At 44.4% G+C, this 139,475-nt stretch overlaps 1 protein-coding gene and 1 long non-coding RNA gene across 7 annotated transcripts; one reads left to right on the top strand and one right to left on the bottom strand.

The window, feature by feature from the left end:
* The first annotated feature begins 23,141 nt into the window (after positions 1 to 23,141).
* On the top strand, positions 23,142 to 134,704 carry mid2 (midline 2). 5 transcript variants are annotated; one of them, XM_049027570.1, is made up of 11 exons: positions 23,142 to 23,348; positions 93,380 to 94,073; positions 110,020 to 110,088; positions 111,310 to 111,405; positions 117,282 to 117,389; positions 119,922 to 120,070; positions 120,275 to 120,402; positions 120,707 to 120,850; positions 124,224 to 124,385; positions 129,817 to 130,024; positions 132,204 to 134,704. In XM_049027570.1, exons 2-11 carry the CDS (start codon positions 93,396 to 93,398, stop codon positions 132,604 to 132,606), a joined length of 2,145 nt encoding a protein of 714 aa, XP_048883527.1. In that variant the 5' UTR covers positions 23,142 to 23,348; positions 93,380 to 93,395; the 3' UTR covers positions 132,607 to 134,704. The 5 variants fall into 5 exon arrangements, with proteins under 5 accessions (XP_048883527.1, XP_048883526.1, XP_048883525.1 ...); XM_049027569.1 differs by having other exon boundaries at positions 23,143 to 23,348; positions 93,340 to 94,073; XM_049027568.1 differs by lacking the exon at positions 23,142 to 23,348 and adding an exon at positions 73,709 to 73,918.
* LOC125750159 (uncharacterized) lies at positions 66,289 to 73,535 on the bottom strand. 2 transcript variants are annotated; one of them, XR_007400292.1, is made up of 3 exons: positions 69,860 to 73,535; positions 68,870 to 69,475; positions 66,289 to 66,505 (listed from the first exon to the last, which is right to left on the bottom strand). It is a non-coding gene; the product is annotated as an uncharacterized LOC125750159 (long non-coding RNA). The 2 variants fall into 2 exon arrangements; XR_007400293.1 differs by lacking the exon at positions 66,289 to 66,505 and having other exon boundaries at positions 67,100 to 69,475; positions 69,860 to 70,087; positions 70,207 to 73,535.
* Positions 134,705 to 139,475: the final 4,771 nt, after the last annotated feature.

Raw genomic sequence — 139,475 nt, 5'->3', positions numbered from 1 at the left:
AGCCTAGAACACATTAGTTTGTTTTTTAGTAATGTAGTCTTGAGCATTCAGTTGATTTTCTTACTCATTAATCCTGAAAATAATACATTTCATATGAAATAATCTAAGGTACGTTTTAGAGCTTGCTAATAAACTTTATGGAGTTTAACCATATTAAATTTGTTGCCAGATATTTAAATAAAGAGGCATTGAGTTGTAACAGGGTGCACACAGATGGATGCCATTACCAAAGTCATAAATGAAATTTGAATCTAAATGATGGCTCAATTCATGCACCCTGACAAGCCTAAATGGCTGTAATAAATTTTCAGGTATTTCTTATAAAATAAAAGCACATTAACTGCAGAATACGTGAGTGGCAACATCATTTGTTGTACAAACAGAAGAATCATCATAACTATTTTTGCTGCGTATTTCGTGTTTTACCGGGAGTATAACGAATGACGAAAACACATGCCTAAGGTCACATTTATACAGCCTTTTTCCCCAGAGGTTCTGCATTTGGGTTCAAGCCTAGCATGACAGAGACATCTGTTAACCCATCTGTGGCCTGCTATTCTGTGGTGAGGGTGGCACTTTAGTGAATTACAGATGTGGTTGTTGGTCCCTGGGGAAGCAAAATGGAATTAAACTCTGGCTAAACATACATTGCTGGTATTTCCCATAAAGATGGGCAATTTAAGTGCACTCCTCTTATTAAGTGCACTGGATGTAGGGGCCCTGCATATCCACAGAATATCTGACGACGAATGATGAATGCAAATATACACGTGCTTCTCACCTTGGGCAACCTCAGCTTACTGTTTTACGCAAACATTTTAATTTAGCTCAAAAGTGAACCAATTGATTTCCCCTTCTTCCTCTGAGCCAATGAAAAACAGGAAGCACATCTGATAGATTTTAGCATGGACTCACCGGAGAAGGAGTGCTGTTGTACTAGGAACAAGGGCTCAGAGATCAAGGACAAGTCTCAAGCTATGGAGGCCCATTTTAGACCGAGGTCAGGAAACAACTCATCCATTACTATTACTGTTACCATAAATAGTTAAGCTTAGTTACCCCAGGAGTTATATTAGAATATCTAGTAAATCCTTGTGATGTAACCAAATGCAGGCCATAACCAGCCCAAGGGACTTACTTAGTAGTGGGTCAGCCTTTGAAGAAAAATCTCTCTATATGAAGACTACTATGTTTACACAAAAATATAAGCTGTGCAGAAGCACTGTTTGTGAAAAAGGAGAGAACACCTCAGCTGTCCTTCTTCATCCTTGTGAGCGCCTTAGTAATCACTGGCAGGGAGACCCAGCCCCTCATGCTTTGTCTTAAATGCTTGTGGGTTTGATGTCTCTCCTGACTGTCTTGGCCCGTGGTATTTTCTTGTTCTTCCTCATTGTGTGGCTCTCCCCCAGATAATCTGTTTCCTCCCACAGTGCGAAGATGTGCAGTTAAGTGTGTCTCCATTCTGACAAATTTGCTGTGGTATGTGTGAGCAGCTTGTAACGGCCTGACATATTGCACGCACCTTAAGATGTGTTCCCAGAGATTCACAGTTTTCACAATCCATAGTTTTCTCATTGTTATAATTACATACAGATACTCTCTAAGAAGGGATACTCTATATCCACTACAGAATTGCCAGAAGATTCTATAATTGTGAAGAGTTATGTAACATGTAACATTTTTTTAAGGTGCAAGGGATATTGTTCAAATCCACAATATATGTTTAAAGATGTTTTTTCTTTGCCAAGTACTTTATCAAAGGCGGGAAATGGAAAGGAATATTTTTCTGCCTGTTTTGTTTTCATGGAAATTTTTTCCATTTTAATCATAATAAGAAACGTATCACATTTATCATGTTCTCCGTGCACTTCAGCACACAGTCTGGGAGCCAGCTTTTGGTTTTGAAAAGTGTAGGCACATGTTGGAAAGTATGAAACTGGCCAAAATGGCCTCTGACAGTTGCCCAGAGGAGTTGAGGTATGAGCCCTTTTTTATTTTTACACTTCCTTGCTGACACACTCACTAGCATCCAGAAATGGATGGTTTTCACTTCCAGGAAATCAGCTTTGCTTTTGCTCACTTGCAGAGCTTGGCAGAGTGCAGCACTGCAGCAAGACATTGTTTCCTCAGAAGAGAACAGTAGAATGAAGCTCGGACTTCATGCATGAGCTCGTCACATGAGATGATACATGCATGAGCTCAAATGCAATGGCTGCATTTTTCAGTTGGACTTACCGTTGCAATGGATGCAGGAGGAGATGAATTAACATAATTCACACATTATAGTGGCACTCTGACAGTAATTCAGTTTAAACAGACAGAGATAGATGACTCCATCCCTTCTACACCTTTAATGTTCCTGCCTCACCATCTCCAAATTCCTAATATTTCAGCTGCAGCAAATCCCTACTTTAAGGAAAGTCTGAGGCATTCAACATCTGAGGCCAGAAGTAACTGATTCTTGGTTGCAATTTGACTTGTACACGCTTTGGAGTATGTCCAAGGGATTTGCAGTGGAATGTCCTGCAGTTATTTTCCATGTGAGACATGGGCACCATGGCTTAGTAAAGCTATGAAATTTAGCTACTGAGTTGGAGGTACTTCATCACCAGCTATTTAGTGTTTCCAGTAGTTCCACAACTTAAGGCGGCCTGATGTTATTTTAAACTTATATATTTATAATTTTTCTGCTGGCAGCATAGTTCTCTCAAAGTGTTGGTGGAGTATCAGCAGAAATATGCAGGCTTCACACATGCAGTAGCACAGCAGAGGCTTTCGTTGGGAAGCATGTCAACAAACAGCGGGGTTGATTTCTAACGCACACTCACAGGGACCATGGCAGATCCATTGTGTGCTTGCTTTGAAGTGGGGGTGATCGCAGAATAGATTTGTGCTGTGAACTAGCCTGCAGCTCAATAGTTCCACAGAGTGGAGCCCGATTCCAACAACAATCCATCATTTTGACTGCTGAATGACTGTACTCCTAGCAGTGCACATTAATCATTCACTTCACTCATCCCGTGGAGGTACGGCATTAGGTTGATTCCCATTCAGATTGTTTAACCAAACTGTTCCTGTCCCAAAAGGGTTACACTTCAATGGCAGTAGGACCCCATAAAAATGCTTTTCCTGTAATGGCAGCAAATTAAGTTCAAACCCTTCGGCAAAATACAGGAAGAATTTTGATCGTAACTGTTTTATCATACTTTTCTTTATGATATGGATACAATAAGAATGATCTGATTAATGTTTTGAGGTGAGACATTTTTGGCATTAAACTGAAATTTGTCTAAGCATTTCCCTGCACTTATTATAATGTATCATACAGCAAGACTGAATTGGGTCTGGCATTATGTAAATAGTTGCAAGGTGAAGAATGCAATTTTATCATTTTATCTCCTGGAGGTCCCAAAAGTGCCCTTCAGTGATGGCTTGTATCCTAAGATGCTCATGGAACACCAGCTGTATCTGCTGCTTCTGCCAGTGTCTCTGCAGCACCTTGTCCTGAAATTCCAAGCCGCGTTCTCACACTCAAACAGACCTAGTCTTGGACTGGAAACACTAGCTGCACTTCACAGAATGTCTCCAGTGTTCCTCCAGTGCTTAGAAACTGATTGTTCTCCTCCTAAAATCCAGGAAGACAGTCACACAGTGGTAATAATAGCAACACTGAAGCACCCTTTATGTAATATTTAGCTTATTTACAGAATCCTCTTCCCTTATTTGTTTTTGAATCTTATTTTCTTTGGTACCCTGGTGTTGGAAGAGCAGATAATGACAATAACTTAATTTATACGTGTGGTCCCATGAAATAATAATGGCAGCCATAAAAAGTTATTCCACCTAAACCCAAAGATACCACAGAATATTATTATTTGTTACTATTGCCATTAGAATTTTTTATTTTCCTCAGAGCTTCATAACTTTTAGATATCACAGAAAAAAATGCTTCTGTAGTGTAATTAAATGAGAAGCAGGATGCCATTTTTCTTGTTGCCCAGAAAATTGTTTTATTACAAAAGGATTTGGGTATAAATAAATTACTTGTGGAAAGACAAATGCAACAAACATATATAAACTCGTATTACTACCTCTAAAAAGCCTTTAAAATTAAATCTGCATTCTCTTATTAATGAATATATACTATACACATGTTGTTGTTGTTCTAATTCAGGATAATGGATATAGACTTTGTGACTCAGACATCAATTTGTGTTTGTTTCCAGCTCACCGTCCTTCCCGGTGGTCGACTAGGACTCAAGGTCAGCGTCTGATGTAAAAGCCCATCTTTGTTGAGGTGACCCACCCTGCAGAAATGGAGAGTATATACTGTCATTACTGTTCTTCCCAGACTCCCAGCACAGAAAATGAGGTCCGTTTTTGAGATCTATACATCTACGTAATAGCCCACCTTTTGTGGCTCATTTCACTCTAGTAGAGTTCCCCTTTCAGTCTGGCATTTCTGAAAGACCCTTTGGTATATAGAATTACATTTATTTTAGCAGTGACTCTGATGAAAGTGAGGCAAAAGCCTATCTAAAATAGCAGCATGAAGACAAGCTCAGTTGAATCCTTTTTAATTTCAGAATGAATGAAAATTAACAGATTATCAAAACTCCACACTAGAATGATTGGGTGACAAATTAGCTGTACATTGTGGGAGTCGACAGTAAGGAGCTCGAAGCTTAAAAACTAAATCTCATTTTTGATCTTGTCCTTGCTCTGTGATGTACTTGTTACTATACTAACAAAACCATCCGTCTTCTGTAATTTGGCCTGTAAGGTCTAGAGCCTATTGGCAGAGCAACTGGGATGGGGAGCCAACCTCTTGCAGGGCACATTCGCTCGGGTAATTTGGTAACTTCACTTTATGTTTTTGGACTGTGAGGGGAACCCAAGCATACAGAGGAAACCCCATGATGACACGTAGAGAACATGCAAATTGCATACATGTGGAGGGATGGCGGACACTGGTCCCAGAAGTATAAAACAGCATTGTAACCACTGCGCCACCATGCTGCCCCCTAACACAGCCATTCTGAATAATCGTGTTAGAAATTTCAAGGACCCGCCATCTGAATACGTTTGCTATCTTGAGGGCAGCAATATTTTAACCAGGCTTCAGGGGCGTTTTAATATTTAATCATCATCATTATTTAATTCCATTTCTTGCAATTTATAGTGGTAGCATGAGATGACACATGATCTTCACAATATTACTAGTCTCAATATTAATTTGTTTGCCATATGTGATTGTTTTGGTAGACAGTCAGCTTTGGCTTGCTGTGTAGACAGGATAAACTTGGTCAATAGAGAAGAAGCTTTGAAATGTATTTGATAGAGTGTGAAGGAAAGGAAATATGTAGTCATTTGTATCAATTGACCTGACAAGCCAAGGATATTTGTATCAATTATGCAATGGAAACTGAACTGAGTTCATCCTCTCCTCTGCTACATTTGGCTGAGTTATATCTGGATGAGTTTTGCTTTTTGGAATAAGAAACCTGCACCAAGGCAAGCACAACTTGTCTGGATTAAATTACAGTAAATTTGAAAGAGGATCCATAATGGTTTCTGCTATTATATTCTTTCACAACATACTTTACAAATGTCCTTCCAGACTTCAGCCACAACCACACCAGTGATGGCCTTCAGTTGGCCTCATCTACCAAAATGGTCAGAATTGGCCATTTTTCTGGTGCTATATCATGAGCTCCATTGCCGCCTTTTCGCTAAAAACAACATTCCATAAGTCTGTTCCATGCCTGTTGAGCTCCAGTCGGAATCAAGTACTCCGTGGTTTATTCCATAGTTATACAAGGGCTCTATTTGTAAGAGGTGTTTACAATGCACACTCAGTACTCCAGTGACTAATTGCATTCTCTGTTAAGCCCCACTCAAAGTTATAACGTGACTTTTTTTATAAACAGGAAATCTCAGTATCCATCCATCCATCTTCCCATTGCTTTCCCTGCTCAGGGTCTTGGGGGACCTGGATCCTATCCAAGAGAGAATAAAGCACCAGGCTGGATGGTATGTTAGTCATTTCATCTGGCCAAATGTGTGTCATTCAGTACAATGCATGCATCACATTTGGTGCTTAATAAATTGTATCCTCTACATGCCATTTACTTTCCCACTTTTTGCCACAATAGATGCTTTCGGTGCCGATCCGGCTGTTTACTTCATCACGGGAGCAGAAAAAAGCTTCCTTCTGCTGGTGTGTCAGGGCACTCGAAAGCTGTAATTGGGTCATTGGGAGCCCATCTTTTCTCTTTGTCAAATGCCTCTTAGCAGAGTTTTAATCACAGTCACTTAAGCTAGTGTTTCTGTGTGATTAGCACACTAACTGGATGTTAAAGATGTGAAACATCAATACTGTCAAAGCAGGGCGCGGAGGTCTGGACTTTTGCCACAGCAAATAAGGACCCTTATTTACAAGTCTAGATAGAGATCAAAAACAGCCTTGAACTTTCCATTTTTTATCATTTGTGTTTTATTTTTTCAGTGAAAGAAAAATGCTAGATGTGTTAAAGATTCCTTTGGGGAAGCTCAGTTGAAATGATTGCTGTCCCACTTACGATTCCCTGCCTGTTGCTGCCTATAGCTATCGCCGCCTATTAATGCGTATTTTGAAGTTACCGCTTCTCACTTTACATTGTAACATGCTCCTCTGTGTTGTGAATGTAGGGTTTGGCGGTGACATATCAGATTTAGCTTTGACTCTATATTGACTTGCTTTCCCCATATGGTTCTAGAAATGGTGTCAGGTGTCTAGGGGTCATAGCCAGGTCACTCCTTTGTGTGCCAACTAAGGGTCATGTTAGGATGGTAGGAAACCTATAGGTAGCCTGGAGTCCAGATGAAAGGTGTGACCTTTTAAATAGGCCTAACTGATATAGCGTGAAACACCATCTGTCCCTGAATAAGGGGGTACGGAAGGTCGCTATTCTGGCTGTTTTATATTAGTCCAGCTAAGGTAACTGGCATTGCAGATGTCAACTTAGGGCCAATGCAAGGAAGTATTTTTTTAACTTATTAGTAGCCTGAGAGGAAGCAATGACCACCAGAGTGACTATCGTTCGTCCCACGTACGGCATTTAAAGATGGAATCTGCGAGGAACCTAGCTAACTAAAACCAGCAGAGTGACTATCGTTCATCCCACACACGGCATTTAATGATGGCAACTGCAAGGAACCTAGCTATTGAAAACCACCAGAGTGACTATCGTTCATCCCACACACGGCATTTAATGATGGCAACTGCGAGGAACCTAGCTAACGAAAACCACCAGAGTGACTATTGTTCATCCCACACACAGCATTTAATGATGGCATCTGCGAGGAACCTAGCTAACGAAAACCACCAGAGTGACTATCGTTCATCCCACACACGGCATTTAAAGCTGGAATCTGCGAGGAACCTAGCTAACGAAAACCACCAGAGTGACTATCGTTCATCCCACACACGGCATTTAATGATGGCAACTGCGAGGAACCTAGCTAACGAAAACCAGCAGAGTGACTATCGTTCATCCCACACACGGCATTTAATGATGGCATCTGCGAGGAACCTAGCTAACGAAAACCACCAGAGTGACTATCGTTCATCCCACACATGGCATTTAAAGATGGAATCTGCGAGGAACCTAGCTAACGAAAACCACCAGAGTGACTATCGTTCATCCCACACACGGCATTTAATGATGGCAACTGCGAGGAACCTAGCTATTGAAAACCACCAGAGTGACTATCGTTCATCCCACACACGGCATTTAATGATGGCAACTGCGAGGAACCTAGCTAACGAAAACCACCAGAGTGACTATCGTTCATCCCACACACGGCATTTAATGATGGCATCTGCGAGGAACCTAGCTAACGAAAACCACCAGAGTGACTATCGTTCATCCCACACACGGCATTTAAAGATGGAATCTGCGAGGAACCTAGCTAACGAAAACCACCAGAGTGACTATCGTTCATCCCACACACGGCATTTAAAGATGGAATCTGCGAGGAACCTAGCTAACGTGTCCTGTGGCTCCACTGAAATGGATTTTGTCCCAGATTGCAGGTCAAAATATGGTGACCTTCATTCTCCACAAAAGGCATAATGGTTACTAAAAGCGTACAGCTCTCTTATGTAAGCTTTCATTCTTAGAGAGCAAAGTTATTGACAGCAGTATAATTGCTTTGGAAGATACAGTTTTGAGGGTATTTTGATAGAATACTTTCACTGAACAGATGAATGCATGTTTATGGATGAATGGTCTCTTCCATTATGTATTATACGTCTTTACATAGATGTCTTCCATGCTGTCTGTACATGTTGCACGTCACTGGCAGATCATGCCGATGTACTCATATATATTTGAGGCTGTAAGTCTACATATTCCTTGGGAACATATACCCAAATTTCAGACTCAAATCCTCCCAAGTACGACACTTTGTGTTACCAAACAATTCATATGTTACGTTAGAGTAACTACTTTATTTCCATAAGAGTTTATTCAAAATAATAGTAAAGAAACTGACCTAATTTAGCTTTTAGTCACATTGTCAGATTTACAGAGGGTCAGATGTTTGCATACTGTACATTTTTTAGTATTTGCTATTGTTGCCCTTTAATGTCCATAATGAAGACCATGTACAGGAAGCCCCTTAAATACAGCCACAGGCGTCCAATCCAGTTATTCTAGAAGAAATTACATCAATTTCTGGAGTCATCCCTACTGTTTAAAGAGATGGTTACCTTGTCCATCCACAGACTTTTAAGCCCCTGACATGCTGAATAAAAGCTGAAGTTAGTCAGTCTCTTTACCAGGGCCAGCCTGCCCTATAGGTGACATATACTATATGGACAAAAGTATTGGGACACCTGGCCATTACACCCACAGGAACTTTAATGACGTCACATTCTAAATCCATAGGCATCAATATGGAGTTGGTCCTGCTTTCGCAGCTAAAACAGCTGCCACTCTTCTGAGAAGGCTTTCTACAAGATTGTCTGTGGGAATTTTTGCCCATTCATCCAGAAGAGCATGTGTGAGATCAGGCATTAATGCTGGACATGAAGGCCTGGCTTGCAATCTCCATCTCCGTTCTAGTTCATTCCAAAGGTGTTTGATAGGGTTGAGGTGCAGGCCAGTCAAGATCTTCCACACCAAAGTCACCCAACCATGGTCTTTATGGGCCTTGCGTCATGCTGGAACAGAGAAGAACATTTCCCAATCTGTTCCCACAAAGTTGGAAGCATAGAATTGTTCAAAATGGGAGGAAATTTCATGAACTGACTTGTCGTAAAGGTGGCATCCTATGACAGCACCACACTTGAATTCACTGAGCTCTTCAGAATGACCCATTCTTTCATAAATTTTTGTAAACGTGACTGCATGGCTAGGTGCTTGATTTTATGCACCTGTGGCAATGGGTCTGAATGAAACCCTTGAATTCAATGATTAAGAGGTTCAAAAGATTAAGAGGTGTGTCCCGTACTTTTGTCCACATGTGGGCAATCGCCCAGGATGCCATTTGAACCCGGAGTGCAAATGAGCGAGTGAAAAAAGTCTGAAGAAATATTTCTTGGTTGCATTCCTTGACATTAGAGTTATTAACACTAGCATTAGCCTTTCAGTGCTTTTCTTGTGAAACAGACACAAATTAACCAATTAGCAGCCAGGTACCAAATGCTACTGTAATGGTTTAATTATAAATGAATTGACAAAATTTGTTTTCTGCTGCTGATTGGACTCAGCAGAATCGTACATTTGGCATCAGACCACCCAGGGCCGGTCCTGCTCCTTACTATTATTTTTCAATAAAACTGTTACGGAAATAAAGCTGATACTGTAATTGACTTAACACAAGAATTGTTTTATAACATTAAATGTGTGAATTTGGGAGGATTTCAGTCTGAAAGTTGTCAGCCAAGGTGTATGTAAACTTATGGCCTTAACTGTGTAACATCTACCCCACATAATTATACCTCTTTTGCAAAAAGTGTCATTTGTGCAAATTGCTTTTCCCACCGTGCTAATGAAATGTACCCACTTTTCTGTATTGTCCAATAGAATTGGTGTGTTTGAGTGGTAATCACATGGCACTTCAGTTTTAGTCTGTCAGATCAAGTGCTAAACAGGTATTTCCATAAACAGAGTTTGTCGCCCCTGCGTTTCATTATTGATGCACTCATCTCTCAGTATCTGTGCATAGCAAGGCAGTGCAAGTGTGATCTAAGGGTCAGGACAGGGCATGTTTGCTCTTTTTGTAGGTAATTCTAATATGAGTAACTGAGTCCTGTAATTGTTACTGTTTTTTTCCAAAATCTATCCTGTCATGCAACTGCACAGATATTCGTTGAAGGTTATCTGTACCTTGCCTGCTCTCTCAGCGTCTGCATGGCAGTGATCATTAGACGTCTATGAGCTGACCTTTTCGTGACCTGAGCCAGGTGTTTATGGGTGAGGCTCACAGTCATTCTGGTGACATAGCCATGGCATCTATCAGCCTTGCTGTCAACCTCTGCTGCAGCCAACAGGCTCAGCTGACTAGCTGTCCTCAAGACATCATTAATTTTTAATTTAAAAAAGCCAGACTGACAGACTACATGCGCTTGAGGTGGGAGATGAGAGTTACTGCCCAGTGGTGTCTCTCTGTACCAGTGAAACAGGACGGCACTGAAGATATGGCCATTTCCTCAAGCGCGTAATGACCTATCCTGGTACTCATCCACCTCTAGGCACTCATATCTCTGGTCTGTCATTGAAGGAATTCTGTTTGGGCTTTGGGGGGCTTTATTCACCAAAGAACACCATAAGTCTGACAGAAATAAAAGCATTTCTCCTGATGAGCTACTGGTGTTTCCTGTTCCATAAGAAGCACTGGCAAACAACTGGATGGGTGTATTTGGTTCTCCATATTCACACCTGGCCTATTAAACATATTACATACTACACTACATTTATATGAATTTATTCAACAGTTTCCTTTATCCTAAATAGCTGATACTGTAGCAGAAATAAAGTCTCAGTTGTCCACTGGCATGCAGTTAGGCAAAGTGGATTCTGTAGATTCCCTGGAGTGTGTCAGTGGGCAGGCCCTCTCTGAAGAACTGGAATTCCATCCAAGTTGCTCCTCTGCCTTTTGCCTTATTCCGTCAGGGACAGACTCCAGACCTCTTCTTGATGACGTATTGGATCAGAAGCTGCCTCATAGATAGATGGATATTTCACTGAAGGGGATTTGGTTCAACACCTCGCTCAAATGTACCACAGCCGTGCCCTCTCTGGGAGTTGAACAGTCATGTTGAGATTAGAAATGATTTTTTTTTATCCAGTAAGCTACCTGTTGCTCTGTCCCTAAACCCACAAACCTGCCATTTGTCCTATATGAGAATAAGCACCACTAAACATATCCACTTTTCCCTGCCATTTTATGCACGGTGCCTGTTAAGTTAAATTCAACTGTGATGATCTGGAAAACACCCTTTTCGATTGAGTTAGCAAAACAATTAGCTCTGCAGCATCAATTTGGCATGCACAATTAACAGCAATTAAAATGAAAAAAGTCATTATACAAATGAAATACCCTTGGTATAGAAATGTTTTTCATTTACATCTCAGTGGACTGAAATATAATCATGTCATTTGGGTTTTTGTTCAAGTACTTGTGTAAATAACGGATTACTTGCCTGTTTCTAGGCAGCTAAATCTATATAAAACAATTCTGAACACAAACATTAAACTGAAACAAAAAGAAAACAAGAAACCAATCTGTTTTTTGAGCTAAAAAAAGTGATGTTGAACTACAAGTTATATCATGAAATATTTATGTTTTCCGTTACTCTGCCCTGACTCTTACATGAGGAAAACAGCACACACCTAGTTTATATCATTTATATGGGAGGATCATTTCATTCATGAGGAGCCAGAATGATATCAAAAGTGTTGTATCTAGAACAGGAAATGACATACTGAAAGGTGCCTCACAGATGGCAGCAGTCAGTTTTTCATTTTCAGTGGTTTTCAGCACACATTTTAAGTGCAGTGCCAGTTGGAGCAGGCATATGAAAGGCATCATGGGTGATGCAGTCCTCCAAAAGACTCACTCTGTCTGTGTCGTTTCTTGCTTTGTGTATGTTGTCTCTTCAAAGACATAAATGCTGTCGAAAAGGGAAAGTAAATAAATAAATAAATATGCACCCAAAGAAGCAAAAATGTTGCTAGATTTGCGTCATGCGCATTATCACACTTTATATGGCCCGTGTAGTAGAAACTGCAAAGTTGATATGCGTAGACATTGTTTTAACTATCTCCACTCTGGATTAAGGTTACAGGATATGATGTGCCGTTCAATAAAGGCAGCGACTGAAATCGTACCACATATTACAGCTTCGTGACAAATGAAAGACTGTCGCTACAAAGAAGCAGATCTGGGATGAGATCTGTGGTAACTGACAAAAAAAAACTTGCTTTTTGACTTGGGGACCATTTTCAGGTCCCCACAAAGATCTATGAATGTAATAATGCAAAGTCTCATATTTTGTTTGTTTACTTATGGTTAAGGTTCGGGCTGTTTAGGGGTTAAGGTTGTGATTTTGAGATTAGAGTTTTCCCCATAGAAATGAATGGAGAGTCCCCACAAAGATATAATTACAAACCTGTGTGTGTGTGCGTGTGCGTGTGCGTGTGCTGGCAGTTGCTATTATAATCATTCTTTACAAGATACCAGACTTTTGTCTAGCTAAGCTTGCTTGGCTCTGTCATAAACATATGCCTGCTTTCATTGTTCCTGAAAATTCTTATTTGTGCTGCTACTCCCTTGGTATCAAATGCACTCCATCGCAAATCCAGTGTTCGTGGTACTGCTTTGGATGACACCTTGCCATATCGATTGTGGATGTTTAATTACACCCAGGTAGCCTATGTCTGCACTTTACTAAACACAATGCTGGAATGTAACACCATAGCGTCATTGACATGGGGTGTGCCGCTGAGTCAGGGTCAGTTATTATGGTGTCATGGCAGCATGCTGGATTTTCTCCAATTTTTTTTTACGAGTTTGCCTATGCGATAAGTATCTGTTTAAGCATCCATTATTACAGGGGATGACCTCTCACTAAAGAAACGATGAAATAAAATGCACATTTTGTGATTGCAAGGGTGTAGGTTTTGTTTCCACACTGGTAGGGACCAAATCAGCCCCAAAACCCCCACCTCCCTAAACCCACACAGTACCCCCCCATTCTGTGCACCTTCTATTCTATCGCAATAACGCTGAGATTGTCTAGAAAAATCAAACAAATAAAAAACTGAACACTTCAGAAGAACTATTAAATTTTTAATGCATTAACTGTTATTTCTAAAAATTAGAGTCTTACGGAGCTGGACACTTCTGTGTCTCCTAGATACAATGTATGCATTTTTTAATGTATATATGTCAGTGTTACTCAGTTCACCACTCTAGTCCATGCTGACAAAACGTCGGTTTTTATTTTGCTACTTGATGCGATGTGTCACATGGTGAGGTAAAGCGAGACGACGTCACAAAAGCTGTAGTATACTTAATTTAAAATATATTCATCTTCTGTTAAATTCAACAAGAATATTTAAGGAAAGCCTTTGCACACATCATGGTTGATCTTTACCACATAATGCATCCTCCATGACATAATATCCATTTTAGGCAAGAGTGTCGGTTTGGAAATGGACCTCAGGGACTACTGTCTACAACTAGGGGGACAGGGATGCTTGGCAGTACTTTTATCCCCACTGATATGGAAACTCAACGTATTTCCTTGATTTTAAATAACTTAAACATGACTGTGTTTATCATGCTGTGGTGACCTCAGTGCTCTGGAGGAAGGTGCTGCTGTTTCTGAAGCCATGTCAAGTGGCCCGAAGGCTGGGATTGGAGGTTTCCTCCCTGTCATTTTCATTTGTGACGGTTTCCTCTGCTTTGGTGATGGACCCTAATAGCATAAAGCACTTTCTAAACCATATCCCAAATGGTGGCATTACTTTCAGGCCCATTCGGCAGCACCTCAGTGTCTGACCTGCTTCCCATCTGTCACCTGTCTTGGGCTTTTCAGTTCCAATAGGCCCCTGGTCCGAAAGCATGAGCGGCTGCTTGAGTGTCGCAGGCTATTATAAGCTGAGTGTCGGCTGCTGCATCGGTATTTACAAAGCTGGAACACTTTTCCACTACTTAGTGCACAACTGCATTGACAAGTGACCTTTGCCCTCCATTCAGACAGATTAAAATGGAAATCAGTATTTCCATCATGCAAGTCACTGAACTTTCCCTGCATCAGAATGTGAAAGGGTTTCCCTCTAAGTCAATAGCCATGTTTGCGAGGCAGCTTTGAAGAACGTGTTCTGAAGTTTCATACTGAAGTCATTCATTTAATTATTCTTTATTTTATGAATAGAAAATGACTGTGTATTTCAATGTACGTGTTTATTATTTGCTTGTTACATAACTTTGTTGATTGCTTTCTAAAAAAAATCATGCAAATATGAATAGCACAGTTGATTTCACGACATTGTTCTTTATTTGTCCTTTGTAGAGTTTCAATAATAATAGTCTCCATTACTTTACATTTTAAAGGTTTTCACAACCATTATTCTCTATCATAGAACAAGTCAAATGCTGTGATTTTGCTGGATAACATGGTCAATATGATTGACCTTAATAAATCTGTTTGCCTTCCACGCATGAGAAAGATCCAGAAGAATCTATCCATGTCTGTTCAGTATTTCTGCAACTGCTTCGGGCAAAAGAGTGGGATTTGCCACAGTAGAAGAACTTCTGGATTCTCTTTATTCCCCAGCGGGACGTCTCTCTCCCACGCACCCCCCATTGAGAGCTTGCCCTTCCGCAGCCTCATTACTGTATACAAAATCCCAGCATTCCCAGCCCGTCGTAAGAGCCAGCCGGAGTCTCTGTACTCCTGCCAAGCTGGAACCATCATACAGGAGAGCTTTGCTGCTCCACACCCACCCACATAGAATGTGCACTATCCGCCTCTGCTGTGCGACGTCTTCGGTTGGCATCCACCCCTGCCCGCAGTCCCACACCTGCGCAGATCCCCCAGCTCCAGGTCTCCGTTCACTATCAGACGTGCTGCATTCGTCCTGCTCCCACAGAGACGTCGAAAACCTGTTCATATTTGCATGGTTTACTTTCCATCGTAATCCACGTGGAAAATATGAACGCTTGAATTTTTCCAGATGTCAAATGTACCGTAAACAAAATATATTAAAATACATTGAGGGATTAAGTAAGTAGAAAATAGGTACTTAATTTTGTGGCAATGACAAAAGTTGAGCCGCCTGCTTCGTAAGAGAATTTAGAGATTCTGAGGCTAAGTCTTTGTATCGGGGGGAGGGAGTTAGCTATGTTTATCACCATGGAGGTGTCATTTTACTGAGTGTTTTAACTCAGAGGTTCTTTGTGCGTCTTTAATTCCTCTCAGCTTTGGAGCCTCAGTAACTCTGTGGAAGGTAATCAGCTGCTCTACCTGCCCTCCCTCCCCCCCATCGGGCCCCAGGCTCCTCCCTGCCACCTCCCTGCCACCTCCCTGCCACCTCCCTGCCACCTCCTTTCCCCGCCTGTTGAAATGCTGATTGGTGGGCTGCAGCAGGGGCGATAAAGATCTCATCCCTGAAGGATAACCAAAGCTAAATCAATTGCATTTTACCGAAAACGGACTGGAATATATTATTTATCTCAATGACATGCAAATGAAATGAATTTAAATCGTCAACAGTCCTTACAGCTTGGCCACTTCAGAAAGCACAGCACAAGGCAACATGAAACAAAAGTTTCCAGTTCTATAAGAGCAGCAAATGAATCACAACTCTTCACAGCAAAGTAGAGATAGCTAAGACATTTTTATCAGACATATTCTCATCATTTCTGCCCAAGGCACAGCCCCCCCTAGCAGAAGGAATCAGGGAATCTACTCACTACATTGAAGGAAACACTGAATGTAATACAAATGATCCATTACTGTGGCAAATCTACTGTAAAATATTTAAAAACAATAAAAAATTCGGTAAAGAAAAATCCATCCATCTGTCCATCCTTTTTCCATACCCGCTTGTCCTGATCAGGGTTGTGAGGGCCCTGAACCCGAACCCAAAAGCAACGGAATGTCAGAGAAACATTTCGCAATCCACGAAGGGAGCAAGTGAATGTATCTCACATTTTCAGATTTTTTTCAACTCAACATATCTCAGAATTCAGGATGTGGAGAACAAGCACATTTTCTGATTTTTCCAAAGCAGCTGTGTGTTACAGAAAAGCTTGACAGTCACCCAGATGGTGTCTGCGATGATGGGATATGTGCTGCACGCTATATGCTTAGTAAATACAAATCCAGCGTCGTCATATTATTCTTGTGCTTTTCGTTCATGAAGCTTTTCGCTTGACTGAGAAGTTTGTAGTGCAGCTGTGTCCTGATTGGCTGGACGAAGAAGCAGACGTTGATGAGAGGAGTGAGATGGGGGCTGACAGTCTTTCCATCTACCTGCCCCCCAGAAAGAATAAGACCTCAGTGAAATCTGTCGGACCATGTCCTACACCTACACATTGGAATTTGCAAAGACTCTACAGCGAACGGAGAAGGAAAATATGAATGGAGGTGAAACCAAAACAAGTTATTAAACATTATAAAGTATTACTTGAAACATAAACATATAATATTTTATCAGTTTGTGATACGGTCATTATTATTTACTTCAGTTGCCCTGGAATTTGAAAGGGTTCTTGTATCTTAATCATCATCTCCTTACTAATCACATAGGATCAGACTAAAATTGTTCAGTGTCCCGGATGTATGGGAGAAGTTCCAGATTGCTCTGTTGTATGGTTAGAGTGATTCCTCTTTTTGTTCCCACCGGACTGTTTCCTTAGCAATTCCCCCAGGGGCTCTACACACCCCCAGTATGAAGCACATCTTGACTTAGAAGTACATGTCATGTGAGGGTCTGGAAAGTTCCCAAGCAGAGAGCACTGCTGCAGCCTTTGTGACCAAAAGCTGGTGTTTAGGGCTTCCTGAGAAATGGGCTCCCCCTGCTCCCTTGGGGTGCTGCGGTACACAGACAGCTCTCTGTTCACAGGCAACGGAGGCTGCCAGGGACCTATTTGATGCTGCTGTTCTGTAGTCTGATCGGATGCCTTATTCCTGGCAGGAAGATAGAGATCGAGGATGATAGAGCCAGGGCTCAAATGATAGACCCAGGGCTGAAAGACACCCCTGAGCTACCTGGGGAATGGCCTGCCTTTCAGTACGTCATAGTGACGGTCATTCGGTACGTCATAGTGACGGTCATTCGGTACGTCATAGTGACTGTCATTCGGTACGTCATAGTGACTGTCATTCGGTACGTCATAGTGACGGTCATTCGGTACGTCATAGTGACTGTCATTCGGTACGTCATAGTGACTGTCATTCGGTACGTCATAGTGACGGTCATTCGGTACGTCATAGTGACGGTCATTCGGTACGTCATAGTGACGGTCATTCGGTACGTCATAGTGACGATCATTCGGTACTCCATAGTGACGATCATTCGGTACGTCATAGTGACGGTCATTCGGTACGTCATAGTGACGGTCATTCGGTACGTCATAGTGACGGTCATTTGGTACGTCATAGTGATTATCATTCGGTACTCCATAGTGATGATCATTTGGTACGTCATAGTGATTATCATTCGGTACGCCATAGTGACGATCATTCGGTACGCCATAGTGATGATCATTCGGTAAGCCATAGTGACGATCATGCAGTGGACATCCCAAGGAGACTGTACATGTTATACAACATAGTGAAGATGTATATCACTGAACATATAGTCAGGTAGTAAAACTGCTGCTTTGACTTCCCCGGCTGCAAATTGTACCTTTGGTGGAAACCCGTTAGTAAAACCCGCCTAGGAGGATCTATGGGGTGTCCCGAAATGTATCTCTTGCTACGCGCCTCCATCTCACATCATAACATCCTAAACACTGTAATATTACCTTCTTATGATTCTCCTGCCTACGCTCCAGTATCTTCACACTCTTTCACTTGGAACCAATATCAATTATAAATGCTTATCTAATCTGAATGGTAATTACAATAAAGACGGTTATTTGAAAGATTCTTGATTCTTGAAATTCACGCCTTAAGCTCACAATTATATTGTTCAAGACTGGAAAATGGACATATAAAACACGTTAATGAAGCAATATCCTCTTATTCATCTGTAGGTTTTGATGTTGACTCTCATAATATTTTACAAGCTGAAATGTGAAGGTCATACTGCCACTTCAGAATGAGGCCATATAGCCAACTGGATCTTTTTGATAAAATACTTGCTTTTGAAAGAAAAAGAAGAATTCATACTCTTGCCGGGAGAATAATATCCTTAACATCATGAAAAATAATTCAATAACAATAAATAATTGGTTTTCCTTTTGAGGATGTGCAGTAGGCTTTATAAAGTTGTTTTGTACAATTCTTACCATATTATCTTTAAATCACCATTTTTTTTGTACTTTTAAGTTGCCCATATCTAATTATCTTTAAACAACTTGAAATAAAGGATAATCAGTTACAATGATTAATTAGCCGTAATGCCCTTCCTGGAGACAGCATCATTAATTAATGCTGAGATTCAGTATCATTTACCTTTTCTAATGAGCTCCTTATTAGCCTTTTAAGATTAGCAGCATGGATTTGGTGATTTCTATACAAATGAAGATGACTGGCCAGATAGCTTGCAGTTTATCTTTGAGACTCATGGCAAAATAATAAAAAAAAATACTTTAAATAAATGGGAATGCTGTGGTGTGAATGCATTGTCTTTCCTGTTAACTTCTTTTTTTATTTCTTTTTACGTTTTTAAAATGATGTTTTTCAGTCGAAAGCCTGTCAGAAAAAAAACCTTCTGTTTTAAACCAGGAAAAATAATGCAAGTCCCAAAAAAGGCAGAGGACTGCAGTCTTAGCGCAAATGTAATTTTAACAGGCTGCTCGGTGACGGTGCACAGTTTGTCATTTCAGGGCTCCTTTTAATATGCATCATATGTAAAGCATCTGCTCATCTACATAATGTTTCGCTGCATGTGATGCAGCACTCAGTTGTTCTCTGGCCTGTTATTCTTGTTCTTCATGTCCCCTCCACCTAATTTCCCGTTCATATCTGAGCAGATGTGCTGCAAATGCTGATAGTGATTGTGTTTGAGGCCTTCAGATATGCTGAACAGAGATGGATGGAAATTCAAATGTGCTGACTTTGGACGAGACTCCTTACTGCTGCAAGTTTTATCCCCTGACTTATGAATCTGTTCACTTAGGGAGAATCCAATTAAAATTTGCCTGTGGAGCCGCCCCCCCCCCCCCACCACCACCTCCACTGCCATCTACTAGCTTCCTGTTCTGAAGAAAACAGCCTTAGTGAAACAATCCCTGTAGACACCAAACAGTCATGCGTATCACTATCCAACTGGAATCCTGCAGTGGCAAACATGTCTGCTTGGTATTGGAATAAGTTTCTGAGACATCAGTTACAGCTTCGTCTAAAAATCAAATAGCCGAAGGAGAACTGTCATAAGAATTTATATATACACAAACACACACAATAGGTATAAACTGTTCTTTAGATAAGTGTATAGGCCGTGTAGGTATACACACAAATACGCAAGAATAAACATTTATTTAAAGAAGCAATAGTTTTGGGAAAGTGCGAATGTGTTTTAGTTCCAGTTCTACCCAAAACCATATGCAATTTTTTTTCCCCACAGTAAAATCTGAGACCAGGCACTTGAAAACTATGAAACATTTATAACTCTGAAAGCCAAGATGGTGAAGGTATGCTTGAATATTGATAAGCCTTCTGTTAGAGACCTTAGAAAGGCAATCAGCTGTTGAGTGATAATAAGTATTCTGGGAAATCTGCATTATGTCACAGGCTGAATGGATTTGTTGTACTTTGGTACCTCAGACATTTTAAAAGAAAACTGGATATATGAGAATAACAGGTCTGATTCCCAGAATGGATAAGCAACAATGGAACGTGACCCCTTTCTAGGAAGGAATTAACATCCTTACTTAATTAATTAATTGATTGATTGATTGATTGAGGGCACACACACATACACACACCTTTTATTATAGTGAGATTTTTAAATGGTGAACTGAGGAATTATGCATTACTTGTTTTGTGTCCTGCCGTCACTCGAATTGCTTACCTGCAGTTACTGGGCAGCTCCGATATCCAGCCCCCATACATTTCCTAGCTCCTGGAACAAGATATACCTGCTGACTGCACAGACAGTCAGAAGCAGTGAACCACCAGCATCCCCCCCCTCCACACGACATGCATTTGTGTTATACATGATGGGTCCAGCATGGCTGCTGACGGACGCACTCGCTTGCAGGCCGGTCATCATGTAAAAGGCACCTGCAGCTGGGATCTTTGTTTTCATTTTGTCTTTAAATCTAGAAGAGATTTTACAGAGATATATTTAACCTTCCCTCTCTTCACACACACACACACACATATATATATATGACATATTCAGCAGATATGTAGTATAAAAATAAAAGTTTACAAAACAACAAAGCTCTGTCTGACACATGCGGAGGTCATAGTACACCCCATTTTATATGCACACACACACACACACGCATGTTTGTGTGTATATATGTATATGATAGAGAGAGAGAGAGAATCAATTCATGAGACACATAAGTACACGTATGATATAATGATATTTTATTTTGGAAAATGTTGGTCCTTGATAATAAAAGTGCCACCTTCACTTGCCACCCTCAGCTAACATTCTTATGCCCGAAAGGCCTTGGGGTCTTGGGGATGGAGGGTCCCCATGCATATGGAAATTCTGGGAATCCACAGGAGAATCCCGGGCGCCTCAGAAGGCTCTGTGGCCTTTTAATTGCCTGTCAGACCTTTTCACTCCAAAATGAAGAGGCGTGTTAATTTGCCTGCAAGTTGCCAGAGATTGTTTTAATCTTTCTTAATTTTGGGGAGAACCTAGACAAGCTGGAAACGGATCAAGAGGAGCTGTTCAAACAAGCCACTCCACTCCAGCCAACAGGCCTCTTTAGATGCCACTTCCATGGGCAGTGGCATTTAAGTCTTTCTACACATTCAGAAGCATCTTCTTTAAAGCTGAGTTAACTGTGTTTTTTTTCTCTGCATTTTGTCTCTTGTATCCTCTCGCTATAAACAGAATTCGCGGTGGCACATGTCTTTCTAACATTTAAAGCATTTATTTTTCTGTCTTGCCTGTGACAATATAACTTTAATTCTTAATACTGTAATCAGCATTATCCCAGTATATCTCAAGGGTAATATGCCCCCCCCCCATAAACAATGGGTAATGTTTTGATAATGACGTCCAATTTTTGGAACTTCTCGACCTGTTGGGTTTCTCTTGGCCAATCTTGTTGAAAAACATGGTTTATGAAGCCTGTAGCTCTTCATTCATAACTCCTTGAAATTACAGCATCATCTCAGCTCTCATTTTAGACCGTATTTCTCTCTTGCAGAGGTGGAGATTTCAGGTCAAGAGAGTACAAATCCAGACCAGGATTTTGTTTCAACAAACCAGTTCAGTATAAAGAGTCACAATGACAGATGAGTACTCAGCTGGTTGGTTGAAAGAAAATCTTGGTTTGGATTTGTACTCTTTGACCTGAAATCTCTACCTCTGCTCTCTTAACAGCTTCACTTCTGCCAGTCATTATTTATGTATTATATGTGAAACCATGCTATATAGAATGGTATACTGGGGACAGTATGTTTCCTGTTCAAGCCCAGCCTCGGCACGTCTCTGGGTCCTTGAGTAAGGCCCTTAACCCCCAGCTCCCAGGACGCTGCTGTGGGCGGCTGCCCTTCACAGCCAGCCTGCTCTCGCCTACAGAGACCAAGTTGGGGGAGGTGTGAAGAGAATTTCCCCATGGGGATCAATAAAGTATCTATTACTATTATTTAAAGAAAATCTAGGAGTTTATGCTAAAATGAGATTAAAATTATAAAGGGAAACGCCAGTCATTCCTTCTCATTTCCTAGGGGAACACATTCACTCTTTCTATTTCTGACACCTGAAATCTGTACTTCCTTGTCCGTGCATTCCGAACTGACTACTCTACTTAAAAATATATATCAGATTTTGTTGCCAAAGAGGTAATATCATAATGATTGTTGTGTGTTTCCACACAACTTTTAAAATCTGGACCTTGACCAATTGTCATCTGAACAGTCTTCAAAAATCCCACGAACGGTCCTGATCTACTTAAAACTGGGACAGTGTTAAAAAAGAGATTCTAGAACGATGAACTCTGCTCAGCACCATTTCCACCAGGTGCAGACAGAGAGAAAGTGTCACTGAAAAAGAAAGGAAACAGATGCTATATTAGTCCTACTGTTGAGTGAGAGGAATTGGGCGATTTATTTAACCCTGTCTGCAAGGCTTGCCTTGGTACCTTATTTACATAGTGATGAAACGTATCAGAGAAAGTGTTTGTTAAATTTGTTATTTTTTACGTTTACGTAAATGTCATAAGTGCAATAAGTTCAAATAAAATGCAACAAGGCAAAGCTTCACCTGCATATTTTGATGGCAAAGGGTGGCCTCTTTTAGTTAATTCAACATAAAATAAAAATACAGAAGAAATTGCCGTAAAAACCACACACACACCATCATCATCCGTCACCTTAAAAACACACAGTGGTAACAGAACACGATTTATCTTCGCTCTGACAACAATGAAATGAACATCTCGGAACAGGAGGAAGCAAACACGCTCTTCTTTACGTTCGTTTATTCACAATCTCCTATAGGCATATATAGGCACATAGGAAGGCAGATCACAGTGTTAGGTGATAGGAAACTGTTCTCGATCCCGAATGCGATTCTCACTCGGGCGCGCTGGAGGCGCACGATGCCGGAAGGGGCCGGGATGCAGAGCGGCTCTGTCCGCTGACCGCTGCTTAGATGAAAGCCATTCCTGTGCTTCAGTCACGTGCACTTAGTTTTCGGGACTTGGCGACTGAGAGGATCAGCCCCGTCTTCAGACCCCCCCCCCCTCTCCAGGAGTGTTCGGCTTGCTCGATAGTTCGCGATCTGTGCGCTGGAGGCTAGGATGGACGTCGATCCTTCTGCGTTGAGCTTCGCTTAGCCTGCGGAGAGCCGGGGTCGCGCCGTGGGGACGGAAAGGGACGCGCGCCTTCGGAGAGCCGGGGCCGCGCCGCGCTGTCGCTGGCGTCGCCTTGTCGCAGTCGCTCGCTACTTATTACCGCCAGCGTGGTCGTCGGTGGGACAAGCGAGGTAAGTGGCCAAGCGAGCGGATGCTGTTACTGTTGCACACCCGTGTGCTGTAATAATGTGACACCGATACGCTACTCTGCGTATTTACTGGTATTGACTGTTCTGTTTGCCAGCACGTGCGTGCGGCGCACCTCATCAAAGTGCTTTAAAATCCAGTTAACGCTGATTGATTTCCTTTTGCAGGTTTGTTTTTGTTTATCACACTATAGAGCATGTGTATGATAATCAGATATTCTTCCCAATGCTCCTTTTAGAAGTCTATAAATCGTAAAGTTTACAAGATCATAATGCAAATTATTTCTTAAAGTTTTTTGCAAATATGAAACGTTTGATTGATGGCATTACGAAGAATGCAGATGTAGTTTTTCCCGTTTTCTTTTCTTTTAAAGATCCCCTTGATATTTTTTTAAGAACTGTTTTGAAAAATCAAAGCAGTGGCTCAACACGCCTGACCCGCTTTTATTTAGCGCTTCCTTAGCAGTTGTGCTGGCTGCAACAGCAGGCTGACCTGTGGGGCTGTGCGGGGCGCGGTGAAGTGGAGCGGATCACCTGAGCCCCACCAGCTTCAGCTGTGGTCTTTAGTGCAAACCGCAAGAACTATCAATTATTCAGCAGCAGTCCTCAGTCGGTCTGGATGGGCCCATGGAGCGTGGCAGTGTCTTCAGGTTCCAGGCGGCCGCAAAGACGTGCACCAGAAACGACATAATCATGTTCTGCGGGGGAGGGGGCTAGGAAGTGAATCTGCTAAATTTGACTTGGTGCGTTGAACTGAGGAAGAACAGGAGACCCAAAATGAACCATGAAACCCATTTCCAAAACGGAATAACAGCGTCTCTGAAGCACAGGTATAATGAAAGCATATCTGTGCTATTTCTTCTACTTTTTAAAGAATATGGAGAGATTGAATGGTCCTCGGTGTTTGAGAAGTTTGAGAGGTAATTGTCACGATGCAGTGATGTGTGACAGCCTGAGTTGCTGAGGCTAAGCTTTTCTGCATTCGACCCCCCCTTATTTCCAGTAGTCCACTTCTCTCTTGGTCCGGTGTCGTTTCTGTTGTCAGATTTTGGGGACAGAAAATGACTCTGAATCCAGAGAAAATGCTGCAAAGTTGCATAATAGCACCCGGCAGTTCTGTACCTCGATTGTATGCATTCTGTGGTTGAGTCTCATGGTCCAATCATGGCAGCAGGTTGAGTCACATTTAATCCTATGGATTTATATAAAAAGTGTTCATTTTCTAAGGTAAGGTTTACAGTCTTGAAAATATTTCATGTCAGTGGAGATGTCACTAGTAATATTTACAGCAATATTTCTTTTGCTTTTTATGGTTTATGTATTTCAGCCAGTTTCTTGACTGTTACAATGACCAATGTGATCTGACCATATCGATCTGCAATGAGGGCAGCTACCATGTACTGGGAAGGGTTGAACAAGCTGGAGTATTTAAAGGAGAACAGCTCCATTCCATTCTGTCTTCTCAGGGTCAAAGCTAGGGAGGTATTATTGGATTCAGCTTGTATTCTGATGTCTCTGCTTTTGTGAGAAATTTATTTAGAGCAAGTCTGCCATTGGTCAAATAATGTTCTATTATGATCTATAAACCTGGCAAAAAATAATCAGCCAGGTTTCCCTGGGCAGCTCTGACCAAGTAAACATTATTTGCAGTAAAGAGCTGCTGTAGGTGCACCTTCTGAAAGGATTCCTTTCCCCGCTGTCTCTTCTATGCCAGTTTTAAATTCAAAATCCCAAACAGTCCCATGTGACCTGAGAAAGGAGATTAAAAAAAAGTCAGTTCAGAATGCTTTGGTAACATGCTTATGTTTCCATAGCAACAGCTGGATATAGGATGCCCTCTTCATGTCTTTTATAAATTGACATAAACAACTGCTTTGCAATTGGTCTGACTCTAATTTAACAGTGACAGTGCTTCTCATACACTGTTTTATATTAGCATTGCCTGACTCACCAATAATCCTGCAGGAATATATTAGATAAATTACCCGGTATTGTGCTTGATTAATTGGTTATATGAGTTGAGGAGGTTAATCTTGTGAATTCACGTTGCACATGATGTACTCCAGAATTGTCCTCTTGTGCCATTTATCATATCCTTTGATTTGCCAGTGTAATCTGTTGAAAATCTACAAGGTAGATAGATAGATAGATACTTTATTTGTTTAAAGGTGTCTGTTAACAAACAGAGCCTGTCTTTTGTCTGGAACAAACACTGCGTTTCTCAGTGAAACTCAGAGAGAGCAGAATCTGTTTCTGCCTTGCTGCTGTTAATGATGGTGGGTGATGCCCCTATCCACTCTGTGGCGTGTTCCTCTGCTTAAAGGTGGTTAAAAATAGCTGGGGTACTGCGAGCTAATCCCTTACTGTGATGGGAAAATTAGCATTCATGTTTTGAAACAAATGCCCTTAATTTGTGTGATGCAGAAGTCACACAGAATGTGGTTATATTTGGTTTGGTTTGTATGTTTAGTAGCAGGATGGTTAAGGTCATGGACTACAGCCAGATCAGGGGTCACACCCCCGCAGTTATCTTTAGATGTACCAGTGAAATAGAAATCTCATCCATTTATTTGGTAACACCTGGATTTTCATTACTAGCATAAGCCACCTGAGTAGATGTACAAATGGGAGATTCTACCAAGAATAAATTTGCACTGGCAAATAAAGGTATGTTCTAGGCAGACTGGCCTGCAGGTAGTATCTATGCACATATAGTGTATTCAGTTTATTGTAATTAGCATTATAGCTATTCCTTTGTGCATTCACAGTATGAGCATTTTTGATAAACGCAATAATGGGTTTAATAAAGCAGAAAGCCTGTCACAGCTCCAAGTGCCATATGATGATGGTAACACTGGCACTGCATCGGAAATGTCGGTCGTATCACGTACAATGTGTTCATTCTGAAAATGTAAATTAAAAAAATCTGAATGTTCAAATATTGAATCATGTTTTCCTATGTCATACATAAATTATATTATAAATCATATATAAAAGTATAGCCAAGTATAGCCCTATAGAATGAACACAGTTTTAAAAAATTGTTTATTCTCAGTCACTGCATGACACTAAGTGATTTACGTATATATAATATGTATATATAATATGTATATATAATATGTATATATAATATGTATATGTAATATGTATATGTAATATGTACGTTTGAGGTTATGGGTCAGCAGAACACAAGACACAGGATGAAAAAGGTACCCGCATGACTATTATAAAAAAAAAAAGTGGAATGCAAAATATAAATGAAAAAATCTAACAATCTAAGTCTGCGTTTGAATGTGCATCGTCTCCCCAGGGAACCCCCTCCCCCCCCCCCCGAACTCTATCAGCTCTCTCTCCAGCTGAGCCTAATCATGGCCTTTAACAGTCAGAAGATGATTGGTGGGTCTCTGTCGGTCCAGGACAGGTGATCAATCACCCTCCAGTCACTAGTGTAACTCAGCCCCTTTCTCTGCCTCTCACTAGTTAACAGCACATGCAGTCATAATTTTAATTTCCTGCTTTGTTAATGTTAATTATAGCTGAAGCTTTTGTTCCTGCTTTTGCTCATCCATAGAGATCAGGTTTCTTAAAGTGATTAGGCAGCAACATGTTAATGTTTAAAACGGTGGCATTTAAATGCATTGACCAGTAATATTTGTTCGAATACGAGTCACTGTTTTAATTGCTGAAATGCCGATCAAGCGCATAATGACTATTTCAGTAAAATGTTAGACAATGCTCAGTATTTCAGGTTTGCTCTGGTGCGGAAATGGAGATTTTCCCCGAGTTGTGTATTTGTAAACACCGGCCGTGAATCTGAGGAGAGTGCGCTGTTATTTTAATCAAGAAATTTTGCTCGGCACCAAAAATATAGGGCGTGTTTGTTGTTGGTGGGTAACCGCCTGTGTGTGATGTGTTTCTGGTGTGCTGCGTGGGCGCTGTGCTTAGCTCCGAGGGTGCAGGATTGAGTGTTTCGCATTGGGATGAATGATATGCTTTGATAAATATGTTGGCACTGTGGAGTTGGCATGGAGAGCAAGGAAACATCAGCTCTTCAGGCTGCTGCTGCCGTGCCTCTCGGTTCTGCTCCACTGAAAGGGTCCTTAGCCCAGCGGTTCCGCATCACTTATGCCTGTGCAGTCCCGCATCTAGGGGATTAGCAGTGCCGAGTGGCATTTCCCTAATTTCTTTCTGTATGCTGATAGATGCTGGACTCGGGCCTTTGGTTGTATCCTAAAAAAGGAGGAGATGTTGTCATGGTCACGTTTGCTGGACTTGAAGTGTTTGACTTTGTTTAAAGATTATTCAAGCCTACATGAGTGTGGATAAAATAACCAATGAAGTTACCAGCAGTGACTGCCTACATGTTGATACATGCATTACCGTTCTGTGTGCCCATTTAACCATCGAGTGACAGTTGCTCATTTGGAACTCGTGGCCCCATTTATATCTGCCGTCTCTCTCTCTCATTCGGAAACAGCCTGAAGTTTATGTTATAAATTCTAGGGCCGTTAAATGTGGTGAACCGACAGATGGTCTGCTGGCTTTATTCAAAGAAACAACTTTGCCTTATGGGAAAAAAATGAAGATTTTACAGGCCCGGCTATTTTTACAGCCATGAAATTGGAAGGAGGAATTCAATTTTGCTTGGCCTAACATGACTGTCAGTGCTCGACTCCTGCCTCTGTGGTGGTGGGTGGGATATAATCTAATATGGTTTTTGTCATGTCTCTGGCTGCCGTTCAGCTCTCTTCCGTAGAATTTCTGCATGTTTTTGTTTGGAGTCCCTTGCTTCAGAAAATAGTAAATAGTGACATTTTCGTCTAGACCTTTTCATGACAATTCCTTAGTACTGGAGTGCGACATTGTTACAGTCAAAACAGAATGGATTTGATTGTTGATACAGAAACTTAAATTTTGTTGTCACATTTCAAAAATAAATCTGATTTAATCCGTTTGGCTTCGGAACTTAACTGGCGGCTTTTCAGACTGGCTCATTGACTAAGTTGTCCGTTTTTTGTCTTCTTTAGTGTTTAGTGTTTGGTGTAGCTATGTGGCATATGGGGAGAGGAGTGCTTATACAAAATTTGTGTTCCAGCAGAGCCAATGACAGCAAGAATGCAGGATAATTCAAACAATCGAATTCTCATCACTTGTGGGTTTCTTTTTTTAATTCCGCCTGGGTAGCAAAGTTTTATACCCAGTGTTGGAAATTTCCATATTAAAATTTATTTTTCAAACCTCTGAAACAATAGGACTGTAGCTGACTCTGGCCTCGCCAGCCTATATCAGATTTTAGGTATTTCAGGGTCGCCTACGTGGATCCTCAGGCTTTATTAGGTCTCAAGCAGCTGTGGTCAGAAGCCTGAAGAAGCCATAAATAATGTCAAATCACCAAGAATCTTTGTGGTCCTCAAAGGTCTGTTTCCCTGGGGGGGGGGGGGGGGGCAAGGTCAGGGCAGGTGACATTCATTTCTGACTGCCAGGAGGTTGTTTTTCTTCTGGGGAGGGCAGGGGTATGCCTGTTAAGACTTCTGACCCCCCCACATTACTAAGGGCTCTTGTGATGTACTAGCTGTGCTTAGGTAATGAGCTGGAGGCTCCATGACCTCGCCAAAGGTGGAGTGTAACTGTAGCAGTGATAATTGTAGATGTTATGGAACATTCTAAGATAGCCATCTAAATGCCAAAGTCCTGCTTTCATTGAATCTCTTTCTGGTAACATTGTGTATCATGCTGTCTCTCATATTGTGCATTTACTCTGCAGTCATTATGCTCCCTGAGGGACACAGACTTGTTTACCAACTCAAAAGTTATCGCATTTTAACGAGGTTTTAGTCTAGTGGAAGCTCCATAAAATGACATGATGTAACAGAAACTTTAGTGTTTTTTTTTTGTTAATTTCTCTTCCACAAAACTGGTTTTATTCCTGCTGGGAGCAGAAGGCTGGACGTCGAGATGCAGCACAGGTGCCGTCTGGGCTAATTCCTCGTCCGGGAGACTTTCGCAACAACAGCAGACAGTGCCGTTATTTCTTTATTTATTTATTTGTGTTTTATTTATTTGTTTTCTTCCTGTGGGAAGCCTGGAATGTTAAGTATTGGCCCCCTAGTGTAGGTAAGCAAAGGACAAGTGGCCTGAAGTAGAGAGTCTTTAAAGCTCCACCTTCAGGTGACCCCGCTCTGCGCTCTGTTCCAGAACATAAATGCCAGCCTAAGAAAGATGACCTCTTATACCCTCTTTTCAACCCCCCTCCCCCACCCAACCACCACAATCACAGTGAAAGGGCTCCCTGCACACTGCCAGCAGTGAGACTTGTTATCGATTCCCCCCCCCCTCCATTTCATTTGAAATGTGATGGGACTGTAGAGAAAGAACTGACTAAAGTACCATGCCAGTCATCATCATTCAGAGGTACCAGAACTGCAGACACCGGAGCTTTTGTGGAGCCTTTTAACAGACCCGACAGAATGAATCTAATTGTTTTAAACAAGACTTCAAACTATAAGGGAAATTCAGAGATGACTGCAGTATGGAAATTTGCAGCGTAGGAATTCAAAGCTTCATGCCGTGTGCTTGCTTGTCTTTCAAGATGACCTGCAATGGATGACAATTACTCGATCATAATGCCAACATTATGCGTACTGTGCTTTCCGCGAATAGACGTCCATGTTAAGTAAATACTAAGCAAATGCTGTTTACTGCAAAGTTGTATTTTGAGTGTTTATGTCACTTTGCATTTTACTGTGAGTTGTGCCTGTATAAATATGCATGTGACAAATACATCTTGAAGCCTGAACTTTGTTTCCTCGGTCATTTGCATTACAAATGCATAATGTATAAAATGTTTCATTGCCATAAGATTTAAGAGGCTTCCTATATTTCTGTTACTCTAAAGATGATCTGAGTATATTTTTTAGGATTCAAAGGCACTCCGGTTGATCCTTCTGCTTCGCAACTTTCCGCATCTTGGTGTCGAAATATCGCAGGGTTGGCATGAGAAATTAAGCAAAAATCTTTTTGGGGTTTTGCAAAAGCCGCAGACAAAACGCAAAAGTTTAGTAACACATAAGTGCATAAGAAGTAACGTGCAGTGCTGGTCTGAAGGACGCGAAGCATGTTTACAGCAGCCTATCGTGATCTCGCAGTGATCTTCCAGTGATCTCGCAGTGATCTCCAAGTGATCTCCCAGAGATCTCCCAGTGATCTCACAGTGATCTTTGTATGTAATGTTTCTCAAATCTCTTCACGTCGCTCCGCTACCGTGCTCACTTGCGATTTTTCCAGATTGCCCGGCGCCTTCGCACCAAGGCCCCTGATGTGGAAAGGTCAACTGTAGTCTCGTCTTCACATAAGACCTGTTCCAGGGCAATATCAATAGATAATCATCCATCCATCCATCCATCCATTCATCCATCCATTCATCTTCCAACCACATGTTGTGATAATGGAGTATAGACCTAGAGCTTATTCCAAACAGCACAGGGCACAGGGCTGGGGTACATCCTGGATAGGATGCAATAACAGATTAAATTGCCCTATTATTACAATCTTTACTAGGGATCATAGATTTTTTTTTATTCATCCATGTGTTTCCATTGCCTGAAAATAGGCACAGCTAGCTGAACTTTCGCATTGTTGTAGACAATGAAAACCCATTATATCGGTGTCAGTTTAAAGAGAATCCCATTCATTTTCTTTGCCTTTCATGCTGCGTAATTAGCGCTTGCGTCTGCACGGAATTCACTCTCAGATCTTTTTCATTTTCCGCAAAGCAGGGCAAAGGGCAGCCGATGACATAAAGGCGGCTTTTGTAGAGTTTGTTGAAGTTCTGTCCTCTTATTTGATCAAGGTCTGCGATGCTGTGTGCTGTGACCTAAACGGAGCTGCCTGCACGCATCTGCCTGTGAAGGGCAGCACTTGTCTGCCGAAAATCTTGCTTTGTGCCAGATGACTCACACATCCCCTCAACTCCTCCTGTGTAGGAGTTCCGTGGGGATTTTGAAGAAACCAACTTATTGTGGCCACTTCTGCTCCTGACAGTCAAATTCTTGTATCCCTCCCATGTGGAAATCTGCCCACCAGCTTAACAGAAGCAGACCCACAGATCACAGTGATAATAGGGTTCTGGTGGGTCTGACGGGTCTATCACGGCTCCCACTGCTGAATTCAGCCTAGAAAAAACCCACCGGTCCACGCTCATAGCCTGTGGATCGCCGTACCTTTTCTTTACAGGCTCATACTGGCACTAAATGGTCACTCTTTAAAATTTCTCCCCTTCCCCGCAGACCTACGTGTTGGTTTCAAGCAACCATGCAACATTAACTCAGCTCTCCAGAGAAGGTAAGACGAGCTTCCCTGGCTCAATCCTTACGTGCGCAGCTGACGTGGCGTGTAGGACACTGTCTGCTTGTTTTTGTGGACAGTATGCAGTTATACAATGCAGTTGTAGAATGCAGTTGTAGAATGCAGTCATAGTTTTACTTACATGCTATTTCTGTAATAATATGTCATGCATTTCTTGTTTGAATCCAATGAAATTACCTTGAAAATAGTATGTCTTGCTGTTAAAGTACTAAAGCAAATCGTTGCTCCTGTAATTTTAGCTGCCCATCCTGCTGGAGTTTGGCAGCATCTGTACTTTGGCCTGTGAGTTTCTCTGCCTCGCAGTTTGATTCTTTTTAAAAATGTGAGGCTCAGACTGTCCAGCGTCTCCAAGTTGTTGTGCTGCAGGCTTCTGTCTGAGGCTCCGTTGTCGATTCTCTTGTGTTGTTGACTTGTTGTTTTAGCCTCACGCTAATGTCACGCTTCTGTGGAGAGCTCAGGGTTCATGTGGGGGACGAGCAGCGAGCGGTTTCTGATGCTTTTAGACTGTAGTGTTCTCACTGGGGGGGGGCACCTTAAGTGTTTGAATTTGGTCTCTGAGGTAACGGGCCCTTTTCCCCAGCCTATTTATCGGAAGTCCATAAACACCTCGCAGAAAATGGCCACATTCACTATGAAGCTCTATTCTGCTGTCATTTATTCTTCTTTTCTCATTTATTCCCCAGGGAACTGAGCTCCTTCGCCATTCCCACAGCCTGCCACCGATTGGGGGGGGGGGGTTTAATTTTACCTTTTTTTAGCTTGCATGCAATCTGCAGCTAAAAAAGGGGGAAAAAATACTAGCCGACTGGTGCTCCCTCTTCATCTTTCCATTGAAACCTTTAGTTTCATCATTTTGAAACCTGCTGTTAGTCTGGAGGAAAATGGTCTAGGGGATGTAATTGTTGGAGAGTGCAGTGTTACAGGTTAACAGCAGCGTGACGGCTGGCTCCCGGCAGGGTGTCTACTGGGCGAGATGGTCTCACGTTGGGGAGGAGGAAGTCCAGCCATTCGTCAGCTTGTCATATGGATGCTTATCCTGCTTTAAACACTCTGACATGATTGCAGAATTCTGCAGTACGTATTACATTTTGTGTGTGTGTATATACATATATATACATTGTTAGATGCATACGTGCCCCCGCACAAACACCCACATATCCCACCTCTTTGTCCTCTGCTCGTCTCCAGCCCTCCCCAGCGGACCAGGGTCACGACAATGCATGAAGCCAACAAGTTCGCCTTGCTCATTCATTTTTGTCTGCTTCAGCACACCCTTCACATGAATTAATCTGGCTGTGTAGTTATAGCATGCTTTATTAATGACGTCGGATTTACTATGGCTACTGGCCCCCACTGGGGTTAGGGAATAACCTGTGATAGGGGTGGAGACTTGGAATGACCAAGTATTAAAGGTATTAAAAAGTAATTCGCATTTATTAGGGCTGTGCATTCAGGTCTGTCTGAAGTGTTAATGTAATGGATAAGCTCCTGCCTGGAGGTGCAGGGAGGTGAAATGACCCAGAAGGGGTAATATGCTATAATTATTCCTGCGTGGTGCAAAGGAGGTCCGTAGAATCGGCAGGAGCAAGTACAGGGAGGCAGCTCCCCAACCGGCTATTGTGGCTGAGAGATTCCAAAAAGGGGTCAAATTTGAACAGCCTCGTCAACAACTGAGCGAGTTCTTTGGACCAGAGATCAGAATCTGGGCTGAATCACCAGGCTCTGGCCCATGTAAGGGGAGTGTTTGTCAGCCGGGCAAAAACAGGCAGCAGAAACATAAGCAGCAGCTGTCCCCGAGACATGGTGGTTCAGAGGCGGCCATGGGGGTCTTGCGTGGTGTTGGTGGGGGCTTGGGTAACGTGAATGAGATGTGCATGAAATGGCTCAGCGGGGTGTATACATACCCCTTTATTAAAAAGGCCTGAATCTTGAAGGTGGCGATTAGAGGTGTCCGGCCCTCAGCTTCAGGATTGCCACGTGTGTCATCATTGCATCGCTTGAGATGCGGTGGGATGGGGAGGAGCCTCTCTGATGTGCCCAGTCGTGCGTTGTGAGAGAGTACAGACGGCATGAAGCCGGGTGTCACATGGCATCTATCTGAATGGGCTGCCGTTATGGGGAGGGGTATACAGGGGGGAGGAGGGATGGGTGATTAATGTGTGTGTTTTGACAGCAGCGGGAGCCATGAGTGTAATGTGGGAAACGAGGTGTCTGTACACGTTAGGTGTCGTCTTTTTGCAGCTGGGGAGGAGACACTCTTTAGCCCCCCCTTACCGCATTAAGCTTCCACAGCTCCTGTTGCCGTGGCCCTCTGCTGCCCTCGCTCGAACGGAGGCGTATTTATCCGACCCCCCCTCCCCCACCTGACATCAGGCGGTTCTCTTCAGCATCTGAGTTGTCTTATCGCAGGCCGTGTGGCTGAGCCGAGAGAACGGCAAACCGAGAGGATATTTAACTATAGCTTGGTCGCGGCTCTGCTGACTGTCGGCTGAACCTTTTCGGCTTTTCTGGAGCAGACCGGGAACCGCATTTCTGTAAAACTGAAGTCTGGCAGACTAGCAAGCACGTTGGACTGCAGTGGCAGTCAGAAAGCTGGTCCCTCTAGGGCAGGTCCTGCCAGCTGAAAGCAGATGCTTCAGCGCGTCGGTAGCAGTGAACATCTGCGGGCTGCTTCCTGCGTACGGCTGCACCCTCCGTGTTTCCGACAGGCCGCCAGCAGGGGACCTGGATGGGCTCTGCTTCTCTTGGATGACAAGTCCTCCCCCCAAATAAGAATTAGCAACATCCCCTCACTCACATCCTTCCATAAAACAAGTAATAATGCTTCAGTAGGCTTGGCTTTGTATCATGCCTTACGCTCCCACCTTGTATCAGCGTAAGTCACACCAGAATGTAACTACATCTGTTGGGAACTATAGCATGACACATCTGAGGTTGAGGCAGCAAGGTCAGTGGCTCGGTCTCACAGATCTTTCTTTATTGAAACTACTAGTCTCGTGTGAGAACAGGCTGTTCCAGTTCTTAATGCCTGGGAAATTCAACCCTACCCTTAGATGTCAACTGAATTGATGTTGCAGGTCGCTGGTGAACGATGTGTGTAAATGCTTCTGATCTGTTTTATGCATTGAACGGTGTATCTCTTTTGAGTATTGATTTTTTTTAATGCACACTTTGAAGTAGCGAATATGCTAATTAGGGAGGCTGGGAACGGCGACGACTCCCTTCTGCACCTCCTCTACCTTCTGGGTTTTCCGAGGGCAGGTTTCTCAGTGATCACTAGATGGCACTGTGGATGCGTTCACCACTTTTAGCTCCTCTGGGTCAGTCTGCTAAGATCCCATTAACAGTCCTAAAACCTTGTTTGCTTGGGCATTTTTAATGATACGTCTCAAAAATGAAATGCATTTTGCTCCAGGTTGTTCTAGACCCTCCATTACATATTTTTGCAAGTGGAACATAAATGGTAGTGAATGTCCAGTAGAATGAAACACTGGGGCCTTGACTTTGACCAGTGGAGGAAAGAGACAGAATGGCTACTTCAAGACGTCTTGCTTGAAATGAGCTTGTCCTCAGGCCGCCTTGACTAAGTAATATCTCTTTGGCTTAGCTGTGCAAGTTTGCATTGCAGTTATTTTATTTTATAGACCTTGCTTGTTTCATTTTTTGCTGCTGAGTAACGATGGTGAAAAATGAAATGACTAGGACCTCACAAATTCATCAGATCTTTAGCGATTCATTTAGTGTTGCGAATAGCTGTAATAAAATTGAGTTTCCCTGGCTTCGCACTGAAACTGACCCTTCTGAAATAGCGTGCAGCTGGGATTAAGAACATTCTTTGTCAACAGGCCAAACCGCTGTGGTGCAGAGTGTGCGGATGTCCTTGGCATCCCAGCATCTTTCTGTGGCTAAATTTGTGCCCACTTTGACTCCCACAGCTAGCAGCTAGGAGCAAAAGCTAGCAGGGGTGAGCAGTGGTATTCGTAACACGTCATTCTGTCCCAGCAACCAGACTGCCCTCCGCAGCCACGTTGGTACCTGCTGGGCATCCATATATCGAGCAGGAAACATGCAGCTTTAGTCTAATGTTGATATAAAATAAACCATTGTACAGGTTAGCAGGGGCGCTATCGTAAAACAACGTATCATATCAAGTCCCCAACCCAGACCAATCTAATAATGTTACAAATTTTTTAGGGCCCCTGTCACTACGTTTGAGGGGGTGGAATCCTTCTAACAACCATGATATCCTCGCTCATTAGTATGGCGATATATACTTCCCACATATAGCTAATTATGATTCTGGCAATTATGCTACACGACTGTGTTTGGACTGTGTACATATTTTCCAGGAAAGTCCTGAACGGCTCATTAGCCTTGACGTTGTCACGTTCAGGACCCTGGGGGGTGGAAATGCTTAAGGAGGAACTGAGCCTCAGAAAAGGGTGATTTTAGGCTTGATATGGTTCAAACAATATTAATGCGCAGATTGGTCTAAGACAGTGATTATTAACAGTATTTGACCTATATATACTTTGACCTTAACGGTACTAGATCAAACAGTTTTGTATGTTAATGTAGTTCTCATGTCTCAATAGGGCTATAAGGGGATGTAGAGTGCATGCATAGTTAGTACATTAATTATTACTGGTGCCCATTTAAGAAATGCATTTTTCTGGCTACAGTGTGCTAATTCTGCGAAGTCCAGGGGAGAATCCTCGCATAGTTAGCCCTTTACTGTCTTTCTATGAGAATTCAAATAGCCTTTCTTAATAAATTCAATCTAACATTAATGGGCTAAAACAAGAGCTGTACAAGCTGCTGCTGGAGCAGTAGAGTTCAACTTCTACATTAAATTCTCTGTTCTCTGCTGCTGCCTGTCTGACAGCACAATAACAATTTCAGCCGAACGATTTGTTAATTGACATTTTCAGTAATTAATGCAAAATATGCAAATGTTTGTCTGACACGTATATTTCACAGAGAAGTGAATGATTTCTCCTGAGATACCAAGTCTGATCTCAGACCAGAAGCTTTGTAGGGCTTTGTAAGGGGGTAGTGTGGGGCTCACTAACTAAAGGCCCTTAACCCCCAGCTCCCTGGGGGCTGCAAGGTGTCTGACCCTTTACTGTGACCCCCCCCCCCCCCCCAGACATGTTCTCACCTGAGATCACGATGGGGCAAAGCAAAAAAGATTATTTCCCCGCAGGGATTAATATCATTATTCTTCTCTATTATTAGTGTAATCAGGAGGAAATTTTGTTGGAATTGGGGAAGCTCAAATCTTATTCTTAACAGTAACAAATTATCCACACTTCGTTCAAGCACTTTCTGTGGTTTAATCATGGATTTAGTGATAAATGTAACAAGTTGAAGATCCTGAAGGAATCTGCATCATTTTTGATCTGTATAACATAAATAAAATTTTTGTCTATTGTTGCCTAGAGGTCAAATTCTTAAGCAGGTCGAATATAATATAAGCCAAGATTGTTAAGCAAATTTCCATGTTACAAGAATAATTCACTCACCAAAAACATGTGCTAGAATGTTTCAATAAAGGAATCATTAATTGGTAGAATGTTGTGTTCAACAAGTTGTCTAAGCTATATATTTTGTCCTTTAGTTTATATTTTCTGTATTTGGTGGTAAAGTCTGGTCCATAACCACTCTTCATACAGGTGGACTATTGTTTCTGTTAGTCTTTATAATATTGGAATAAAGAGCAAGACCTCCATTGTGGCATTGATGGAAAAATATTGTATGACAGCATTTGGATGTTAAGACAAACAGTCATTCAAACATGACACATGGATTTGAAATGCAGAAAGGGATGGCTTTTGTTACTCACTTCGATGGTTTTACTGAATCTAGGATTTTTGTTGAAAGACATACTTCTCTACTGTATAAAAGAACCTCAATCTATTAAATATGATTTTTAATGGAAAGTGACTATTAAATGAAAGTGAGAGTGAGTGTCTCTGAATAACTGTAACTCGCAAATGGAGGGTGAATCCTTTGGCAGTCTTAAAAAAGCATTTCATATGTGAACCAAATCTTGCGTCTGTGGAAAAGGACCTACGGAATTCCTGGCTGCAGAGGTCATATATCTAGCATTCGTTTTACAGTGCTCCTTCTCTCGTTGTAGAGTTGTTTATCCCGCGTGGAACAAAGATGGTCTATGTTGCTGGTGTGACTGGGCAGACTGGAGGGATTTACCCTGCATGACCAGCTTGTGTGCAGCCTCTGTTGAAGACAAGACTATTCGTGATCTAAGACGTTAATGTTAGCTATTAACGAACTTTAGTCCGGTTCATATCTGCGGTTTGCAGTGTTATTCGCCGCCACTATCGTTTGTGCCGCTTTATTATCGTCATCGTCATCAGATCCACGTGCATCCCGCCTGTCCCATCTAAGCACCATGATTAACTGTTTATTATTCTGCAAGGGCGCCAAACAGCTCATTACAGGCAGCCACGCTTGTCCGCGCCTCATAAAAGCTCAATCTGCAATAAGAAGCCATGCAAAACCAGCCCCATGGTGTTTACTAGGTCAGCATGTGCTACGCCTGCCAAGTACGGTGCTCCGGAACCCACGCAGGAAACCCTCTGCGCTCTGCTGACATGCATGTTGTTTACAGGATCTGACACACTGGCGTCTTCCAGCCAGGTAACACTGTTAGTCCAGTCACCAACCAGTACCTAAGCCTTGGTCTCACTCTGGCCAAATTGATATTCCTGCTGCCGTCAAGTTGCTAAAGCAAATTTAAAGGAGAATATCATGCAGTGCAGAGTTAGGTCTGGTCTTATTACGGGACACATAAGTAATAACTTTTGATAAAATTTCCTTGTTGGGTAATTCCAGCAGATAATTGTCTTGCAGCTACGGAACTGGTATTACCTACCCGCTGCAAATGAACTTGCTTGAGCTGAATTGCCATAAATGGCGGTTGAAGTAATAGAGCAATTGAGGAGTATTTTCCTGTCCTCGGAGCTTTTTCCGAAGTGGGAAGGGAGACCTGTGAAGAGCCGGAGATCTCCATATGTGTTTTGGTGAAGGTGCGAGGATGCATTTCGAGAGAACAAGATGGATACATTTAAAATCTCAGTTGTTTCCTATGTGTATGAAATAGTTTTCTGAGACGGCTTCAAAAGCCACACGTGGAGCCCCCCCTAACATAATAAAGCGGAACTGTTTCATAATTTCATTTTATTGTTCTAATGAACAGAGTGCTGCTGGGCTGCTGCATGTCTTCCCCTTTACAGGACCACTGTAGGGCTTTAAAATTGCTACATTCCTGCTTGGGCTATTGATGAAAACAGACATTGTTTTCCAATGATCCTCCCTCGTAAGGTCTCACCAGATGTCGGGAGTTTATGAAATTACCTGTACTTGTGGCTTTACATTTTTATGTAGTAATTATGAGCTGTTTTGGGTCCAAATGAAGTCACAGCAGCCGTTCTGGCCATGAAGTTGAACTGGTAATGTCTAAATGTGACTGGTAATGTCTAAATGTGACTGGTAATGTCTAAATGTGACTGTAGGCCGTTTATTGAATATAGATGCTATAAAAGTGAGAAACGATTCGGTTCTTGACCGGACTCCTCAACATAATTCTTACACTCCTAATTTTTTTCTCTAAGAATTGGCTTCACCTAAAATATTAAAATCTACAACATTCTTTAAAACCATTTAATTTTTTATTTTCGAGGTTTGGATATCTGCAGATCTGGCAGCTTTTCCAATCCCCCCCCCGGATTTCGATGAAACGATCGTGTGTTTAGCCAGTGTCAAAAGTTCACATATCAGACGACATGGAGGAAATTCAGGAACCAGAACTAAAGTTAAGACCTGTATTACCTTCCTGCATCACATGACCTGTTTCATCATGCCTGATACAATCTGGCTGCCTGGCATGTATTAGTTTATTACTAGCCAATGTCCAGATCACTGGCAAACGGAGCAGGCTGCTCCTCTGCGTTTCCAAGTCACTGAGGTGTGTCATTTTCAGTGCTACTGCAAGACTCGCTTTAGCTTAAAGTACTCACACATCTGGGGGGGGGGAGAGTTAAAAATAGATACCTCTCAATGTATGCCTGTTTGCGTGCCTAAAATTGCATTTCCACTCTATCTGCAATCCGCTTATAGTGTCTTACTGAATTTTCACAGCTGCGGATTTATGGACATGCGTTTTCTTGCTTTCACTAAGAACGTCAAAATGACACCCCCACTATTTAAAATGAACATTAAACTGTTCTAATGGCAGTTTGGTCTACATCAGCTGATCACAATTAAATTTGTTGCCCAATTTGATGCAAGTACTCAGATGCTTAGGAAACTTAACTCTGTATTCCGTATTCAATGCTTGTGTGTAGAAGAACAATTTTATTCTATTGTAATGGGAAATAGGAACCAGTGTTTTAAAAAGAAGAAAATACTTTACTTGCGCAGGCACAGATAATGTACATACACTCTTAATTAATGTATTAGTTAAGAAGTAACTAAGTGATAATTATATACTGATCCCATGATCCTTCATCGTTAATCAATCATACGTTCATGCATTTCATGCAGGAATCCTAATAGTTCATGATTTGTCATTGAGTAGTTACTCAGTAACTAGGTTATTTGTGCCCATTCAAGTAAAGTTTGACGGAAAAGTGTAATATCAAAATACATTGTTTAGTCTCATTCGCTCTTGTTTTTCTCTGGTTAGTTTTACCATGTTTGAAAGTTCATTGAGGAGGGTTTCCCAAGAGTGGAGTTCAGGCCAGGAATGAACTTTGTATTGCATCTGATGTTTGAGAAGCGGTTTTTCTATGAGACACAAGAGTGGCTATGAATCCATTTCTTTAGCCCCTCGACAACACAGGATGCGCAAAGGTAACTGCTGCAGTGAGTCCCATTCTGTGACACAGTGGACGTCGCAGCATAAGTGACTAACCCCATATTAAAAGCATAAATCAGCCATGAAATGCCCTGAAGCCAGAAGTAAGCCGTGTACAGTAGTAGCACCGGTGCTACATCTGGGTGATGCCTGCCCTCGTTAGGCTGCGTTAACACAGATTCTGGCTCCACTATGACATGCCAGTACTCCCAGTACTCCCAGTGAGGGGCTGTTGGGTGATGCCTCATCTTCCCCCAGACTCCCAGGCTGCGGCCTGCAGTACTCTGGATGTCTCAGTAAAGGCAGATAAATTACTCTCGAAGAAACTGGACGACTGGGCAGCCCTCCCGCTGAGAGCCGCTGGCTTCAGTAATCTCTGTATAGCGAAGCCATTTTTGTTTTCTCTTTGAGCAGCATGTGTTTCTGAAACCTTTTTGTTTTTTTTTTATTTTTAACTGGTTATACAGTGGGCAGTTTGCTGAACTGCAATGTTTATATTATCTATGTATATGTAAAGTTCTATATCTGTCTTGTCTGAGACACAGCGAATAAAGGGAATGTCCCAAGGGAGTACATCTTTAATATTCATATTTATTCCACTATCTTTGTCTTTTTGCTTAAAATATGACCTGAACTGAGCATGTAATTTACTGGTCCTACTTGCCTCCCTAAACAATTACCAGTGAAATGAAATGGCCTAGGTTAGCGCTCTTATTTAAAACCCTTTGTTGAATTTGTAATGCAGTTGTTGCAGTAAGCTACACCAGTCCTGATAACGGCCTGTTTACTCTGGAACAGTTTGACAGTATGATTCTGAACAGTCCAACATTGAATTTTTAGTTGACCTTTCCTTGTTTCCTTGTTAACTAGAGTCCCCCACTCTGTGTGCCATTTAGCCAGTGTTGGCAAAGGTTTCCTGGCAGTAGTCCGGTTTCCTGCCACAGCCCAAAAGCATGTGTTTGGCTACCTTGGCGTCTCGTGTGAGCGAGTGAGAGAGGGAGGGAATGTCCTGCGGAGGACCAGCAAGAGGTTCCCTGTCTCCTGCTTTGTACTTCCAGGGGTGGGTTCTAGGGCTCATTGTGACTGTGCAGGGGATTAGCAGATATAGAAGATGGAAGGATGATTAGTAGACACCTGAGTGTTGTAAGTAATTGGTTTGCTTGAAGTACTCAAAGTACTTGTAGCAGCGGCAGACTAGCAACAAAAAGTAGCTTGAGAATTTGATGTCAAGAGGCTGGGTATTTTATTGCTGACTGTAGGCTATATAATAGGGAAGAGAAATCAGTCCTCATAAGACAAGCCCACTGGGAAAATTCCCACTGGTCACTTCGTGCCTGACTGTTAGTGGTATGGAGTACTGTTAGTGTTTTGGGGCCATTTGAGTTTTTGTTATTCCACACATGAAGGTACAGGTTACTTAATGACATGTTTACAGCTTTGTAACAATCACTCAGCCAAGCTTTGAGTACAGCCTGCTTTGTTCTGGCTGCTTTATTTAGACTTTTCATCATTCAAAGAGTTTTAAATGTCGTGGGTCCACTCTCCTCTGTTCTTGCGGTGCGTCACAGAAGGTGACAAAGGGATCAAATCATTTATGCACATAATTTTTCAAAGTGAGGATTTACAAAGGTCTCTCATATGCCATTAGTTCCATATCAAGTTGTGCTTTTTTGAAGTAGTCTTTTGAATGATGATGTATCCAACCAATTGTTGACCATCTCAAATGACTAAAGACTGAAACGCAGCATGAATTGCTTTGTGAGAGCCAAAAAAAAGGTATGATGGCAAAAGAGTGAGAAGATGGAAGGGTGTATTGTGAATATGTATCGTTTGTTCTCTTGTGTGCTGAAAATGCTCCATTCATGACATACCTGTAGAGGTAACCAACTTTGATCAATGAGTATGAGTATTGAGTATGAGTATTGAGTACGGCTTCAAAACGTAGCACCAGGATAGTAAATATTTAGCCCTTGTTGGTTCAGTAGGCTGCGATGGGCTCCCCCCCCATCCTGGGTTGTTCCCTGCCTTGTGCCCTGCGATGGGCTGGCCCCCCATCCTGGGTTGTTCCCTGCCTCGTGCCCATTGCTTCCGGGATAGGCTCCGGACCCCCCGCGACCCAGTAGGATAAGCGGTTTGGAAAGTGGATGGATGGATGGATGGATGGATGGATGGATGGATGGATGGTTCAGTAGGTAGCACTCTCGCCACACTTCCAGGGTTGGGAATTCAGATCCCGCCCCCTGTCTGTGAGTGGAGTTTGCCTGCCCCCCCCATGTGGCATGGCTTTACTTTAGCTGTCCAAAAACATGCAGTTATGTGAATTGGCATCTCTAATGTGTGACTGTGTGCCCTGCAGTAGACATTTTTCCCATCCAAGCTGTACTGCTGCCTTGTGTCTTGTGGCTGCTTGGGATGGAACCTCTCCATGATAAGAAGTTGACAAAGGATGTATGGTTGTATCCAATTTGAGTGTAAATGCAGGACTGGAATAGAGTGCAAATCGTTTTTCCCTCTATGTTTCCATACATATCAGCACTTACTCTCCTGATCACATCAGGCTGTAGCCCTCAGAGTTTCAGGATTCTTCACAGAGGGAAACTGTACTTTTATTGCTGTTCTCTACCATTTCTAAAATGTTTCCTAACTTGAAGGTAGCCATTGCTCATGATGGCCGTGTCAATAATGTAAGCTGGTGTTTTGGACATTTCAAGGACTGTGGAAGCAGCAAGTTTCAAAATGTGTATTTAAGTGCTTAATAAAAGGCATTTTTTATGTTGTGGTTTTGGTCTCCTAAATATAAAAGTGGGTAACAGCTTTACTCCCATTTGGCGTCTGTATGATTATCTGACAGTTTGAAGCAATGATAGGCGTAGATGACCTTAAAGGTCATTGGCCAAAAATTAACAAAGCTGACAGCAGTGAGTCTTGGGAGTCTGGGTGTCTGGCTTCCTGGTCATCGCTAATTACTGTTGGGCTTTTTTTTTAAATTAACAATTAAGTAACTGTGTTTTGCTCCCTTATGGTGTAGAATAATAATTAAACTGTGATATTAAATAAGCTACTTGTGTCAAAAGGAGGAATGTGATTCCGTGCTGTGATTGAAGGTCAAGGCAAAAAACAGTTGTAAGCTTGTTGAAAAGGAGCTAGGTTAGCTTAATAAAGGTGAGGTGAGTGTCCATAAATACACACACACACACACACACACACACACACACACACACACACACAGATGGTTATCCTCAAAGAGGAGGATCAAGTACTGGAGAACATGCTGTTGTTGTGGAGATGACCTCAGGGCTGGTAATTAAAGATGCCTCAGGTCCAAAGTCGTCTGCTATGTTCCTCATTAGGCTCATGGGTTCCTTTGTGCATATTTCCCCCTCTTGTGTAGCTGGAGAGGAAGTCTGGACTTACACACTGCAGGAATACACTTCTCCACAGGTTGGACCCATCTGACCTCTCAGACCAAGGTTCTGGGCTAATGCACCCTTTTCCGTCTTGGCAGTTTCCACGGATAATGAGGAATTTGTTTCGCAGTCAATGTTCAAATCATTTTATTGTTAAATACTTGCCCACACATCACTGCCTTGCTAACAGTCATAAGGCTTCCATGCTGAGTGATGAAGTTTATTTGGCCGGGCGATTTTCAGCGATGCCAATGGTTATGTCTAATGGCTCCCTTCAAAGCACAAAGAGGCAGTGTTTAAGCTATACAAAGCAGGTACATACCCCTCTGTGAGGAACAGCCGAGTCATCTGCAGAAAGTGAGGTCATATAATGAGGGGATCATGCTCCAGACTTCCGAATGCACGGGGAGGGCGTGTGCTCCATCTGACGAGTCAAGGCCGGCTGTATGAGGCGGACTAATCCCAAAGCTACGGGACCCTTCATCACCCCTGCCGCTGCCCTCAAACAGTGCAGCTTTCATTGCTCTTTAATCACTAATCTGGACAGAAACAAGCTGGTGATGGACATGCGGCCTCCCAACAGGGTTCTGCTCTAAAACAAACATTAGTCTTTTTCGTTCGTTTGTTTGTTTGTTTTTGCCTTTTAAACTTACTTTTGAGTTTTGAATGTGATTTTCTCTGTAAATATTTCAGCTGATTTTTACAGTGCCAGTTACAAGTGTGGGACACCTACACATAGAAAGGTTTGTTGGTATAATTCTCTGCATTTTAGAATAATTTATAAAGACCAAAACTACAAAATTACATATATGGATTATTCACTGACCAGAAAGTATTAAACAGAAAAGGTGTTTGGGGAGGTGGGAGCTCTGTGGGCTGCCACTGGGTCAGCAGAGTGATCCCACTATTGGGCTGCCACTGGGTCAGCAGAGTGATCCCACTATTGGGCTGCCACTGGGTCAGCAGAGTGATCCCACTATTGGGCTGCCACTGGGTCAGCAGAGTGATCCCACTATTGGGCTGCCACTGGGTCAGCAGAGTGATCCCACTATTGGGCTGCCACTGGGTCAGCAGAGTGATCCCACTATTGGGCTGCCACTGGGTCAGCAGAGTGATCCCACTATTGGGCCCTTGAGCAAGGCCCTTAACCACAAGAGACTTTCTCCTCTCCTCTTTCATGTGGTGGCCTCTTGGGATGTTGTACCAGCTGCCCTAAAGGAGGTTCTACAAGGATTCTGAGCTCTCATTGGCTGCTTTCCCTCCATCCTCTGGTCAAATTCCTCCAAAACTCTTTCTGCTGTGTTTAGGTCAGGTGGTCAGGTGGTCCGGTCATGTGATGTGACACTATCACTCTCTTTTATGGCTCAGCTCTGTGTGTCCAAATTTTTGATTGGTACTCTAAGCAATCCTGAACTAAAATGTTGTAATACAGGACTCTAAAATCTTCGTGCTTTGAGGCAAGATGTTACTTGCAATTTATGAGTCAGGAATGAGATTCCCGGTTCCCAGATATTTTGTTCTTTCAACAGCTGGGGGCTGACAGTGGTGGTGCTGTAATTTCATGTGTCACCTTCATGCAGGGGAATTTACAGGAGTTCCTCCCGATGCCTCCAGTGAACAACAGAAATCCTGCCATTTTAAAGAGCTGTAGCTGTCAAGCTGAAGGCAAACCAGCAGCGGGAGTGTCACAGCTCCGTGTGAGAGCTCCTAGGGTCAGTGACGGCGAATGACTCAGGACCCTCGTTCAGTTTATTTCCTGCTGGAGATGGCAGACATGATGAGACAAAGCATCTCTCAGGTGCTTTTCCAGTGCTAAGTTCACACTGCACAAAGGGCTGGGATTACTCAGTGTTTCAACATGGCAGGATGCTGGTAACTGGAGGCAACTAAAAAAGTGATGGAGGTCAGACAGGAGCGCTGAGTTGACGTCTCTGTTCCTCCCTCCAGCTTCTTGTTTTGCCCTCTGCTGCACAGACAGAATTGGAAAACCATGGAAAACCATGGAGAACAAATGAACATCACCGGAGCTGAGTGTGTGCAGTTGTGGAGGAAATGCCCCAAGGAAGTGATATTGTCAGTGTCGCTCACTTAGACCATTAGATTATTTATTTTCTACAGCTGGATTTCCTAAGTACAGTAAGTCCCCAAGATGGGAAATAGTTCTGTTCTGAGCGGGTTAGCAATTCAAAAGGTTCACAAGGCCAACAACATTAGCCTGGACATCCAGCTGGTGTCGCCCCAACCCGGAACTCCTATGGAAGACATGTGCATGTGCATGGGCTCCTATTTCTACATCAGAAAAGTTAATATTTGTTTTTTTTGTTATTGATTTTGGGTGCATTTTTACAACTAATAACTGAGAGTTTCTCCTAGCGAGCAGGCCTGTATTACTCTTTTAAGGATATGTATGCACTCCCTCTCTCTCCTCCCCCCAGTCCTCAGCTCCTATCGAAAACATGCTAATTGTACTGAATAGAAGAAAATGCTTTCAGAAATTCTGGGGTTTGTATTTTTTGTTACTGATTTTGGGTGCATTTTAACAACCAACAACTGAGTTCTTTGTCGTACGTTGCTATCAGTCTGCTGATCTCGCTCGATGTAGCAAGCGAGCCGACGTTACTGCAGCCAGAATATCAGTAGTAAGCATCAGAAATAGGAACTAACTTATGTGCTGCCAAAAAATGTGAAATTCCAGAAAAAAATGTTTTGCAGTTATTTAAACTGTTTAAAATTTAGTGGACCTGCATCACTGCAGGTTCTTGAAGGTTTCTAGGTAGAAGACCTTTCTGCTGTCATTTCTGGAGCAAACTGGATCCCACAGATTTTAAAGGAGTGCGGAAAACTTATAATGTTTTTGGTTGTTTTCACTGGCTGGACGAAGTCAACACAGTCCATGGAAAGTTGACAAGGAAGCTCAGTCGGTGGGAGGGGAAAAACGCAGCCTGGAGCTTAAATATGTGGCTGGTATGTAAAAAAATCATCTCATCTTCTTCAAGTTACCCGGTGTTAGAAGAACTCAGGAATACTTACTGAACTTCTGTCCTTTCTGGCTGACTTTCATTTGGTCAGTGTTGCCTTGAGGGAGAGGCTGAATTTTTCTGCTAGATGTCTTCTTTCTCTCCTGTGATATGTTTGAGAAGCCTTTTCTTCCAGACACAAATGCAGTTCTGCGGTGGTAATTTAGTCCTGAAACCTTTCAGTGGTTAATTTTAAATCATCTGTTCAGCTGGCATTTGTTCTAGACTCCTTGATTCCAAGATGTAATTAATTGGTAATGATTCCAAAGATGTCCCTCAGTGTGTACCGGATGGAGCTCAGACATGGACAGCCTGTCTACACCCATTAAACACGCTGATCCATTCTAGTAGACAAGAAAGACAAGAGACAAGCGCCCTGTTCATCCAGCGGCACACTAAGCCCTTCATGTCACGCCCATTCCTTACTTCACGCTGTGGGACACTTCACAATGACATGCTATTGACTAGATTGACATTGAAAGCGATCCTATGATTGGCGTCGCTTTCAGGAATTTTCCTCTTGGCGTCCCGGCGCTGACACTTATGAATTCCTTCCAGTTGTTGAAGATGACCTTTTAGCTACTGTTTGGATTCCATGTGACTCCGGAGCAATGCTGTGATTCAGACCAGCATCTGTGGTATGTAGGAAGGCTTCATTTCGCTGATTCTTCAAAGTACGTTTTTTTGGATGAAATGAGTGAAGCAAACAGGAAGGACAAAGAAAATGGTTCAAGGAGAATTACCAGTTTTACATATAAAAATCTGTTAAGGTAGCATGTTCCTTGATATATGTATTTTTTCAGTATAATGTGTATTTCAGTGCCAAGATCTTTGGTACAGGGTCTGTTAATGTCTTACATATTTTTGGGACTGTTTCTTGGAGCAGCAATAGCTTTAACTAACCATTAAGGGATTTATTCTGGTCCTCCACCCTGTAGGTACACATATGGAGGGGGGGGTTTCCAGCCTCAGAATGGGTGCTTACTGTTCGAAGGAAAGGAAACCATTGCGCGTGGTTGCTGGCCAACCACAGTAAACAGTAGGCTCTGCTTCCTTATTGCTGCCAAACTTTGCGTCATCATTTCCCAGAAGAACTAACCTTTTGTCTTTCTACGCATTTCTCTGAAAATGCAATGTAGGGAACTGCATCTTCGCACCAAGGAACATTCCAAGGGGATGGATTTGCAGTCTCGATCGGTTGCTCTGTCTTTGTCCAATTACGCTGTTAGTTCACCAGTGGTTTCGTCAATATCCTAAACATCAACTGAAGCTATTTTTTTGTGCATTTTGCAAATTCAAAATTAAATTACTCATTAAAAACATTGAGCCTGAGGTGCTCTTTCCGTTGCTGGCATTGGTGCGGTTTTCTCGTCATCCTGACAGGAGAAATGGTCTTATTTCTTATAAGAGCTGTCTTTGCAGAGCAACACAAAGACACATTCAACAAAATGTCAGCCATTTCAGGCCTGAACAAAACCCGCATTATATTCTGAGGTAATTATTGTTTGGAGTTTCGTACTGATGAGTGCTCCATGATGTAGCCAAAGCACACTTGCAGCTAAATGGCTGCCGTGAAACGCTTCTGTTGGCCCTGTCTAGCGCGTGTGTTCCTGTTAGTTCAGCGCCGTTGAGGCGACACATGCATGTTTCCTGAGACGTGACCTAGCCTTCCCCAAAACTAGTATAGAATGTAAAGTTGGAAATTATGTACAAAGTAATCTGCATAATTAATGTGTCTCGAAAGGGACTAATTATGAATCAGATGAGGTTGTTTTTACGTTTCCCATCCTCTAAAACCCCCCAGAACTGTCTTTATTCTCTTACTTATGCATTTATTTTACATGTCTGATTAGAATAAATCAAAATGGCATGTGCAAGAAAGGAGGAAGACGCAGGTTTCTGAGGGGTGGGGTGGGACATTAAGTGGGTCAGCCTAAATGCCTGCTTCATCCATCTTCTTCTGGAGTTCTGTTTGTTTATAGATGTGGGGAAATAAGCCATTAAGAGAACCTGAGTCGGCATGGCTCCCCACTTAGCTGCCCTCCGCCCTCATTGGCTGCCGTGGTGCAGTTTCATCATTAAGGGGTGGGGGTGCGTGGAGCTGAGGTCCCGCTCAGCTGCTTGTATATGCCTCAGTCACTGCAATGAGCCTCTACTGCGTTCAATGGCCGGTGTCCCGCCCACCATGCTGACTGTATACGCCTCAGTCACTGCAATAAGCCTCTACCGCGTCCAATGGCCGGTGTCCCGCCCGCCACGCTGACTGTATACGCCTCAGTCACTGCAATGAGCCTCTACCGCGTTCAATGGCCGGTGTCCCGGCCGCCACGCTGACTGTATACGCCTCAGTCACTGCAGTGAGCCTCTACCGCGTCCAATGGCCGGTGTCCCGGCCGCCACGCTGACTGTATACGCCTCAGTCACTGCAGTGAGCCTCTACCGCGTCCAATGGCCGGTGTCCCGCCCACCACGCTGACTGTTTACGCATCAGTCACTGCAGTGAGCCTCTACCGCGTCCAATGGCCGGTGTCCCGCCCACCACGCTGACTGTATACGCCTCAGTCACTGCAGTGAGCCTCTACCGCGTCCAATGGCCGGTGTCCCGCCCACCACGCTGACTGTATACGCCTCAGTCACTGCAGTGAGCCTCTACCGCGTCCAATGGCCGGTGTCCCGCCCACCACGCTGACTGTATACGCCTCAGTCACTGCAATGAGCCTCTACCACGTGCAGAGGTCCGGCAAGTTGCTGGCAGCTCCTGTTGGAGTCTTTCTGTCGTCGGGCCGGTCGTTCTTATAGCAGTTTCTTACGTCGCGGAAAGGTTAGCTATTGTTCATTGTAGTGAAGGATGGCATGTTGGCTTCTCAAGCATCCTTGGACTTTTGGGGGTAGCAGCGTTTTACCCAAACAGCACGATGCTTCACCTGAAGGATTTTTAATCATGGCATCTGCATAATAGGCCTGTCCATCAGAAAATGATGCCGTGTGTGTGTGTGTGTGTGTGTGTGTGTGTGTGTGTGTGTGTGTGTGTGTGTGTGTGTGTGTGTGTGTGTGTGTGTGTGCACCCGTGCATTCCACTGTGAGTTAATAGGGTAGACTAAACTCGATTTGAAGTAATATAAAACTGAAAAAGGTAATTGCCAAGTGAAATGACAGGTAGCTCGGTGTATTAACACTTGTGGAATAATACCGGTTATTAAAATCTCAAAGCCGTACTGCGAGGATTTCATATTAATGTATCACTTTTAGATGGCCATCTTTTCTATTTTGTGTTCTCTCAGTTGTGTGAGGATAAGGCAGCCTTTTGGAAGGGGGTGGGATGGGGCTCGTATGAACAACGTTCCATTTTTCCGTCATGCTTTGAGATCTGAAATTTCCTCATGGCAGACTAGCTATTTGTTGGGAAGGACAGCGGCGGACTAACCGATTTCACACGATGCCAAATGGCTTTGGCGAGTGTTCAGGTCAGCGGCAGAGGGAAACGCCCCCCCCCCCCCCCCCCCCCCCAGAAGAGAACTGTCCTTTCACAGGCGGCCTTCTTACAAACTGAAATTACGTTTGGTCGATATTACGGTAATACGATAAACTACGGTAATCCTGCGTGTTTTCCGTTCGGAATAATGTATTTTGGGGAATCGCCACCCTACCTCTGCAAATTATCGGCAAGATTTTAAAATATCGGAATAGCAGTGCTTTTGAAAAAATCATATATCATGTAATAATGTCTGGACATTTGCTTCTGGATTAAGCAGCTGGAATGCAGTAACTCTGTAAGCCTGCAGTGATTCTGCAGCTGCAATTCCCCTGTGAATGTGCATGTTGCTTCATAATGAGACGTCGAAACATCCGGGGTGAATTGTGGGTCAGAGTCTGTCACATTCATGTCAGATATTAATGTATAATCCTATAATATAAAACCCATGGTGCACATATGCACGTTAATGGAAACGTAGAAATGATTTAGAAATGCTGCAGCTATCTATGCTGGTGAATAGATACAGTGGACATTAAATGTACGGTGAAATATAAGTAAATTGGAAATGGTTTTGGGGAGCTTGTTTAATAAGCTGAAGGTATTTAAGACAGAACAGAAACATTTGGCTTCCTGTGAGTTCTGTATTACTATCAAGGAAGGATTCTTTCAGTTTATATTCATTTAATGATGTTTACGGCTTACCAGTAAATATAATATTAGCAGAATATGGATGTGTGTAACTGTATTCCTAGACTTCATGGGCGATACCCTGTAAACTATACAATGCAGATTCCTAGGTCAGACAGTCTTTAAGCCACAGAAAAAGGCTTCAACCACATTTTTCAACTTTGAAATCAACGTTCTTAATATGTATTGCTTTGATTCTTGAGCTAATTTGGGTTTGGGAGCAGAAATGTAGTGGCTGCAGAAAATAGCAAATGGATTTTTTTCCTTGAGAAAAAATTAGCATTTTTGGCCACGTTAGCCGTTCTACTGCTCTGGTTTTATGTAGCTCCAAATTTTACCACAAACTGGAACAAAAGCAGGCTGCTATGTACAGATTCATCTCCAGAGGCGGTAGTGCCTCAGTTCTACAAGATAAGTCTTGTGTCTTTTGAAGAAAATGACTGGGCTCTATATGGAGGCGAAGGACCTTTTGCTGCAGGTTGCTGTCAGTGATTAATATTTTATTCATCGCAGTTCTTTTTCCGCTGCCATCCCATTTATCCGGCTCCCCCTGCGGACGATCAAACGTAATTATCCGCCGTTGTGGAGAAGGGCTCCGCTTGGTCATTAATGTCAAGAGGGGGGGATGTTTGAGGGGAGAGTGGCGTCAGCTGGGACTTGTTCTGAGGGGGTGCTCAGATTAGCAATCCAAAAGCGGCTTTTTAGCACCCGGAGTATTTTCACAAATATTGCTACCAGAGAAAAGTCAAGTGATTGTTGTTTTAATTTTTTTTAGCAGACATTTATGTCCAGTAGCTGCATTCTTACATACATGGCTGATATGAAATGGAGTAGATTCATTCATTGGAGTGGGAACATGGTCAGCGTTACTGCAGCCTTCTCTGAGGCTACCCGGGACCGAGGGCTCCTCTCTGCGAGTCTCCCTGCTGTCTAGACGCCACAGGTCGTGCCTTGCTGGCGTGCTGTATGAATTCGAGTCCAGGTGTTCATTTGTGGACGGTGACCCTGTGTCTCTGAGACCTGTGTTTGTGTGATGGTGCTGGATCGTGATGGTACATTACCAGGGTGCATATCAAACCTGCCAAACTGCATATCAAAACTGTCCGAAGCTGCACTACACACAATAGTAATCTGTCTGTTTTTTTCTCTTGCCTCTGATAATATTCCTTTTTTCATATCTTCCAGCTACTGATTAAAAAACAAACAAACAAACAAAATATATGGTGCTTTCCCACTGGCATACAGGAACCAAGCCCTACCCAAGATGTACTGTGAAGAAAGACCAGTTACAGCACAGTTCCAGCTCACTTCGGTTTTCCACTGCAGGAGGGTCGGCTCAGTAATGGCATGGCCAGCTTTGGAGAGCAGCGGTGATGTTGTAGAACTCATACTAAGCAAAATATGTGCCTATATTGTACGACTCAAGTGAACAGGCGGGATTTCATATGTGCAGTGAACCCCAAACACTGGTGAAGGTGAGGGGGGCTTTGCATGGTGACACAGCTGACGCAGTGCGATACCCCTTCCCGGCATTGCTGTGTCAGTTCTGCTGGTAGCATATGAATGAAATCGGCATGGAAGGGAAGGGAAGTGGACTAGTCATCCAGAGCAGTTATTTTGTACTGTTAAGGGGGAGGGGATGTATAGCAGAGAAATGAGGACAGTTTTTTTTTGTAACGCCTCATAAATAAATGTGTTTCTTCCCCCCCCTCCGAGCAATGAGAGTATATGAGCTTTTGAAAAGCGGCCACTGTACAAAAAACAGAGAAGATTTACACTGTGATTTTGGATAGCTGACAGTCTTCCTTCACAAGGTGTGCTGATCTCAGAGCAGCCGAACGGAGCCATCATTAGCGAGCCCCCGCTGGGATTCCGGAACATACTGTTACATTACTGCAGTTTAGGCCCAAGATTATTTGCTGTTGAAAGGTGATTCGCTTTGTTCCCTGTAAAGTGGAACTTGCTGACGAGACCAAAAATCAAATCAGATTTATTCATGAGCTCACAGACACTAATTTTTAATCTTCAGCATGAGAGTGAACTGGGCAGCAAACTACAAAGTGAACAGAGAGGACTGAAAAAAACCAGCTTAAATTTAACAGAGCTGATCCACGTTAGTTTCCCTTTACTCTGATACAACGATTTTTTTTGTTCTGTTGTAACAACATTTTATTGTACACGATAAGATGATTATTATACACTAAATGACCCATTACGCATTATCTCTTATGTAAATGAACAATATCAGGCAGACTTTGATGTAATACACTATTTTCATTATTCTTATTTTCATATGGCTTAAGTGGAAAATCAGTGCACCGGTAGAATCCATAGATATCTGCATAACGATTAATATCCATCCATCCATCCATCGTCTAACTGTGTTTCCTGATCAGGGTCTGCTATCCATGATAGCAGTTGGCAGTGGTGGCTGGTTAGGGAAGCACACTTGTAATTGAAAGATTGCTGGTTCAAATCCCCAACCAGCAAGGTACCACTGAGGTACCCTGAGCAAGGTACCGCCCCCAAGCACTGCTCCCCGGGCACTGAAGTAGCTGCCCCCTAATGCCACGATGTCACATATGGGATAAATGCAGGGGACACATTTTGTTGTTCAATGCTGTGGTGTGTCAACAATGACAATTAATCACTAAAAATGATACACATGGCTGGGGTACACCCTGGATGGGGTACACCCTGGATGGGGTACACCCTGGCTGGGGTACACCCTGGATGGGGTACACTCTGGCTGGTGTACACTCTGGCTGGGGTACACCCTGGATGGGGTACACCCTGGATGGGGTACACCCTGGCTGGGGTACACCCTGGCTGGGGTACACCCTGGATGGGGTACACTCTGGCTGGGGTACACCCTGGATGGGATGCCAGTCCATCACAGGGCACCGGGCTGGGGTACACCCTGGATGGGATGCCAGTCCATCACAGGGCACCGGGCTGGGGTACACCCTGGATGAGATGCCAGTCCATCACAGGGCACGGGGCTGGGGTACACCCTGGCTGGGGTACACCCTGGATGGGGTACACCCTGGCTGGGGTACACCCTGGATGGGGTACACTCTGGCTGGGGTACACCCTGGATGGGATGCCAGTCCATCACAGGGCACGGGGCTGGGGTACACCCTGGATGGGATGCCGGTTAAAAGTAAACATATTGAATCAAACATTATCATAAATAGTTTTAACCTTCTGTGTGTAACTGCAGGTCTCCTGTACCTCACAGATAAAGTACAGAAGAGCCCGTCTTTTCCATTTCTGTTATGCTGTGTTCCATTTCCTTAAGACGTCAGGGCTAGGAATGATGTCATACCCGGGTTAACCACATTCCAGTACAGCTTGCCAGCTTTGCCAATAGCAATATGAATTTTAGCCAGACTCATTGTTAGCAGCACCAGTTCATAGCGCCGAGTTTCTCACATACAAACACTATAGCAACTTCTCCACGGATAGAGGTTAAACACTACTGTATGCATGATTGATTTAATAAGACACAAATAAGACAGAATTGCAGCATGAATAGTTAGTTACTATAGCTTTTTATGGTTGATGCATAGAGCCGTCATCTTCAGTTTAATTACCACCTAATTCAACACTGTTATCGAGGACAGGATTTGTACATGACAATTTGAATCAAGAGTTCTTGCTGTGTGCTGATTGGTCAGTCTCTATAATCATGTAAAACTGCTGGGTGGCTATCAATCAAGGCAACAAACCAGTCAAGTCACAAGAAGAACTGAACTATTTAGCCAAGCACAGGAGCCTTTAATTTTTTAAGTAGTTTGTATAATTTGAAGTAGCTCAAAGTGTCCTTCCTGACAAAGACTAGTTGGTCACCCTAATCCTGAGGTCTGGAATATAGAGGTTCCTCTGACATTCCAAGTCAGAAGTTCAGCTTCAGGGGGTCCAGTTGAAATTTCTGAGCAGGAGCTTCCCAGTTTAAGTGGAATGTACCTTTAACGTCTGGTCAGCGGAATTGGGACCATTACGAGATATCTCTAATGTAATGATGGCTGAAGGGGAGAAGTAAGATCTGCTTGGTTATCTACCCCATTCTGAGGAGGCTCTATGTCCCGGCGTAGTGGTTCGGGGATGGAGTATTAGAGAAGTAATCTAACACGCTAGTGAGTGTACAGCAAGGGCATGTCTGGCTACTGGGGAAAAAATCAGGGGCTAAGTCAAGTTAACCTGGGGCTTGATTTATTTTATTTATTTATTGAAGGATGACTGGGATTGGGGGTAAAATACTCAGGGCTAGTGTTAAAATACCGAGGGCTAGGGTTAAAACACTCAGGGCTAGTGTTAAAATACCGAGGGCTAGGGTTAAAACACTCAGGGCTAGTGTTAAAATACCGAGGGCTAGGGTTAAAACACTCAGGGCTAGTGTTAAAATACTCAGGGTTAGGGTTAAAACACTCAGGGCTAGTGTTAAAATACTCAGGGCTAGGGTTAAAACACTCAGGGCTAGTGTTAAAATACTCAGAGCTAGGGTTAAAACACTCAGGGCTAGTGTTAAAATACTCAGGGCTAGGGTTAAAACACTCAGGGCTAGTGTTAAAATACTCAGGGCTAGGGTTAAAACACTCAGGGCTAGTGTTAAAATACTCAGGGCTATAGCCCTTAGTGATCGGACCTAATGACACCCATGGTGTACAGCAAGGCTCAGTCCCGAAGTCTTCACAAGGGAAAAGAGCTGGAAGGGTATTGAACCCTGGCACACCCGGGCAGTAAGCTGATTGCAATCATTGCCACAATAGCAATTTGAAATGCAGGCCGTGCCCAGGAGCAGGAACGGCCTAGCAGGTCGACTGCTGGGGGGGGGGGGGGGGGGGGGGTCATGTCTGGCGGTGGACTGAAGCGTACCCTGCATTCCCTTAAAATGGTACGGAGCTGGTGGAAGGTGCTCATGGGGGAAGCGGGATATAGTAAAAGACACAGGGAAATAAGCATTCCAACCAGTTCATGGTTAGTTACTGCCTTGCCTGATGGAGAGACATACTGTCTGGTCCTGGGACGCCGCTGACCCCATCGCCTAAGCAACCTGTCGATCCACATGAACGGAGGTCAGCCTTTGTCTCCATCCCTACACTCACTGTGGGGGCCTGACAGATGGACACAGAACTGTGATTAAATCTGAAGAACTGCATTTTATAGACTCACTGCTCTGCTTCCACTGTCCTTAGCTGACTTTTATAAGCACCGCGATTGATTTTGGTCCCAAAGTAGCCTTAATTTGTCAGGCTTACAAAGACCTCCCTCACCACTATAATCTTAATGTTGCTTTAATATGAAACTCCCCAATAGCTAGCAAAGCTTATACTCAGATGGAATCCAGTAATTCATTGATTCTGCAGTTAAAAAAAATAAAAAATTTGCGCTACTGTCAGTCTTCATCCTGAATCTAAACAAGACATTATTCTCCCTTTCTGTGGTTTAACTGTTGTAACAAGCCATATTACCTCTCAGATCTGTCGTACTAGGCGTCTTTATCGATGTTTGCGAAGGGCGGAGATATGGGCACGTGTTAGTGGGGACACTATGTCAGTGATCAGAAGGTCGCTGGTTCCATTCTTGTGGTTGGCAGAGAAATTTCACCATTGGGCCCTCGAGCGAAGCCTTTCACCCCAACCGCAGCCCTAATCTTTCCAGCTCGCCTTCACAATCCCCATTTCCTGTTATTGCTCTACACACAATGTGTGCAGATACAACAAAGATGTTACAGACTGGCTGACCCTGCTTTCGCAAAAGTACTTCACTTTAAAACAAAGCATCTCCCAAGTAAACAAACACAAACATGAGTAATGGGGGGGGGGGTCATGTGACACACAGTGTTCATTCCTCACTCTGTCAGACAAACACACAACCCCAGCACAACCTGGGCCCTACATAAATACCGTCAAGGGCAGGGCTGAGCTCAGAATATTATGGAGCCCTGTAACACAGAAGCCAGTGGTCGCTCCGAAGGTGTCTTGGGGACCTTGCTCTTCTTAGGCAAAGCATGTTATCAGATTTGTGTCATAAAGACTAGGACAGACCGCCTGCAGCAGCAGTCATTTTTATGGTTAGCCGAGTTCTCCGTCGGTATGTAATATTACAAAAGCGCAGTTCTCTCTCATAATGTTTTTGACAGACCATAATTAAATTAATTCTGCCTTGCACCAACTTGTAAGAAGCATGTTTAGCAGACTCACTATTAGCCAAAATATTTGCTTCACTGACCTCTGTCTTCTCAACTATTTCATGTAGCCTTAGAATAAATTAACAGTTAATTGATGAGGTATTACATTAATATAATGTAGAGGCTTGCATAAATATATATTTATATATGGATAGTCCTTTTTTAGATGTTCAGTTCCTGACCTGGTGTATATAGAAATGTTAGCACCAGCTTTTGGCCACTGTGAGAAAATAAATAAATAAATTGTACTAAAAAGCGGCTGCATGCTGAATGGAAAATGTGTTTTGGAGCCGAGATAAGCGGGTAGCGAGTGAGTGTTGAATGTTATCAAAGGGAAGCTTTCACCAGAAAAAAGTGTAACACTGCTCAGTGTAGTTTAGAGGGCAGCACTGCATTGGTCACTGCAGATCAGTTCCACTTGCCTTAAAACATTTTAATAGAGTTCTTCTCAGTGACTTGATGTCCCAATAAAGTCTTGCATCTTGACTTTATTGAAAAATATTGCTGCCAAATCAAAATTGTCACTCTCTGTAAACTCGTTGAAATTTATGACACCAACTGGATGGTTAATATCTTACTTAAGAATTTTTGCAGATCGCTGCAATCGGTGCATGCCAGAATCGCATTTTTGCATTACTATCAATCTTGAATGCTGTACTCAGTGTATTTCAAGATTGGGAAAGGCATCTTTTGGCAAAAACATGCATGCAGAAATACATGATGTAGTAATACTTATCTGTGCGAGTGTGTTAAATAAGGAAACTCATTCAAGGTGGTGAAGTCCTCAGTTTGGTTATTTGTTTCATCCGCATGTGCACTGCATTTCCCAAGCTGGTAAGAACCTACCAGTATAGCACTGTTACTTTTAAATAGTTCTAGGCTCCACTGTAGTGATATTAAATCAGTAAAGGAAAGCAATTGTAATTTCTGGCTGGGATACAAGTTCACTTGAAAATATTGTTTCTGTCGTCTAAGCAACAATGGTTTTGTGCATGTTAGATTTAAAAGTTTGTTCTGCCAGTACAAGTCAAGACTTTAAAAAAATAAACTATTTTAAGCTCTCTTTGGTATACACTTGAATTCCAGCCTTGATTGGCCGCAGGCCTTAACAGCAGTCATGGAGAGGACAGCTCAGTCACAAGCACACCTAGGCCGAGATTATAATTGTATGTATTTTCTGACTATAAATGAAATTTTGTTTTTAATTTGTAAATTGAATCTAGTCCATGTAGAAACAGAATTAAATGGTTATAGTACATTTTCCTTGGGCTCAGATAACAGGACACACACAGTCACATAATCTTTGTGGAGGTAAAGCATTGAGACTCCAGAAATGACATCATTGACGTGACAGGAGACATTTTGCCGTTATCGCCTCCTAACAGTGTTATCTGATTTCTCAGATATAACATTTTGTTATATCTTGTTATATATAGTTGTTCTTGGCATATGAAAGGTCTGGCAGGAATGTATGCCTACTGTGTAAGACATTTTGGATGGTGCGTAAAACAGGCCGCTCAATTTGACTGGCAGAGATGAGAGCTGGGCCTCGGCCCGCATCATCAAAGATGGCCGTCGTAGCGTAACACTCGTGGGTTTGTATGGGCCTTATATGGGCGAATAAGGCTGGACTTTTCAAGGGAAAGTTTGGAGGTAAAATCTGCGTTGCTTTGATGAAAGCTCCACTTAGACAGTGGACTGCCATGACTGCGTCTGAGCCTCGCGTTTGATCATCTTCTCTTTGTCTTCATGGAGACCTGAGGAATAAACATGAGTGAATGGGAGTGAAGTGCTTACCCTGCATTCCCTACAGGATGACCGGGGGCCGTTCATTTTTATTCACAACATGTGGTGTCAGAAATTCGAACAGCAGCATTTGTTTCTGTGTTACAAGGCTTGGAAATATGTAAAAAAGACCAGAAGCTAGGAGCTAACAATCACTCTGTGCTGCGAATGGGCTCCTGGGAGTGGAGACATTACCGAGAGATCGATAGCCTACAGGGATCTGCCAGGCCTGCTTTGCGGAGAACCAGCCTTCAGCAATAAAATTTGAACTGGTAGGATCTGCCTACCTAGCAAAACAAACTCAAGCTGTTAAATAAGAAATTATGCGTTTAGCATTTAACTGTCTGAATACATACAATACTTGTCACATGTCTGGACTCCTGTTTTTAATGCAGTGGTCTCTTTTTTAAGCTGTGTTTCTCACCTTAGAGTAAAATGCCTTGAGGCAATGAAATAATACATATCAAATATTGTAACGACTGAGAGAAGATGACTAGTTGACTACACTGCTCTTACACTTTAATCCAACTCATCCCGAAGCAGCTCTATAGGGTTTAGGTGGGGGTTGTGGGGGCCAGGTCGTCTGTCACAGCGCTCCATCTGTTTCCGTATTCACAAGGTAATACTTACTTCATAACCTCGAGGTGTGCTTTGGCTTGGTAGCTTGTTGAAAGACAAATGATTTTCAGTGGGTGTGTCTTTTGACTGGTGCTGTGTACATTTTCATATGTCCTAGCTGAGGGTTTTCATTGTGGTGACAGAAAGCAAATGGGCCAGTTCAGGAAAACAAGGCACTTCCACAAGGAATTTATGAAATCTTGCTTGTCTGAGTGAATTGTCATGGGTTAAAAATTTTACCAATTCTTGTTTGGATGAGTAATTTACACAATAAAATAAACCATAACAGGCTGTCATCAAGTTAAACCAACAATGTATTTTCCTCATTGTTTTTCAAAGAATTGCAGTATATAATGGTAGTGTTGGACTCTCTGTGCAATGGCTGAAATTGCCACTTGCCTGTCTTCAGGCTTTGATGTGAACCTCATTACATTCGTGTTGCTCTCCATGGTCATTAGTCATTCACAAGTGCTCTACAGAGGCTGCAGTCTTCCAGCAGCTATGGGCGCCTTTCTGCCATGTGCAGGGCTAGATTTAATCAGGAAAAACAATGAGCACAAGCATCTACTTACCTCTTTGGCATTTGAACCCACCTCAGTAAGTAACATGCGGTTGACATGCGCAGTGCTGACGTGTAGGAACAGTAGCTGAAATAAAATGCTCTGACACCTTTTTTTTTTTAATCCTCTGTGACTGAGAAAGAAATTTAGATATGAGTTATTTTATAGTGTTAACTCGAATGGCCCATTATGTAATTAAGTAAGTATTTGCAGCTGTTTTTCATCTTGCATTTCTACATGTTTTCCATTATGCATCATTACATAATAGTGTTTCACATGAAACTTACCAGGAGATGTAACTACAGTCCAAGGGGATTAGGAACATTTGGTTTTCATTTTTGACTGGGTCATAATGATTGGATCACTGGTATGCAGGACCAGATGCAAATTTTATTGGCGAAAGCAAGTTAACCTCGGGGTTTGTCACTTTGTCGTGCAGCAGATTGGACTTGGCATCCTGCCCCCCTCCCCCCCTGCCCCCGTACTGTCTTGCTGAACTGTGATTTTGGATACAGGAGTTGTATGCCAGGATGAATGTGCCACACTGCTGTTTGCAGTGGCTGCTTCCCCCCACGTCCCGCTGTCTTTATAATCCCTGGCCCTGACTCATTTATTATCATGCACCTCCCTAGAGGACAGCGGCTCATTTCTGCCTGTATGGTAGCGATGCAAGCAGCTGATGTCGGTGCTTTTGATCACTGTTTTGTGCTGTGCTTTCTAAATCCTCTTTAGGCTGCATCTCTTTGTGACTTCATGAGGCTAATGAACCTTTGGACTCTTGGTCCCATGGAAGACCAGCGCTGATCCTTCTGTCTGCTCTTTTTTAAGGCGTCTCCTGAATATTTCAGTTGAAGTCCTCTGTGTTAATTGCATTTAGTTCTATATATTTTTTGTTAGCGCTTCTTCCGGTTAGCTGATGTCTCAGTTTCTGCTAATTAGCAGAAAGCAGGTCCCATGCTATCATAAAATTACAGAATCTGCCCTTAATTTGTTACAAGTAACGTGTTTTTTTTCTTTTCTCTGAACGGACGTGAAGGTTTGGTCTTACACCTGTTGTCCTACGCCTTGAGATCTTCTGAGATTTCTGCTTTATTCAATACTTGTAGCAATGTTTGTGTAGCTGATTTTATTTAAGGCTGCAGCTGTAAGATACACAACAGGTTCTCTTACGTAAAGGCCAGCCACTTTCCAGAAAGCAGCGGGACTGACATTTCCAAAGCTGTTCTCTTAGGATTTCCATCTTCGGTAAAGGTTCTCATGATTGCTTTTTCCATTGAATCAATTGGGTTTAATTGTTAAACCTGTTGTGTTTTTTATTTTTTTCCTCATACACTTGAGCTTGAATGAGGCATGAATAGAATGCAGGGATATGTACGCACTGGTGAAACTGTTGAAACCAGTTGTATTCGGAGACGACGACAGCTTGATTGTTTGCGTGATGAGAAAGTACACAGATGTTATCCCGTTCACCAGCAAGACCTTGAACATTCGAGCTGAAACAAGATGGTGGATTTGTTCTAGAGAGTTGACTTATCTGCTTGTGCTTGCAGATCTCCAGAGTCTTTTCCCTGTTTACCTTATTTCCCATGCATGTAGGTAGGGTACAGACAACTTGGAGTTTGCGAACTAAAGCTACAGTTAGTGACGTCGACTTTCATTAAGCAGGATTTTGAATGTATAACAAAACCAACAAGAAGACCAGCTTTTCATATATATTGGGTGCATTTGAGCTGCAGAACCAGACGTATTTTCAGTTTTGTTACAGGGGTGCAGAGCAGCGTGCATGTCTGACAGTTACTGTAAATGTCATTTCTGGGAAAGGATCTTTTTATAGCATGATATCCGGCAGAAGACGACTTCGGAATTATTGAGAGAAATTCCAGCATTAAGTAGCGCATGCAGCAAATAACACATCCGGTCTTAGGTGGCCCTAATTATGTAGAAAGCACATTATGTAGCAGATGTCCTGGGTGGCTGCGATTAGCAGCTTTAACACTAAATCGGCAAACATTAAAGCGACCGTACTGTATGCTGAGGGGTACAGTGTCCTTTATGAATGCATTCCTGAGAATAGTACGTGTCCAGAAGGTTAGACGCATTTAATGTGTCGGTACACATTTAGCTCGGAGCTGACTAGATACTTATGTGTCTAGGATGTATCTACAGCAGCGTAGTATCTTTAAACACAGAATATGTAATAATGAAAAAACAGCTAAAGACATGTCTTTCGCTTGTTTTAGTCTGTGGCTGTTAAGACTGATTTATGTCATTTAATTTCATTGAAACAGTGCAGCAGGCAATTGCTTTTAATCAGAGAAATGTAGATCTGTAGTGCTGTAGTATCTGTTGGGGTTTATACATTAGCTATAGCCCAAGTATCATTTGCGTGTCATGCAAGTGAGAAATTTTAGAGCATTGTAATGAATTTTGTTGAAAAAGGGCAACCTGTGTAGGAAATGCTTGATCAACGACACCACATGTGGCTAGTTCCCCGCAGCACGGACTAGAATTTTTGGTGAAACGTGGAACGACTGCATCACAGATTAGCATTTTAGCATCATGTGTTGTTCTAACAACAGAATGCGTTTTTCCTTAAATTTGTTTTATGGAAATTAGAGTAAAAGGCCAAAGTAATACTGGCCTGTCTGGCACAAAATATCTCCCATGGCTTTGTGCTAAATTAATAATAAAGACTTGTAATCCTCTTTGTGCTTCACTAACAAGCAGCGCAGGATGCAGGCTTCTGGTAGTATGAATAAAATGCATCTTATGCCTTACAGCTGTGTTTGTGTTTTGGGATGTATGCAGAGTCTTTAATAAATACAGGTTAAAAACGTAAAAAGCTAGTGAAAAGTGAATACCCCTGCTGTGACTTCAACTTCATTGGGCACAGCTAAATTTATCTGTTTGCTGCTGCCTCATGGTGGATGGTAAGCAGTTAGTTCAGCCCGCCAGCAATCCCTGACAGTGTCGTCCATTTAGACAAAGTTGGAGCCTCGACTCCATGTTTCCCACTGAGCTTCTATTCTTAGTCTCGGACGCTTTCTCCGCTGTGCGCTAAAGAACATTAGATACCGCTGTCTAAGCGTTAATAAACAGCCGCACCCCATTCTTTTATTTATATCTAAGCTGACGAAACACTGTAGCCGGATTTTTGTTTCGGATACCGTATCGTTCTTGACAAACTCATGATGATGATGATGATGATGATGGAGCTGAATTGATTCTGAGGCCATCTTTGGCATGACAGGATTTTTGACTATTTTGACTATTTGACTTTTATAAGAAACCAACCTGCCTTTAGTTCCATTAAAGGGATTTATATGATGTCAAGTCAAGTCTGACTAGCACGGCTCGCTGTTATCCAGAATTTACTACATCTCATTCCATGGCTATCAGTAAGATCCTGGACTTGGGAAGTGTAGCTGGGTTATAATGAAGTGTGCTTCCGTATACTGATCGATATCTGAATGGCCCGTGTGTCTGAGTTCTTCTGTGGAAGAGATGGAAAGGAGGCGTGCACATTTACACAGAGTAGGGGCTGTTTCTGTGTCAAGTGCTGCTAACCATTTAGACCATGAAGTCCCTGGAAGAAGTCAGCATCTTATTGATTATATTACATGAATGGATGGTCTCTACGAAGATATGAATACAAGCAAGATTCTGTGTGTGTGTGTGTGTGTGTGTGTGTGTGTGTGTGTGTGTGTGTCTACTCTGCTTCAGCACATATTAGAGGAAAACCGCAGCAAGAATTAACTTGTCAGTAACATAACTCAGCTTAAGGACAAAAATCTGGAATCATAGCAATTTACTACTATGTATTTGGAAACAAATTCCCTTTGCTTGCGCTTTAGCAATATGCTGGAATTTTTAGTATCCCCTCTCATATGTGCTTGTGGGGTGAGGTGATAAGGGTTAAAGTTAGCTATAGCAATGCAAATATGGATCATTAGGGTTTTAGTGATAGATTTGGGAAAATGATTGATGAATAAATGACTGCTTTCTCATCATACCATCAGGAATTCACGTGTGTCAGATCTGCTGTGTGATTCTCATAGCAGTCGCAAGGCCAGATGTTGCGGTTCACTTCTGGAATAAGGCATTTGTCCTGTTGTATATCCTGACAACATGCTACACTGGCAACTGCATTAGTGACTTTACAATTGGCACGATCCTCTGGCATTTTCTTGGCTCTGACTATAGTACTGGTGACCTTAGTCATTTAGTCCCCATGAAACTTTAACCTTGCTGCTGAACTTGAAGACACGACTATCCATCTTCTCGGCTGAAGATCTCCAGTTCTTCTGCCACATTAATTCGACTCCCAAGCAGCTGAATGGGACATTTGCTGTCATTTGTATATGCCTTCAAAACCATTTGACGGTTAGTTACCGATACCTGTAGCTTAGCCCTCCTTCCTAGTGATTCCGGTACTTTCTATTATACTGAATTATGGCGTAATGATTTCTTTTTTAAGAAAAGCTGGATCTAAGTGATCACTGCGTGTCAGGCTTCTGTGCAAAGATAATTTATCATATTAAAATCTTTAATCAGCTGAGGAAGACACTGTCTGCCCCACTTTTTCCTTGAAACTATATTTTTGCTTCATAGTCCTGCAAAAACCAGAAATTGGATGTGGGGGAAAGGGGAAGGAAGAACTGAATGATGAATTAAAAGGGCAGAGAGAGAATTTCTAGCACACCAGCTTATGCAGTGAAGCACATCTACATCAGACAGCATGGATTTCATTACTCGATCATTTCATAATCCTACATGTATTCTGATAAAATTTACTACGTTGCACAGTATAATCACTGTTTGACCATTTTATTTTTGCAATGCTCACATTTCTGATCAATATGAATGTAATATTGATTTCTTTGGAATAAAACTGCTCCTTTGTTCCATCTATGTTACTCTTTCTGGATTATTTTTTTTATATATATTAAACATTTTAATTTTTTAAATCCTCAACCAGCAAATGAAAAGTATCTGACTGTGTGTATTAAGCTTGACAGTTTCACTACCAGTAGTAAGTTAAGCGCACAGTGCAGTAAGTCTGCCGCTCCCAGCAAAAATCTATGAAATAAAACTTAGTCTCTGGCTTTGACAGGCCGTCTCATTTATATCCCAGGGAAATAGGTAATTCATCACTGGCCTTTAGCGAGGGTGGGCGGGGGGGGGGGGGCACAAGGCTCCTTCCCAGGCCCAGTAAGGCAGAGCCAAAGGGCCAAACCTTGCTGAGGAGGAGAAACAGGGGAAGGCTGCCAATTTGGCCTGAATTATTCAGCACTCGAGGGCTGTGCCACTTGTTTGAGATGCCGATGGAGCCATCCGAGGTGAGCCAGTGTTTCAGATGTTCGGCCTGTTCGCCGCTCGGCGCTTTACAGCGAAGGCGGACATGTTTGTAAGCATCATCTCACTGGGTTTTTCATTGTTTTTTCTCTAACTTTATTTAAAGTTTGCTGAGCAGCTTAATTAAGTGAGCAGTTTGTTCTCCCTGGGTCAGTGTTAGTATCACCTTTATTGCAGACATGCCGCCGTCAGTGGGGTCTGTTGTATCTACCCTGGTGGACCAGATCTGGGTCTGTCGGGGTGCCTAAGGGTGCAAAGCAGCCTCAGATTAATCAGGTGCACCCCCCAGGTAGAAGTCAGTCAGTCCCTGACTGTGACATAGCTGCAGGGATTGTGTCTTCTCACTAATTTGAGATGGACCTGTACCGAATTTGTTCCTGCGCAGAGTTAACTCCAAACTCGATGAGGTATCTCCTCACTCGCAGTCTTGGAGGATCTTGAAAAGGCAGGGTGATGTACAAAGTAGAGGTACTCCTGATGTGCTCTTCAGAAGCAGAACTCAAATCAGCCCCCTCTACAGAGGCCAGCAGATGCTGGGATGGGGGGGGGGGGGGGGGGGGGGGCTTTACCGCTGAATGGATGACCTGTCCACAGCCTGTCCTTAGGGGCGAGATGAAGCGAGGTGGTTCTCACGCGAGCGAAATTGCGGCTCCCGCACGACGCTGCTTCCTGCACCAGCTGGGCTCCTCATTAATCAGTCATGATAGGACTGGTGGCTGAAATCATCACCGTTACGCTCAAACTAAACCCAATGCCACGTTTGGCGGTCCTCTCTTCTTGGGTCTTGGCTGGTGTTTAATCTATTAAAATAAAGCATCAATTTATTTCAGTTACCTTAATTTCGGCGTTTCAGGCTCACTTGCTTTTTTTCACTAAACCTCTAGTAAATTAGGCTGTTTCTTTTATTTCTGACCTTACTTCTTATTTCTGCATTATTGATGTTTTGTTGAGGTTGCACTTAAAATGTAAGCCGGCGCTTGCTTATCTGAGGCTGTTAAGAATGTATACAAATAAGCTAAAGCAATTTAAAGGAAGACATTATATCTATTAAATGATCTGACTTATTTATGACGTTTTAATTAGAACTAGTACCTCTTTATTGATGTGATATGTACTTGCTGTTTTCATATGTACTTAACAATAGCAAGTAATAGTTCAATCGAGTGCATGTAAAGTGCTTGTTTGGAATAAACACCGGCACACAGCCTGGTTCACCACAACCAGATAATTACAAAATGTAATAAAACAAAAACTCAACTGTAGTCAAATTCCCTGTGTGCAGGCGTACTGTACGTGGTACAGTATAATGCTGATTCTCATTATGATCATATCGGTGAATATTCACCATATATAACTTATCTACTCGTGTTCATGGTTCTGTCGTTTTAAAATAAGCAGATGGGTTTTCAACCTATTTTATTTCATTTTATTTAATCTTGTTTGTGTGTATATGAATGAACATTCTCTCTGGTTTGATCCGAAGCCAGCAGAATCTACTTGTGCGACCTCTAAAGAGTGGCATGACATAATTACCCCTCAGTGTCTCTCATCAAAACGCCACCAGGAAAAGATCGGGCTGCATAATGCCAAGCAAAAGCTCATCTGAAGGGAACTGATGCGGCAGATTAGCATTTGCTTTCCCACCATTTTGTGTGCATAGATGTGGCATTTACACAGAGTTTGTCAGCCTTGAGTCCTTGTCATGATTATAGGATGCAACAGGGCCCTGTGAGCAAACAGCTTGTCATCAAATCCATAATTTCGAGCCAAACCCTATTATATAAGCCTCGGGCTATGTGAAGCACATGCGATGGCCAAGACCCATAATAAAACCAGGCACATCTGGTTTGGCTGGAGTTTGACGAACAAACACTTGAATCCGCAGTGGAGCTTCTGACAGACCCCAGGATTTAACAAGTTGCCGTTTTCCCTTTTCGTGTTGATTTTGTTGTGGAAATGACTGCTCCCTTCCTGTGGGAAATAGAGGCGTCCCTCTGATGTCCGCCTGTGCCACTTCCATCTGACCCACATCGGGGGGGCAAGTGGAAAAGCTGCACTGAACTGGCTATACGCTTAAAGATCTCGCACAATGACGCTGAATGCACACAATTTATGACTCGGGTCATTAGTCGCACTATGTGACATATATGGAAAATTTCAATAGTATCCAGTTACAGACGTGACATCACAATCTTCCAATCCGTAATCTCTGTGATCAGAACACATGTTTCACTTTCAACATTGTTTTGTGCTGCATTGTGTGCTGTTGTTGATGTCACATTATTTTTCATTATCGATATTTATTCTGTCGTGAGTGGGGGAAAAACTGGTAATCTGTATATATGTGTGTCTGCGGGTGTGTATGCATGTATGTACATGGATGTGAGTGTGTTCTGTTTGTATGCAAGCTGATCTAACATACGGGAATTTTTTTTTGGATGACAAATCTATTTGTGGAATTGATTCTCTATCAGTGGGGCGGCATGGTGGTGCAGTGGTTAGCACTGTTGCCTCGCACCTCTGGGATCTGGGTTCGAGTCTCTGCCTGGGTCACATGTGTGCGGAGTTTGCATGTTCTCCCCATGTCGTCGTGGGGTTTCCTCCGAGTACTCCGGTTTCCCCCCACAGTCCAAAAACATGCTGGGGCTAATTGCCTGTAGGTGTGTATGTGTGAGTGAATGGTGTGTGAGTGTGCCCTGCGATGGGCTGGCCCCCCATCCTGGGTTGTTCCCTGCCTCATGCCCATTGCTTCTGGGATAGGCTCCGGACCCCCCGCGACCCAGTAGGATAAGCGGTTTGGAAAATGGATTGATGGATGGATGGATTCTCTATCAGTGACGGTGAATTTCTATCTAAAAAAGAAGCCAGTGATCCCTTTTAAAGCCTCCATTAGTGGTGACCTTTAGTCGAGCTCGTTTATCAGATCACTGATTCCGGGACGGGACAGAACGCTGCTCAAGTTACTCGCCATCGAAGACGCTACTAAGACTCGGACCGAAGTGGCACGTGTGCCGTCAGTCAAGTGCTCGCACTTTGTGATGAGCAGGAACACGGCGGGGGTACAAGTCATTCTTCTGTGTGCATGTGTGTGTGTGTGTGTGTGTGTGTGTGTGTGCGTGCTGTAAATTTGAAGGCTGTTCAGGAGTTTTGGCTTGGTTACTTACCCCCTGCGCCCTCTTGGATGGACTCAGCTTTATAATAACTTATTCTCTTGTAAAGTACTCTCTCTCCCCAAAGTCTCTCTCGGCTGAGATGAAAGGGAAACACAGTTATATAGTTCGACACTTGAGACATGCCCTGCACTCCAGGAGCATATTGGTTCACTTGAAGCATGCTCTGGACTAGCTTATTTTCATCGGTTTCAGTTTGGCCGCTTCTTCTTCCGCATTGACTTGACTTTAAAATCCAGTGTATTGTTCAGTTAAAGTACAGGGCTGCCCTGTCCCAAAGTCCCCATGAAGTAAGTTAAAGAGTTGAAAACGACTTTCAGGTGATTTCACTTGAGGCTGATCTGTGGTGCCATTGCATCTCTGTAAGGTAGCATGTCAGACGTCACCATCGTGTGCATCTCTGTAAGGTAGCATGTCAGACGTCACCATCGTGTGCATCTCTGTAAGGTAGCATGTCAGACGTCACCACCGTGTGCATCTCTGTAAGGTAGCATGTCAGACGTCACCATCGTGTGCATCTCTGTAAGGTAGCATGTCAGACGTCACCATCGTGTGCATCTCTGTAAGGTAGCATGTCAGACGTCACCATCGTGTGCATCTCTGTAAGGTAGCATGTCAGACGTCACCATGGTGTGCATCTCTGTCTCAGTCTGAGGTACTAACTGTGTCTTCTGGAGCGTTTTCACCAGACTATGAAAACCCAGTATTAGTGACCCAAAAAAAAAACATTTGGACATATATTTAAAAGTATTTGCTGTAAGACCAATTTAAAAATAAAAAGTGCCGCTTGCATGTTGTGTGAGATGTGCCTTGCACTTTAAAACCAGACTCTGCAGTATCTCTGAAATGGTCTCTGGTTTTTCCACTTCTGTTTACCCGGTGCTTGAGAATAATCCTGTTTAACAGGTCTGTGTGCTGCAACAGAGAATGCTGCAAGCCCTCGAAATCATAGCAACACTTGGCTGCATCGACTGGACTTTGTACCTGATGTAGCAAAACAGCCATCCCTGTAGCGGTGAGTCAGGAGGGTCCTGTGATCATTTCACGCTGTATTATGCTGTGTCAGGGGTCTCTCCTCGGGGTCTCCTAGCAGACTCCCAGGGGAGAACGGGAGGCAGTTTGGTGAAAGACCTGACAGTCGTGACACCATGTGACTCCAGTGATCTCACGGGTAAGAAAGCACTTCATCAGAGCTCTTCCTCAAATCAGCATCTGTTCCAGAACGAAGTCTGTTAGAATTCAGACTGAATCTCAGCTAAAGCCCCACTACCTCTGGGAATCCATTTTGGAACTTTATTAGAAATAATTGTTTGGATTAAGTGTTGACTCACCTGTCATTCAGAACGTTGCTCAATCCGAGGTTGCTCTGGGAGCTGTGAGATCCTTGCCCTCGAGCCGTGCTGTTTCCCATCCTTGGCCTTAATGGGATTACCTTGTCCTTAAGCAGCATGCCTATGAATCAGTGCTAAAAATGAAATGAGAAGGCGGAACATGGAAAGTCCCCCAGTTCTTCTCTGCCAGCAGAAGGGGTGTTAACCTCGCAATGCACAGCGGATGAGCTGATATCCTGTTGGGTCGCACCCACATCTCCTGAATGATGAGGATTTATAATACTTTAGGGAAATACTTAAGGATTTTGTTAATTGAATGAATCGCCCTCTTCTTAATACCCCAGTCAGCGCTTCCAGTCATCGGCTCTTCCATCCATCCATCCGTCTTCCTCAGACATTTCCAGTTGAGAGTTGTAGCCATCTAGCGCTTATCCCAAGCAGAATAAGGCACAGGGTAGGGCAGAAGCCCTAAGGGATGTTAGGACACTCTCACACGCTATGTGCAATGCTGTGAGAAACCAGTAAATACATGTCTTTGGATTGTGAAAGGAAACCGGAATAGTATGAGGAGTCATGCAAACTCCACGCTCAGAAAACACGGGTGGGATTTGAACCGACAACCTTGAAGGTGTGAGACAACAGTGCTACCCACTGCCACACCAAGCTGCTCCATGCACTCACAGTTTAAGATGGTCCGTTTACTGGATTCTCGGAACTTCAGTCTCACAGATTCGGAACATCTCATGAACGTTGACGCGATTAGATTCAAATTACTTTTACTGGGAATTAACATGTTATTCATCACACACACAAGTTTAAAAAATTACAATTTGACAGCAACATTCATACATTTTTTGCAAGGGGGGTTTATTTTTTTTGTTAAATTTTATTCTTTAATGGATCACCAGACATGTCCATCAAGTTTCATAATTCCATGAGTGTATCAGAGACTACTATGACATTTGTAAAAGAACTGCAAAGATGGTTTGCAGTGGTTAAAAGGAACTTTAATTACAGATGCAAAGGGGCAGAAGCGGGAACAGGAGTAAACTGAGAGCTTTATGATCTGCACAATGGAAAATCGGAATATGAGTAAGCCGGCCTCGAACACAATAGTTCTGCAGAAAGGCCGGGATGCGAGGAAGTGGCCGGCAGAAACCGCACCCAGGCATGGAGGCACCTGCTCTACATCTGTGCGTGTTGTCATCAGAGGTGCGATGGCAGGACACGCAGGGCAGGCAATGGCCTGGGGGCCCAGGCTGGGAGGGCCCCCTGAGGGCCGCTGATTTACATAGTACATCGCGACGACAAATCTGTTTGTATGCTCTGTTTTTCACAGAAGTGAAAATAAAGGTCTTGTGTTTATTAAATTATCTTTGTTGATATTATAAATGTGCACTTCACAGTACAGTAAAGGTAACACATTTTACCATGGCGGAGGAGTGGGTGTTGGAGGAGGGGGTGTTGGAGGAGGCCCCCAGAGTCCCTAGAATCGCCTCAGATTGTCATGATCTCTGACTTCTTTGTGGAGATTCTAAAACAAGGGGGTTTATATGAGCTATAATGAGAGTTGTAAGAAAAAGAGAAACTACTAAAGTTAGTGCAACCAGTAATGATGACCAAATGACATTATACTTATTTTTCATTCTCACAGTCGTGTGGTTTGTAAGTGAGTAACTATTTTGGACAAACTGACCTGGAAGCAGAGGCCCGCATGGCAGAGAACTGAGGCTGGTATCTCCAAAAGTGGGTCTTTGTCGTAATTAAGCCATTCAAGGGCTGAGAATGGATAAGCGCCTGGCTTCCTTAATGACGGCGCTCTGCCCCTCTGCTTTCGGTTCAGTATATTCCACCATTTTTCTTGTTTCTGAAGAGCTCCTTTAATAGTGGATGTTTTTCGGCCTTCATATGCATTTTTCTGAAATGGGTTTGCTGTAAGCTTACTAAGAAGTTTTTACTTGAATATTGTAATTGCATCATGTAATTTCCCCTTCCAGATGTTTGGGAAGTGTAATGTGCTTTTATTAAAGGTAGGTAAGGAGCATGCGCCGATTACAGTGGTTTGTTGTGCGGGTGTGGCAATGCACTGCATTTTAAAACTCCTGTATTTATATATTTTATTATATTATTAATAAATAGAGGTATGCTTAGTACTGAAACACTTCTGATGCACTCAGAAAAAAGTACTAGTTTGTGGTTTTGAATGTACAATTACTTGTTACTGGGGCTGTAACCTCAAGGAGCTGCCAGTTGTACCCTAGCTATCGATAAATATACCTTTTAAGGTACAGAAATGGACTCTGATGAATATTTTTGTACCATTGTGGGGTGCATTAACATTGTTTACGTTGGGGAACAAAAGGGTATTACAGAATGGTAAAATAAATCCCACTTTCCTTTGGTGTTTTTAGGATGAAAGCATCTTCCATATTATCTTCTATTTCTTCTTGTCTGAATAACTCACGTCATTTCCCAACACTGACCATGATCTACAAACCCCCCATATCTTAGAAGACAGCCACAGATGCACTACATTTTATATCATCATCTCTGTTGGTTTCCCTTTTTAATTTGATCGGATGGCAGTGTAATGGTTCTAGATAGGAGTCAGTCAGTGAACGGCAGCCTTTATTAGTGGGACACTGTAGTAATTCTGTTTATTAATCATGGCCACTATCTGTCTCGCTGCTGTTGCTGTTTTACAAAAATAACTCATTTAACTAGAATTTTCCTTTCTGTAAGCCAGGTCAATTAAATAAAAATACAGCTGGCATTCTTCCATTGCCATTGTTTTTCCGTACATAAAACTACAAAAGATTATCACAGGCATGGAACATGACCTCCTACAAATGTGAAGGTTTCAGTCAATTATACGACGGCGTAAATCTGTTATGTGTTTAAGTGTGCATATTGCCAGTTAAAGAGGTTAGTCTGTACTTAATATATATAATAATTACATTTACTTATAAAGTTTTGTATTCTGCTCGCGTTTATTTGGTACAGACACACTGTGCACGCAGTCCTTCTGTAATATATCTGTATAGCGTGATGAATGTAGAAGTGTCTGTATAATTTTTTTCCCAGTACCTGTTAATTACACTCCATGAAAACCACCGATGTGGCCCCTGGCGGTTCTGCAGTTTCTGATGTAGCGGTGCTGCATTAGTAGCCTATAGCACAGTGTCCTGCAGGGGGTTAAGTTACAAGCTTCCTGCGAACATCTACATCTCACCATCGCCCCTGTTTATTTCCAAACTCACTTGGCATCCATAATATCACGCCTCTCGGCGACGTCTGCTTGGCGCGATGAGGCAGTGGGCTCGGGGGTCGCCGATTAGGTGAAGCTGCGATCTGCGGGCGCCGATCGATCGGCGTGTAGGCAGCGCCTGTCCCTGCGCCCGCCGCTCGTCTGCCTCGCTTTCTGCCTTCGCCCGGGTGGGAGGAGCCGGCTTCCTGCCATCGTCTGCCTCGTCGCTCTCCTCTCATTTTCCCCGAAGTTGCATATTCAAAGCGAGTCTTTAATGTGCGCGTACGAGGGAAGCGCCTGAGCTAGTCGGATCGCCAGACGGAACCCCCCCCCCCCCCAGCCCCCTCCACGGCGATTTCAGGCTTCGCTACGCTGTCCTTCTCGGGTGCATTTTACCCCCTTTAACTTCGTGTTTTGCCTGCTTTCAACATGACAGAAGAGGAGAAGGTTCGGCATGTAAAGCTGGTAGGTAACTTCGACCCCTCCCCTTGATCTTTCTTGATCTTTGGGTTTTTGCTTCGGCTCCGCGGCTGCATGTCAGCACTCAGAAAGGGGGGAGTCCGAGGAGCCGTGTATGTGGGGAGACGGGTGGCTGCGTCGCCCAACACTCCAGTCTTAAATACGGTAACTCGGCATTTACCTTGACGCGGCTGCACACTATGCTGGGGCCGGTTTTTAAATGCATGGTTAAGGTGGCTGATCGCGGCCAGGGCTTTGAGTTTGGAAAGCGGGCAACTTTGATTGATCCATAGTCAGCTGGAAACGGCTGGACCGGCGCGGCGGTGAAGCTCTTCCTTCCCATATACAACGCGGAGGTGAAGCTCTGCCTGCCCATATACAGCGCGGAGGTGAAGCTCTGCCTTCCCATATACAGCGCGGCGGTGAAGCTCTGTCTTCCCATATACAGCGCGGCGGTGAAGCTCTGCCTTCCCATATACAGCGCGGCGGTGAAGCTCTGTCTTCCCATATACAGCGCGGCGGTGAAGCTCTGCCTTCGCATATACAGCGCGGCGGTGAAGCTCTGTCTTCCCATATACAGCGCGGAGGTGAAGCTCTGCCTTCGCATATACAGCGCGGCGGTGAAGCTCTGCCTTCGCATATACAGCGCGGAGGTGAAGCTCTGCCTTCGCATATACAGCGCGGAGGTGAAGCTCTGCCTTCGCATATACAGCGCGGAGGTGAAGCTCTGTGATGTGATTTCGGTACATTTCACCATCGCAATAAAGTTGTGCCACGGCCACCTTTCCGTGATCAAATATGTATGGAAACGCCAGTCACTCAAATTACAGCATCTTGTGGCTATGAAATGAATGTCTAATGATTTTCGGGGGGGGGGGGGGGGGGGTTCTAATAATGATTTTCACCCTGAAAAATCCCGATTAGCAAATCGCGGTTAAATGTAATTGAAGAAATCGTTAGTTGCACTGTTGGGTTTAACTAATTATATAATTATAACTGGCATGCAGTAATTGGTAGCAAAATGATGTAATGAAGTTACACAGGTATTTTGTCTCCCATAGGAAAGTTACTGTCTATGGTTCGAGCCGGTTGTACGACTTTCTTGTAAACAGAAGTAAATAAAGTTAGTGACTTGCGACATCTGCTTTTTAATTAAATCTTTGTATGTTAATATTAAATATTTATGTGCCACAGTCTTAAGCGAAAAGACACGTTCGTGTCTAACAGGTTTTTGTTCCTTTTGTTTTGATGTATGAAAATACAACTAAGAAATCGAGACCTTTTTAAAGGTTAGGGCTAAATAGACATTTGTCCAAGTAAATTCACGTTTTATCTTGCTCTTAAATTGATAGCGAAATGTTTGCTGTCGTATAAATCATGTAGACAGATTTATGCTCTATCGGTAACGTGCGTACTATTCCAGGAAACTGTTTTGCAACACAATGTTTTGAATTAGATCCTATGCCCTTCTACAGTTTGGAGGCTTTATTATGAGGAACCATTTCTCCTTTTACATAAATTGAACAGATGTAATAATAAGCTTTGTTTCTTTGGCATTGATGTAGCCTCTTTTGTTTCGAATTTGCTGAGGTCTGTTTAAAAGAGAAGAGTTGCCCCACCTGCCGAAAGCTGGTTAGCAGTACCCCTCTACTGGAAATGTTAAACATTGCAAAATGAATTTAAACAGGATTAATCAGTCATTTGGGGGGAGGTTAATATGTCTATTATGGATAAAGATCTTGTGTTTTCTCACAACAACAGCAACATTTACACTCCACTAGCCTGCCTCGTGTCTGTGTTCTCCTCACCAGTCAGATAAGCTACAAGATAAATAGTCAGTCCTTTCACAGTTAATTACTTTTCTGGTATATTCCTTCGCATCCCCTGAATGTAATGCCGAAACGTAGCGGCCAGACGGGTGACTAACACTGTCAGCACTGCGTTATCAGCACTGTTGCTTGACAACCTTCTTATTAATCCACAATGACATGAGCAGGTAATGTTTGCAGAACGGTGTCATTATTAAATGATTATCGGTTGTTGCTGGGGACATCATAAGCATTCACACGTGACTGTGGTCATTGGCAAGGTGTGTGGGGGGGTGTGGGGGGGTGTGAACATAGTTTGGGATCAACTGAGTCAGGAGCTTCTGCATTTTAGTTTTGTTTCACCCTCAGTTTTCTTCTATGTTCCCCCATTATATAACCATTTCCTCTGAGCCTATGAAATATAAATTTACAATGCTCAGGGCTCCATACTCAAGTCGGTGTGCTTTTACTTATTCTAATTAATGTCCCTCTGTTATTACAGACAAAACCTCGCTCTGGGAAAATGCTGCTGTCTGGTTTTTGGCGTTGCGTGACCTTGCTTCATTCTGTGTTTCTGTAGCGAAGGTTACTCGCACGATAGCGAATGTAGCTCTGCTGAGTGTGCGTGTGTGCGTGCGTGTGTGTGCGTGTGTGTGCGTGCGTGCGTGTGTGTGTGTGCGTGCGTGTGTGTGTGCGTGTGTGTTTTGGCGTAATTTGTTTAACGTTCCCATAACATTGCATTCGGCTGTGTCTGATAAGATTTTGTAAGGTGGCTTAAGAATTTCTGGTATGTTCTGAGTCTGTCCCTCTCATAGTAGCTGTTAATATTTTCATGAGCTGCAACAATGTATGAACTTTGTAATACACTTAATTTTGTTTTAAATAAAATTGGAGGTTCACATTGTGGTCTGGAGGTTTTGTGTTGAACTTGTATACGTGTCTTATAAAAGGCAAACTGGAGCCTTCTCTTATTTAGACATAAATGGTACCGTCGTCTCGAGTGAGTCTTTCTCCGCAGTATTGATGTTCTTCTTCCCTGTGGACCGAGCTTGTGTTTGCATAGTCTATATTCACAGTAATAAGTCTGTGTCATGCATTATGAATCAGTTTCCTTATCTGAGATGTTAATTAATTTCAGTGGTGCTCAGAAGGAACCGCACACGTGCTTCTGTTGCCCTGCGTGTTCTTTGGTTACTCAGTCAGCGTCTGTAATTCCTTGCATTGCTGTGGTCGGGTCTTATGGTGGCGAGTACTTGAGCTTGCTGGATGTGGCCCCACTTTCAGCTGTCACTTGTAGATCTTCGGCAGTGGATAATGAAACCAGATCAGGGAGTGAAACCATGAATGGGAGAGTCATGGCAGCTGCGTGTTCCTGTGCGTCAGCTGTGAGAATTGTTGTTGTTTTTAGAGATTCTACCGCCAAACTATGATTTGGTCTAGGGACACTTGCCCCATGGTGGTGGTTTGGAACTCGCACGTGATGTAGCATGTTAGTGCCCCCCCCCCCCCCCCCATCCCACCCCACCCCACCCCAACCCCATTTGCATGTGATTCCTGAAGGCCAGGTACAGCCTTGAATCCAGCATACTCATGTTGTGATTCTACTTCACTTGACTAAATCTCAGCTGAAGACCTTGTGATGATCCTCAGACTGTGGACGTGAAGGACGCACCTCCTCCTCCATACTGAGCAGGGACCCTTTAGGCAGCCATGTTTAAGCCGCTCTGGTTGTCTGTGCTCGGCTGGAGTCTAATGCCGCTGTTCCCCTGGATCCTTGCAGTCGGGTTCGCCCTATAGCCACCCCACGTTTTCTCTCTCAGTGCTCACAGCTGAGGATAACCGTGATCGTAGCTTGTGTTTCTCCCCGCGACTCGGCGTAACACTTTAGGACGGTTTCTGCACCATCGGCTAAGCCTCAAGATCAGCTCTCGATTGAAGGGAAAAAAAAAACAAAAAAAGATATGCTGGCTTGGTGGTTCAAATGCTGAGAGAGGAGCTGAGCACTTCAGCAAAACACTAAATCCAAATTGTTTCGATCAGTATTCTGCAGTAAAATGGAAAAGTTTCATGAACTGTAAGGAGCTCTGGATTGAAGAGACTGCAGATAGCCACAAGCAGATAGTTTGAATGCTGTATTGTGTCTTTATATTAAGCATGGTGTCTTTAAGCGTGTGGATTGCAATGTGTTTATATATGTCTTGGGTTGCGGTTTACTATGCTTTTTACTAAATGATACCCCAGACTTTACAAGAACTTTCCCTCATTCTCTCTCTGTTTGCCATGTTAGTTCTGTTTACATAAGGTGGCTCCCATTCCATTGAGATACAGCCAACAGCTGTGCTTTGGGCTTTGCTATCATCCGTTTCCCACAATCCTGCTTGGCACAGAGCTCCACAACCCAGTCCCATAGACATTACGTCCACAAAGGCTCATTTTTCCCAACAGCTGTGGGGATTCATGTCGTTCTTCGTAGCTCTCCTGCTGTGCATGCATGCACACATACCAAACACATTCTCTGGCCTTGTTATTGTGTTGTAGCTATTATTGCTTTTGTTATTAAGTGGGTCGGTTCATCTATAAAACGTTAAAACCTTTGTGCTTACTTAGGCCCTGCTACCTGCTCCATTGTGGCTTCTGGTAGCTGTTGTATAACAATGATGTTTTTTGAAGAGCTTCAGTGATTTGTGCTCCTGTTATTACAGATCCTTATCCTGATGTCATGGGTCTGTCCACCCGGCTCATTTGCATATCTCAGATCAAACACTGAAGATGTCAGAGGTGTCATTGTTGACTGTCAAGTCAGAAGGATATAATGAAACAGAATCTAGCTGACATGGGTGGGGCTCCTTTGGGTCCTTCAGGGGTCCTATTGATCAAAACCAGTATTAAAACCAACTGTCATAATTTGCAGTACTTGTATCAGACTGGTACATTTTCTGTTTTTGCTGGAAGACCGGAGAGTTCTTTCATGATGGGAAGATAAGGGAACAGGCTGACACAGATAGAAAATGCCTTTCTCGAGTCGTAGTGTTGTCAGAGGGAGAAACTCAGGCAGTCATCATGCTTCAGCATGTTGACTCATTGTTACAGGATTTGTGTGTTTTTATCGCCAAGGACTCCATTTTGGAGTCTGTATTTTTTTTTTCATTTGAAAAACTATGTTTCTGCAAAAATCCCCGCGACCCAGTAGGATAAGTGGTTTGGAAAATGGATGGATGGATGTTTCTGCAAAAATGTATAATTTTTTTGCGAGGTTTTGGATCATGGCCTATACCAGTTAAGAATGGAATGATTTTTGTTTGTATCGACATTTTCTCTGCCTGTTTTGTCGTCTTCACGTTCCGTTGGCGGTTCCTGGAAATCTTATCTCCCTTGTATGATTTCGTGATCTGCATTTTCACTATATTGCAGTTTTGCTTGTTCCTGCTTGCTGGCTTGTTCTTGTTCGTCCTGTTTTTAGAACGTTGAAATGGTTCAACTAATGAATCTGTTTGCTGCATCTTAATTAGATTTATTTGTGAGTTAACATTTGTTTTTAGTCAAAGGAGTGTGAAAATGTTTGTACATCTGAATGATAATTTTATTTATCTGGAGTGTCCTGATAATAAACTTACTCTGCAAATGAGTTCTCTCGACAACTCAATCCACATTGATTAATGGTTTAAATTTTCAGTGATCTTCATTCTCTGTATATCAGACCCTTCTTTAATGTGTATCAAACTCTGAAACATGTAAAATACTGTCATATGACACCTTCCATTTCCACCAAGAGCCAAGCCGTACCCAAGCCATATTGTGAATTGACGGTTTTCCATTGTAAATTATCCGAGCCGTACTCGAGCCGACATGGCCCAAGCTGGGTGTGGCCGCACCACCTGATTTTGTCGAAATGCGTAGAGATATTAGCACATAGTAAATTGTGATGTACTCTGTGTGGACAGTAAATAAGTCTTCAGAGCCAACCCTTCTGCAGTGGAAAACCGAAGCGAGCCGGAACCGTGCCGGAACTGTGCCGGAACCGTGCTGCAACTACTCCCTCTTTGCGGCACAGCTCAGGCACGGCTTGGTTCCTGTATGGCAGTGGAAAAGCGCTAATAGTCTTTCCAATGCTTTTCTTTTTTTTTCGCCACCTGTTGCTGTCATGCCCAGACGCACAGTGCACAGTGGTCAGCTGTTCTGGTGATTAAGGAGCAGGTTGGCATTTGCTGTCTGCTGATTGGCTGTCACTTTGCACCTCTACAGTCACGCTGCTGTTTCTCAGCCGTCTCAGGATCCTCCCAGCTACTGCCTGCTATCAGATCCCCCTGCCTCCTCATCCAGCCTTCATGCATGAACCATCAAAGAGATTTTCTGACACAAGCAGCACAAAGGCTCAATCCAATTGGTGGGCAATTCACACGGGTGTTTTCAAAGTGAATAGACTTCGTCTTTTCTGTTCATACCTGGTCAGTTCTCTTTTGAAAAGATTCTTGACTTAGCAACTTGAGAATCGAGCTGGAAATTATTTGTATAATAGCTGACATTGTGAATATGTAACTGATATTGGACTAGAAAGAGAATGCATTGTTTTGCATGTGATGGCTCTGTTAGTTTTTACTCTTTTTTTAATTAAGAGAAGTCAAGAAATGTCCCCTGTGGTTAATGTAATTTACATATGCATCAAATAGTGTCATTCCGTTTTGGTTCACGTGACATGCTATATCCAGGTTTAAATGTCAAATCACGTCACGTCACCATGAAATGGAACTTTATTCAGCATTTTCAGAAGTGGCTGTACATAGGACTGCTTCTTTTCACATATCCAACCTTGCTGTCCTTTGAGACTCGTACACAGGCGAGATTGTGGCTTGGAGTTCGAGCGCAGGGTCAGGCCATTTCTCCGATGCCTCTGGAACATTCCGGGCGGGTTAAGGGCCTTGCTCAAGGGTCCAGTGAATATTTCGCGACCTATAACCACAGAGACCTAACCTGCTGAGCCCAGTGTATCACAGCTGTAATAAGCTACAGTATGTTTTTGATTGATCCTGTCAACATCTCAACACGAACCCTTAGCCGAATCGCCAGCATTCTCTCCATGCTGCCACTGCATGGGCTGTAAAACCCATGACCCAAGAAATGTTGTGAAAACACAGAAATAATTTCCAACTCGAACCATGTGTACTTTTTACCTTTTTTACACTTTTAACTGTTTTTTTAAGTTTCTGGAGGGATGAAAGGAATGCCTTTGACTCAGAGCTAATTCTCCCACTTTCCAGTACTTCTAGTTGAAAGGGATTATTTGTTGCTTTGTGAACGCGTTGTTTAGCTGTCTCATGCTTGGTAAGACTCCTAAAAATACATTTTATTTTTGTATTTCAGTTTTTTTGATGGGTCTTTCTGTAATTTTTTGTTTGGAATTTTGCTACATGCCAGCTTCAGACTTTTAGAATTCAGAGAGTGTGGTGTTAGAGATGCATGCAAGGGCATGTCAGATTAATTGCACCTTATATTCAAATTCGACTCAGCAGCCGTGAATTCGCCAAAATATCTTTGATTAGTTTCTAAGGAAACTGGTCCCTGTTTTTCTTTTTGGCTGCAGATTGTTTCTGATTCGTTTCATTTTTAATGTTTTAAAACGTGGCCATATTTTAGTTTTGACAGTCTGGTGAAATATCAGATGTTGAATTTTTACCATAGCTGTTCCGATGTCTACATATGCTACATTTAATTAGGCAGCCTTTTATCTCCAGTCAGAGTTAAAGATGTCTTCGTAGCGCTAGCAAAGTAAAAATCACTGTCGTCCCTGCCCTAAATTTTAAGCTGACTGGCATTATATCCCAAACGCTTGAGGCAGGGGTATCAGGAATTGTTCTTAAAGCGTTGCTGGATTTGCCTTCGACTCTAACCTCCCGTCAAGGCATGACTTTGATGCAGATGCTTGTCAAGACGAATGCGGTTGCCTTCGTGCAATCCGTCATCATGATAAATTAATAGAAGTCAGCCCTGAAAAGTCTGACATTTCAAGGTACTGAATCCTTCCAGGAAAGCCCTACATCCTCCCAAGGAAAACAATGGCTTGCTTCTGATAGGAAATGCCTTGCGTTTCTTTCATATGCCATTGAAGGGGCCTATTTATATCCAGGGACTGTTGACGTGGTTCAAGAGGAAGCCTGATTCCCCTCTTCAGTCCACCCTTTCCTCTCACGCTCACAACACGTCTTGCTCTTGCCCTCCTGTAACACCGAACATGACAGCTGTTTTAATGTATTAATGGAGGGTTCCTCTCTCGCCACCACTGGCTAGCTGGAGGCTGGGTGTGTCTGCTCTTTGCGTTTGGTTCTTTGGGGGCCAACGAACCATCCAAAGCTACCAAGGACACGTTTACCCCCAGATGAAAGTGTTTTGATTGGGTCACTGAAAGGTGACGCAGTGTCATTCTTGTGGAATGTTAGTGTTTAGGGAATTTTCCTAGTGTGAAGCAGGGGTGCCCAGTCTTATCTAGAAAGAGCTCTGTGTATGAGGGTTTTCGCTGCAACTCCATAATTCGATTACTAATTAGAGGACTGATTGGCTGATGAGTTCAGACAGTTTGAACAGATGACCTAAAGGTTATCCCGAAAACCTGCATGTATGTTAGTCCTTTGAGGATAAGATTGGCCACCCCAAGTGTAAAGCATTTTTAAATATTACTTTTTCATCACTTCATATGTTCAAGGATATATTGGTCTTGAGGCTTGAGGCCCGACCTGAAGCGAGATGCCGGTCCCGTTCCTCTAATCTGACCCCTCTTATCATCAGATCTGGACTCGGTGAGGCAGGCCTTGTCAGGATTTTATCCATCTCTGTGCCAGTTCCAGCTTGGTAAAGTTGAGCCAACCTTCAGCAGGCCTTACAACATGATCCCTGCCTCTGTGTGTGTGTTCAATGGCTAAGTGACGAAGAGCATTCCTCTCTACCGGCTTCAAATGTTCCCTGAAGCTAGGAGCCATTGTCCTGCTTATCAGCCATTATTCAAAGAGAAGGGAACAAGCAGAGAATTAGCTGTCCGTTTAAGAACCACAAAAGCGTGCACTCTCGTCAGTAAGTGGAGAGGCTGGCAGCCGTCGAGGTGGGTCAGCTCTGTGGGTTCACGTTATGGGTAAATAATGAGGCGAAAGTAAGCCAGGCTAGGAGCTGTAGATGAGACTGAGTGTTGGGCTCCGTGCCAGTCAGTTCAGTCCCGTCCATAGAAACATATTAGGGTGTCCCTCTTGAGTTTAGTATTTGATAAGGCTAAATTATTTAGTAATAATGTAAATGGCTTGCCTTTTATATTTGCTGTTTGAAAGAGCCTTTGTTGAATCCTTGTTGGGTATGGAATGTGCGTTCTTGGTCAGCGGGTTCCTCATCATCCCTACTGTCCCCCCACCACTGACTTTTCAGGTCATGTCACTTGGCGCTGGGCGACAATCTTTGCGTAGCGAGTTTTTGCGTCCCAAGTGTCACTTGATCATACAACTACAAGGAATTCTATCAGGCCCGTCTTGCTGTGATATTTTGTAGGTTTTTGTTTCCCTTTTTTACCCCCAGGGTTTGAAAAGAATTAGCATGTTGATAGGAATATTATCACGAAAGGTACATAGAGAAAATCTCATTAGTCCGGCAGCGCACTGAGTTTGGAGTTCACACTCTTTCGCGAGTTTAGATTGGAGCACAAGATTAAAGTCGCGTCGGCCTACGACGGTGTTTACAGGGAAATGAAGCTAAAGGATCTCGTGCTGCTATGGCAGTTCATTGATAAGAGGCGTGGCATGTAAACAGGGGATTAATGAGTAGACATAGACATCTGATAAGTAAATAGCACTGAAGAATTGGAAATGCGAATTGCGAGCCTGCAGTGAGGGGAACCCTAGAACGACATTGAAATCCTTGTGGTTAAGAATTGCCATTGTTCTGTTTAAAAAGAGGAAACTCTATACAAAAAAAGCCTTCAGCCCATATAAACAAAAAAGAAACAAATATGAAAAGTAAATGTGAAATCAATGTCTAGGGGACATAAATCATTATTTTGAAACCTATATTTCATCAAGATATTTATCCTGTTGTGTTTGTTCCTGCCCTGTGGTGACATTTGCAGACATAATAATCTTAGTGAGTTTCCTGTGGCTCGTGCTGTGGTCAGCTACCCACATTTAATGAGCCCAATCAGGGAGCAGTTATTCTTGGCCACTCCCCTTTTTTTCGGTCGCTTTCCAGGTAAATTTCCCATAAGCTCCCAGGGCTGCTTTTATCCCAGTGTTGTTGTCACCAGAGGTAACGTGCGTCAGTGATGTGTAGCTGGATGGGTGGCAGCCTTGTCAGTGGTGTACTGCGTGCCAGTGCCAGTGAGATAGTTCTGTGCTGTTTAAGAGCATTAGAGAAATGTACAGGTGTTACTGGCTATTGATTTTGTTGGGATCTGGACACAGTGCTGAGTACAGGTCACTGGGAAGCACGTGTAACTGAAATGGCAAATTGGCACCTGTGATGAAACACAAACACAAATTCTACCTCCCAAGTTCCTCCCTGAAAGGACTGTGTGCAGCATCTGCAATAGAGACACTTAAATTTCGATCCCGCAGAGTCCTGCTTGTCTTTAGTTGCTTCTGGTACTAGAAGTACTATAGCTGCACTGAGTTTTAATAATTAAAATTTAATACCACGTCCTTATTGAAGGCCCTGCAAGAAGATGCACTTAAAAATGCATTATATTTGAGACGAGGCTGGGGCAGTCGGCTGCTTGTTTACGCGTGTTTGCTCAGAGGAGAGCTGAGCTTCTGTGAGGGGCCCTTTGTCTGGAGCTCCATGGAGGCATCGCATGTCAGTTATCTGATAAACCCCAGGAGGCCCTGCATGCGGGAAGCTAACCTAGACGTGTAGATATGACTGTCCACGTACAAGCCCTGTGTGCGGTCTCTGTCAGCACAGAGCAGACTGTGCGTAACTCGTCTGCGTGACCCGGGCGGGAGATGGCGAGGGGTTAATCCTTCCTCCCAGGTCGTCGCCCTGCCAGTTACGAGTCTGCTGCAGAAACACTGCTTGGTTTTATGTACAGTGAAAAACTGTGTTTGAATTAATCATCAGAAGGGAATGCAGGAAAAATATTCATAAACTAAATTACGTTTTTTTTTTTAATGAAAATGATATAGTTTGACCTTAAATAGAGGGGAAAGGATAATTAGGGTCATCTGTTTGAAAAGTTGGGTGAGTTTTGTAGTTATGTTTTCCAAATGGAGAAAACTCCAGAAAACTGTTAATCTTCTTACGAGTGACATGCCTGCTAAAATCCCTTGAATACCAATATGCAAAATGTAAGTCCTAAAGAATCCTAGGAACATCTCCTCATCTGCAGACCTCCTCCCAGTTTGGCTGATCTCAGTTTATGAGTTCACCATCAAAAGCAGACTGGGAATATGATCCATGACTGAGCAGCGACGAAAAACCACTGCTTGATAAGTAGAGCATGAAAACTTGTCTCAAATTTGACCAATATGCCTAATTATTTACATAGTATGTCTAATGAAAAGAAAACACGTCACCCCATAACTAGAGCATCATTTCCGCATTCAAGCCCCTCATGGATTGGGTCTGCTTTGCCCTGTCAGAACCTCCATGACCTACTATCTCTCAAGGAAAGATGAATTCAGCCCTGTAACAAAAAAATGTAGGGCTGAGTGTTAGATCGCCTGCCCTTTAGCTGACGTTGAAAGCACTTTAGTGAAACAGCTAGAGTGGTAATACTGCGTATCTGCATCCGATCGGTTTAGAAAAAAGTCTTTCATGCTTTTGAACTTACCTGGTCCATGTTATATCTAAATCCCTTTCAGATGCTCTGGAAACAGCTTCACTGACCCGGTCCTGCTCATAGACCCACAAATGTGACTGTGCTGATGCAGTTTGGCATGAAGCAATGGGCCAGAACCGCCTAAAAGTTCCATAAATGACTGATCGGTTTCTGCATGAAGAGTCCATCTGCATTTACTCCTGCTAATAGTGACGTAATCGGCTGTTGGGGCGAGGGGGCAGTGTTTTATTACACAGGAGTGTTGGGTGTTGCATAACTTTCTTTACTAAATATATATCACGGATATCACATTTCTGCTCTTTGTTTGCTCCAGTCTCCTTCTAACAATCAGTTTTGGAAGAATGGATAACATTCAGTGTCAGAAAAGTGCAAATATGCAGAAAATCAGGCCGGGAAGATAATGATAGTAAGGTGTGATGCATGTGCACCTGCGTTCCTCTTCTCAATGAGCTTTGCAACATAACTGTTTATTGCCGTTCGTATGTCGTCATGTACTGTTTTAGGTCCTTTTCGCAGCCACTTACAGGCTGGGTCCATTATGCGCTGTTACTCACAAACAGGTGGACAGTTCAAGTTCGAAAAGTGAAAAATGCAGACCAGGATTTTCTGTCAACCAACCAGCTGAGTCTCTGTGACTGTGACTCTTCATGCTCAGCTGGTTAGTCGAAACAAAATCCTGGTCTGGAGTTTTTTTTACTTTCTGGACCTGAACGATCCACCTCTGCCCACAAATAGGGTAGGTCAGGCGGAGGATTCCGGAGACCGTTTGGTGTCAGCCAGTCAATCCCCCCTCGCCAGGACACACTGAAATATTAGACATGAGCTTAACGAGATGTGAGGTGCTTTGATGCCTTTTAAACGGTTTTTTAGATTGAATTGCTGAGAGAAAATGGTATGAACTGTGAGATTCAGTGTTACCCACCCCAGGCAATATACCGCTTGGCGATGTTAAAGCATCACTGTAAAGCTGTCAGCGAACAGTGCCTGTTTGTGAATGATAATGGGTGAGGCTCACCAAAAGCAGGAAAATGACAGCAGTTAATTCATCAGGCCTGGCTGCTGTTTCTCGTCGCGGCAGCAGTGTAGCCGTCCTCATTGGAATCCCGTGACCTTTAGAAAACATTTTAAGAATGTTAGTCTCACAAGACGTGTCCCATCACAGACTCGCCTAGTTCACAAGCGTCGTTTGTCTTTTGTTGTTGCTTAATTGCGCAAACAGCAGTCTGCCCAAACACATTTGCTTTGAATCGTAAATCGTTCTAAGGTAGACGCTGTCATCAGCAGACACAGAGCTGTTTTCACGAAATGATATGGATTTGCTTTTAATATCCATGGCAATGTGGGCTTGGTGCGCCTGGGGGATTGGATGTTTGCTGCTGCTCGGGGAAAGGCGTAGGAAACACCTTGAGAGTGATTTGGCTCCAGGAGAGCTGAGAATCCTACAGAGTCCATGCTGGACCAGACTCATGTTTAAATATCTGTCCCTTAACGTCCAAGCACAGCTGCTATAGGCAGTCACCATCTCTGTCCCTTAACGTCCAAGCACAGCTGCTATAGGCAGTCACCATCTCTGTCCCTTAACGTCCAAGCACAGCTGCTATAGTCAGTCACCATCTCTGTCCCTTAATGTCCAAGCACAGCTGCTATAGTCAGTCACCATCTCTGTCCCTTAATGTTCAAGCACAGCTGCTATAGTCAGTCACCATCTCTGTCCCTTAATGTTCAAGTACAGCTGCTATAGTCAGTCACCATCTCTGTCCCTTAATGTCCAAGCACAGCTGCTATAGTCAGTCACCATCTCTGTCCCTTAATGTCCAAGCACAGCTGCTATAGTCAGTCACCATCTCTGTCCCTTAATGTCCAAGCACAGCTGCTATAGTCAGTCACCATCTCTGTCCCTTAATGTTCAAGCACAGCTGCTATAGTCAGTCACCATCTCTGTCCCTTAATGTTCAAGCACAGATGCTATAGTCAGTCACCATCTCACTTTTCACTCTTAGTGGAAAGTGATTCTAAAAGCCACAAAAAGCATTTCAGGTTTGAAAGCTTCCAAATGTCCCTGAGGAGTTTTTCAAGGAAAATAGTACAAACATGTCTTCTGCCCAAGGATCACCCCTTGTGTATTGCTGCTTTAAAACCTGTCAACGAGAAATGGCCTTATTTTATCTGGAATGTCCAAATATGTCTGTTATGTGTGATTTGTTTTAGGCTTTACCTTAGAATTACAAAGTGCACAGGGATTTCCAGTGAAACAAAATAGACATATAGCTGTCGATCCGCTGTTTTAGGCGGTATATGTCAAATGAAATGCATTGTTATCAATATCAAAAGCAAGAGCTAATACTTATTTTTTAATTAGTATTGTTTTTTAGTTTCATGATTTGTATCTGCAGGAGTCCATCTGCATGTATTTACTGGAGGGTTTGTTTGCTTTGTGCTGTGTTGTATCTGGGTAACTCTGTTAAATAAATAAATAAATAGTAAAATGAATCATTTCTTCTATACGGGCCGTTTCACTGCTGACCCCGATGACGGTAGCTCTGAAACAGCAGCCCTAGGCCTGCTCTCTGCTCTTCTTCATCCATGTCAATGTAAAAATAACCTTTTGTTTCTCCCCCCCACCCCCCAGCATCATATTCCCACAATTATTTTCTTCTGAGACACAGTGCCCCACCCCCCCCCCCACCCCCCCCAGGGGCCGAGATCGCCATTATGATTAGCGTTCCCTGTGGTGTGACTTAACCGTTGAGTAAATTCTTAAAGTAAAAACGGGGTCATTCAGATTCTCTTGTGTGCAAATTGACGATTACGGTAATGAGTTTAGCTGGCAGAGCACTGCAGCGCAGCAGGAGCCGACCTCAGCCGTATCTGTCTGCTGAGCATCAGACGAAAACAAAAGCTTCCCCCAGACTCACAAGCCAAGCGGTCGCCTTGAAAACCAGCTTTCCAGTCCCAGCTACCACCTCCCTCCTCCCAAAAACTGCAAGCCAGACCACCAACCGGAAGGCTTCTCATTAGCAGCTCACTGACACAAGACGGATGACTCAATTACAGTGACGGGCCGGGGCGGCTATGACCCCAGCTCACACCCATCAGCTCGGGGAGGGGGTCGGTCGCTGATAACCAAACCCCCCCAGTTTCTGACAGCCCACCATCGACTGGTTTGAGCCCTGCCACCGAGTAATTGAAGTGAGGTCTGAGCTGAGCCTTTTAATCCTGGGGCTGCTCCATGAGGACCGAGTGAAAGTGGCCTTTTTGCCCTGACTAGCGGACGTCGTTCTTTTATTCTTTTCCTTCAATACCTTTTTCCCCAGATTTTTTTTTTCTTTTTGGACATACAGAAAAAGTGGACCTTTGTCTGATATTCATCCTAATTCTGGTCTTTCACCAAAAAGATACTTTGAGAATTGCTTTTGTTTGGTGTAGATTTTGATTTAGTTAAAATGAGCAGCTTTTCCAGCCTTTCGCTTGCTGGGCCGCTCAGAAAATGAGGACGTGCGCCGAGGTTTTATGTCGGCCTGAAAGGCGTCCGAGTTTCCTTTTCTTTTCTTTTCTTTTCTTTTCTTTTATGTTTTTGTCGCCTGAGTTATTATTGGCCCATTATTTTGTAAATATAATTCAAGGAAGAGCCCTTTCTACAAGGCTTTTCACTCGCCAGTTTTCCCCACGGTTGTTAGGAAGGTTATTTGTCATTGTTCCTGAAATGTCACACACTGCTGTGTCCCACGCAGAAGCTTCCGTGTCGAGTCGCTCTGGTATAAAACCTATTCAGTTTTTTGTTTGTTTTGTGTAAACAGCAACCACGTTTGTCCCAAAACATAAATATTTCCTCATACATAACTATCAATTAGTACTTTATTTTAAGCAGACTTTTTTTTTAAAAGGTGCTTTCTTTTGTACTCCAGCAGTTCTCAGATAAGGGTGTGTTGTTACATAAAGACTTGTTGCTGACTGGTGAGAGAATATCCATTCTGTGAGACTGACTTAACAGAAGCCTGCCTCTGAACAGCACTGTAATTACGCCTTGTTATCTGTGCGCCACAAGAGCGATCCACTGTTGGCCTTCTGCTTATCGCAAGTCTCGGAAATCACTTAAAGGGTTAATATGCATGCAGCACAAACCCCCGCCCCCCCCCCCCCCCCCCCCCGTTCCCTGTCTGCCAGATGAGTGTGTGAGCCGCGTCCAGGCTTCTCCGCCTGCCCTGGTAGCGATGTAGTGGGGTATTCGGCAGGCGGAGCAGTGCCCCTCGCATCGGGAGCAGTGCGTGTTTCCCTGGCTCATCCTCTGTGCCTTTTGCCCCCCCCCCCCCCACAACAGAGTCATCAGCACTTCTCTCGGTTTCCGCGGAGACAGTGTGCCACACGTTGGATAATTAGCCTTGTGCCTTATTACCGAAACCAGGCCTAATGCTGACCTTCTGTGAATCCCCTGAGCAGCGCAAAGGCAGCGGTCAGTGCTCTGCCACCCTCTCATCTCCACCTCCTGTTTGCTCCCCGTGTCTGATTAGCACTGCGCTTTTCTGGTGACTGAAACTTATCTCCTCTTGGTGAAAATTAATACCCGCAAATGCCCCCCCCCCCCCCCCCCAAAAAAAAAAAAAAAACCAAACCCTATTCTGTTTCACTTTGTGCCATGCCCCAAATGGCTGTCCTGAGCATGGTGATCCAATACAGTAGGACGAAGATTCTTAGCCGGATTAGCTGTTTTTAAATGTGTGCATGGAAATGCAGGAGCACTTGTGATTTTACGGAAGAAGAACATTCCGGCTGAACTTTCACTTCTTCCCAGTGGAAATGGCAAAATACAAGCGGTTTCACGTTGTAGCTACTAAAAAAAATAAATCTCTCCAAGGTTTCATGTGTCTAAATGAATTTGAAGTGTTTTTCTATCCTTTTAATTGGTCGTGGTGCAACTAATGTAGGTAATAGTAGTATTTTTGCAGTAGTGGTAGAAGTGGCAGTTGTTGAAAACATTTTTTTGTAACTCTTTCTCAAATCCAAAGCACGATTATAGAGATTAAGGTTATAGCATTATGGGGGAAAGGGCATTTTGTGGCCCGGTGGGTGGTTTAAAACAATTTACTCATTGACAGTAGTGACAAATTAGGTTCAGGTGTATTCTGGGGTGCATTCTGCTGGCCAAAAGAAGTGTTGCACGGGGTTCAATTGGATCATGGCGTCGATAACCGGCAAGATTACAGGGAGAATAATTCAATCACAGTATCACTGTCGGCTTTTTGTTTTTCAAACGGCGTTTCATATGTGACTTCAAAAATAAAAAAAAGCTTTAAAAGCAGAAGAGAGGTCGCACTAATCAGTCGGCTCTCGGGGGTATACAGGCTCGCAGGAGAGAAGATGAGGTTTATCGGGTGGAATGGAAAGCCCTAATAGAACTGTATCATCAGGGGTCATCCATTTGAATGCCCCCTCAAAGGCTTCTGGAGGTGGGGGCTGCGCTTGCTGTTTAGTTTCCTGGCTGCTGAATCAGGTTTTGGAGTGTGAGCTGCTGTACAGAAGTATTTATGTGTCATCAAGCACCGGGAGGGTATGTGTTTCACACCGGTGGCCCAGGTTAAGAGATTTGTGGCTTTTATGTCTAGGGGCCTTTGAGATCCATTCGTGCGGAAACATTACGATCGGTGGGAAAAAGCCTCTATTACACATGAACCTTCAGAGCAATGCGGGAAGTGGTTAAAAATGAATTAGGCAGGGACACTCTTTTATGCGATCTTTAAATGGAAAAAATCTCTTCCCCACTTTCTTTATCTTTGCATGGAATTTGCAGAGAAGAAGTGGTTGGAGCTTAAGCATTTAAATGCTGTATTTATTGATCAGATGTGGATGAGTTTAAGGTCTCACCTCCACTGAGATGGACCCCGGTTAGTTAAACTGACTCACACTGTCCCTGTGAGGTGCGTGTATGTACAGCGTCCCCCCCCCCCAGCTTGCTTTTTCCATTACAGTATACAGGCCTGTTTATACTGCACCGCATGCAGACTGTCATGATGCGATCGACGTAAATGCAGTTTTCTGTGGCCAGACACTGGCAGCTTCCATATCTCCTGTCCGCGTGGCCATCCTCGTGGCCTAACCCTCACCCTCACCCTAAACCTCACCCTAACCCTCACCCTAACCCTCACCCTAACCCTCACCCTAACCCTAAACCTCACCCTAACCCTCACCCTAACCCTCACCCTAACCCTCACCCTAAACCTCACCCTAAACCTCACCCTAAACCTCACCCTAACCCTAACCCTCACCCTAAACCTCACCCTAACCCTCACCCTAACCCTCACCCTAACCCTCACCCTAAACCTCACCCTAACCCTCACCCTAACCCTAAACCTCACCCTTACCCTCACCCTAAACCTCACCCTAACCCTAACCCTAACCCTCACCCTAACCCTCACCCTAACCCTAACCCTAACCCTCACCCTAACCCTCACCCAACACACATGTTCCACATGCCCGAATTGTGTGGGCGTCAGCTGTTGGTGTCGTTAAAATTACACAGTGCTATTAAACAGTAACTACTGTCTTTTTACTGTTGGTTTTACTGTTGGTTATATTTACACTGTGGCTACAATTAAACTGAAAGTGTAAATCTGAAATGATTTTTCTCACCATTTACTGTTCTTTACATCATTACAGTACAGTTATAAATGCTGACTTTTTACAGGTCAGTTTTCTTATCAGTATAATGAAATTCCATATTATTCCAAATTATCCATATACATAATTTTGGTTGTGTGTATATATATATAAAATTATTTTATATTATAAAATTATGTATATAGATAGTTCGTTTAGTATCAGCATAACAATAAAAATATTACAACCCTTAAAACAGTATTTTATCATTAAGTTTAGTTAGTTAAGACTGGGATGAAAATCAGACATATAGACATATATAAGAAAATTAAGAAGTGCTTAAATCACACTAAGAATGTCATTCTGGATCTATTTACCCCAGTCTGTTGTAAACTCTGTGTGTGTGTGTGTGTGTGTGTGTGTGTGTGTGTGTGTGTCTGTGTGTAAGAGAGAGAGAAGGTTATGTATATATTACATTGTGCATATGAAAAAAGGACATAGTACGCAGATTAGACATATAAAATGATTATGTTGAACAGTCTGGGCCTAGATCAAACATACACATGGGAGTAATTGTCCCGTCTTGGGTTTCACTTTCCATGACGTTGGTCGCCTCCGGCAGAGACGAGGGCACGCCGCACCTGTCTGTCTGCTTGAGTGGCGGGATGTGAACCTGCTCTGCAGTCTGTTTGAATTTACCTTGTGTGTCGCCCTGCTGTCGATGTACCGTAAACTGTTGCCTTGGATCCTGTATATGTGTCTAACCAGCTGGTTTTTCATTCATCGTATCACTATCTTGAGGCATCGCCAGCTACCTCTCACTGTAGCGACAGCGATGGTGTCCAGTATGATTTAAAATCTGCTCTGCGACCACATGCTTTGAGATCATACCTCATAATTACATTTCCTTAGCAGATGCTCTTGTCCAAAGCAACACAGAAGTGAGAATCGGAGAGTAGCGTCAGACGGTGTCCTAAATGCTGTTCGGTTTAAGAGCCTGACTTAAGGGCCCAATGGTGATATAACTCTGTCGGCCAAGGGACTCGAACTTACAACCTTTCAGGTTGTATTCTGCCTAAGTGCGACCGAGGGCCAGCGGGCTATGCCTCGCTGGGCTATGCCTCGCTGGGCTATGCCTCGCTGGGCTATGCCTCACTGGGCTATGCCTCACTGGGCTATGCCTCGCTGGGTTACAGATTCTGATTTGCCAATCTGTTACCCTGCAGGTTACTGACCAGCTTCTGTGGGATTTGATGTCGTCTCTAGATCGGCTCGACTGAAGATGGAAACACTGGAGTCGGAGCTGACCTGCCCGATCTGCCTGGAACTGTTTGAAGACCCCCTGCTTCTTCCCTGCGCCCACAGCCTGTGCTTCAACTGTGCCCACCGCATCCTGGTGTCCCACTGCTCCAGCAACGAGCCCGTCGAGTCCATCTCCGCCTTCCAGTGCCCCACGTGTCGCTACGTCATTACTCTGAACCATCGCGGCCTGGAGGGCCTCAAGCGCAATGTGACACTGCAGAACATCATTGACCGCTTCCAGAAGGCCTCCGTGAGCGGCCCCAATTCCCCCAGCGAGAGCCGGAGGCTTCGGCCGTACGGCACTGCCGCTCGTGGTAGTCCGGCCAGCGCCATGTCCCTGGAGCGAGTCGGCTGCCAGTTCTGCGAGCAGGACCCGCCCCGCGAGGCGGTCAAAACCTGCGTGACATGCGAGGTGTCCTACTGCGACCGCTGCCTGCGCGCCACGCACCCCAACAAGAAGCCGTTCACCAGCCATCGGCTGGTGGAGCCCGTGCCCGACGCGCACCTCCGCGGTCTCACCTGCCTGGAGCATGAGAACGAAAAGGTCAACATGTACTGTGTGGTGGACGACCAGCTCATCTGTGCCCTCTGTAAGCTGGTGGGCCGCCACCGAGACCACCAGGTGTCCTCCCTGAGCGAGCGCTTCGACAAGCTCAAGGTAAGGGCCCTCATGAGCTTCCATCCCTCTGGTCAGAATCCAGGTTCAAGTTCAGGATTTTTGTTTTTAAGGTGGGGGGCGGGACATAAGAGGCCATAATTCATATGCAGGGTCATTAGCCAATGATACGTTTAGAATTGGTGAGTGACAGGGGAAGGGGCACTCTGGTGAGCAATCAACTTTCAGTCCCTGTGGCCCCACCCCTGCATGCACCCAGTAAGCAGATTCTGTGGTTATAAATGTAAACGTGGTGTCATGAGACCTGTTACGGTTCACCTTTCATCTCCTGAATAGAAATGGGCCTCGTAGCCAATCAATATCCAGTGGACGTTTTGTTAGAGCTTGACGTACTGTAATGTTCATATGATCTTGCCACATTAGCATATTGGCTGGGATCGTTGGCGTCCTTGGTTAGGTGTGAACTCTGCCTGCCACTCGTGTCCATTTCCAAAGCTGTTTCCAGATCAGAAGCTTCGCAATATGCAGTCTCAGCCCGTTTGGAGTAAATAATCCCTTTTAATCTACTGAGTGAGCCTTGGTCACTGTGTAGTGTTCAGTGAGGTTCAGCCAAAACGTTCGCTCCCTGTATGAAAGCAAACTGAGATTTGCTCTGCAAGGTCGCGTCCAACATGCTGCATGTTTGCTAAAGGCCATCTGTAGGACCAACAGCGTAGAAGAGAGTTTGATATTGGGGGACTTAATTTATTAATTTACTTCCGGAGGTCTATGTATTGGGAGTGAATGAAGCTACATTGAATATTGTGGGGTGGGGGCATGTTCCTCCTCCTATGGCCCCCGGATTATACACCCCTGTAAAGAACAATGCTTTAATAATAAATAATTCTTTGTGGCCTTTTCACCTTATAAATCAGCAGCACTTCCTGCGAGGCTCCTATGCTCTTTTTCTGAAAGGCTTTTATTGTTGTTGTTGTCCTTAACTTCAGATGGTTTTCTGATAGACTATAAATGTTATTCTAGTATTAATTTGACAGAATGCGTGTGCAGTTAAATCTGTAGTGATTAATTGTCTTTAAGCCACTCATAGCGCATGAGGCATTGCTCAGTGTGTTAGTCTGCCAAAGCCATTGTGCTGGTGGGTGTTTGTGCTTCCCAAAGCCTCCCTCCATTCAGGTCACCCACACTGCTGATCCAGTAACAGGGACTCGCAGCTGACTGGACACAAAAATGGCTTCCAAAGGCTAATTCACACCAAACCTTTTTTTAATGGGATCTAGTATCAGAACTTATGGGTCTGTGCATTTTTTCCACAAGAGAAAGTCATTAGCTGATTGACAATCTTAGCAACGCGATGCTTGAATCACCATGTTCCCTAAACATTAGACCTTGCAGAATCGGCAGTTTTGTTTCTGTTTTTTGACCCTAAGCCGTCCTGTTTCACTGACACACCGTTGATTCTCCGTAGAGGAGACGCCTGACAAAATGTATGTCTTCACATAGTTTCTGGCCTCTGCTCTTAATACAATTATCTGGCCACATTTTTGCTCCCTCCCAGTTCTCCGCCAGACAGTCCACATTTTTGTTCCCTCCCTGTTCTCTGGCAGACAGTCCACATTTTTGCTTCCTCCCAGTTCTCCGCCAGACAGTCCACATTTTTGCTCCCTCCCAGTTCTCCGCCAGACAGTCCACATTTTTGCTCCCTCCCAGTTCTCTGGCAGACAGTTCACATTTTGGCTGAGCTGGGAGGGAGCAAAATTATGGACTGCCTTTAGGTCCCCGAGGACCAGATTGGGAAACATTGTTCTAATGGGATTATGTGATTCATTTAGTGTGTCCTTAGGTGCATCTTTACATTGAGGATATTAGGAGTATTATAGACTCTACTCGCTATGGGACACTAACACTAAAACCACCCTTTCAAAGTGTTACTCTGAATGTGTGTAATAATGGCTGCATATCGCCGTCCATCTTTCTTTCAAGTATTTATTTATCATTGCTGTCTCTTGTGTTTTTTAATAATAAGAAGGTATTAACCATGATTGTGATGATTTCAGAGCATTGTGAGGTAACAGTGAGATCGGAGAGAGTTCACAGGGACCAAGAGTTGAGATTTTGCACCAGCAATCTCAAGAGGTTGAGGGGAACATCAGGATTATGTTTTGGAAATCTGTTAAAATGGAGACACTCATGGAGGCTTTAGCTTAGGAACAGCCAGAGATTGTGGATTTTTGTAATTACTTTTTTGCGTTCTCTCGAATCCCCTGTAATCATGGTCCTTATAAGTGAAATTAAAAATGCCCTTTGGTAATACTGCTGTGCTCTTGCAGTTTGCAGTTTTATGTACAGGCCAGGCTGCCTCTGTTGTGGCAGCTAATTTGAATCTTCCTTCACTGAGGCTTTGAACATCCTTTACTTTGAACTGCCAATCCGCAGCCGGGAAGAGAATGAATGCGGGAGACGCACTTAGTGCAGAAAACTTTCTCTTTTTTTATGCCCCCCCTTTCATCTCGGGGGCCGTGGAAGAGCCTTATTTATACATCGTCTCACGGAGGGAGATTTACCGTTTCTCATGTTCGACATGGACCCCATCCCCTCCTACCACAGCTGCTTCCAAAAGCCTGACTCTTATTTTATTGTTCATCTGATGGTAAATGAACTGCCCAGTCATAAATCGGATCTCTTATCCCGCTGGGGCCCAAATTAAATTACTGGCTTATTATTGCTTTGATATGCAGTGGTGTTACTTTAGCAGAGTTATTTCTAGGTTTGCTGGCTGTCTTCTTTTTTTGTGATTGATTTTTTTTTCCTTGCGGATATTTATGTCTTTTGATAATATTGGATATTTTCCTTGAGAGACGCTAAGTAGAGTCCATCCCTTTTGGTATAATTTTTACCGGCACTGACTGAATCCCAACACTCAGGAAGGTCAAATGGCCATATGTCTGGATTCTGCTCTGCTGTAATTGTACATTTTTATAGGCACATAAATAGCAGAGTGGATGCCTGACCTGAATCCTGTATCTGCACGACTGTTAGTCAGGTTTATATAATTAACACAGAAGCTTTGCTTGATTCTCCGGTATTCAGGCTTTTTCCATCTCTTCTTAAAAGCTGCAAGAATTTCCGGAGTCATTACCAACAAGCCATCCCAGACGCCAGACTCGCATCATAGGAAGTATGCCTGGTTTGTTTAGGTGTCATTGAGGCATCAAGATGTAGGTGGCGTGTGACCTCCCTGTTACAGCGACATGGCTGTGCAGGTCGTGTCAGTCAGACGCCAGCTAGCTGATTCTGCCGCGGGAGATTTCTCAGAATGCGAGTGTTTGAGGATGTGCAGCGTTCAGCCAGCATGCTCCTCCCCAGTGACAAAGGTTCAGCCAACTGCTTCCTGGTCCCTTTTCCGGGCTGACGTGGAATCTCTCCCCACAGGTGCTCTAGCCCCTGTGCTTCCGGACATAGCTTTGGGTGGGATGTTTCCCAGGTAACAATCCGATGATTCCGACTCTCCCAGCGGTCCGGATTCCGTGCGAACGAAGGTCTCGAGACGTGTGTGGTAACTTGAAATTCCACCTTGATCTGTGGAAAACACGCTAATTATACGTGTTGGGGCAAAGTTGGAGCGATAGAGGTCTGACGAGTCACGCACCTGTTTTGCTGCCGAGTTGACATTTTATTCAGAAATAAGCCTTTGCAGATAATTCATTAGGTGCCTCAAACTGTGAACGTGAACAACATTCATTTAGGATATGAAATGCAACCTAGCAGAGTAATTTAATAGGAATTCATATTTACGCAGCAAGGTGCAAATTATGGACAGTGATGTCCTTATATTGCCAGAAGGAAACTGAAAGATATTGTAGTCATTTAGTCGGATCACGTCTTGGAAAAAATAACTAGTTCCGTTCCACATTTTTTGTTCATAGAATGACAACAGGAGACATTTTGTTGAGTGTATCTGGTCACAGAGATATACACTGCAGGTTCTGCTCTGCTTTGTTTTGGCCTTTCCATTACACACGTCCTGACTAAACAGGATTACTTTAAGATTATGTTTTCAGATTTCAGAACAAAGTCCAGAAATTCCAAAATCAGCCAGGAGGAATTCGGGGGAACTGATGCGGCGTTTGAGCTGCCGGTCAATGTTTGTGTTGAGCATCCCGAGGCACAGAAGAATGCTTAGGCCCCCGTCCCCAACCCACCAGAGCTGCGGAGACATCGCCAAGGTTTCTTCGGAAGCCCGCGATTGCCTCAAGGCCCCCCGACCGTAGGGCGGTGGCAGGATTTCAAGCAGGTGCCTTAGTGGGATCCGTGTGGCCAGATGGTCATGTCACCGGTTCTGGCTAATTGATGACGAGGCCAGTGCTTGAGGTGTCGGGTCCATCCTGCACCCTGTTTTGAGAGCTAATGAGCTGACATCTCTTTAAATCTTCAGTGAGCCCTTATCATGTATTTAGGTACAACACGCAGCTTGAGCTGATTCAATGTGTCAAATGGCATAATTTAATAATATAAAATGTTTGTATTGCTATTGATTTTCTTTTCGAAGATCACTGACGTAAGTGTGGTTTGTTCGTGCCATCACTTATAGCGAATTCTTCCAAAGGAAGCGCACCAAAGATTACCCTGGTATGAAGCACCTTGTTGTCCAGCAGAAGAGAACACCGTGTTTGGAAGCTTCTGTTCGCGAGACGGCTTGCGGCCTGTTTGCCGATCATCTTCACGTTTTCACCCCGGCCTTTCTTCGTACTCCTCTGGGAAATCGTCCGTCCTCCATAAAGTTCCCCAGAAGTGGACTTCTCTCAGAACTCGGAGCCTTTTCAGCTTAATTCTGGGCCACCCCCCCCCCCAGTGGTATCCTAAATGCTGCTGTAATTTCTAAGCTGGATCTATGAAGCTGTTGATACGGTTGTTTGTGCGCCACTTCTTCTCTGGCTTGGCTCATATCCAGACCCGCGGCACGATCCGCCATATTCCACAGCGCAAGGTGTTCGCCGCAGATACCCAGACATAAGCCTCTTCAGAGCTTCAAGTGCATTGAAAGCTAAGAAAATGTGTGAGTTTTTTTTTTGTCTAAGCTAAGACCTTTGATCTGTGGTATTGCTCAGCCTTGTGGGATTTTGAAGCAGACCCCAAACACTCGGGATATCAGCTTGGCCTGTAGATTCAAACTTCGTCTGCACAGATTATCACACTGTGCTGTCTTGTTCCTAGGAGTTGGGTTCACTGAAGTCTTTGAGATGGACGGAGTCAGCCAGAAACTCTCAATTTTGATGGAATCTCTGGCTTTGACCTTCCAGTGTTGGGAACTGATTATATTTTTCATCCCTCTGATAAGAAATACAGGGGCAGTGGCCTCACTGGAGCTCTCTGCAGTGCGCAGTGCCTTAGAGGGCAGCGCCAGTCTGTAAGCAGGTTTCTGGTCTATAAGCATCCCTCCCTAATCGCCCCTCACTTTGATCATTCCAGATGCTGCGAAGTGATCAAAGTGGATATTCTGATATCTTGGCCCCGCGATCTCGGCCGCGCTCGCTAGCCATCCCGAAAACAGCTGCCGTTTTGTCGCCGTGTACCCAGATCTCACGGCCTTTTATAATCACCGTTCTGATTCGAGACTGAGCCGTCCGCAGCCTGGATGTATCACCAGCGGGCTGGGCTCCCATAAGGGGGAAGAGAGTGGAAGACTTTTGGGGGTCGAGGCACTAGGCAGAGCCCATGAGCTTGTGAGCATAAATAATGGGTTGGAGGGGGGTGGTGGGTGGGGGTATTCTGTACAGGGGAGGAGCCCTGCCAGTGAGAGGCAGTATGTGAAAACACCAGGAAGGTCTGAAACTCAGACGCACAACCAGCGCTTAGATCCGGGTGCTTATCATGCACAGCCTGAGTAGAGAACAGCTGAGAAACTTTTTTTAAGAACCACGGGGTATCTGTGGAGGCGGGGGGGGGGGTTTATTATACGTAGTTTTCAGCTGCCTTTATCTGATGACCACTGCAGTTCCCAGCTCCGGCATGTTTTCAGCAGCTTGGACGCTATTATTTATCCAACTGCAGCTGTGTGCAGACACGTCTCCCTCCGGAGCTCAGAACTATGCGCGGCGCCGCCCTGAGCCCGGCGGAGATTGGCAGGAGGCTGACGACGTCGGGCGGCTTTCCAGGCCCTGCAGCCGGGATCGTCCCCCTGCCTCATCCTCACCTAGACGCCACAGCGCCGCAGTGTGAAAGAAAAGGAGCCTTGTTAATGTTTCATCCATGTAATCCATTTATAGTATAAATTCTGATTCCACATAGTATTTTTTCTTCCTTCCCACATTCCCCCTCCAATTCCATGGAATGCTCTTACTCTTGCTTTAATTCAGTTGTTCCTAATTAAGCCTTTAGGGCGGCGGAAGCAGAACAGTAGTTAAGTCCCTCGTCTATAGGAGCTGGGTTTCCACTCTCTCATCCTGTAATTCTATCCCACCTCAGCAAAATTACCAGCCTTGTGAACCATATTAAATTCCATGAAAGGAGTCGCGGGCGTTTTCGGTGGAAGGGATGACGTCAGTAACAGTTTTTAGGTTTGAGAACTTTCATTTGCATTGTGCTGGCAGTATCCCGTGTTATAAAGCAGTGAATTGTGTTGTCGGTAGTTAACAGCTTACTGAGAGATCCTGTCTTGTACGTCCTGCCATTGCTATTAATGTGCATCGTTGTATTGTTGTAATGCGCAAGCAGTCGTGCTCTGACTTTTTAGTATGGAAAAAGATGGGCTATTTTAGGCTTGCTTTTTTATTATTATCACTATTCCTGAAACCGTGCTGACACTTTGCTTTTAACAATAAAGTGCGCGGAGGTCAGTGCGTTTGCAGATCTGCAGCCCGGATCAGTCGCAGTCTGCCAGCCGTGGCAGGTACGTTTTTCCATTTGGTGTCGGAATGTCAGGGCCTCTCCTTCCTGTTCCTCCCCCCACTCGGTCCCGACGTGACGCCGTCTGCATCCTGCCCAGTCCAGACCTCTGTCCCTCTACAGCGCAGCCCAGAAAGAGCAGGGTACACCAGATATGGCCAGTGGGTACATGCACTTTGGCGTTCAGCTCCAACATGTTGATCCCAGATTTTCCATCCCAGAAATTCTCCCAACACCGTCCAGTCTGATTTTTTTCCGTAAAGAAGCATTTCTTTGTGCTTCTTCCTAAAAACATGCAGTGGTATTTTTTCTGACTTCTGATTATTCAAAAACACATTCTGTGCTATATTTGCTATATTTGTCCTTCCATTTCCAACTCAACTTTCTTTGCAAGTTGGCCAGGATGTCATCTGTCGTCCCCTCCCCTATTCTCGACAGGAAGTCACCAGACACATCGATTAGCACGTTCACATTTATGGGCGGCGGTCACTTGAGTGTTGGTAGCTTTGGGCTCCCCCTGGCCGCCGACTAATGTCGCCCCCACACCCCCAGTGGAACTGGAGTGAGTCCTGTCAGCAGTTTCCATGCTTGAGCACCTCTGTGGGGGGGCTGTGCTTCAGACCACCGCCGGCTCCGTATCGATTTCCCGATAACAGCCCACGATTGCCCACAATATTGAATGGCATGCAAAGCTTAGAGATGCAGAGAGCAGCGTAAGGGGCTTTCTAGGGCTGGGGGGGCAGCGAGTCATCAGACGTTATGACAGATGGCCGTGTTTGCAGTGTCCAGCTTGTGACGGCGAGAGCTTGTGATGAGCAGGAAGACGCGAATATGGCGAGAAGCGCACTGCGGATAAACCGTCAGGGCCGCGAATACGGCGAGAAGCGCACTGCCGATAAACCGTCAGGGTCGCGAATATGGCGAGAAGCGCACTGCCGATAAACCGTCAGGGCCGCGAATACGGCGAGAAGCACACTGCCGATAGACCGTCAGGGCCGCGAATACGGCGAGAAGCGCACTGCGGATAAACCGTCAGGGCCGCGAATACGGCGAGAAGCGCACTGCGGATAAACCGTCAGGGCCGCGAATACGGCGAGAAGCGCACTGCGGATAAACCGTCAGGGCCGCGAATACGGCGAGAAGCGCACTGCCGATAAACCGTCAGGGCCGCGAATACGGCGAGAAGCGCACTGCCGATGAACCGTCAGGGCCGCGAATACGGCGAGAAGCGCACTGCCGATGAACCGTCAGGGCCGCGAATACGGCGAGAAGCGCACTGCCGATGAACCGTCAGGGCCGCGAATACGGCGAGAAGCGCACTGCCGATGAACCGTCAGGGCCGCGAATACGGCGAGAAGCGCACTGCCGATGAACCGTCAGGGCCGCGAATACGGCGAGAAGCGCACTGCGGATAAACCGCCAGGGCCGCGAATACGGCGAGAAGCGCACTGCGGATAAACCACCAGGGCCGCGAATACGGCGAGAAGCGCACTGCCGATAAACCGTCAGGGCCTTTTTCTCGCCACGGCTACTCGTCATGCCAAAGTGTCGCTGGACCTCTCTTGTCTGTCACTCCAGGGTCGGCGCCAGAACAAGTAGCAGTTGGTGATGGTGATCGTTGTCAACTGGGTGGGGGTAGTTGACCGGGGAGGTGGCAATCCATTAGGATGATTTTTTTGGGGGGAACACAGGTGCTCATTTGAGGGGGGTGCCCCCTTGTGGCACGACATTGACACGGAATCATTATTCCCGCCTTCAAGGCCCCCACATACCGAATTCTTTATGCTGCTCTGCTGATGCTACGCGCTCAGGCTAAAGGCCCCCCAGATGATGGCTTTGGGCTGGCGAGGTCGACCTCACCGGCCCCACAGAGCTGGCATCATAACCGCTCAGTTTCACTGCGACCTGGATGTTTTCTCTGGCCGGGGGCCAAAGCTCACCCCATCGACCGTGATTATTCTGCATGACTGTGGACACTGATGCTGGACACGATTCTTGGTGCCTCATAAACACACAGCTTTAATTACACTGTAAGAATCATTTCTAATGTCTGTAGGCTTGGGAAGTATGACGGTAGTTTGCTGTCCTTTATCGTCTTCCTACCCCTTCATCTTATTTTGCGGCCAAGGTTTCAAAAAACCGTGGTATTTCCAGAATACCGTGGTATACTGGATGATTTAAAAATACCAAAACAGCTTTGCTTTTGAAAATATGATCCAAATGCTGTATAATGTCTGGGCAGCATGACAATTTGATTAAGTAGATACCCCCCAAGCCTGGCTTCCTGTTAGACCCATGAAGTGCTTTTCCATTTCTATGACTATTTGCCCATTTAGTCATCTGCTCTGGGACTTAATGACTCTTAAGAAATAGAAGCAGAGTGATGAGTCAACACCTTAATCGGCAGCCGTCAGCTGTGCCCTGCCTGCATGTGGCTGTCTGTGGCATGTTTGCTTCTGTTTACATAAAGCCAGCTAGGTTTTACTAACCCCCCGAAAAGGGGGCCCTCCTCGAGCTGCTCGGCTGCTTCTCCAGTACGGCCGTCCCACCGGGGCTGTGGAAGGCTGTAGCAGCCGCCCCGGACGCCGGCGTGATGTTTGCCCGCTGAACGCGCTGTAGATGCCAGTCTCTCTGGAGCCGCTCTATAAATAATCCCTGCATGCCCCACTGAAGGGCAGCCTGCTGCCTCCCGCCCGCTTGTCAGCAACATCGGCACCCCCGGTGTTTTCCGGAGTGGCCTCTCGGCTCCCCGGGCCTCGCCTGCCCTGGGGGCATTAGGGCCGCGGCCCATCGTACGCTCACTGACCCCTCTGCTGCTGTGCAGTAGCTCTGATGCCCAGCATGTGGAGGTGCGGGGGGGTGGGCTCTGGGTAACGGGCCCCTGCCGGAATCATCCATCCCGTTCAAAGGCTTTGTCTGGTGGGAACACGGTACCTTTGAGGGTAATTCTGTGCTCTCATTGACCCTTCTTTCCTTCTCTTAGCACTATTATATTTACTGTCCATCTATTGATTTATTTATTAATGTATTTACATATTTAAAAAGCAGCGAGTGTCCCCTGCACCCTACAGGGAATATATCTTTTGCTTTTTTGATATTTTGATGTCTTGCGATCCGAATTTTAGCTACTACACTATAAAAAGGAAGCACCCAGCTGCAGCAGGCCTCGGAGAGCTTCTGGGTGACGGTGTGCATTTAGGTCTGCAGGTTTGCTCGTGTGCTGTGCATCCAGGGGGCTGCCTGCTCCTCCCTCCTGCCAGTTAACAAGTAGGACACGTCTTTGGTTTCTTAAAGGCTTCAGAGCACCAGCAGTGAATCAGGACATTACTAAGTTTACTTTGACCTAAAAATCTGCGTTTCCATTTATGTTAAAAATATATTTTGTATTTCAGTGTGTATCAATGGGAGCCTAGTCATTGCAGTTCTTACACATGAAGCGACGACTCTTTAATATTGAGATGCAATATAAAATGGAACTAGAAACTGACTTGCATATTTATAATGAGACTGCGTTGTCCCTTTGAATGCTATTTTGCTGTGGCATTATATGAATGAACTGGGAATTTAACTTAAAAGGTATAGAGAACTTATAGCTAGTTGTTCGGCCAAGCATAGCCAGATCCTATTCGGACAAGGGAGCAATTGTGGCGTTATTAGTCTATGAGCGATACATTTGGACGGTGACATACCGTCATAAAACTTTAGCGTAAACTTGTTCAGAGAGTGAGATACTTGTGGGTTTTGTCCCATTGCAGATGTTTTACTCAGAGGCAGCATGTAGCTGAACAGTGCAGAAGATGTTTTTCTAAGCCAAAGACGATTGGAGAAGTTCCCAGGAAGGCCTGTGTTCTGAATTACAAACGTATGACTCATGGTGAGCCATGTCAGGAGTCTCTGACCGGCAGCCACTGCGTCTGTCACTGACGTGCTTCCTCTTCTCACAGTGCTGCTGCAGAGCAGACCTGGTAGTTTTTAATAACAGGCTGCAAAGTGCTTCTGTGCAGTGAAATGTCCTGTCGGTAAGTTCGTGGAATTCGGCGGGAAATTTGAGTAACAGAATAATCAGTCAGCCGCACAATCATCACAAACTCAACGGTGTCTGAGAGACACGAAAATAAATGTGTAACAACCCCCCCTCCCCCCCCCCGCCCCCATCCCCATAGTGATTAGTCAAAGTGAAGGGTAACAAGGAAGTCTGATTGGATTAGCATCTAAGTGCCGGAGCAGACAGGGTGTCTGTCTCCCACCTCACACCAGGATTGGAGGTCGCTGCTGGCATCCCTGCATTCGTCAGACGGCCTCATTCTCGGGAGACGTCCCCTCTTATGCTAATGATTGAAATTCACAGAATTGAATGACTGATGTTGATGGCACTTACCATTGTGGAAATGGCCATCAAATTAGCAAATGGTGCCAAGGTGCCGTTCACAGCCGGCTAATTCCTGCTCTCTGCCTTTTTCCGTTTGGATTTTTTTTCAATCAGTATTCAGTGGAATTTTGTTAAAATCTGCAACTGTCTTTGCTAATGTTTTAATGCAATCCCCTGAAATCTGCCGTCTGAGCCCATCTGTCATCCGCTGTGTCGTTCCTGCACTTTGAGTAACCATCTACTCCTTCTCCCTTTGTCTTTGTCTGTCGGGTGTCTCCATTCCATCTCCATCTCCTTTCCAGCAAGGTCTTTAAATACGTTAAAAGAGTCACCCTACAAAAATTCTTCTGGGTCTCACAGTTTAGTGGATGTCAGGTGCAACAACTTTTTGTGTTTTTGAGTGTGACGGCTTCTGCTACAATTATGGCAAAGTATCCTGTGTCCATTTCGCATTATTGACCTCCGTTCTACTCAACACATAAAAGTTCAGTACTGCAGATGAGTAAATGCTGAGCATTACTGAAAACTGTCAGAATCAAAATCCGCGTAAGTATGTCCACACATACGGGGAATTTGTCTCCGGTTTTCAGCGGCTCATTCATACATTAAGTGTAGACACAGTCAACACAAAAGAAAGATTAAAATAGACATGGAATAAACAAACAAACCAACGAATAAATGTGACCACTTTAGTAGAAGCAAAGTATAAAAGTGCGACCGTGGTCAGAGCCGAAGTCCATCAATGAGGCAGCTTTCTGTGCTGGCTGAAGGTCACGTTGGATTAAATATTTAGTCCATTTTTTTTTTTTGTACCGTTAAGCCTGTCAAATTTACTGTAGGAACCCCTGTATCTCAAAGAAACTGATTTCCCCCTGAAGTCTACGCTAGACTATAGTTCAGTATAAATACAGCAGCTACCTCTCTGTAACCCACCTACTCAATGGATAATTTTTGCAGGCCGGGGGGCACCTAGAGCAGGCATGCAGCCAGCGGCAGTGTTTACCACCACTAAAACCATGCATCTATGTGTGGCCCCTGAGGTTTGGGGCCCCCTGTTGGCCACAACGGACATTACACTTAGGGGAGCTGCGATGTCAGGGGACCCCAGAATCGACAAACACACCCCTGCATGTGGCATTCCAGTGCAGTGATGTCACCGAGCACCTGTAAACGCGAGCGGCTTCCCGGGCTGAGCCAGGCCCCGGCGTTCCGACCCGGAGGGTTTCTCCGCACGCCGCCCAAACTCCAGAGGAGGAGGCGGCACATCCTGTCCGTTTAGTATCCAGCGGGGTGATTCACCGCAGAGCCCTGCTCAAGTGCCTCTGTGGAGAGAGAGCGGCAGCCACGTGGCTAATTGTGTTACTCAAATGAAATGAAAACTGTTTTCCAGGCGAGCCACGTGAATCACTTTCCAGTTTCCCATGCTTGTCTGAATTAATGCCATTTATCTCATTGACTGAGGAAACTCTTCAATTTCACAAATTAAATTTTCGACTTAAACCATTTGCAACATGATCTAATAATGGTCGTTACAGCAGTTGCTTTCTGCCCTGGTTCATGCAGATGCCTGCAGTGGTCCTGTCTCGGTGCTCGGTTTATCGTTCAGCAGGCTGGTGTTGACAAAGGATGTGCAGGATATCGGTAGCCTCGATTCCTCTTAACGTCTGGGGAGCTGCGATCCAGCAGCCTCTTCCCATCATGCTCTGCTTTCATTCTGCCCTGTCCCACACCGAGTACCTTCATCTTTGTAGGGCATCCGCTAAATATGCATGACGGGTCATCTCCAAAACTGATACGCTTGATTATAAGAAATCTCATTACAGACTGTTAGTGTCGAGCTGTGAGCCCAATCGGCAAGTAGTACAGCATGTCTTTGGACTGTGGGGGGAAACCGGAGAACCCGGAGGAAACCCCACAACGACGTGGGGAGAACATGCAAACTCCACACACATGGAGCCGTGGTGGAGACCCGAACCCCAGTCCCAGAGGCAGCAGTGCTAACTGCAGTGCTGCCCCCCCTCCCCATTGTCTTTGCCATTATTTTTGTTTTATTCTTGTCTCGCTTCAAAACAAGCTTTGTCACTAATGGATGAAACTTGTTTTGTGCATTTAGTCAAACAGCAAATGAGACATTGATCTGGTTCAGTTCTATAGAAGCTGTAGAACCGTAATAGTGCCCTTGCTCTGTGGTTCAGTGAAAGTTTAGAAGGTGAGAGAGTTCAGACAGAAATGCAGTCTGGGCGATTGTTCCCAGTAGGACCAGGGAGCCGTTCGGAATCTCGGGTAAGTAATCTCAGAAGTTTTAAAAAAGAGTGGATTGTGAGGGAGACAGATGGCCTGTCAGTAGTCAGGTTATTGCTGCTGGTCCTGGAGAAGATGGGGGCAGGTGGATCATCTCTGCAGGCCCTTTTAGTCTTTTGAGCTAATAAGCCTCAGCAAAATTGCACATTTTTACCTTGTAGTAATTAAAAGTGAAAGCTTGACCGTAATTATGGTGCTATGGTTGGGGTGAGTAACTTGGGTGTAGAAGTCATTGCTCAGTTTTACATTCTCACACATTTTCTACTTTTTCAGATGCTTCTTGGGGCTGTCCTTTGGGACTATAATTTAAAAATACCTGATTTTTAAATGTTTTTTTTCTTCTTGGTTCAGCTGTTTTGCATGTATGAAATCACTACCCAAAGGGATGAAAAATGCTGATTTCTCTAGAGAGTGACTTGAGTTGTAGACTTTTGTCCCGATAACCTTCAAGCGTTTTGTTTCACTCCTCGCCACATGTGTGCTAATCCCTTGCCGGGTGCTTTCCGGAGAGTCCGTCCCTTTGGGTTGGTGACAACAGTATCCCTGAATTAGCCACCCACTTCAGTGGAGACTCGCTTAATTCTGCCAAAGCCGTGGAGATGGAAGGAATTCAGGGATGGCTGATGGAAAGTGCCCTCGACTGCTGAGAGAAATCAGCGGAAGTGAGACCTGAATTTGGGTATAAATGGCAGCAGGTGCGCCATCTGTAGCAGAGACCGAGATCTTACCTGGCTCCTTCCCGGTGTCTGCTGAAGATTTCCCCTCTACAAACCCTCCTGGGCCATCATCTTCATGTCAGATAGCTGCCTCTCTCCCATGCACACCTTCACTGTCCATTAGCTAAATGCTTATTGGGGTTACTTTGGATGACCATTGCTGCGGATGACTGGGATTAATTGGGCCCAAGGTACCTGTAATGAAGGACTGACATTTCCTCCGAACTTGCTGCCCGTTGTGAAGCGGCAGTGACAGAGGAGGTGAACAGGGCTTCTCCCTTCGCAGACTCCAAGCTTCCCCTCAGTCTCATTAACAAGTCTGGACCCTGTATGAACCGGGCCTGACTCCTCATTGACCACGGCGAGTCAGTCTGACATGCTACTGCATTCTATATTATACTCAATAAAAGATCTTTGCCCAACGGGGCTATAGTTAGCGGCATGGCTTTTCACTGAAGGATCTCTCGTTAATAACCTATCTGATCTGGGGGCTTTATCAAAGCCTTGAGAATCCAAAAATAATTAAGGCGTCGTCTTTGAAGTTGAGTTTGTAGCCTCAGGAACTGATTTTTTTATATTTATTTTAGAAACTACAACCACAGATGAAGGACGGTATTTGCAGTGTGTGTTCATTTTTTGCCAAATTTTAGACTTGGGCAAGTAATAGTTTTACCCTTATTGTTTTGCTTTATTCTTCAACCTAAACATCAGATGAATGAGCTAATAAGAGTTTAATAAGTGGCTGGGACATCTGAGCAGTCTGAGATGTTTGCCGTCCGTGTGCTCTGGGAAGTAAAGCCGCTTCTTTATGGCCGGTGGGGATGCCTGCAAGCGTGCAGTCTGCTGTCATGGCGGGATGACTTGGTGATGCTCAGTGCTGGTTTTGCCGGCAGTCCTGCCCCTGGGGCAAGCAGGTATCGCACTGGCTGTGTTCTGTGTGGGTGTGGGCAGAGCGGGCAGCCTGTGTCATGCCCATCAGCTTCTGCATGTACCAGCCAAACAGCTCGCTCTCTATACCTCTGTCTCTCTCTCTCCCTCTGTCTCTCTCTCTATCCCTCTGTCTCTCTCTCTCTCCCTGTCCCCATCTCCATCTCTCTCTCTATCCCTCTCTCCATCTCTCTCTATCCCTCTGTCTCTTTCTGTCCCTGTCTCTCTCTCTCTATCCCTCTCTCTCTCTCCCTCTGTCTTTCTCCCTCTCCCCCGCCTTTGAAGTCTAGGCCGTCTGGCTTAACAAGCATGTTTCGAGCATCGCTCCCCTTCTGCTGAAAGCTTGTCTGTCTGTGGGCTCCACTGCAGCTGCTCCTCAGCAAGACTGAGCAGAGAGAAACAGACCCCACCCCCCCCCCACCCGCCCAGATCCTCATCTACACTCTACCTGAAAGGGAACTTGTTACAACCCCCAAGTTCTTCCTGTAATTCCCAGACTCTGGGATCATGCGAATGGGGGTGGGTGGTACTGCAGGGACAAGCATAACTGCCGATCTCATCTCAGATTCTCACACGCTGGGGGTTTGAGCTGCATTTGGGTGCTGAGATCTAGCCTCAGAGGAGGAGGAGGGTGAGGGCAAGGTGAGAATCTGAACACCACCTGGGCCTGGGGAATTAGGAGTTAAGGGGATGTCGCAGGCCAGTAAGGCTCTCTATGTGTGTGTGTGTGTGTGTGTGTGTGTGTGTGTGTGTGTGTGTGTGTGTGTGTGTGCGCTTGTGTGTACGTTCATAGGCTTTTCAAGTGAGCCCTGGCAGACTATCTGAAGCGGTTATCATGGAGGCATCAAAGACGAGCGCTGCGGTGAGTCATTGGCTGCCTATTAAATCACCCTTTTGGTTTCTTTTGTTTGTTATTTTTTGTTTTTTGTTTTTTTTTTTGGGAAGCCAGCAGAGAAGGGGGGGTTGTGTGGGGAGTCTTCGGCCGCATTTCACATGCATGAGTAGCTCGCTTCAAAAGCTGCTTTTTGCTTTGCTTCCCGCCGCCGCCGCCGTCGTCACTCTCAGGCTGCTGCGGATCCGCAGGCTGCTGTCTGCCATCATGCCATCTAATCCCCACTGTGCCCGCTGTCTCTCTGTGTCCTTCTCTGTGTGGCCGTCACTGTTGTCATATATGATCAGTGTGGTCGTCGCTGACCATGATGGACATATTTATTTGCATTTTTTTCCACTAACAAGGGTCTTTTTAGCAACGGAGGTGAAATCAGTTGATTGGTATCATCGTGTACTGAATTGGATGCGACAGGCCGAATTTATGGAATTGATGCTACATCTGTTGCGAAATTTAATCTTTTAATAGCCGATGCAACTGGTAGGTTTTCTTTTTGTGGCTTCTACTTCTATGACAAAGCAAACAAGGTTTACTGGAGTGTGTGTAGTAATTTTTATTCTGTTCCTCTTTGTGGTTGGTGCTTCTCACAACACTGCAGTGATTAGCTGTAGCTGTGAGCGTTTAGTTTGAGTGTGTTGATGAAGAGACCACCTATTCTAGTCTACTAACCCCTTTTATGGAACATTTAAAAGTGCAAGAGGCCCTGTTCTCCGGGAAGTAGCAGCGTGTGATGGTCTTACTATGTAACCCCTGGATGGCTTTGGCTGTTTGCTCAGTGCAGGTTTGCCCCACTAGCAGGGTGGCTGTAGGATCTTCGCTGGTTCCTCAGCTGCCATCAGCTGCCCTTTCTAGCTTTTCTGTTTGGTGACTCAAGGTCTTAGTTTTGCGTTTCGTTTTTTTTTTTCGTTTGTTCGTTCGTTTGTTTTGTTTTTAACTTTTCACTTAACACTTGCCATAGATATCTCTCTTACAACCTGTTTGTGAGGCATTCACATCGTAAAATCCCTTCCCCCCCCGTGCTTTCGAGCAATAAGTCCACCATCACCATCATACACATTCCCATTCCTTGCCCCATCAGCACAAATCTCATCCCAAAGTCTTAGTTTCCGATTACCATGCTAAGTAACAGGGATTCAGTGGGGGCGGGGTTTAATGCCCTATCTAACTGTGTCCCCTCACCCCTTTCCTTGGCAGCAAACTCTAGAGAACAACCTGACCAACCTGGTGAAGAGGAACAGTGAGCTGGAGAACCAGATGGCCAAGCTCATCCAGATCTGCCAACAGGTGGAGGTGAGCTCCTGAGGCCGACGGTCGCTGCCGCTCGTCACACTCGTCTCTCGAAGGCCTTCATTCTCGCATCTTCTCAGCTCTTTATTCATGTCTCTGTTTCCCCTCTAGGGCTGTGGGCTTTAAAGATGTTGACGCTTATTAAAAACGTGACTTCTCCCCCAGAAATGACTTCTCAAAACAAGCTCTGTTTCCATGACGAAGTCCCCATTCTGTATGTCTTCCCTTAGATACCTTTATACTTTTATTCTCATGCTGCTCAGCTCAGGATGTACATGTTCTTCCTCGCTTTTGGGTGAACAAATGAAGATAGGAGTTTATATAACAATGCTGTTTATTCAGGGTCTGATTGAAACTCCTCCAGCTAGCGGTTCGGAGTCTGTCGCCCCGGGTGTGTGTGTGTGTGTGTTCATGTCCGAGTGCCCGTGCTGGACACCATTCCTGGCTTTCTCCCGGTCCTGGAGCACCGCCCTGGAGGTGTCATTAGCGATGGGCTAACGCGCGGCACGGATCCGGCGCCGGCCTGGCCCCCTCCAGTACTCCCCAAAACATGTCGGACCTGGGGCCCTGCTCCGCTAATCAGAACATGGCCGAATTGCAAATCGAGTTTGTCCGCCTTGTCCAGCTAATGAAAGATTCATCAGTGTTTGCATGTTCGCTGTTGACTTCATCAGCAGCGGCCTCATTCACAGGCTGCCGGCACGCAACTCGCTCTTTGGCTTTATTGGGAGACTCGAAAGGCTTCGTTAAGAACAGAGACGTGTGCCTTTATGACCTCAGGCCATTTTCTCCTTTTGTATTATTAGCGATAATAGTTATTGTTGCATATTAAGAGTAATGGCTAGAGTATATTTTTCATTCACTTAACAGACACTTTAATCCAAAGTTACGTTCTTTATTTGTTCTTTTTTGAGGAAAGAGGGCCAGACAGTTCTTGCAGCAATTAGGGGCTAAAAGCCTTGATCAAGGGCCAAACACGGAAATCATTTTGCCAACCCTGGGATTTGGACTTGCGAACTTATGGTCAGCTTCCCGAGCTGCTGGGCCACACACTGTCCCTATGAACATTCCGAATACGTTGGGTGGGGAATTGTCGGTTGAGCTGTGGTTTATTATTTTTTTTGTAACCACTCTGTTTTGACTGCTCACACGCACATGGAATGCTGATGCACTCGCGACTGTAGTCTAAACAGCGTCTGTATGAGACGCCTGGAGATAACAACTTTCCCGGTAACCAAGGACCGCAAGTCGTGTCTTATCCCGGAAACGGAGCCCGGCTTGTGCAGCGTTCTCGTCCGAATGATGATTCGCCACTCTGATGAATATTTGCACAATAACTTCAGGCAAGGGAGGGATGTTACACTCATCCCCGTCGTTAGAAACATTTGACTTTGAGCAGAAGTTCGGCGTCTCTCTAGGTACGTTCCTGCTCCGCTTCTAAATGAGCAAGCGGCCGGTTAGAACAATGCAGCCCGGCGTTCAGCGGCGCCGGATGGCTCCTGCCTCGGCCTCCCTGTATGATTAGTCATAGCGTCACAGCAGCCCTGTGTGCACTGTGCTCTGGCTCAGCACACTGCCGTTTTTATTCAGATATTCTTCTTTATTATTATTCAGTGGGATGTTTTTTGTTTTTCATCTCTGATCCCAAAAATTAAAATTACCCTTTAAATCCTTCCCCTGCTGCCATATAGAGCATTTTAAAGAACTATTATAGTAAGATATTTATGCAAATAATGAAATCTATAATGATAAGTAATTTTCTAACTACAGATGGATGAAACCAATGAAAATGCCTTCTGTACTTCCCCGCATAGTAACTCCTGATATTTTATTCATTGTATAAATTATTTATCCCATACTGTTGAGCGAACCTGTTCCAGAAAATTAACAAAAGAAACATTTTTCTCTGCTTGCAGCTGTTCTCGTCCACGTCTTTATTTCGTAGACAACGTAAAATATTAACACCTTGGAAATGAAGCAGATGATCTGGTGTCATCTGATATTGCTTGATAATGCGGGTCAGTGCCTCTGAGCTTGTGGGGGTGGGGGGGGGCTGTGTGATGGGATATAGGTCCCCCCCACCCAGAAAGGAGGGCAGCTCTTTGCCCCATTGGCTGTGGTCCAGAATGATCTTGTGTTTACTGTCCTATATGGGGACCAATAGCAGTGATTCCTTATGCGACTGTGACGCCATTGTAATTTAGTGTCCTGCCTATTGCACTGTAACATATTACACTGGGGAACATCTGCTTGGCTTTTTAAAATGGTTAATATTAATGCTATACTTGATCTCTCCCCGCAGGTCTACAACTTTTCATACATTTTGCATTATGGCCTCATGTCTGTGATATTAAAGCTGGGTACTTTATGGATATCAATAGGCTGTGTGTGTGTGTGTGTGTGTGTGTGTGTGTGTGTGTGTGTGTGTGTGTGTGTGTGTGTGTGTGTGTGCGTGCGTGTTTGCGGGCGTGTGTGTGTGTGTGTGTGTGTGTGTGTGTGTGTGTGTGTTTGCATGCGTGCGTGTGTGTGTGTGCGTTTGCATGTGTGTGTGTGTATGTGTGTGTGTGTGCGCGTGCGTGCGTGCGTGCGTGCGTGCGTGCGTGTGTGTGTGTGTGTGTGTGTGTGTGTTTGGGTGTGTGTGTGTGTGTGTGTGTGTGCGTGCGTGCGTGTGTGTGTGTGTGTGTGTGTGTGTGTTCTCCCCCACTGTTTTGGTGAGAAACCCTCAGGTTGATTTAACAGAGAAATTATGGTGAGTGTTTCGACAGGTACACCAGTTTCACTGAAGCTGTAACACTTACAGAAATTTTTTGCATTAAATTAAACAATTGATGATTTTACTGAATTTTATATCATAACACTTTTATCTTCCTGATTGACCTTTAGAATGCTGAGGTCAGTGGGAGTATTAAGTGTGTTCCTAGCTAATTTCGGAGATCATAATCCCAGACTCCTTTGCTGGCACTGTCCTGAGCGGTTCAGCACTTCCGATTGGCCACGTGAGCCCAATGTGTGCTGATGGCACCTTACGGAGAGGTCTTCCCCCCCACCACATGGCCAGGGCACGACGCCGGCTCACGAAAGCCATTTGCTCACGGCGGGAACCGGGAGTACGGGCGATGCAGCTCGTGACAGCCAGCTAAGCATCTTCCTCAGGCTGTCAAACTGGAGACAGGCCTCACTGTATTACCCCCTGTGGCAAGCGCGGGGTGTCGCCATGGCGATGGAGTTGCGCATCCCAGTCGCTTTCGTCGGCTGCTGTGTTTGAGTACACACCTGCCAACTCAGCACTGTACACTGTTTTACTTGTGTATATATAGCTATCGTTTGATGATTTTCCAAAATGTCAGCCTGTTAAGTAAATGATTAATGGATTTATTTCTGGTCCTTTTTATTTATAAGTCTTTTATACCAATTTCTCCATCCAGAGAATTCACGATTTAGAGAGATTTATCTCAGACAAAACAGAAATTAACCTCTCAGCGAATTTCTGTGACACACACAGATTTTTTTTTTTCTTTTTGTGCAGTATTTCATTTACAAAGCTCATTAGTAAAACATGGCATACACTCAAACGCCCTTAGACCGCTCGTAATTTGTGAAGATTAGTGTTTCAGGAAGCAGTCAGGGCTAAAAGTGATATTGTTACTTCAGAGACAGCAGCCCGAAAGTCCAGGAAATGAAGCGTTTGGTTATGGGTTATGGGGTATAAGGTGGGTCATTCTAATTACACTGTGAATCTGTAGCAGGTGACCAAGGCAAGCTCATTCTCCAGCATCAGCACGGCTTCTGCTCTTCTCTTTGCACTTAGAATATATATTTTATGTTGCATATATGATACATGCTAATTGTTTTACTACTTTATTGTTGCTTTATGACATCATTGTGTGATCTATTACACGATGAATGATGACACACAGCAGAGCAGCATTATCTGCGTATGTCCCTGAGATGTATTAGCACTTTAACTCTCCTAGGAGGCCACTTGATCTTCTCAGTTTTCACTAGGGATTTTCCACCAGCAAAGCAGCCCTGGTTTGCAGTCAAAGTGTAATAAGCGAGCAGGCGCGGGAAATCGCTCTGTCGTGGAGCAGAGGGGCTGATCCATCTCTCCAAATCGTACAATAAAACATTAATACACCCGGCAATCCGCCTCGTCCAAGACAAACTGCCGAGTGACTGCACCATATGTTTTAGCTGTCACTATGAATCACGTCTGCGGGGACAGGAGGCAGCATGGGAAGCCTTATCCAGGGTGACGGGTGGCACGGCTCCCTACAGCTGTGAGACCCGTAAAAGCTTAAGTGTTCGCCAACTCGGTCTTTAGGGACAGCCGCACTGCCCATGTTTTAGCTCCCACCCAGCTCCCTGTATGTGGACTGTCTGACATTAAGCTGGGAGGGAGCGAAAATGTGGACTGTCTGACATTAAGCTGGGAGGGAGCAAAAATGTGGACTGTCTGACATTAAGCTGGGAGGGAGCGAAAATGTGGACTGTCTGATATTAAGCTGGGAGGGAGCGAAAATGTGGACTGTCTGACATTAAGCTGGGAGGGAGCAAAAATGTGGACTGTCTGACATTAAGCTGGGAGGGAGCGAAAATGTGGACTGTCTGACATTAAGCTGGGAGGGAGCGAAAATGTGGACTGTCTGATATTAAGCTGGGAGGGAGCGAAAATGTGGACTGTCTGACATTAAGCTGGGAGGGAGCAAAAATGTGGACTGTCTTGACATTAAGCTGGGAGGGAGCGAAAATGTGGACTGTCTGACATTAAGCTGGGAGGGAGCGAAAATGTGGACTGTCTGATATTAAGCTGGGAGGGAGCGAAAATGTGGACTGTCTGACATTAAGCTGGGAGGGAGCAAAAATGTGGACTGTCTGACATTAAGCTGGGAGGGAGCAAAAATGTGGACTGTCTGACATTAAGCTGGGAGGGAGCGAAAATGTGGACTGTCTGATATTAAGCTGGGAGGGAGCAAAAATGTGGATTGTCCTGGGATCCCCAAGGACCGGATTGAGAACAGTGCCAAGCAGATGTCCAGTGTCATCAGCGGGCGGTCAGGTGACTGTTGTCTAGCGAGTACAGATAATATCCATCTGAAGCTGTCAGAACCACTTTGTCTCAATGATCACATTTTACTGCATTTAACCCACTTTCTATAGCACAGCAACTCCAGTATGCTGGCTAGTATTATTTGTCTACATTAGATCTACATTAATCGCTACATTGATCTCTCCTGTATTAATAAAGTTGCAAGAGCGAAATGAGTCAGTGTACGTATTATTCAACTTGCATTGGAAGAAGTTTGGATCTTAGGCCAAGAGCACTGATGTCAAACGAGCAAATGGGCAGTGATGTTCTGCAAAGTGTATTTTATTATTCTGTTGGATCAGTCCTGATCGATCATCTTTTTTTTGTTGCACACATTTATCGCAGCCAATGATGGCACAAGCATCATTTGAGGAAACAGGAGGTGGCAAGATGCGGAGCTCTGTGTTTGTTTCTCTGTGTATGAAAAATAGCTTTTCTAGTAAAGAAAACCCAATAAAGACACACAGTGAAATGTGTCCATTTTGTGTAAAACACCAGGAATTCTTTCCATCTTTTTTCAATCAAGGGATTTTAGTTTTTCATTTACAAATCCGTACGCAAAATGTAACAGGAACAAATATTTGAAATGACCAACCAGGAGGTTTGCATCTTTTTCATTGTGTGCATGTGAAGCCTGGCGGGAGATGTGTACAGAGGCGGTGATGGGCCTGTCTGTCCGTAGGTAAATACCGCCATGCACGGGCCTGTCTGTCCACAGGTAAATACCGCCATGCACGGGCCTGTCTGTCCACAGGTAAATACTGCCATGCACGGGCCTGTCTGTCCACAGGTAAATACTGCCATGCACGAAGCCAAGCTGGTGGAGGAGTGTGACGAGCTGGTGGAGATCATCCGGCAGAGGAAGCAGGTCATCGCCGTCAAGATAAAGGAGTCCAAGGTACGGCCGGGCAGCGCTGCAGTCTCGCGGGATCCGGGTGTCACAAAGTCGCCTGGGAGTCACAGTCGTATAAATAAGAGGCTCCTTTGTGTGGAATGTCTCGGGCTGAGCGGTGACACGTGGGATAGCTGTTAATCCCGGACGCGCTCGGTGCCTGCCACTCTGGCTGCGACGATGGTGGGAGGGGGCGTTGTCAGCGTCTCTCGCTGCGTTCTGTCAGCCAGCGATAAAAGCGGCTGATGTTTAGCCTGGCGCTGTAAGCGTCGGCGTGGTGAGTTCACGCATCACAGTGGCGTGGGAAGATTCGCAGCTCGGGTAAGCTTGGCCGGGTCCTCACACCCGTCGATTGTTCGCTGGACCTGCTGTTGGCCCCCTGGAGGTGCGGTACGACCATGCCCCCTCCCCCCTCCTTTGCATGTATGGACAGATCATTTGGAGCAGGACCATACGGGGGGGGTTAATGCTTCCCTATATAAATAGTCCTTTGCCTTTATTTTATTAAGTTGTGTCCACCAATATGAAACTCTCTCCAACTCCATCAAGTTGGAGGATGCCAGGAGGGGGGGGGGGGGGGGCTGCTCTGCGGCAGAACCGATGCGATTTCGCGTCCAAGGGCCCCGGGAAGCTCGGCTCCGACGCTCTCTGAGATCAGCCCCGTCCACGTGACCCAACTGCACAAGCTCCCCCCCCACTGTCCGCCGGGACCATCTCCGTCGTCGATAATCTTCTTCGCCATAAACAGGGGAAGGCAGCTGCAGTTGGGCGGGGGAGCACTGAGACCCTCACCCACCCCCCCCTCCTTCATGTGAAGAAATCTGCATGCATCTTCCAGCCCAGAACCCGTGGACTTACCTTACAGGACATGGAGCAGCTGGCTATTGAACTGACTCCCAGCGGCTTCCCTCCTTCCCACTAATCCGTAGCACAGAAGACACAGATTTCCATGTCAGCTTTAACTTCGCCAGATGATGTGCGAGGCGACAACTTCCAAACATTTTAAAGGAGCAAAACAGTCCCATTAGAAATTCTGTAATCCATCAGTATTAATGCGGCTTATGTCATCTGAGCTCACCAAGAGCGCGGAGGAGAGAGACCAGGCGGGTCTGCCCGATTCGTTCTTGCCAGATTGCATATTTTTAGATATGTTCATGTCAGAAGAGCTGTTTAAAATGCGAAGAAAGTTTCTATAAGAGTGGTTTAATTTCTTGTGGACTTCCTGCATTAGATGAATACAAAAGCTGTCCAAAATTGCAGTTTAAAAAAGTCAACCTGGGACCAGACAGCTGCTCGTGATGCGTTCAGTGAAATAACCGGTCATATTGGGATAGTGGCACTGGTTGTCTGCTGGGATCACTGGTTTGACTGGCTCTAGCGAACCACCGAAGGCTGCCAGACTGATCCTTACTGAGCTCTGACAATTTTGAAGTCACAGATGTGAAATGAATGACCGAAGACAGAACTGAGAATCTGCAGTTACAGTCCCTTTTAACTGCAGTATGTCTAACAGTAACCACATGTACTATCTGAATATCTGCAGTGTGTTTTCATAGCATCTCATAGCTCTAATTACATCTGATAATTTGTTGATATATGTGGCCAGAAATACTAATAATGAATTGAGTTGGTGAAATATGCCTCTGAAATGCTGACTGGGAAGTTCCCAGTGTCTTCTTACTGCCAGCTGTTCTGTGTAGCGACGTTTGACTGATCTGAACTATTAACCAAATGTTTTGTTTTCAATTAAATTGTATTTTTATGTTTCTTCATACTTTGTTTGTAATCAGCTGGAATGAATATATCTGCAAAATGCATCGGTTTTCGTATGAGTAGCGTGACACATCTCTGATTTTCTTTAGAAAATAAAATGAATATAACTAGATTAGCTATCAACCCTTTAATTTAGTCCCGAAAAAAAAAACGTCTTTACAAATCTCCGTGTCATCTTGGGTTTATGGATTGCAGATGATTAATCAAAAGGATCATAAATTCCTAAGACAAGTCTGAAACTGCAATATAACATGGAAAATAGACTTAAGTGATTCTTCACTAATGCTCGAGTGGAACATGTAAGGCAGTTGGAGTTTGGCTGCATGCTTCTTTATTCCCTTGTGATTTGGTCTGAGATTAATTTCATGTTGCTGCTTTTCATTGCTGTCTTAAGGTCAAAGTTGGGAAGTTTGCACTTCCATCATTATCGGCGTGAAAGCAGCTTGCAGGTCAGCTGGAAAGAAAAGTCCGATCAGATTTCCCTCCGAAATGAGACGCGTCGTGCATATATGCTGTGAATGAGAAAATGGCACTTTTTACAGTTTGTTGCTCTTTGACTCAAATCTGATAGGGCTGGATTTGGAGTGGAATCCCTCCCCCACCCCAGAACACATGCATCCAGTGTCTTGGTTTTTCTGCTGGTCTGTATCTCCAGCCCCCTTCTGCCTGTGATAATAATTCCCCTACCATCCAGACCTTGGGCTCCTCCATCCTCCTCCAGATCTCCTACCTCCCCTTGACTCCTGCTCCGCTGTCTCCTTCTAGGTGATGAAACTGCGCAAGCTGGCGCAGCAGATCGCCAACTGCCGGCAGTGCCTGGAGCGCTCCAGCGTCCTGATCACGCAGGCCGAGCACAGCCTGAAGGAGAACGACCACGCCCGCTTCCTGCAGACCGCCAGGAGCGTCGCCGAGAGGTCAGCGCACGTCGCCCCTGCCGTCTGTGTTCCTCTGCGTCCGAATCGTGTGGAGCCAAAGGGAAACGGAACCGATGTCCTGGCTCGAACTTTGCTGAAGCTAAGCTGAACCTGGGCTGCTTCGGTTTTGGAGACCATGAGTGGCAGGTCCAGGCTTCCTTTGCCCATCCGCTTCTACACCCCTCACCTTGTGGCCTCTTTTAGGGTCGCGATGGCAACGGCATCTTCCCAGGTCTTGATCCCAGACGTCAACCTCAATGACGCCTTCGACACTTTTGCTCTGGATTTCTCCAGGGAGAAGAAGATTCTGGAAGGCCTGGATTACTTAACAGGTGAGGGTGTCTGCATGACTTTTTAACGTGAGATTTAAGATACAATTTGCAATTTAATGAACACAGATATTGATTAGGCAGGGAGTATTTGTAGTAATGTCATTTATTTTAAAGAGCATGCGTGTATTACCTTGGGAAATTTGCTTAGATGCTGACAGAGGCATTTGCTTTCGTGCAAAAAAAAATGCAAATTTATTCAAAGGAAGGTGTCTGTCTCATGAATTCATTTGAAGCAAACCTCTGCCTACTTGCTGTCCAGCCTTGACTAATTATCTCTCTCCCCCCACATTCTGTCACGGAGCAGCTCCGAACCCTCCTGCCATACGGGACGAGCTCTGCACAGCCTCTCACGACACCATCACTGTCCACTGGTCTTCCGAGGATGAGTTCAGCGTCATCTCCTACGAGCTGCAATACACCATCTACACGGGCCAGGCCAACTTTATCAGTGAGTGACTCTGGCTGAGGATTCTGGGAGAGGGATGCACACACTGTAATGCAGGCAAGCAGTTCATCGAGACAACTAATTCATAGGGAAATGTTTGCCTGTACGTTGGCAGTATCTATAGTTGCTGTGGAGGCTGTGTTAGTAGCGTAAAGGAATCCCTTCGATTACGAATCCGCATACATGGAAGTCATTTGCAGCTGATGTTTGAGGCACTTTCAGAGGCCACACAGATGGACTGCCCCTAGACTGTGGAAACCTGAAACCAGCACAACCTCAGCATGTCATTGAAAGGGGAACCAGGCGAAGCACTTAAACTCGACGTTCAACCGGATGGTGTCGGTTACGCCTGTTATTTAGCTACCTTTGCAGTTGGGGTCAATGCACCTTTATTTCTGTCAAACAATGGGCAGCTATAACAGAAGCACTGATGAACTTTGCAGTACTATTGTGAGTCACTGTGAATGTGAAGCCAGTGATAATAGCAAGCTTATGTTTGTGAAAGGCTTGTCCATACCATTCAGTAATATCTAGAATACTAATACTGTCAGCGTTGTTCTATTCTTTTGGGGGGAGGGGGTCACAACTACAGTTGTCTTTGTGTCTGTGCAAGGTCAGAAAATAGTACCATGTTATTCGTGACTTCCTTCTAAATCGCTCCAGCTAACCAGCACTAAAAGTCACGAGCTTGTATGAATCTCTTTATCAGAAAGTGACAGGATGGTTGGTTTGTCCGTCCTGGACTTAGAGTTGGGGGTCTGTGTTTTTCTAAGGAGAAAAATAAATGAGCTCTCCTGGCAGGACAACGGAGGATTAGAGTTTCTCCTAGATGAAAAGCGACCCCCCCCCTCCCCAATTCCTCACTGGGTTTCTCAGTGCGGCACGACCAGGTCCGATATCGCGCTGGCAGAACCGCTGAGCGTCCAACGTAGCCGGGGGCCCAGAAGCATAGCAGTAATGGCACGTGGCTCCTCTCCTCAGGGGAGGTGAAGCAGTGCAGGAGAGAAACACATTTATCCCCACTGCTGAGTTTATACTATCGCTCTTTGGACAGAATCACTTAAACGTTTCTCACTAGTAAGTTATCTGCAGCATATCTTTCCTCTCCCGGGGGGGGCGTGGGGGGAGGTCATGTGTACAAGTTTCTTTGCATCCACAAACCCACAGAGTCAAGTTCTTCTTTCAGGGGAAAAGGCAGCTGAATGCAACGGGTGCAAAAAATACCTGTCAGGAAGCAAAATTACATCATCAGAGCCTGGGCTGGATGTGCTTCCCAGCAAGACCTACAAATGCGCTCGCTGACTTTGAAAGTTCCTACTGTTTCGTGAAAACGATTGATCTTGGATATTAAAAGTTGTCGGTTTTAAAAGCGCCCTGTGAATGTGTAGTCAGTTACTCGTTTAGCTCAATAAAATTCTGATACGGGTTTTGGCCCATGCTGACTTTTGGATCAAATGTGTCCAATTAAACAGTCGGCTTGCACAGACATGGCCATCCTCTGGGGCTAATTAAAAGAACAGGAGGGCGCCATGAACGATCCTGCCACCTGGAGGCGCCAGAGAGCTCTACATTCTGCTGCGTTTTCAGGACGATTTTCGGTAGAATCAAAGAGGCAGCCGCTGTCCCTTGACCCAAGCATCTGTCCACACGACAGGTGGCTCTTACTTCTGTACCCACGAGAAGACTAGGGTTGCTTTTGGGAATTTTGAGTTGAATCTCACCAGGAAAATGTGGCACTTGATTGAACAAGTGCCTGGCCTTTGACATGATTTCTTTGTGCATCCCTGTAATCCAGTTTATGACGATCCTACCCACATTTTATTTCACCTCTTGTATTGTCCCTCTTTAAATATTCAAGCACTCCTGTTCTCTTTGAATATACAGTTTAAAAAAAAAGGCTAAACCCTCTTAATCGCGATCAATATTACATTCAGTGCTTAGACAATTGATCCTGTTTACCCACAATGCCCATTATCGACGTGGTGGGGTTCGCTGTCGTGTCAGTGCTGTAGGCGGGTTTCTGACCGGCTCTCACACGCCTCTGATGAGCCTGTGCTGCTCCCTCTTCCCCATTATCTCACTCAGATGTTGATCCCAGATGCACTGGGGACAATCTCACCATCCGGTCACCATCCGGTCACCATCCGGCCACCATCCGGTCACCACCCAGCCGTAAACAAAGCAGTATCTGTGACCATCCTTTTATCTAGCACAGAACCATGCAGTCCAAGCGCCTGTTAAACGATTAATGGTCTGATGGGTTACTGATTCGTTACTGATTCGTTACTGATGGGTTATCGTCATGGTTCTGCGTTGTCACCTATGTAAAATTTGAATACATTCCCCTACGATTCCTCCAAAGCACACAGCCACACTTTATCTCCCATTTGAAATTGAGTGCATTTTAAATATTAAAACTAATGTTCTCTTTCTGCAAGTGAAATCCACGGCATGCGATGTATACCCCCCCACCCCCCCAGCCCCCCCGCCGCTATTTATATTCACAAGCAGGCACTCAGATTTTTACTTGTGCATGTTTCTGTCTTGCTACTCAATAATTCAGAAACCGCTGATGCTGAAAGAGACATTAAAGTCCTTTATACATTTTTTTTTTTGTTTCTTTGTTTTTGTGTATTTTTTTATTTTTTCCAGCAACGGTAGCAGCAGGGCTGAAGTTGGTCATTGGCTGAACCGTGTCTGAGTCCCTGTCATGGTTGGTGCTTCATTAATGGGCGAAGTGTCCTTCAGGTGTGACATGGGGACCGGACTGGACTAAGTACTGCTGAAACATTTTATTTTAAACCTTAACCTGGTTTCCATTCCCACCGCCGTTAATATCGCTTACTGCTCCGGCGGTGAGGATGACTGTCACCCTATTCAGAGGGAGTCCATCCCACTATGTTGTGCAAATCCTTCATGGTTCAGCCGGCAAGCATATTTAGGGTTATACTCCTCATAAGGGCCATTGCCGTTGGAGACACTATAAGTTTTAGAAGCGTAGAGGCTCATATTTACCGAGGTCTTCAGACACTCGATGGTTTTGTACACAACCCAGGCAGGATTCAGTCTGCTACGCACGACTCTGATTACCACATTATATAATACCTGCTGCTGTAAGCTCTCCTATCCCGTTATAGAACTCCTGATACCCACAGCAGCTGTGCAAGGAGCCGTGGTCCCTTGAGTGCTGGAGATTCCTGCAGACGCCAGTTTTGAAATTTTTATCTCGACGGGTTCCAAGTTATCAGATGAACTTGCCCACGGCTGCAACTGTGCTCCACGTCGGATGTCTCTCCCTCTGGTTTCCACCTAAAAGGTAACAGAGGAAGTCAGAACAGCTCTCATCTCACCCTGACCTCTGTCCGTCCGTCCTCAGGTCTGTATAACTCAGTGGACAGCTGGATGATCGTGCCCAACATCAAGCAGAATCACTACACGGTGCACGGCCTGCAGAGCGGAACCCGCTACGTCTTCTTCGTCAAGGCCATCAACCAGGCGGGCAGCCGCAACAGCGAGCCGGCGCGGCTCAAGACCAACAGTGAGTGGTCCCTTCGTCGAACCCGCCGTCTGGTGTAGCGTGTAGGCCAGGCACACGCAGGTCTCACTCTCGTAGCTCAACTGGTAGACAATTGCGCTAACACAACGGTTGTTGGTTTGAGTCCCAGGAAGCACTCATAAATTCTGACCTCTATACTGTAGGTCGCTTTGGAAGAAAGAATAAAATAGATGAATAAATCTAAGCGTGCTTCCTAGGCTTGGTAGGCGGGTGGCATTTGGTGGACAAGAATCCACAAGCCAGCAGTGTCAGGTCCTTTAAACTCGAGGTCTGTTGCCTGGTGCTCTTTTTTAGCAGACAATGGGAGGTAAAGCGGATTACTGGGTTTAGGGGTGAAACCCGACTAACAGGATCCAGTGGACAGCAGCCACACACTGGCGAATCTGCGTTATGGAACCGGCCAGGGGCGAAAGCCTTACAGCATCTCCCCACTGCTCAGCGGCCCTTCCCCACTGCCACGGTGCCCCGACCCCCGCTTCTGCCCACGTCAGGGTGTCTGCAGTCCCGCTTGAATGTGTTCACTCTCCTTCAGAAGGTTCAGAAGTCCTTGGCCTGCAGATCGTCACACAGGGGCAGCTCAATAGCTTCTCTGTTAGCAACAGCCAATCCTGTTTCCTTAGTTTGCCGATTGCAGATTGAAAGTCTTGCTATAATTCTGAATTTTCTGTATAAAATAGTACTTTTGTATGTTCTTAAATTACAGAAAACCTGATAATGTGGACTAATATACATTATATAAAATTATATAAACATTAATTATCCTAAATCTCAAATATTTATGAGTATACAATAGTGAAAATGGCAGCATAATTTGTGTACAAAAAGGTGGTCCAAAGCATGCCACAAATTATGCAGTATTTGGAGAGATTTTCATGATCTACCAAAATATGCACTTCGTCCCTGTTCCATGCTGTTATGCAAATCTATGTATTAACGATGACAAAATTAGTTGTATGAAGGTGGCTGTTACAGAAACACAGAGACTTGTAAGAGTGTTTATTTACAGCTGAAAACAAAGGTGTTTTAATGATTCTGTTATAGAAGCGGCCCTTGTTTGTTTGTTCCAGATTTGACAAAGATGAGTTTTGATCCACTAACTCAGTTAGATTCTGAATTTCTGCAGGTAGCAAACTGCTTGCTTATGTTGAAATGACATTTCACGGCTCATCCTTTGAAGAAAATACCCAGAACCATAAATGTGTTGCTTGATGATGAGGTTCCATAGGTTCTCTGTGGGATTCAGCTTGGGTGAAGATGCTGGCTGCTCTCTCAGATGCCATGTTTGAAGCCCAATTTCATTAAGTACTCTTCTGTTTTCTTGGCAGTGTGTGATGGAGCATTGTTATGCATGAACATCGTGTTTTATATTAATGCCAAAGGATTACTTGTCCATCATGGCACAAAGTTGCTTTTCAGAAATTTAATATAAGCATTTGCACTCAAATTCACACCTGCCGGAATTTGCCAGTGACCAGTCAGCTCCACGCCAGTTATTCCAGCCCAAAACATCACATCGCCACCTTGTGCAAGATATTGCGCAAGCCTTTTATTATGGGTTAGTTTTTCGCATTTTGACCCTGCCTTCTTTGCATTGTTCATACCCAAAGTGCGGTCAAACATGTTAGCTGTCATAATCAGTGTTTTGAGTTTCGAAAGATAACAGAGAAATACTGTAGCGTTTTTGAGTATTTCAGACGAGGTGGTCAGTGGGGGACAGCAGTAACAGTGTCGCAGTTGTACTGGCTTTGAAAACACATCAGATACATCCTAGTCCATAAGAATTACATTAATTATTTTCACATTGTGTATTTTAAACAAGCTGTTATGTAAAGTGTTTTTTTTTTTTTTTGTAAATATCTAGTTAACCAATAATATACCTATAATATCCTAGAGCAATACTCCACTCAGATGCTTGTGATTGATTTTCAAAGACGGTTCGGTCCACTAAAAGAAAAATAACTAAATAATGTCACAAAGAATTCACTATATTGTACTACAGGTTTGTTTAAATTATAAATAATGGGCGTTACAACTGTGAATGAGAGAAAGTCTACTCAGGTGCGGCAGTCAATGAAGTTCTCACAGATGACGCCAATAACTGTCATCAACATCCTGGCAAAGTAAGACTTAATCATAGACATGCATCATGAACTCACAAACCCTTTATATAATCGTGTGGTGCGTGTAGTGTAGATGATAAACCATTTTCCTATGTAATGTGGAAGCGTATATCCTTCAACGAGATCCTTCAGCAAACAGCAGAGTTGCAGTGTGGCAGAAATAGAATACAGTGTCTCACGGTCGCTTTGGGGCACGGATGGAGCTGGAGTGTGGGCTTCTCCGTCAGAGCATTGAGGAGGCAGGTGAAGATCTGACCTCTTCTTGGGACCTGGGCTCTCATGGTCCCCCCTCTGACCCATGGGGGCAGGTACAACGTATCATCCTACCCTTCCACCCTCAGCGAAATGCCATTTGTCCGTTTGTCAGTCCCCAAGGTATAGATGACTTTTGCTCCAATTCTCAGCCGTGGAGCCCCAGAGCTGTGCAGCTGTCATTGAGTGCTCTGATCACTCCAGCGTGAAATCACGCAATTCTGTTTCCGAGAGGGAGAGATAAAGACACAGGAATTAATTTCATTTTTGATGGTCCATATGGCATATTTGCCTACTGCTCTTCGGTTCTGTCAGTAAATTAACCGTGATACCTGGTCAGACCCGGGACATATGGCCTGCAATTGCGGAACCTGTCCGATGATGGATTTGGAGTGGTGTGGTGAAGGGTTATGAGATTAAGATGAATTAATCATGATGGAGGAAGGCAAGGAAGAGGTGGCCGACCACAGAAGGGGATATTGAACCTCTTTACCCTCATCACACCCAGCATGACAGGATGTTTAAGCGCAGTGGGGGAGGGAGACCAATTGGTGGCTTAATTGTATGTCATTTTAAACTTTCCCTGGTGTGTGTTCCTATGGGAATTCTCTGGTCCGTAATGCCCCAGCTGGCAGAAGGCCATGTGACGCACAAGCATGTAGTGTGTGCAGTGCCAGTCAGAAGTCTGGACACACCTCCTTTTGATGCATTTCTCTCTATTTCAGCTGTTATTCACCGTATTTTCTCAATTTTTCACCTCTTAAAAATATCCCCCTTTGACTTCGATGACGGCATTGCAGACTCTCTGCGTTCTTTCAACCAGCTTCTAGACGTAGCCACCTGGGATGCTTCTCCAACAGTCCTGTGAAGTTTCCTCAAGTTCTGGGCACAAGTTGGCCACCTTGCTCTTATTCTTTGATCCCACTCATCCCAAAGCAGCTCTAAGTAGCTATATAACCTCAATGCATACTTAGGCTCGTTATCTTGATAAGAAAATTAATGATTCTCATCAGGTGTGTACAGACCTTTGATTGGTACTGTACACTTGCACAGAAGCTCACCTATGATCAGTGGCTGAACTGGCGCTGCAGCCAGCGGGATTGTCACACGCAGACCGCGACCTTCAGGGGGGGCACTCCTACAAAAATGTGCCATTGAGAGAGTGTCCCCAGCCCCCACCAGGTAATCAGGCTGACACAAGACCCAGAGGTCCTGCTGAGGAACTTAGGATGAACAGTTATATACAGCATGTAATTTTCTGCTTAATAACAAAAATGTATGTATATGAGCAGAATAAGTATAATGCATTGATTAACGGAATATTACATGTATGCTGTTAAGAGGGAAACCTCTTCACTCCATGACTGTTGGGTTAGCTGGTAAGATAATGGGCAGGTTTAACTGGAAGCTCAGTCCAAGTGCTTTTACTCATTCATTCACTGAGTGGCAACTCAGTATTTTTTAGTCAAGATGACTTCTATGTCATGTGAAGTGTGTGAGAATGTTTGCACGTGATTGGTCTGTTCATGTAGGGATGAGGATGTGTTTTGAGTGGTCTTGGTTGGTTTTAGTTTAAACGTCTGTATGTTTGGGGCACTGGGAGAGCACAGCGGGCTGGCTGTGTCTTGAGAGAGATGGCCAGTCTGTGTAGGCTAATAATCTTTTTGAATAAAGAGAGCAAAAGTCCAGTCGGTTTCCTTAACGTTTTTGGCTGTTGGCTGCGAGCTTCTTCGCCGGGCCTTGAACTTTGCTGGAGACCCCGTTGTTGCATTGACACGTTCCTGCTCACAGACCTTGTCCTCGGCTGTGATGGAGAGAGTGTCGTTATGTCAGGAGCACGTGGCTGTTGAACCTACAGACCACAAAGCCAAGACGAGAGCACTCAGTGATTCAAGTAGCACCCACCTGCCGTCTCGAGTTCGCCACAGACCCTCGGAAGCGTGACGAAGCTCTCCAAGGCCTGTACTCACATGAACACTGATGGTTAGCCGTAACTTCCTGCCAGCTCTGACATTAGTCATATAGGTCTCATTTACACTCGTAAATTCTGAGTCCGACTGGGAATTACAGTAACCATGCTACCAAAAGGAAATTGCTTCTTTCATAACACAAGGGAAAGAGGTACAAGGGTGTTTTGTAACAGTGCTAAGGGGCTGGTGTTTGGGGGGTGAGTTCTGCAGGACGGGAGGAGTTCCCGTGAAAAGTAAATTTTGCATGACCGTTGGTATTGGGCGCTTAGAACCTCCAAAGGGAGGCATGTTCCCTGCCCCTGCTTGGTCACCTCGTACCTGGCCAGGGTGTTTATTTTTGCTGAATTTATTATTTTTTTGTAATAGATTCCCCGTAATCATTTTCTGGGGGCACCGAAGTTCTCAGGTGCCTATGTCGCATAGCGTGACGGCATGATGGCTGCAGATGGGGCACGGCGCCCTCCACCACCCATCCAGCTCACTGGCCCGGATGCGGGCGGCTTCCCGGCTGGCCCTGATAGCCGTATCTGCTCCACAGGGTCCCCGAAAGCCAGGAGCGCACGGCAGAACCGGGAGGAGGCTGCGCTCGCAGCGATAAGCAGTTCAAAGCACTCAGCGTATTATTGTAATTGACTTCCTGCAGCAGGCCGCCAGAGCCTCTCATGTCCCCACGCAGTCACACGCTTTTCAGCGCAGATTATTTGATGGGGGGGCGGGGGGGGGCTGCTGTATTGTTGCTCGTTAAGCCCAGAATGGAGATTGGGAGAGGCTGAGTTTAATGTCAGGTCTACAGGGACCAAGGGAAGGCCTTCTCCTCAGAGCAGACAGTCCTTCATGGCGATTTTCTCGCTCATGCCGTCACTGTCCTCGGTCTCTCTTTCCCTCTGGGGAGGACGGAGCAGAGGAGAGGAGGCGGCCATGCGGGGTGTGGGGGCGGTCGATGTGAGGGATCACTCCATACGCAGCCCGGCCCAAGCTGCCTCATCACCAGAGGTTCTGCCTTTCTGAAGGCTTTGGGGGGGGGGCGGCTCCACACACCGCGTAGTGCTGACCTTGCCCCCCCCCCCACAGGTCAGCCCTTCAAGCTGGATCCAAAGACGGCCCACAAGAAGCTGCGGCTCTCCAACGACTGCTTGACGATGGAGAAGGACGAGAGCTCCCTGAAGAAGAGTCACACGCCCGAGCGCTTCAGCGGCACCGGCTCCTACGGCGCCGCCGGCAACGTCTTCATTGACAGCGGCTGCCACTACTGGGAGGTGCTGGTGGGGGCGTCCAGCTGGTGAGTGCGGCCGCACTGCACAGCCTCATTTACAGTGAGAGTTACCTTCACAAGGAAAATCATCTGGCAGCTGCCAAGTCATGTCATATTTTCCTTACTGGGCGGTGGGGGGGGGCACTCTGTATATTTGCCCAACCAATGGGAAGCAGCTCTTTAGATTTTGATGACCGGGGGGGGGGGGGTCCTTGCCGTTGGGGGGGGGGGTGGGGGGGAGTTTGCGCGATAGTTTGGGTGATTGCACTCGACCTACAAAAGTGTAAAATATGGACCTGTGGAACATTTGGTGATCACTGTGCAGCCACACGGCCCGCCCACTCTGTGTCACAGCGCTAATGCAGCTCACTCTACTGGCTGACCCTGCTTCCTGCTCCGCAGTTTGGGAAGATTAATACAGGAAGCCCTGCTGTATGGGAGCAGGCGCAGTCAGTAAGGTTAGCACAGATTACTGCACCAAATAATTAACACATGAATTACAAGATCCATCCGCTCTGCGGAATAGTCCAATTTGGTATTCCTAATTCAGATCTGTGGTTGTCCCAGGAATGGGTGCAAACAGCAAATTTAATTATTAATATTAACAATAAGGTGGCATTTTTGGTGAATCATGAGCTGTGTGTAATATATATATATATATATATATATATATATATATATATATATATATATATATATATATATATATATATATACACACACACACAGCCATACAAAGCATACCACCAATGGGGGCTCTGCTCAGCTCATTCTGTGAGAGAACGGAGGGCTTCGATCTTTAAAACTCATTTTAAAAAAAGTAATTTCAAAGTAATTTTCTGCATTCAGCACGGCTTTGTAAAGAATGTATGAAAGTGTTGCATCATCCCCACTGCTGGCTCTGCAGAGGAGGTGTGTAATGAGCTATTTCAAAGCCGATGGCTGCTTCAGGTGTGCGGAAACACAGGCGGCGAGAACACAGGCGTGTTAGAAAATTAACATTTTTCGGCCCCGCAGTCATATTTTTGTATCACAGAAACATGAATCGAATGCCTGTAAACGGGAGTCACTCCTTGGACAAGTAGAAGTGGTGCGACTGCATCACGTGGCAGAAGACGCATGAAAACTAGCAGTGTGGGAAAGAGCAGCTTGTGTCTGACGTGCCAGTGATTCCTGGGCGACAGTTACTGAGTCACCTGCTTGAGGCTCTAGGGGTCTCAGCCCGGATAGCAGAGCTGTCACCACCCTCGTAAATTTGTACCTCATCTCCGAATCTGACAGTTACAAGGCAATTTTGGTGCTAGGGTCACGCCAATAGAAAATCAGCCACATATTAGCCACGCCCCTCGTGTTCTGATTGGAGGGATTCCGGATAGCCTATCTTTACCCTTTGGGATAAACAGCTTTCCAATTCTGACCTACTTTGCAAAGCCCATGCTCTGTTCTTTCCTCCCCAAGACCGATCAGCGGGATTTCGACAAATGTACGAGGTGGAAAACAATGTTAGGTGATTTTAGATAAAAGTGAGGTGAACAAAGAGGAAATGGATAATGAAATCCCAGATAAAAGGTGCTGAGGAGCATCCTTTGATGATGCACAGCCCAGCGAAGGAGTTCATCTAGGAGAGAAGCTGCCGCAGTATTAACTACGCTGGAGTTTCCCGCTACTCTTTGGTCTTGGATGAAATGAGCAAATTCAAGCCAAGTACAGAAAATTGACCCTGTTATGGGGCGGATTGCAGCGCTGCTCGAAATGGGCACTTAAACATTTGGAAAGTGGTCTTAGGTGCTCCCAGGTGGGCTCTTTATTTATAGAAGGCATATTGCCCTGAAGATAACGCACACATCCTGCTCACTTTGCTACCCTTTGCCTGGATGTTCAAATTATTGCGAAGCCTTGCAGAGCTCCTGCGCACAGCGTAACATCCGCTCTTCTCGTACTCAGCCCCGTGCTAGAAAGTGATGCTTAGTCTCCCTCTGAGTTTGTGTGCCATCTCCTGCCCTTGCTTCTGTCTGTTTATCCATTTGAAATCATCCCTGGTGATGTGGACTACTTCCTCAGTCTTTGTTGATAGACATACTTACTCGCTCCCCTCCTTCTCATCATCTAACTCTCCCCCTACATCTCTCGAGCTCTCGGTATGCAGCTGAACTTCATCACCGCCTGTTGGGAATGTTTGTCCCATTGCCGTGGTTCTCCTCTGCAGGTATGCAGTGGGTGTGGCCTACAAGTCAGCCCCGAAGAACGAGTGGAGCGGAAAGAACTCCTCGTCGTGGGTGTTTTCGCGGTGCAACAACAACTTCATGGTGCGTCACAACAGTAAGGAGATGTTGGTGGAGGCCAGCCTGCAGCTGCGCCGTCTGGGTGTCCTGCTGGACTATGACAACAACGCACTGTCCTTCTACGACGCCATGAACTCGCAGCACCTGCACACCTTTGACGTTTCCTTCTTGCTCCCTGTGGTGCCCACCTTCATGATTTGGAACAAGTCCCTGATGATCCTGTCCGGCCTGCCCGTACCGGACTTTGTGGACTGTCCCGAACAGCAGGAGGGCGTGTGTCGGCCTCAGGAGTCACCCTACGTATCTGGCCTGAAGGGCTGTCACTGAGAGACCCCTCCTTCGCCCACCCCCCCCCCACCCCCCAACCCAATGGCTCCACATCCATTGCATTTCATTGTCCTTCTCCACCTTTACTTCCCCGGGACTTTACTTAAGTTTAAGGAGACCTGTTGCTTCTAAAAGCTCAGATTACAGATAACGATAATGACTACTAAGTCTTGTAAAATAAGGAATTACTGATCATTTTAAAGACAAAAAATGTATATTTATGAGTAATAAGTCTGTTTGATTTGTCAATTTTAATGTATTTATAATGCACTTTTCAGAAATCTTTCATTTCCCCATCATTTAAAAAGGCAAAAACACTGGGAATGGGTTGAATTTGCCAAGCATAGCAGTATCTGGAGGACTTTCCTTACACAGAGAAGGTATATGATGTTACTGCTACTTTTTTAAACTTTTTTAATTTGGAATTTAGACATCAATGCATGTTTTTGTTTATTTTCTATTCCTGCCCTTAGTTCCGTATGTTAATGAAAACTATGATGGCACCATAAACACAAGCATGATCTGCTACAACTGCTGCCAATCAACTGCAGTATGTTCATTATGCTGATTTAATTTACTCAAAAACCAGCGCTCCCATTTGGTTTAGACATTGCCGTACACCAGTCACTTTTTCCCAGTGGGGTGTGAGCTGCCACTCAGTGGCCATCCCCAGTACGGCATAATCACTGTTTGTCCTTCACTGGAACCTGCTAATTAGCTGGGCAGCCCTTCAAAACAGGCTCTCAGTTGTCGCATCAATCCTCATGCCTCTCCACTCGATCTGAAACGGTCTGTCTTCCATATGAGCCATTCTGCAATCCCTATCCCCCTTCTTTTCCGCAAATAAGAGAGACACTGAATGCATCTGTGACCTCCACAGCAATATTATGTCTTCAGTCCATGTCGGGATCATCTCCATCAGGCCATCTCTGTCTTTCCATTTATATATCGGTGATATTTTAGTCTCAGCTTTTTGTGAGACGCGTTTACTACACAATAATCAGACAATCAAATTCAGTATGAGAGTAAACACAAGGTATGTGTTATGTATAGTTAGAAAAAAATACACGGTCGCAGCTGTTTGGTTGCACGTCATTCCTCGATGTATTTTACCAGGGCTGGAAAATATCATTGCCAGTGAGTCTGGGAGGTCAGGCTCATGTCGGTGATATTTTCTCCTATCGGCAGGTTTAACCTTTTTTCATGCAGGATGTACACGTCATGTTCTGCCGGCGTGTGCCCTACCCCTGCACTTCAATGAATAAGCATGGAAGGGCTATGGGCCACTCTCTGCCCTCCGGTACCGCTCACCGACACCCCCTTTGGAGAGCGGGGCGGGCTGGAGGTGCAGCGGATTACCGAGTCGGAATCGGCCAAGAGCGTCGGAGTACGATGCGCCCGTGTAGCTGGCTAGCGCGTAGCGTGTCAGACAGCATCGCTGTCATGGATACATGCAGCAGGCAAGAGGACCATAAAATAATGGCCAAGGAGAACAGGATCCTTTACACATTATGTCTATGGTTTCTGGCGTTTCGGAAGATGATGCATATGTAGAAAAAAAACGAAAAAGTAAAAAAAAAAAAACTTGCATAACTGCTAATTTCTGATTTGTCCCAGTACACTGTACTGGTTACTGCATGACAGTTTGATTCAAAACCAAGTGCATATTGTACATTTCATAACGTTTTATACTAACATTCAAAATTATTAAAACTTTTGAGTTCGTACATATCAGATTTCTACACTTTGTCGTGCTTTATTTTGTGTTACAGGCAAAAGAGCATTCAGATGCAATTTAAAACTATAGTAAACTGTTAGTCATGGAAGTTCTAGTAATTATGCATTTGTTTGTGTTTCCTGATCCTCCCGAAAAAAAGGCTGTTGAAACCAATGCTCTCCTCTCCTGTTGCGTTTCAATCTCTATTATGACATATTCAAATTAGCTGTGTGTAAATGACTCTCTGCTTTCATAGTTGTGTGAATTTTAGCCATAAAAAAGAATGTAAATCAAAGGGGGAATTATATAAAATGGTATAATATATGAACTAATGTTATTTATGTGAACTTGAGTCAAATTAAAACTCTGATCCCAAATCAATGGAATTAGCATTTGCGTCATTATGCTTATCCTCAGGTTCTAGGAACTGAGCAAATTCGGCGCCGCTGGTGGTCACATGAACCCCAGCCTGGCAGTGCGTCATGCTGCCGTGGGTCGACCCCCCCCCCCACATGGAGAAAGTGGGCCCAGTTGGCTGGCAGGCCACCCAGTGCCCTCAGTCAACACATCTGTCGTTGTCGTCGCGTGCCAGAGTGGGGGTCTGGCAGAGACGCGCTACGACAAGCACCCATCGGCGCCAAGGAGCTGCATGACGCTCTGGGCGCGTCTGGGGAGCCTGGCTTTCGTGCTGCTTATAGCGTGTGTCTGATCTGCAATCTATGCACATAAATGAATGGCGGAGTTTGTCTACCGCGACAGCATCCATTAATATACATTAATTGGTGAATATTTAAACCTTGTGCATTAATTGATTATAATTTAAAAACATTCCAGGAATGGAATTCCCCATGGATTCTCTCGGGTATTTCTGAGGGCTGGAAAACGAATGTCGTCCTACTTGCAAAAATGTCTGGCAGGACTCATATCCTCAAATACAAGGATCCACTTCAAGTCTTAAAATCAGATAAGCACCAAAGATAGCAATACTGTCAAGGAGATCAGCCTGGATTTATTAAAAGAAACATGAGTTTTCAAACGTTTCATGAAATTCCTATCAGCTAGTCCTTGATCACATTCGCTGAATATAATGTCATTAGTCAGTAGAGTCTTTTAAATATCGACACTCCGAATTTCATCAGTCTTCGTTCTTCGGACCTAAACATTTTTTTTGTACAAATCTGCTGGAGACATTCCAGTTACAGCTGGGGAAATAATTATGTTTTCCAATAATGGGCGTTGTCGCTCTATACAAATGCAGAAAACGTCAGAAGCCAAATATAAGGCCAGTGTCATGTCTGCCAAGTCCTTTTTTCTGGTTTTGAATAGTTGATGAAAATAGCATGTGGGGGCAGTGTGTGGCTCAGTGGGCTGAGCCTGTGTCCTTGTAATCAGAAGGTCGCAGGTTCGAACCCAGCACGTCTGCGGGTCCTTAAGCAAGACCTTTAACCCCCAGCTCCATGGGTGCCGCTACGGGCGGTCACCTTACTCCACAAAGAGCAAGTTGAGGGAGGCGTAAAGATATTTTACTTTTACTTTATTTATTTATCAATAAAGTATCAATGAATATATATTTTGAAGTAGGTAATCAATGAAAAAGACTGAACTACTGCTGTGTTCTTATATTAAGTAACAAAATGTCTGCACCATAGTGACCTGGCACCTCGAGGGTTGGGGTCCTGTGTGTGGAGTCGGCCTGTTCTCTGCACATTCACCTAGGAATCCTCCCATAGCGCAAAAACATGCAGGTAAGGGATTTGGTTCCTGAATTGCCCATTGTGCCTCTGTGTTTGTCCATGCCCTGCCCTGGGTTGGCATCCCGTGCACGATTCCTGAGGGTAATTTTCTGGTTCGCCATAATGCTGTACTGGATAGGAGGTTAGGGGTAATAGCTTGATGAATGCAAGAAATCTTAGTGGAGGAGGTGAATGTGTGTTTTTAAGGTTTACTGTTATACACTTCTCTACAACAGCTACGTAATAGGAAAGATTTTTAGCTTACAGTTAATCTCACTCCCTCATTATTATTTATGGGTGAGCTAAAATTAATCACCGCTGAACAACTATTAGCCAAGTTCTTTTATTTATTTATTATTTTGGTGAGGGGGTTACTTTTGTATTTGGCCAGGTTAGAATAATTTAAATAGCTTAGAATTTAATACCAATTTTACAAGCCTTGCAAAGGCAAAATCCTTGTTACTTTGCAAAGACTGAAAGAAAGCTGCGTGTGTTTTTTATACTAAATAGTATAATTAATGCGTGGGAATGAAGTGAATTCCTGAACTGCGCTTGAAATGCGCATACTTGAAAAAGTGAGAATTCATTAATAAGTTCAGCTGAAATTCTTAGTGACTTTAATAGGAAATCCTGCTTTCATATCATTTACGATTGGCACTGCTATTATCTGTAATTAACTGCTGATATTTGCCAGGTATGACAATGGCTTTGAGAAAAAGAGGATTACGATTGTCAGAAGGGCAGTAAAAGGACGGCTTAAGTGACATTGCAGGTGTTAAGCATCATGGTAAGAATGTTTGTTTTTTACTTTAATCTTTAATCACCCAGACAACAGCAGTAAGCATGATTTATGTTTCATAGCCAGTCAGCCATCTTGTTCATAAATGTAATTATCACCTACCTTACTGCACTAAATCATAACAAAAGCTTTGCGCTCTTAAAGTCTGTCAATCCCTGCCACGATATGTTTGTAGAAACCGGCTCTATATACTGCTCTATAAACAACGTGTTCAATGAGTGGCCCATTTTAGCCAGTTTTCAGATGTGTTTCATTGCCGTAGACGCACTTGTGTGCCAGGTATATCTGCAGCATTAGTGGGTGGCTGTTCAAAAAACATGGTACTTCCATTTAGTCCCTGCTGTGTCACAGTCCTTAATAAACACAGTGAGGTTTATTATTCCTCGGCTCATTCACAATGGCGCCGACTGTCCCTCCACCTGACACGAATACAGCAGGGGCCTGTTCACCAGGGAAGCCTATCTCAGGGGGATAGGCGATTTAGGGAATCTGGTTTTTGTATCTTTAGATACTCTGTTTCAGAGGAGCAGGACAAAGTAAAGTGATATTCTTTGTTGTTGGTACTATTTGAACACACTTCAACAATATTTGACAGCCATAGCAGTGAAGAATATGAAATTTCTCTTAAGAGCAAATATTTAACACAGATGATATGGTTTGTGCCAATAATTCTATATCGCAAGGCGTAGGATACCTATAACTCTTTATACTTATGTATGTATCAGTCCATAGGGGAGAATGTTATATTATGATAGTCAATACAACTACCATTGTTTAAATCTGCATTTTCATCTAGGTTTGTCCAAATTTGAGGTTTCCTCTGCTCATGATAAGTCCTTACATCGCTGGCAATGCCCACACGCTAAATGTGATGTTCATTACAGCCCTGATATATCAATCAGCAAGAAGTCAGTGCACACCCCATAATTACATTTCTAATTACAGCCGTTAATTAGAGGTTCTACAGCCACTCATTATACCATTTGTCACTCTAGCATCTAATATGATGTACAACAACAAATTAATTAGATTTGGAGGACGCTTCATGCATTGGTGTGTTGGTCGGGTGCGATGGGCAGCTGAGAATATCTATGGCACGCCACGAAGTTTTCATTAATACGACTGTAAACCACCAAACCCACTTTTGCATGTTGCATACTCACGGGTAATATGACTGCAGGAATTGTTGTAAATGTTTATAATGATACTGCTTGATCTTTTTGTATAAATTGAACAGTAGTTTTACAAACCCAAGTAGCATATTAGAGTGAGATTACTTTGGGGGATATAAACAAAGGTATAAATAAAGGTTTGTTTGTCACATTATATGATCGTATTCAACAGTGTTTCCCACGCCTGTCCTCAGGGACCCCCAGATATTCTGTGTTTTTGCTCCCAGCAAAATGTTTTTACTACCAGCTAAAATGTGTGTGTCAGGGAACTGGGAGGGAGCAAAAACGTGGACCGTCTGACGGAACTGGGAGGGAGCAAAAATGTGGACCGTCTGACGGAACTGGGAGGGAGCAAAAATGTGGACCGTCTGACGGAACTGGGAGGGAGCAAAAACGTGGACCGTCTGACGGAACTGGGAGGGAGCAAAAACGTGGACCGTCTGACGGAACTGGGAGGGAGCAAAAATGTGGACCGTCTGACGGAACTGGGAGGGAGCAAAAACGTGGACTGTCTGAGAGTTCCCAAGAACTGGGTTGGGAAACGCTGATATGCACAAAAACAGCCCCTTGGAGTAGCACTGTTTGGATTTTACAACCAATGTGAATTGGCCCCCACAGGAGAATAACAAATTCCGGTTTGGCTGCCATAAGTAATCGATAATGTTGGTAATAAATAGTAAACATAGTTGAAGACACATTTTATGATCAGTTACATTAATAGTTGCTGCATTAATTGCACATATTGACATCTAGCAATGTTAATGTTGGTGTGTTAAACCTAGTTCATATTTAAATTTTCCAGTTTTCCACAGTATAAAGAGTCACAGTCACAGAGACTCAACTGGTTGGTTGAAACAAAGTCTTGGTCTGGATTTGTATTCCCTGGACCTGAAATCTCCACCTCTGCTCCGGTGTACGTACAGTACTGTGTTTGTGGTAACCGCAGACGGTCACGGTCGGCACGTGCGCACAGCAAAGGTATCTCAGCAGACCAGCTGAGGGCAGGTGTATTACAGCAGACACAAAGACGAGCAGTAGAGTGGAGTCGCTAAACCTTTTTTTAAAGTTGTTTCTAGGCTTGGGTCGGGTAACACTAATGCAGTTTGCCATGAAATCTTGGTGACAAAATATGCCCCCCCACACCCCCAGCTTGAATTTTCTCGCAATGATTTCAAAATGCCAGCAATAACATTGCTTTTGAAAATACCATCAAAATACCATACAGTATATTTTGGATGAAGTAAAATCATTAGAAAGCTAAGCGTGGTCTAGTCGACGGATCTTTTATTTGTCACTTTAAACAGAGATTCTCCACACTGTGTGAATGTTTTCTTACAACTGTGACTTAAAAAAATACACTTTTTAAGTAAACCATTTGCATTTTTCTTTAAACCCTGTACTTCTAATGGATTAGTTGGTCACCTGAACACAGGATTAGTCAATTATCT

The sequence above is a fragment of the Brienomyrus brachyistius genome, chromosome 10 (genome assembly GCF_023856365.1).
Source record: "Brienomyrus brachyistius isolate T26 chromosome 10, BBRACH_0.4, whole genome shotgun sequence".
Taxonomy (NCBI): Eukaryota; Metazoa; Chordata; class Actinopteri; order Osteoglossiformes; family Mormyridae; genus Brienomyrus; species Brienomyrus brachyistius.
The sequence above is the reverse complement of the archived record's forward strand: the minus strand, read 5'-3'. Positions and strand labels throughout refer to the sequence as shown.

Excerpts from the sequence above, each read along its gene's own strand:
- mid2 (XM_049027570.1), top strand. The coding sequence starts at position 93,396 with ATGGAAACACTGGAGTCGGAGCTGACCTGCCCGATCTGCCTGGAACTG. Across the intron at positions 120,851-124,223 it reads GGGCCAGGCCAACTTTATCA|GTCTGTATAACTCAGTGGAC; the intron begins GTGAGTGACTCT and ends GTCCGTCCTCAG. Across the intron at positions 130,025-132,203 it reads CTGGTGGGGGCGTCCAGCTG|GTATGCAGTGGGTGTGGCCT; the intron begins GTGAGTGCGGCC and ends TCTCCTCTGCAG.